Source organism: Magallana gigas, chromosome 9 (assembly GCF_963853765.1).
Source record: "Magallana gigas chromosome 9, xbMagGiga1.1, whole genome shotgun sequence".
NCBI lineage: Eukaryota > Metazoa > Mollusca > Bivalvia > Ostreida > Ostreidae > Magallana > Magallana gigas.
The window spans coordinates 28549238-28693416 of record NC_088861.1 but is presented as its reverse complement, the minus strand read 5'-3'; the positions used below and the strand labels follow the sequence as shown (position 1 = coordinate 28693416).

Sequence of the window (144179 nt, the reverse complement as noted above, 5' to 3'; positions counted from 1 at the left end):
GTTCTTGTCATTTTAAAAGACTGTTTTATTTTAAATCAACGTCATGATAGTACTGAAAAGCGCTAACCTACCCTGGTTCTGAAGGAACATTTACATATAAGCCTTTATATACGCACTATATTTTCTTATCACTGCTTGACAGTCCATACAATGATACATGTACAATGTACGTAAGCCCTGCACATTAGATTCACAGTTATAGCACGTACATTTGATTCATAAAAGTCCGTGCAACTATGTTTGTAAACCCCTGAAACTGGATTTCTAGCCAGTTTAAATGTCAGCTCATAGGGGCGGTTATTCGATGCACCGGAAGAAGAAGTCTAACGACAATAAAGTCCTAAGCTGTGCTTAGCGCTTTAATGCATATGTTGGGTATACAGGGAATTTAAGCAGAAAAACTCATGATAATATGAATTTAACATATAAAAATAATATGCAAATTCACCTTCAAAAGACCTTCGTGTAAATACCTTTTGCATTTTATATCACGTATATCAAGAGAAATGAATGTGTATATCTGTATCCATGGAAACATCTATGAAGAAAATGAATGGAAACTGCAAATTATTGAAACATCTGCTAAAAAAATGAACGAAAACTACAAATAACTAGAATTTTTCTCAGTCCAAGGCACTAACTTTGTCAAAAATTGGTCAATGGTACTATCGCCTACGAACCCGTCACGACACAAACTCACGTAAAATAATATTTCATGTAGAGTCTATAATTATAAAAGTCTGAAAACTAAAACGCGTGTTGGCTTTTTGCAATTTTGGAGGTTTTTTGAGGCTGGGTCCAACAACAAGAGAATAAACTCACGGTTAGTCCAGTATTAGTCCTGTACGGGAGAGAGCGCCCCGTAATATTTAGTTGGAGAAACTTATACTACATTTAAGGGTAACGACACCAGGGACTGCTACATATATTTGGCAGGAGTCAGATCCTGGACCTCTACAACAGTTTGGCGAGTTTCCCCAAGATTCAGAGTTTACAGATGAAAAAGACGATTTAAAAAAGACATGGAATATTCTTTCCGCCTGCAATGGAGACACATGAAGTTCAGCTTCCCTTCATGTCAGCGTCCAGTGTGCGGAAGGTGCGGAAACGTGCATCCCAACGTTTTATGTTTCGTGTTCAACTAAAGTGTTACGGATGGCACAGAATTGGACATTATTCCAGAATGTGTTTTATACAGATGAAAAAACCAACAAAACGTGTTGAAAAGGAAGCAGTTTTTGGTCATAAAAAGACGCCAGACACACAACGACAGTGCAAATACCTTGACAACAAACGTACTTTGGGAGGATTGCCATTTAATTCTCTTTGCAGCAATTTATTCATTCTTTGTTTGATACCTCAAGTATTCTACGAACTGAGTTACACGGCATTAAGATTTAGCTACGCAAGTCCAACCAGCTTACGAAGAGTATGGCTGAAAAACTACGAAGTGTTGAGTCTGAGAACGCAAGACTTCATAGTGAAAATACGGATTTGAAAACGAAGCTCCAAGAAAACTCTAAACGTTCTGACATTGGTACATGTATGTATGTAAACAAAATTCATAAATTAGAAGAAGACGCACACGGTAACAGAGTAATTGTGGATCTCAGAGGAAACTAAAAGATATCGACAGTGAACATTATCAATATGTAATGAACATTCAGACAGAGGCTGACGATACATCAAAACAGCTGAGGGAACAAAACAACTCCTCCAGTTGTCATGTACAAATTTCAATTCTCAATAATCTAAATTTTTGTAAAGGACTGTGCCTATAATCGAACTTGACCTAGATACTATTATGATAAACCTTCTTTTTAATATGTTCATCCTCCGCGAAGAAAATGAACGGAAACTGTTGGTCGACCGACAGACCGATAAACAGACAGCAGCAAAGCAATGTGCCCTGCCTTCTTCGAGTGGGGGAGGGGGATAATATTTTAAAGGCTACCACAAACTAGTTTGATCAGCTAATTTTGCACTCTACCAAATGTTTCAAAACATTCAACAATTAGCCGTGTTAACACACAGGAGCAAAAGAAATAAAATATCCAAATATATATTATAAATATTTTATAAACTGTTTCATGTATGTTGCAAGTTCATAGCTTTGTTCTTTATTTTCTCACAATTTTCAGTTTATAAGCTAAGATACAATCTGACCAATTACATATTGCACACACAATGTCTTTCATGCATTTACAAAATGTCAACATACATTGCTACAGTACAGAGTGGAACACGTTATACATGTACAATGATAGTCTTAGACTTATACTTTTCTCTCACTTCATATTTATATATTACAGTAGTTAATCAATCAGCCACCTTATGCCAAAAAAAATATTCCTGTTTCCTGTCACTCGACTACGGAAGCGTATTAGGGTCGCAGCAGTATTTTTTATTAATTTGTTATAACAGATTAGTAATTTGCCATAAAAAATTATTAATTTGTTATAACAGATTATCAATTTGTAATAACAAATTATTAATTCGTTTTAACAGATTAATAACAGCGTACAGATATCATAGCATTGCATAGAAATCTCATAGCATTGCATTTTTTTAATACTATTTTTTGGCAAATTGATATGAAATGCTTTCTGGTATTATATGATATTACATGATATGGTATGCTGTGCTAGGTTTTGTTATGGTATGATGAATGAGAATCAAATCATATGCTATAAGATCCAATCCTATGCAATGTTATTCCAATGATATGTTATCTAAATTCCATAGCATAGCATTGGAATTACATTATATACCATTAGAATCTTATAGCATATAATTTGATTCTCATTCATCATAGCATAGCATTATTTAGCGTTTTATATCAATAACATTGAATAGCATCGAAATATCATAGCATATTATATGCTTTTGTTTTAAATGAAATGCTTTCTGGTAATATATGATATTACATGATATGGTATGCTGTGCTAGGTTTTGTTATGGTATGATGAATGAGAATCAAATCATATGCTATAAGATCCAATCCTATACAATGTTATTCCAATGATATGTTATCTAAATTCCATAGCATAGCATTGGAATTACATTATATACCATTAGAATCTTATAGCATATAATTTGATTCTCATTCATCATAGCATAGCATCATTTAGCGTTTTATATCAATAACATTGAATAGCATCGAAATATCATAGCATATTATATGCTTTTGTTTTAAATGAAATGGTTTATGAATATATATGATATTACATGATATGGTATGCTGTGCTAGGTTATGATATGCTATGATGTATGAGAATCAAGTGATATGCTATAAGATTCCAATATTATGTAATATGATTTTAATGTTATGTTATTTAAATTTCATAGCATAGCATCGATATACATTATAAAACATTTGAATCCTATAGTATACCATATGATTCTCATTGATCATAGTATTGCTTACCATATCATTAAGCATTTCATTTCAATTTTATAATGCATAGCATATAAATCTTACAGAATTCCATAGACATCTCATACCATTGCATATAAATCTCGAAACATTACTTGCAATCTCATAGCACAGAATAGCATGAGGTTGTAATAGATATTTATAAAATGACGGTCAAATATCATAGCATGACAATGGAATATCATAACAAAACATTGAAAATATCATAGCATACCATAAAAAAGGATAAAAATGCAATGCTATGAGATTTCTATGATAAGCTATGATATCTCTATGCTATTATTAATTTGTTAAAACAAATTATTAATTTGTTATAACAAATTGATAACATCTATAACAAATTATTAATTTGTTATAACAGACTAGTAATTTGTTATAACATATTAGTAATTTGTTATAACAAATTAATAATCTGTTATTACAAATTACTTATCTGTTATTACAAATTACTTATCTGTTATAACAAATTGATAATTTGTTATGACAAATTGATAAATTGTTATAACAGATTGATAATTTGTTACAACAAATTACTAATCTGTTATAACAATTTAATAATCTGTTATATCAAATTACTTATTTGTTGTAACAAATTAAGAAAAAATATTGCTGCGGCCCTAATACGCCTCCGTAGCCGACCGACCCTATCTTATAGTCTCCGACCTTAATTTTTTTGGGTGATCATGTTGGTGAAAGGTAACTTCGCCAGAATCTCCTCAAAAAGAGAGGTTAAGTTTCTCAGGCTTCTGGGTTAACAATCGTGTAAATTAACCTCATTTGCAAAAGAATGATAGTTAACTAATCTACAGACTTTACTGCATAAAATAACCTTGTCATAAGGTTAAAAGCTGGCACAATCTTATCTTCAGGGGTTATAAATACGGGTGATGCAACAGCATACTATTTAAATTATAACTTTTATTGAATTCTGATTATAGTGAGTTAGCAACCTGCTCTTGGTTAATCACTCCGCAATAAATGTTAATATTATCATAAATCTGTTTTTTACATTATCTTGTGAACTAAACAGTATACGGTAGTAAGTGGGTCAAAGGATCGGAATAAAAGGCATAAATACATTCATACACATGTAGATTAAATTTTGCAGATAAAATAGGTTATTTTTCATTGAAAAAAAATGTTCACTGCCTGTTGTTGACTAACGATATACATCACATCTATCAGTAACACAAATACCTTTGGGAATTTTAAATCTTCATTCACGTATCATAAATTGTGAATATACTTATTTCTCTCATTATTACACACATGCTCTAGTTTATAAAAAAAATTAAAATAAAATAATTTTTAAAAATAAAATTGTTTTCCTACCTACCCTAATTTTTTTGTTCAGGGACAGGGAACAAGAATTTTTTGTGTCACGTGCAGACACCGATGTTTGTGCTTTTTGAATCAGAGTTATGTCAGTTTGTTTTTGTTGTTCAGATCCACGATGTAGCCATAAGATTCTTGTTGCAGATCATATACCCACGATTTAGCTCAACTGAGTTGCAAGATTTGTACATTAGCAAGAATTATTCATTTATAGTAGAGCTGCGTTGGAAATGACAAAATAGGTAATTATATCCGTTTCGGGATGGCACAATTTCTATCAAAATTATAATTTATTTTACAAAAGAGTATTGTAAACACATTTGTGTAATCATGCAATCTTTGTTATATATACATACCTATAATTGCATATTTAATGGCATCGCAATTCTACCAACCCTATATTATTAGCCTGTTTAACTTGAATTAGAAAAAGTACATCTGTGGCAAACAAACTTCTTTCACATCATTTTTGTCAATCATTCATTCGTTTGCATATGTGTGTTTCTGCCTTGCAAATAAAAAACTCGGAATAACAAACTAACTTTAAAGGAAGTAAACATGAACAAATTAATTGTTGCTTAATAAATTTTAAAAGCCTTTTGAAACTTAAAAAGGAGGTCTGTAACCTTTTTGTTTATTTCTATCATGAGATTTTATCAATTAAACACTCTCAGTGAAAGGTTTATGGAGGTAATCCATTTTTCCCCAGCATGCATCTGTTCTCTGACGTAGATTAGCCACATTGCTGCTGGTGACTGGGTTAATGTTAGAACTGGGCCAGTGTTGAGTTGATAAAAGTTACAAAAGAAAAATTATTCCGGATATGAAACCAAATTTTTTACTGTCATGAGCATAAGAGGACAAGAATTTGGTACATTTCTATAAATGAACCTTAGGTACATGTAACTTTATATGATTTGTGCAAAAAATGAATAGATAATTTGTGAAATATGAGACCATCGCATTCCAGATGTTGGTACAGAGATGTGGCAGTCAGTGTTTACATAAATAAAATGCTGTTTGTAGATTTCAAATAAATATAAAACTGTAATTTCATTTTCTTTGTGGGGTTTCTTACCGTTACTTTTTATTTAAATGCTCTAGAAATCTTTGCTTTGTTTTTATAAAAATATAAATATTAGATTAATTAGATCTTGATGATACGTATGCCGAATCGGTTTATGCTGTCAGAAGAATAACAGAACTAAGACACTTTTTGAAAATAAGGATGCTGAGCAATGCACCGTGTGTGCTCATTTATGTAGCACACATAATGTTCAAACTCATAACAACACATCAAGGAATTCCCGAGTGAAAGAAAAAATAGGTCACAATAACACTGATCCAGGCCAGGCACATTCCATTCTATAGTGACATGTCACATTAACTGCTGGTGGGAATACATCATTCTGAGATCCAAAAGCTTCCTCCATAAACTCTGTTTCAAAATGACAACTCTTTACATCCATTTCAAGTTTCAATTCACATTTTGATGATTGCATTTTATCTCTGTTACTAAACGTGTGTAAAAATGCAATGTGTCTCACTGAGGTCAGCATTGGTGCTGCCCTCTCTTAGATGCTTAGGGATAACCCAGGAGGGAGGTAATGATTTTCACAACACTATTAATTTTTACTATATATTCTTACCAAAATTACGCAACTTTAGATACGGGTAGCAAGTTTAAAACAAACTTCTGGGTAAATTCCTCTTTACAACTTTTAAAACAATTTTTCTAACCAATTTAGTAGCAGAAAACACACAGCCATCCACAAAGGCACGAGAGTTTGTTTACATCAAAGTTACACATGTGCTTGAAAATCATGTCCGAGCCCTTTCACACCCCTGCCTAAACAACTGGCATCAAAAATTCAAGTGACCTCGTATTTTTACAAAGGTGGGAAAATCAGGCATTTTACATGTTGTTTTTTATCTCATAAAAAAGTACAGTCCCTGTCGCTGGCGGAAAACTCCTAAAAACGAAGGGGAATTCGGGAATTATTTTCACTCAGCCATGATTTGACGTGAACCTTCGAAAAAATAGTGTTGTGATACCTGCAAACAATATGGCAGCGCTCATGGATTGCAAGAATTAAATATTCTAAGTTGTATATCTTCTTGCTGAGGAAAGCTGTGTCTAAATGGTTTTCAGGTATCATTATACACATCAAACAGACACATTTAAGCCCTACATAATTTTCCATGTTCACTTCCTTTAAGCGAGTAAAAAAACAAAGCGACATACCTACCTTCTCCACTCGTAACATATTGTAGATTAATAATTAAGCGCGAGGAATTGATTTGCGTGTGAAATCGCGAGAAGCAACCCTTGAGGATTTTACAATCTCGCATTTATTCTTTAGTCAATTTCAAACTATAGGATATGATAACAAACAAATTTGAGATCGCAATTTTATATTCTCGCCATTTGCTACAAAACAACGGAATCAAAGAATTACGTATCACGCTAAATGAGGAATTTGCAGTATTCAAAACCACCATGCAAAACAGTATTTATATTTTCTAAAGTATAAATAACTGAAAACATTCTGAGGGAATAATTCGCTAGCTGGATATGGACATTTTTAAATATCGCCAGGTTTTTTTGTTGTTTCATAAAATAGCATTGTTTTGTACATGTTTATCCTAGTTTTTGGGGATTGTTTTGCTACCAACCATTTCCACGCTGTATCTTGTTGGCGTTACACACTCAGTAGATGTTAAAATAATTGTGTTAATTAAACCAAAAGGTTTTACTGTTCTGCAAATGTACCGTGTTATGACATTCCAACAGTATTATTAAGCTCCTATGTCGTATAATTTGTATAACTCAAAATTTGAGTTAAGATCCGCTTTTACGCTAGAAGCTAGAAATACATTAGAAATGCGAGCCGTTGAAAAAACAAAACAACGTCCTTTAATATCAAAGAAAGCTCATTTCACATGAATTAATTATAGAATAATTCTTTTCCATTGCTAAGTAGTCTTATCGAATTTCCTACTTAATTAGTTTTTTTTTTTTATGTAAAAACATCAAGCAAAATGTATTTTATTAAAAGCACCAACATGTATAAAAGAAGGAACTCTGGAGAAATTATACACATTTACAAGGACAAAAGACACAAAAGGTAGGAATTTCTTTCAAACATATTTCTAAAATCTATTTCGCATTCAGATCGATATAAATGGTATATTATCTTTCTATCTAGTATTTTTTTTTTAATTTAAACTGAGAAAACCTTAAACAATATATTTTTTTAAATGAATGTATTGACCCGAATAGAAACAATGTTTAAAATATAAACCGCACATCATATTTTGCTTATTGTTTTCAATAAATATCTCAGGGTTTAATCGATGATTACAAATAAAAAAAATATAAAAGCAAATATATCCCATCTTAAACGCCCCTACCTCTCTATAAATGGTTTCAGATTACAATACACTACAGACAAATGCAAAATTTACAGAGATCAGACATTGCAAAGCCCTGAAAGAAAAGTCTATATTCGTGTGGGGTTTCGAGAACTAACGAAAAAATGGAGGACAACTTTCAACATTTTCTATGATGAATGTTTATATGTAGCAGATATTTCTTTCTTATTTATTATAATGAATTGTCAATAATAAAACCAAGGGTTTCTCGTTGTGACTATTATCATATAATTATTATTCATTGACATACTGTAGAAGTACTTTTGTCCGCATGGTATTAATTTAGTACGCTATGAACGCGGGCACAAATTTTCCGCGGAATATTTTCCCAGTTTACTTAAAGTGCATTTTGGAATTAAATTTTGAAATTGCATTACATGAATAAGGATATTCGGAAGTTACTACATTATATAATACTTGCAAATACGTGTACCCACTGTATATTGTTTTTATCTATGCAAACTGTCAAACAAATTTGTATTGAGAATTCACATAATAAATAATTTAATCTCCTAAAGATTTGAATTTTCTGTAAATTTACTTGCATGAAACTTAAATTTCTCCCAGCTTCAGATAACGGCACGTGTCAGACGACAAATAGCCCCAAGCGGGTCTGTCTTTCAATGGCCCAATTAACTACACGCTAAGACCCGTGTTATTACTGCAATTTTTAGATCCCTTTGTGCTCTGACTTTTGATTGATAAAACTGATCAACTTATAATTTAAATGACATGTGAACCTATAAATTTACAGTTAATAAAGATTAAAATATTTATTTGGCTTTAAAAATACGACATGCATATAAACAGATTAAAAAGAAGCAGTTTATTGAAATCAGTTTAAAGAATCTGTAAAATTACATGGACACATAACAACATATTCAGAATACGTTCACTTATTCAATTGCGGGAGAATTCCTGATTTTTCCCACCCTTGCAGAATGGTTTCGCTTCTAACTGTCTAACTGTAAAAATAGCTCAGAACTAATTTTAATAATTATTATTCAAATGATTTTTTTTTTCATTCAAAGAATCCGCGTAAATTTTTACCCGCGGATTAAATTGATATTGTGATTCCGCGGAATTATGACCTCGTGGAAAAAAATGCGTCAACAGTATATAGAAGTAAGTATTTTTGTCGAAATTCGTAACTGTTTTTCTGCGTGTAAGTACCATTTGCATTCTTCTTAGCACGCTTGCAAGTTAAAGTGCTTCAAGAATAACAATTTCCATTTCTCTTCAATTCTTTTCTTTCTCATCCTGTATTAATCTTATTTCCTGTTTGCTTCACACCGTTTTTTGAAAAAGAACGTATTAGCTTGCCTGTGTTCTTGCTTTTAAAGGGGGGACTTAAATTTTGATGAATTGTTGAAATTCGATTCTCTTTCCTTATGGGACTTTTTTTCATAGTAATACATGTATATTTATCTTGTTTATGGAAGATTAGCACTGTGCGTTCATGAACCGTTTAATTTATACATGTTTGTTGATGGTTGTTCCTTTTTGACAGAGGCAGCTTGTAGTCAACGTGTAACTTATGAGAAAGATGAGATTTATTTTCGTCATTACAGCATGTTATATTACGGGTTTTTTGCTGATGCACATGCACGACACTCAACACAGTTTCCCTGATAGATCTGAGTAAATGAGCTGGAGTTGCGATACACTCAAAAAACTCGTAAGTTGTCCATATGATTTGAATTGCTCAAATGACGAAAGGAGATCTCACTTGCGCTACATGTAATATAACTGCAAGTCACATGTGCTCACCATCTACATACAAATTGAACGCACAGTAAACGTCAAACTTACGTCATTCGACACCAATTTCTCGTGGTGCTTGCAAATTGCCCATTTACAAGATTTTTATTAAAAGTTATTATAAGAAAACACCTCAGAAGGATAAGAGAATCAACAATTCTATTATTCATCAAAATCAAATAAAAGATGTTACAGCTGTAGTATTACAGCCCTTTTGAAAAACAAATGCGTTCTCTTTGATAGAAAAATTGATGACAAAAAAGAAGAACAGGACAAGAAGGAAATAGATAAAGTAGTAGAAGAGAAAATGCATAAAATATCCCAATTACTTCGATCTCGAGCGTGCTAAAATAGAAACATATACATTTTCGAAGTAAGCAGAAGAATAATGATCTTTGCAGGCAGACCGGTAGAATTAGGAAACTAATTAGAAGCCAACTACACGAAAAAAAACACCCAACACTCCATACTGGAGAAAGTTGTTGTTTTCGTGATTTAGTAACTTTTGTTTTTAAACAGAGTGCTTTCACAATGAAGATATTGATTATCATCTCATATGACCATTAAAGTTTTACAAAAAATTTTCATAATTGGATCAAAATGCGAATATTAGAAAGAAATTTGTAGACTTTGATTTTTAAAATGTGTGATTGGTAAATGTTGAGACTTTTTTAATAGCATTCGTAAACGCAAAGTAATTTGATGTCTTTTTTAAACTTTTGATTGAACGTTTTGTCTCAGTGTGTTTTTTTCGAAGATATTGTAAAGTTCAACGAATATTTAACAAAATTGTAAAATAATTTAAAGATTAACATTGATCAGAAAAATTGTTAGTTAATTATTAATTCGCTGAAATTAGATTTTGCGCAAAGACTTATTCTAAATTTCAGAGACTTATTCTAAATTTCAGAGACTTTTATTTTATATTAGATATTAAATGTTATTCGAAATGAAAGATAAATTATGTTTCAAAATATTCCCTATTTGTGTCGACCGGTTTAGCTACATGTACATGTAGTCTAATCAACAAAGCAGCAATTGGAGTAAAAATTGTCTTCTTTTCCGGCGATTTTTTTTTTGACGTTTCAATATTTACTCGCCTACAGTTATTTCATAACTATTTCAATAGGTGTCTAGAGAATAATGTTCTGTATTAAACGCGAAAACTAATAATTATCCGTGCAGCTGTCGTGGGATACCGAAAAAGGTAATAAATTAGGAAAATAGTGAAAAACTGAGAGTTCGAACGACGTTTTGACATTTGAGATTGACAGTTGTTACAAAGTTTTAAACACGATCACAATGATGATATATCTATCATAGGCTTTGAAAAAAAAGTTTCATTATATTATCATAAGTACATGTAATTGAACTATGAGGTGCCCTTTTTTAGTATTTATTGCCTCTAAGATATTACCAAATTTAATAAGTGATATCACCTTTTCAAAAAGTAAAATCATCTATTTGAATAGGTAATTTTTATATATTCAAACTCAAAGAGTGATACATGTCTCATTTTTTCAAATAAATGTATGTGATATCCCTTTTTCAAAGATAAATATGTGATTAATAGGTGATAATTAACATTCTAATAAATGCTATCACTTTTTGAATACGTGATATCTCTAATTCAAATCCGTTATATAACAAGTACAATGAATGCCAAATCAGTCCGTCATATTGAAAAAACATTTTCATTTTCATTTGATTATGATGTAATAAAGCATTACGGACGGCAATTGTACAGTATATGTTCGGACTATTTGGTTTTATTGAATAATTAAGATGCGATTTATGAGAAACAATATGAAAAAATAGAAATAGGGAAGAGAGCACGACGAGATTGACGGATGGTTGTGGCATATCATAAGAACATGTATGTCCTCACAACTTAAACCTCTTCTTTTGGTGTGAACAAAAAAGCCATGTTCAAATTAAAAACAGTTCTGCAATAAAACGCAATAACTATTGCGTTTAAACCTAATACCTTTTGCGATTAAACGCAACGATCATTGCGTTTAATCGCAAAAACGATTGCGTTTCATCGCAAAAAGTTTGCAAAAATTATTGTGTTTTAACGCAATATTAGCTTTGCCTTTAAACGCAATTATTTGTTGCGTTTAATCGCAATCTTTTGCGTTTAAACGCAAAACCTATAGCTATTTAACTGAAAAGATTGCGATTAAACGCAATAGCTATTGCGTTTAAACGCAAAAGAAATTATTTTTTCTTCTAAGCTGGCCTCAATGAGCTTCCGTAATTTATAATACACATACAAAGTAATCATCATGAAGACACGTTGCTAATAATAGACACAACTATATATCATGGTGCAGACAACGTACATGGTGTTAGCTATACACATAGTGTAAAAGATATAAACAGTAGAACTTTTCTCCGAAAACAAGCATTTGGGTTTTTCTTGCTTTGGTCAATTATCGAATTTCATATGTTACCTGCGGTAATAGTAGTTATCAATATTATAAAATATTTGTACGTTTTGGAGAGAGAGAGAGAGTGCGAGAGAGAGAGAGAGAGAGAGAGAGAGAGAGAGAGAGAGAGAGAGAGAGAGAGAGAGAGAGGAGTTACGGTAGTAGTAGTAGTAGTAGTAGTAGTAGTAGTGGTAGTAGTAGTAGTAGTAGTTTTTGACCAAATATTATATTAAATTGTATGTGCATTTGAGAAATTTGATAGATGTAAAGAGAAGAGAAGGAGTCTGAATGTTTACTGTATATAATCCACCATCAAAAAAAAAATTAGAAGAATAAACAGGCAATTTTTGTGCTAGACTTTGAACTATCTAATGTGAAAAGTATTTGGTCAGGTGTTGATCGCGCATGTGGAAGTCCGTTGAGAAAAAAACATGAATGATCAAAGGATGACTGCACCTAGCGCCGGGTTTTGGGTCCCTTCCAGTCGCTTATGTTGCGTTTATTTTTTAACCTAATATCACTTTTGTTAATTTTTTTAAAGAGTCTTGTCAATTTCCAACATCAATGAAGATTTCTAGACTGTGATACAAGAAGCTTTTTTAATGTTTTTCTCATTACAACTTTCTAAAAAATGAGAATTTTTGCTTATCTTCCCTTGATCAAACATATGATTGATATTGATTCAAAGAGACAGTACAGCGCATCTTATCAAAAAACTGACTTGAAAAAATTTTCCGATCGGGTTCGGTATTTTTGTACTACTCATGAATGTATAAACTTTCAGAAAATTACAAAGTTCTTCATGCAATAAATCTAATTATTTCATTAAAATTGATAATTACGTATAACCTATCACATAAATACATCGCAACGTGTTCGGGGTTCAGCCTTCTATACTATTACGCATGCGTATTTACTGTAAACAAAACACATGCAGGGCTCGCGAAGAATCTCCTGGACAGGTTTGTTGATGACAATGTCTTTTCTACTTCTCATAGGTAATAACTGTTCAAAGTTTTTAAAATAACCACAATTATTATTTTGTAAGCATGTATTTTTCGTGTTTATCATAGGAGTTGCTACAACCTAAATCTTTTTTTATAAATGAGGCCTCTTGATGGGTTATTTGACATATTTATGTCTATTCATTTTAAAATGAACCTAAATTAGTAAACCATTTGTAAATTATCGAGTAAGTAAGGATATGTCTCATTTAGAGAATCGCTTTAACCTCGTTTTCCATGATGACCGTATTCGAACGAAGATCTTGTAGTTTTCAGCACGTGTCAATTACGATCATTCAAAGTCCACGTGGTACAAATAAGCGATGTAAGATTATTCAGGTTTGTACGACCCTTGAATTTCCGGAAGCTCATAATTACGTTAATTAAGTATGTGAAAGGGATTTTCGTGTATTTCAACTACATGTATTAAAATAAACGTTATTTTTATTTCCTTACTATACAATAGGTAAATATGAAGTTATTCACACATGTGTTTTCAGCTGTACTGTCTCTTTAATATGCCTGAGAGGTGGAGCTGACATTATCAGAATGGTACTAATATTAGACTAGCATGAATCACAATGCCATGTATAAAATTTATGTGATCACTATTTCACCATAAACTATCTATACTATATGGTACAAGTATACTATTTACTATTATCAATTAGACAATACCCATGCTAGTGCAAAAAAGACTTTCAATCAATGCTTGACAACTTAACATGTTCGAAAACAGTGTCCTAGTTAGCACATAACATGCTACCTTACACGTCACGTGATAGAAGTTTGTATTCACAAGATTATCTGAGGTGTGAAATCACGTGGTGAATTATAATATTTATCATGCATCAGCCCTTGGTTACAACAGGGAAAGCGAAAGTAAAAAGATCAAGTTTTTTCTCATTGCGCATGCTTCTCTATTAATCTCCCGTTGACATAACTTTGATAATGCAAATATACTACTACTGTGAAAAGGAGAACAATAGACAAACATGCGCTTACAATGTATAATGAAAATAAATTCGTACTTGGTAACAACATACTTTTAATTAACGCAAATACGCAAAGTTGCAGTTTAGATGTTGACCATTTCTGCAATTGAAAGAAAAATCTTCTATTTAAAGTTTAGTTTGTCTCAAATATCGCATGTCCTTAAGTGCAGTCATCCTTTGCTGCTGAATACCAAATATATAACAAAATGAATTCATCTGGCTTTACTTAATCTTTTACAGTATTTATAATTTCAATAATTTTGATAGTGGTATAAACAATCAAAACTTTAAAAAATAAGTCCTTGCATCTATTGTGTGAATAAACAGTCAATCAACTTGGCATTTTAGCAGGAAGACCTGATCTCAAGAGACCTGTATGGATTCTTAGATATTTCTCTGTACACCATGAGATACAAAAATATACTTCAATCTGTATTCATATGCATTGAATGCGTATAGCTACAAATATGTAAAATGTTCGCAACATAATAAATAGTTGTGTCAACAATTAGCAACTGATTTTCATAATATTGACTTTGACACATTAAGTGTGTATATCGTCAATCAACAAATATGTATACTACTTGATACATGATTGTAGCATTACCCTCCTTTAGGTGGAATAACACACATGGAAAAAGTCACTCGAAGTAACTGTTAATTATTTGATTATGAAAGATATAATGATAAATAAACTATACATATGTCAAATACGCGTAAGCGAAAATTTTGCAAATTGGGGATTAAAAATGAATATCTAAAAAATCAATTTAGTAAGTAACAACAAAAGCCCCTGCTGAATTCGAACTCAGTATGTACGGATCACAAGCCCGACACTTTATCCACTCGGCTGTGAGGTAAGTTATATGTTGCCGTCGATAAAATCCTTTCAATAAAACAAAATGTCGTTTCGATCAGCGGTCAGCCATTTTGTGACGATATGTTATTCCACCCTAAGGATATTGTTTCATCAGGGTTTGAGTTCTCAAATTCGGATTCATATAAAGTTTTGTGACATGAGTAAAACTTGTTCTCAACACAAAGTTTTAAAATGAATTATTATTTACATAACAATGACCCCCACCCCCACCCCCACCAATTATTCTTCAGCAGGGGTGGGTGACCCCTGCTGCAGAAGAATTGGATTTTTAAGAAAAAAGACCCAGGGGTTATTTTTCGTCATGTTAAACATGATGGAAAATGACCCCCGTAGGAAAATGACCCCCCTCCTCCCCCGTACACAAGAATAGAAATTGGTTACCCCGTATCCAAGATACGACTTTGAACATACTTGAATTTTCATTCTGTTCAACTTATTTTGAAGCTATAAAACCGAAATTGTAAATAAATCACTGTATATAGGTTTTTATACCCGTAGCAACAGTTACGTCACTTCTCTCGTCGACATATTGCGGGAAATGACGCAAATAAGGAAAAACAAACTCATACACAATGAGGATATTTTGTAATAATTAACTAACAATAATCATGAAAGAATTATTGCCGAAATATTATAAGCAATATTCATTGGTGAATGAATTGTCAATCAAAGAATGATACATGTATATATTTTATTGGAAAAGGACTAAGGAGGCAGGTAACCTAGAAATATGAATACTTCTTATTTACATTTCTGTGGGAAAGTGGTCATTTTAATACGTTAGTTTGGTTTTCTTCTACGTAATACATGAACATTGAAATTCTAAACATTTATTGTAATGTTGTATTTGTGATCATGAATACACTTTATTCTTTTAGAGCAAAAATGTGAAGAGTACCTGTCAATATTAAATCTTAAATAGATAATAAACACTGATCGATTATAATAAGAAGATATTGTTTCTAATAGCCTTGATAAGGGGTTTGGGCTCATATTAGGGGTTTATATCCCCCTTGATTTTGATCACACGATCATTACTGCATCCAAAGTTGTGAATGCTCATACAAACTATTGATGCATTAATCATCTTGATATTAATTAAACTATGCCGATGATAAAGTAAAATATATTTTCTGTTCGAGTACTCTCAGTACTTTGACGATTTTCCTTGTTGGCCGTTAACTTCTACTGGCGTAATGACTGCTGTTAGTGCCTGCTAATTTTAGCTTGGTTATTATGCCTAATAATGGAGTAAACTTTTCACAATTTTGGTTTCATCATTAATTTTGGGTGATGCACTTGCATACCTAGCAGTTTGTAGTAGGGGAAAATCGTCAATGCAAGTGTAATTCATGAACAATATCGAGTCTACTCTGTTATTGCCAAAAAACAGAATTTTTTGTTTATAGTGTCTTGTATCTCCAAATAATTTTAATGTGTTGTCACTCGTAATTATGAGATACATGTCAATATAATCGTTAAGATGACAACCATACCCCGATGCAATACGTCAGTATCTTGTTATAGCGAAAATATTTTTATTTTCTAAGATATACCGCTTCTTTCACTTTAATTTTATTTGAATATGAATTCTAATTTGTGTTACTTTCTGTAAACTGCAGTAATTACAAGGGGATCATAACAAAAAAATAATAAAATTAACTGAAAAACTTTAATCTACAAGGGGGTCATTTTTCTACAGGGGTCACTTTTCTTCATGTAGAGTGTGCTCATTTTTATGAAAATGACACTTATTCTTCAGGCAAAAGGGTCATTTTTCTACGTAGAGTAGTGACCGGGGGGTCATTTTCCTGCATAGAATAATGACCGAGGGGTCATAATTCTACGTCGAAAAATGACCCCTGGTCATTATTCTACGGGAGTCATTATTCTACGTTACACCGGCAATCCTCTTCAAGTAACATTTATTAAAGTTATAAACAATGAAAAATAATCACATTGGTTTTATAATAAGTATAAGTTCATTAATATAACACAATCCAGTGAAGATTACCCCGTGACGCTATGCCTTACAAATATGCATTTTAGTCCGCAGTCAGTTTAAATTAATAAATAAAACATTAATTTTGACATTTATCACAGAAAAAAGTGACACTGTATACTTGTTACCTGTCCAACCAATCAAATAAATGTTGTGTTTAAGAAATGAATGCTGTATGTAGTTGTAATAAAATTATAAATAGCAATATCATTAAAATGATTCACAATAAAACTGGGTTAAAGTAAAGTCTGAAGGCCTGGTGGTTTTACTTAGAATATTCATACGCTGACACATTACTTTAAACTGCCTAGCTTCAGCATTGGTCTAGCAAGTTGAAGAATAATTGTAAGAAATGGGTAACATAGTACTCGGTGGATAAAAATATTAATACTAGTCTTTAAAGTGTTATAATCATAAAAAGGTTTTTTCTTGAACTAAACGCAAAATAGAAACTGATCTGTGGGTTTATTATTTGTTACTTAGTAAATGTACTTTTAGAAAAAAATATATACTTACATAACAGTATGCCTGAAATTTAAGATTGTTTTTTTTTTAATTTCATTTATTTTAAGGCTGGCAAGGTCGTTGCTATGAAAATGTTCCAAATCCTGCTGATGGGATGTATATTACATCTAACTCAAGCAACCAACGATTCAAGACAAGATTTTGACCCTCAAGACTGGAAGTCTGCATTTCCAAATATCAATAATAAATGGAATGAAGCATTGTTTCCCACGATGGATATCACACAGAAGCAGATAATAGACACATTTTGCTCTGGAACCGCAGTTAATGTGAACGAAATTCCTTTTTTGTCGAATGAAAGTAACGCAATTCTTGAAAGTATGTTGAATGCCACTAAAAATACATCATTAACTACCCTCGCACTAACAGGGTTTGGTCAATTTTCTGTGTTAGAGCCTATTATTATTATAACTGGAATAGTCAGTAACTTTTTAACAATATTGTACATTCCTTTGAAAGAGAACTTACGGAAACCTTTTTATTATTGTATTATGAATCTTGCTTTAGGGGATACAATTGCTCTTTTAGTTAACCCGTACTGTCACAACATGATACTAAGCCTTCTATTACTTGAGCGAGGACTATGCACAATCTCAGTTTATCGGTTTATTTTAGAAACAATAAATCGATTTTCCAAACTATTCTCCGAAATAGGGGTGCTGATTCTAGGATTTGTAAGGTTCCTTCTGTTCGTTCATCCCATCAAAAGTCGCATTTACCTCACAAAATATCGAGTCTTATTAAGTTTCTTTTTCGGTTTTGTTATCAGCGCTGCTTACGGATATTTAACAAATTATTTTATTTCTGATACCATGGGAGTCCAATATATAATTGCAATTTCTATTGTCGATGGATTATCATTCATTCTCCTGTTGGTAATTTTTCTGGTTTTATTTTATTACCGTTATAAGGCGGCACGTACGTCTGTATCTGCACAAAAAACGAAACTACCAATGACTGTTGTCACAATTATCATTTTGGCTCTTAATGTTTCAAAGGTTGCCGCGTCTTTGGTAAACAACTTTCGTTACCTTCTCATGTCAAATCATTACCCTATGTTCAATATCTTAGATTCATATTTTGCAATAGCTAGTGCTATTATTCACAGTGTCAATCCTTTGATTTATTTCATAAAATTTAATGCAGCTCGGCAGATGTGTATCACATGTCTTCTTGTGGGGAAGAAGTAGTTCAACTTTAAAGGTTGTGATGTACAACGCCCTTCAAAAGTTTGAGAAACAACCCTTAACAAAAAATAACAGGCTTATAGATTTTTATAATCAAAAACCAAGTGTATTTAATTTTAATCTGATTATAGAAATTACAGGTTGATTAACCATAAAATCGTAGCGACGTATTAAAATTCAGTGTATAGAAGAGCAAATAAGAATCCACACTGAAAAAAATAAAATCTTATGCAAAATGAAACATTGGGTATAAAAAATACCTTTAGAAGGACTGAAGAACTAAAAAGAACTAAAAGCTAAAACTAAAATATTTAAATTAGTAATGTACGTTTTAATGATTTAAGTACTAGACAAATATACAGATACACTCGAAGTTATGTCAGCATACAGCAATCTTTAAATAGTGTCATTATAATTACTTACAATGCCTATTATTATGTCATGCGCTGTATTTTAAGAGTAATTTTAATGGGGAAAACTATTTTAAATTGATGTAATAGCATAATTGTCAGTTTGTAACGAAACGTTTCCACGATTTAGGAAAGTTCTACTGGTTCTCACATTCGCGGAGAGAGCATTCCCGACATGAACGAAAATCGATTTGGTTTAATTTAAAACATTTTTATAAAAGGTTAAAAACAAAGAAAATCAGTAGTTAAGCATCTCGTTATTAAGAGCTAGACAAATACATGACTGTATCTTGTCGCTACGAGAAAATAACTTATAACGTGTTACATGTAGTGGGCTGTCTAGCAAGTTATTTTTAATTGAGAGTTAGTTATACCTAATGTATATATATATATCGAGTACTAGTAAGTATCTTTTTCTATCAAACGAGTTGGCTATATTGTTTTAAGTTATCTCGTTATCAATACTGAGTTAAAATATAACACAATAACAGTACACAGGTTTATATACCTGACAAATGGGCGGTGTACCCCCTTCCCCCAGCCCATCCCACCATCATCCCCCCCCCCCTCAAAAAAAAAAAATAGTAGAATAACTGGTGATGTGTTGATGTTTTTTGTTTTTGTTTTGTTTTTTGTTTGTTTTTTGTTTCTTTTTGCATTAAAAAAAAATAAAAAATCAAATGGGATTTATTATGCGTTACGCATTGAGAATGTAATCAAGATGGTATTTGGAATCAGTAACTAGAAGCAATGTTTGTACTTATACGTAATTATTAACAAAAGAGCTATGTTTTTTAGGTATTGATGATTGATCAAATTCTTTTTGACTTCTTGTCAACGTTTTAACTTTAGGAACTTATTAATATTGTAACACATATAATGATGTCATGTATCTATTTGCGTTTCACATTGAGAATGTAATCAAGATGGAATTTGGAAGCAGTAACTAGAAGCAATGTTTGTAATTATACGTAATTATTAACAAAAGAGCTATGTTTTTTAGGTATTGATGATTGATCAAATTCTTTTTGACTTCTTGTCAACGTTTTAACTTTAGAAACTTATTAATATTGTAACACGTATAATGATGCCATGTATCATTTTTCTTCTGGTTGTTGTTTAGAAAATAAATTAATCACGGCCGTTCTTTTTTACGCTTTCGTCATTTTTTTTTTTTGTTATTGTTTATAGTTTAATATAAATTGTAATGTAAACGTTCTTAAAATTCAGGTGAAAGTTCAATCGTTACACTCGCTCAAGTTAACGCTGAATAAAAACTCCAAAACGAAAGAAAAGGTTCAACAAGGTGTATTTAAGGAGGCCGATTTGGGTTTTTTTGCGGAAAAACTACAATAGCAAAACTCTTTATTTTTTAACCATATGTAATTTAAACCAACTCTAGTTTATATGCAAAGGTTCATGAAAATCGACCGTCTGGTTCTTTTAAGGGACCATCTCAAAATAGAGGTACATTTACTATAGGAATGTATAGGAATCTGTCATTTTCCGCACATCAAAGCAGTTTTAAAAAATACTACAATAGCTTTTTTCTCAAATTGTTATATATGATAAGTAATATCATTCTTACCTTATATGTAAAAAACACAAAATTCTACCGTCTGGTTTTTAGTGGGGGCCATCTCAAAATATTAAAATGCACCAAATTTTGCTATATATTTGGATCATCACGAATGATGATTGGTATAATGGATTCATTCGAAAAATGAGGAAAATATCCTCGAGGATAGCATCATTCTGTATATAAAATTTCAACAGCGTATAATTTTTACTTTTTCTTTTATGTTATTTCTTATAACGTACTCCTACAAAGCTTCATTTTATCATAACGTCATAAAAGCGCAATGGCAATGCTCCCCTACCGCACAACGTAAAAATCGTGTTAAAAATAAAAATTTCCTTTAACAATCTAAATATTTTTATCTGTATTTTGTTTATTGTGTTCTATTTTATAAATGATATCGAAAAAAATTCATAAGAAGTATAAAACAACTGTATAATATTAGAATGCGCAAAAACATGCGCAATGCAAACTAAAGTCGGCCTCCTTAAGTTGGTGAAATAACGGTACATGTTATTCCAATGAAAACCGATTCTCGGAGATCCCAGATATCAACTTAATAACGACGTGCGGTGATTCCAGCACGAACAGCCCGATATAATTCTGTACGTAATTGAAAATTCTTAATCTTAGATTGTAATAGATAAGTTTAAAAATCTTCGATTTTAAACTTTAAATGTAACAGGTTATCGATTTAAAATTTACAAGCTGCTACGAGAACTTTTTTTTCTCTCAGATTGATTACACAATATAGTTTGTAACAAAACGAAAAACAATTAACAAACAAACAAACAAACGGAGATGCTTTCATGTGACAAAAATGATAAATAAATCCTCTTGACACAAGTCTTTGATATTTTCTTTCCTTAATCTCAAATTAGATAATTGCTGGACCATAGAAGTGCGAAAAATATCTTAACAGCTATATGTGTGAATTTTTATTTTTCTGGCATGTCATTACCATCTCTTTGTTGTTGAAAAAGAGCAATGCCTTTCAAAAATAGGGGAAGAGAATTGTTGAAGATCGGGAAAAGAACGGTTGGGCTAACTGAGCTGGAACCCCGCACGTTAGCAGAGAGTGTTATGTTGTGCTAACTGTCCTAAAATCCCGTATGTAAGTGGGGTTATTCAGCGTAAACTTGAGCGAGTGTAACGAATTGAGCTTTCACCTAACGTGAATTCACCAAAAAGTAACAAAACAATTCAGTTGAAGTGAAGAGTTAAAAATGTGAAGCAACATTTATCCTCTGAACAAGTTCTTGTCATTATTAAAGACTTTAGTTTAAAAATTAATATGTTGGGTATACAGGGAATTTAAGCGGAAAAACGCATGATTATATATGCATTTAACATATAAACATAATATGCAAATTTATCTTCAAAAGACCATCGTGTAATTACCTTTTGCATTTTGTAAAACACTTTTGCCCCTCCCATGGAAACATGTGTGAAAAAATGAATGGAAACTGCAAATAATTTAAACATATGCGAAGAAAATGAACGAAAACTGAAAATCATTGGAATTTTTTTCAGTCCAAGGCGCTAACTGTGTCAAAAATTGGTCTATCGTACCTTAAATTGAACTTGACCTAGAAACTATCAAAAAAAACCTATATACCTAATTTCATTTCAATATGTTCATCCTCTGCGAAGAAAATGAAACTGTTGGTCGACTGACCGACAGATAAACAGACAGCAGCAAAGCAATATGCCCTGCCTTCTTCGAGAAGGAGGGGGATAATAATTCAGAGGCTGTCACAAACTAGTTTGATTAGCAAATTTTGCACTCTACCGAATGTTTCAAAACATTGAACAATTAGCCGTGTTAACACACAAGAACAAAAGAAATAAAATATCCAAATAAATATTATAAATATTTCATCAACTATTACATGTATGTTGCAAGTTCATGTCTTTGCTCTGTATTTTCTCACAATGTTCAGTTTATTTAAGCAATGAATCATTATATTTTGAAAGATGTGGTCTCATAACTGCAACAATGTGTGCATACAAATTGAATAACGCGCGCTAGCGTGTTATGATAATTTGTTTGCACACACCGTTGCAGTTATGAAACCACACCTTTCCAAAAAAAATGATTCAATGCTTATATTTACGTTTTTAAACATTTATTTCCTTCCCGCAAATATGATGTTTTTAAAAAGCTCTGACTTATTCAACGAGTAATGCGAAATTCACGGAAGAGCCATTCGAATAGCCGACTTATGCTGACAAAAATAGTGCACAGTGTTTTAAATTCTAATAAGTGAACACAATTTTATTTTTCTTTCTGTGATTTAATGAATAGATTTACATTTGGTACACTAAGATGTTAATCAATTGAATTCATTTAACCGTCAAAATATATTTATATCAATGAAATATTAATCAGCGTAAGTATAATATCAGGTCGTGATTCGGTTTGAAGTCGCGATAAGAGTCCGTTCATGTTCTTCGAGAAATACTGAAGGAATACTGAATGTATTCCTACGCAACAGATTTGGTGATTGGGTCTTCTGTGTTATGCGTAAATATCACTCAAATCAACCAATGCAATTTAATAGAGGGAAATAAAGTAAATGTAAATATATAAACTAGCATACAATCTCACCAATTATATACAGTGTGTATTGCACACACAATGTCTTTCATGCATTTACAAAATGTCAACATACATTGCTACAGTCCAGAGTAGAACACATTATACAAAGATAGTCTATGACTTACACTTTGTTCTCAGTCCATATTTATTTATATTACAGTAGTTAATCCTACAGCCGCCTAAGGCAAAAAAAATAAAAATTCCTGTTTCCTGTCGCCCGACCGACCCTATCTTATACCCTCCGACCCTAATTTTATTTTTGTGATCATAATTGTGAACTATAACTTTGCCAGAATTTCCTCAGAAAGAGAAGTGAGGTTTCTCAGACTTCTGAGTTCACAATCGTGAAAATTAACCTCATTTGCAAAAGAATGATAGTAAACTAATCTACAGATACAGACATCTTTACTGCATAAATTAACCTTTTCATAGGGTTAAAAACTGGGACAATCTTATCTTCAGGGGTTATAAATACGGGTGATGCAACAGCATACTATTTAAATTATAACTTTTATTAAATCCTGATATTAGTGACTTTATAACCTGCTCTTGGTTAATCACTCCGCAATAAATGTTAAAATTACCATAAATCTGTTTTTTACATTATCTTGTAAACTAAACAGCATACGGTAGTAAGTGGGTCAAAGGGTTGGACTAATACCCCAAATACACAGAAGTACAGAGACTGATTTAATAAATATTGTCGGTAAGCTAACACAATAAAGAAATATTTATTCATAAAAGGATTCATAGACATGTAGATTAAATTTTGCAAATAAATTAGGTTATTTTTCATTGAAAAAAAATTTCACTGCCTGTTGTTGATCAGCGATATACATTACATCTACCAATAACACAAAGACCTTTGGAATTTTTAAATCTTCATTAACGTATCATAAACTGTGAAAATACTTATTTCTCTCATTATTACACACATGCTCCAAGTTTATGAAAATAAAACAAATTTAAAAATAATTAAAATATTTTTTTTCCCTACCTACTCTAATTTTTTTTGTCGGGGGACAGGAAACATTTATTTTTTTTTTGCCTTATCAATCAATACAGTCATATTCTTTCTACACAGTATCAAACAACTCTGTTTAATATGGCTTGTGTAGCTTCTGTGCTTAAAATCATATCAACAAATTGTCAATATATATGCAAGTCATCTCTATAAACCATATACAAAGCAAAATCATGATTAAGCCAAGAAATAATTTCATTGTTTACTTTAATAATCATTATTGCTAATCAGCATGTAAAAAAAATCCATCATAGGCCGCGACCATATACTGACCTCAAAATATTTTTGCACTGGTCTTTCACTTGAGGTGGTCTTTATCCAAAGCCAGAATTGTCAACAGAAATGTACAGTGACAAACTTGCAGACTCACCACAATATGTCTCCTTTTCAAGGATTTAATTAAAACCATTATATTACAACCAGTCAGTATATTAAAAACTCTCATTTTTTTATTTACTTGGAACTCCTAATTTATACGTCAAAAACATTAAAACAAGTTATATGTTTAAAAAAGAAATAATCAATAATATGACACATACTTTATACAAAAGATATTAAATGATATGACTTTTTCACTCCATATTATATGAAAGTTTCAAACATCCAACAAAAATTTTGCACAAAATTAAATGAACCAGATATTGCATCAAAGGTCAGACTTATTTTCTCAATACAAATGGCACTCCTGTAAACTTAATCCGAGTTTTGTCCTACATCCTACACCCTATGTTGATCCTACACCCTATGTTGATCCTACATTAGAGTGGTAGTACATTCCAAAAGCAGAGGTGGTAAACCAGGAGGCACACACCCACCACGTCACAAAGGACAGCAAGCCGCGATACCACTGGGCCGAGAACACCTGCCTCAAGTTCACAAAAGTCAAGGAAAACTGGGCAGCCGTCTCGCCGATCGACTCGAGAGTGGTCGAGTTCAAGCTATTAGAAATGCCAGCACCTTCGGAAGCCTGAGTTGAGTTTTGGCTGAAAGAGGCAAAATAATCCTCCATGTCCTTTCCCAGAACGGATGACCAGGAGTACTCGCCAAGAGTCTTCTGGAGGAACATAAGAAACAGCAGAAGAATGAGAGGGGTCAGATATTGCAAGGTCACCACACACAGATAGTAAAATATCCTGGCCACCAGTTTCTGGAATTCCACTCCACTAATTCTGCCACTCTCCTTCTTCAAGTTCTCCACTTTTTCATAGGCAGTGTTGAGGTGGGCTTGAAGGTGGGTCGGCATTAAGCAGAGTCTTAACAAGAACATAGCGGCAATCAACAGTAATCGGAGAATGTCAAATTGAGATTCTTGTAAGTGTTTGTATGTAGCTCGCCAGTGTTTTCCACATAACATGGTGCGTCCAATGGGTTTGATCCACAATAAAATAATCACTAGTGGCAAGATGAAGTTCAGCTGCAAGAGAAGTTGTTTGAATCGACTTTCCCTTGCATATTTTAAAGCATCTATGTGTAGTTTCCCATACCGAAGTCCTGGAAATGTTAACAAGGCTCCTAAAATAGCACAAACAAATGAAAGAATAATCTTGAAAGTCAGGAAACTCACAGGCCCCTGGTAGTCTACATCCTGCTGTTTTAGGAAACTTTTAGCACCTGTGGAAAAGTTCTCATAACCCTCCTCCAAACCGAACTCGAGTATGGACTCATCCACGACTAGAACTCCCATGGCTGCCACCAGGAAAAAGAAACCAAAAGTCACGCACAGAATCTTCTCTCCTCCGTTCTCGAGCCTGAAGTACATGGCTGTCTGAGCCATCAACACTCTCAGGGCGAATCCAATGGCCAGCATGCACCACAGCATGCTGATGTTGAACTCTGACCTGGGACCTATAGTGTAGTAGACTTCTGTGAGGAAGTAGACGACACCCGCAGACAGAGAGAAGTCCACAAGCCATTGATAGTCTGGGTAGAATCTGAGCTGGAGTAGGTCAACTGCCTCCACTGGGGCAGTGTCCAGAGCGATGTCAATTGTACGGGGGACCGTAAAATTATTGTCCGTAGAGTCTTTGTGGTTCTTCTTGTCTCCTTTTCTCCCTGAAATTAATTAAGAATGAATATATACATACATTGTACACCAAAAAAGTCAAAATTAAGAAATATTTACGGCCAAAATTAGATTATTGTTTGTTTGGAATTGCCTCCCCCCTCATCGAAATAACCCCCACTGAAAATTTTTTATTACTGTAGCGAAAAAGAACTCTTTTTTTGATGGAGATTTTTATTGTTTTGCCAATTTTTAGGCCAGCATTTTTTTATTTTTAGGTTTACGAACCACAAAATGATAAAGTTCCGTAGGAGGAGGAAATAAAAAAAAAATAAAAATCTCTTTTGACCTACAATTTTTTTACTTTTAGGTTTATGAATCACAAAATTGTAAAGTTCTATAGGAGAAAAAAAAACTTTTATGACATCATCTTTATTCTAATATAAATATAATGAATGACAACTTCATGATAGTGGTGTGTAACTGCATCAAGTGTAGCATGTGAAAAGTATGTCATCTGTGTAACATATCTCTGAAATAGTACAATAGAATATTAGACATACAGCTTTGATACTACATGTACATATAGCAATGTCAGGGGTGTGCAATTACAAAATTTGGCCACAAAGTTACTAGCCCAAGATTCAAAGTTACCAGTCAAACTATTGTCGGACATGTCAACATTTCATTTAATAAAAAACAACCTAAATTTTATGTACATAAAGTAATAATGTTTTCTCCTGTATTATACTAGTATTTAATTATTAATATACAAAATATTTATTACTTTCATGTTTTCTGCAGTTAAAAAATATTCAACTTCATTAATCTCTCACATTTTTTTTACAAAATTGGTTTGGGTGTTTATATGTGAGAAAACTCAAACATAACATTGTGAATGTGAACAGACTCTATAAAATCACTGCAACTATATGTGTGCATGTATTTTATCCTGTTGAATTTCCATGTACAAAGTACAACTATGCAATTAATTATGTAATGGTAAATTTTAATTGAAAATAACGGAAAATGCACAAACAATAATATGATTTTTTTAGGCAGGTCACTTTAAAATGTGTTCATGAGAATAGTTACTGCAGAATATCTCTAATACATCTCTCTCTCTCTCTCTCTCTCTCTCTTTCTCTCTCTCTCTCTCTGTAAAATAAATTTTTAAAAAAGCCAATGAATACATATGCCAATTCAACACAAAAAGAAAGGGAATCATTTTAAGGTGATGTACTTGAAAACAGCTGCACAGGTAACTATCGAAGCCATGTTCAGTGAGGTGTGACTATCTCGTCTAGCCACTGGTCAACACTGTCGGTAAAACTTCAAAGTATGAAACTTACAGCAGAGTGTTTGTATAAGCTTCTCTGAAGAATGTAGCACGAGAAAAAGATGTGTAAGAAATTTTTAGGCTATCATGACACAAAAAGAGCAGATTTTATGCCTCTGTGATAACAATGACGATACACTTTTCCTACTAGAAAAAATTTGCTGTCGGGGAGAAAAAAAAGATCTTTTTTGTAATTTTATTTTTTTTCTAAAAACTCAGAAAACCGAGCGGCGGGTTTGTAAACCTAAAAATAAAAAAATGCTGGCCTTAAATACACATGTAGTTAAAACTTCAAGTTTGAAAAAAAAATAAAATTTCCCTCTCTATCAGGAGTCCCTCCTAGGTCTGGAAACCCCCCGGCGATTCCAAACAAACATTTTTTTAAGGATGGCCTAATAAATATTTAGATATTTTAACATGTATAATCATTAAGCAAAACATCACTTGTACAATCTCATATCAGTCATTAATTTTTGTATAAAAGGGAGGTAAACAATTTTTTGACAAATTGTGCTTTTTTAAAACACTTAAATATGCCCCTCTCCCAATATACGTTTACGTCAGTCTTTCATTGATAAGAAATATGTAATATCTACAGGTACTTCTGCCCTTCTTTCCAGGAAAGAAATTTGAAATTTCTGTTAGTCCTATATAGGTAATAAATACATGATACGTACCCTTGCCTCTCCCCTGGTAGTTACTGGGTGTCCCCGCTGCGCGCCTCAGCTCATCCTCACTGGGGTGTAGGTATCTGACCAATCTGCCAACCAACAGCCATCGCCCCAGGGACAGGTAGGGGGACAACTTCTGCAGGAAGCTGAAGATGATAAGGCTAAATACCAGCTGGGCCCCTAAAACAGCCATGCTGATTGTCACTGTTTACCTGAAGAGGAAAACAATATTTTAAACTCCATGTATTATATTTAAAGGGTAAAAATTTGAAATTCTATGCACTAGTTGAACGCTATATAAAATTCTGTATTTCACCTTTAAAAAACTGACAATGTTAATTCCAATGTGTATATACATGTACCTGGAACCTCTCTATAAAATTAATTTAACTTTTCTAACATTTTTTGTAAGAAATAAAATTATTAATCAAGTTTTCTTTGAACGATTAAATTTTTTTCTTAGAAATATATCATGTCAACTGCCACTGTTTCCTTAATGTCTTTTGATAAATCAATCTAGTAAATATGTATCACTATGCCTTAAAGGCACACACTTACACATTCAGTCATTGTAATTATAAATTTGATTTGACATTTATCATGTTTATATATTAAATTATATTCACATGTACTACATATATCTAATACATGTACATATACATGTAGCATGCATTTTAAAAAAAATGCAGAGACTAATATTAAAACACTTTTTAAAAACTTCTATTCAACAACCCAAGTTGCAGTTAAGATTTTCAGTACAGATAAAAAGAAGACTAGTAGTAATAGTTGATGTACACATGCAATTTTCCCACAACAATTCAAAATTAATGATGATCAGTTGCATTAAATACATGTATCATGAACAATATTTTATCAATGTCTTAATGTCACATTGACCATAATTATGCTATGCTCTGATGCACGATATTCTTGCACTATATTTTGCTTTATTATCCAATAATTCAAAACACTTCAAGGTTCAAACAATATTTGATAACTATCCAAATATTTCTCCTTTGAAGAGTCCCTTCTAGTTCGTCAGGCTGTAGATTGCAGTTAAAAGTTGAATGTCTACACCAGGGAATTTTGCACTCCTAAAGACATGAATTCAGAGTGCCCGAATGCTAATGTCGAAAAATAATGAAAGGTGTTCCAAATGGAAAAAGATGTCAGACTTCCCAATTATAGCAGATGTAGTCTTTCAGAACATGAAAAGGGAGGAACTGGGATTGAAGCATACTATTTTAAATAGCCAGTGCCCAGAAAAAAAACTAACTTAATCTACACATTCTTCATGGAATTTTTTGACTGCACATTAGAACTCCTCCCCTCCCATAGTCCATATGTCAAAAATGACTGACCTTTCACTCAGAAATAATGCAGCTAAATGGCGTTTATCTACTTGATTAGAGGATCACACAAGCTTTGGTCATATAACAAGGAGAGCTTTTTCATCATGTTTATGGCTCATTCCTTTTTTGTATTTTGTGATGAAATGTAAAAAAAGAAAAAGTTATATATTGATTATAACTGTACTTCTTTACACATGTATGTATAATTTCGTCAAAAAGAAACAGAAATGGTAACCAAAAAACAAATCAAAAAATGATAAAATGCAGTTGTAAAATTAATTTCCCCAAATCTTCCATGCAATTAATACCCGACACTATTTTGTTATAGGCATCATGGTATCCAAATTGGACTGAACATATTACAGGGACATATATACGTCTCTGCTAAGTAATAAGTATTACAAATGCACTAATCCGAGACTCCTCTGACTCTAACCCCCTGCTTTTATATTGTGACGTGCATATAAAAGAGGGGGTTAGTGTCCGAGCCCGGAGAGGAATATCGGATTAAAAATGCACATCATGACATGATCATTACATGCAAGCAAAGTGTAAATATCTCTTATTTTTGATCATTACTTTTAAAAGACAACATTATCAATTTTAAAACATGGGGCAATGTTTGTTCTAAAACTGTCTACTAGAAATAGTAATAACAGATTTAAGCAACATAACACGTTAGGATATTACAGTACACGTTGATGTCAAATCAATGGAGATAAAACATATGAGAAAATTCGAGTTATTCATGTTGTTGTTTTGATGAATATCAGGAATATCTTTATAATTCAGATTTAATCAATTGGTCTTAAGAAATATTTTGTAATTCTTAACATGCTATTGACGAAGCTTTCTGAAGAAAATGCTCACCCTTCTACCCACGCCGTTTTGCACGCTTCGGCTTCCCCAAGTTCACACTCCAAAGGTCGCGTTGTTTTCTAGATAATTCATTCATTGTTTATAAACATTCTATGGGCATTTATCTCGTAAATAACAACATGAATAATGGGTCATTCAATGTGTTAAGTGTACCTTATTTTTAATGAATTGTTCAGAAGTTATCTGCGTAAATTTATCGAACCGATCCCTAGGGGTACATGTTTACCTGTTTACGTTAGACCTATTTTGCGTTTCAAACAGGAAAGAGCTAATTTTTCCAGATCTAAAAATAGACTAGTGAAAAAATATTCCGCTTGTTATTTATAGGTCAACTCCGTTTTCAGCCAATGAAAATTCGTCTTTTTTAATACTTTAGGGAGAGTTAAATTGGGAATTCGGTTTTCCTGCTGATCTATTTTTACATGATACTAAATATATAAACCCGAAACAAGTTTTGTCATTTTATCAATTGTCTGAACAGAGTCAACAAGTAAAATCCGATTCCGTAAGTTTGTCGTGCTACGATTTGGAGAATTTTCTCTCCTGTATTCTTTGTTGGATGACTCTCCAAGTAAGTTAAAAACAAAACCTAGAAAATGCACCAAATGAAGTTTGAGGACAAGAGGAAGGCGTTAGAGGAATTGGGGGTGTCGTTTGCCAAACCCAAGCACCCAGAGTTTTCCCTCGTGGCGAAGCGGTACGGGAGTTTCTCCGAATGGAGATACCACCAGTCCCCAGATAGCTTGGCTAGAGCCGGATTCTACTATACAGGTAAACAAATTAAAAGGACTAATTCATATAAGATTAAAAGAACATCTTGCGTCATGAAAGAACTTAAGGAAATCTATGAGCAAGATATGATTGTTATATTCAATTTGGAAAGCAAGACACATCAAAAAATGTTTCATTTGAAATTATGGAGATGCTAATGATTTATTAAAATACATGTATATATAACAATTATTATTGTAATCATGCAATGTCATAAAATTGTTTATTGAAATTAAGTTGATTGATAGTTGCATGGCGCACACACATGATGTATATACTCGTTTGCACAACATTTGGCAATGAAAATAAAACAATTGGCAGAGAAAATATATTAAACATTTTCATTAGACAAGTTATATATATATTTTTCCGATTCCAGTTGAAAATGTTATTTCATTATATAATTTAATGAAATGTGTTTTTAGGAATTATTTAATAATAAAATGAAAATTCCAGAATATACTCGATCAGTATATAGAATCCTAAAAATAACAACTTTCTATAATAATCAATATATACACGACTGATGAAAAGAATGCATTAAATTATAGAAAATGATAAAAAAAAAAAAAGAGTTCTTCATGTCATAAATGAATGATTATTTCGAATATTGCTACGATAAGATGTCAAGTGGAATCTATAACAGAATTATTTAATGTATGTTTAGGTCCAGATGACAGAGTGAAGTGCTTCTTCTGCGGAAATATTCTAGGACAGTGGGAGAAAGACGACGACCCTTGGAAGGAGCATGCGCAATGGTTCCCCGATTGCCCATTCCTCGTCCAATGTATGGGCAAAGGTTTCGTGTCTGAAATTCAACAAATCGTAGCACAGCAAAAGTCGGCACAGGTACTAGTCATATCAATTATATACAATAACAGTTGACGTCATATATATTTATATCTATGTGTGAACACAAAATTAATGCATGGTTTTCAAAAAAAAAATGCTGTCTGATTTTGACAAATCTTTTATGAAAACCCCTCAAACAAGCGTATTAAGTTTTAGAGGATATTTGAAAAACCAGTCCGAATTCAAAAAATAAAACTTCAGACTTTACTTACAGTCCGAACTCCTTAAAAAACATGTTATTGGTCCGAATTTTTGAAGTTTCATTCTCAACATATGATAAAATAGATTTGTTGGGGTTTTTGTTTGTTTGTTTTTTTTCATTTTATGTAAATTGTTTATTTATGAAACTTCAGGATCCAAGGCACAAGATAGACACACCCAATTTCCAACAATACAAGGAACAAAGGGGCGTGGTCACGTCTCCGAGTTCACCGGAATGTTCTCTGCAAAGTACGGTCGCCATTAAATGTATACAGATGGGGTACCCGGAACTAACAGTCAGAAAAGCCATCAACATATGGCAAACTCGGCATGGTTCTAGATCGTTCTCTTTAACGGACCTTGTAAATGTGATTCTAGATTTACGGACGAGTGACTCGGGGTATAATTCTTTAGAGGACTTGAGTAACGAAGAAAATTTAAATGTTGGGGATAGTAGCGAAAGTGGATCTGAAAGTGTAACAAGCAGCGAGAATTCCCTTGTAAAGGACGAGAAAGTGAAAAACATTGACAGGACTAGCGTTGAGTCGGAAAAACTTCAGGAAAATAGGCATATATCGGCTGAAAATGTTGAATGCAGCAACGACGCGACTAAAAATCATATAGAAAACGAAAAGGACTCCGGTTATGATTCCGATAGTGATGATGAAAGTGAGAGTATTTCGGACACTGAAATACTGCAGGCTGAAAATGCAGAACTTAAAGAAAGACTTTTCTGTAGAGTTTGTAAGGACAATACCGTAAGTGTTATTTTTCTGCCGTGTGCACACATGTGCACGTGTGCACAGTGCTACCCAGCCATGAAAGAATGTCCGATATGCACGTCACGAGTAAAAGCTGTTGTGAAAGCGTTTTTAGTTTAATGTAGTGACTTTTTCACGTGTAAAATAATACAATGTAATGTGAATGTTTAACGCGAACGTTGGTTTATCAAGTTTTTATTATTTTATTTATACAGTGGGTCTGAAAGTAGATTTCTGTTTTATCTACAAAATGTTGTTGAGTCCAAATGAAATTTTACAAGACGAGGACATATCAGGGACAACCACCCCCTTTACATTCTTCATAAAGCATTAGTGAAGTATCTTCACCGTTCCCTCATTCTCCCCAAATACATAACCTGCTTTACGCTCTTATCTTTATTCGAATTACAACATCGATATACATACATGCATATCTTTTTATCAACGAATATTCTAAACTCTTGATTTGTTCTACATGTATTTATCATGAATTTACAAAAATAAGATTTTAAGGCATTTCCTTAAATTTACACCAATCAACCTTTCACTGACGTAACCTATATTTCCTGAAACTAAATTTCGATCGTTCTTTTCTGGGAAAAACTGTGATGGTTTTTTTCATATGCGGCAGGAATTTATATTCGTAGTTGACATTTGAAATATTTGGCTCGTGCATAACATACATTTCTAAATGATTTTTTTTTATTTATTTGAAATCCATATTATAGTTTGATTAAAATAAATATTACATGAAAACAATTTCTAACCGATTACTATCAAATACATTAAAGAAATTTAAGTTAGCTGTTATAGCTTATTAATTAATTAATTAATTTATTAAAAGCTTATTATTAATTAACCATTAGTTTTAATTTTGATTGATTTTCCTGTAATGCTTTAATTTTCCTAAAAATTAATTTCTTTTATACATAAAATGAATCAAATAGAAATCTATTATAGATATAAAAAAACGATGTTCAATTTTTTTTCTACATTTTAAGGGGCATTCCAGTTGATCAATATTTAATTGTATGATCTTGAAACTTTCAAATATTGATTTGAAAAAGAAATTCAATGATTTAGATATATTGTGTTCAATAAAAATTATTATTTCATTGAGCAAAGGAAAAATCAAATGCAGTTTGTTGATATATTATATTGTTTTACTCACACGTTTCATTTTTCAATTTAAATCAAAACTTCAGAGAGAGAGAGAGAGAGAGAGAGAGAGAGAGAGAGAGAGAGAGGAGTGGAGGAGGAAGAGGTATAAAAATTATTAACAAACATGAGAGAGAAAAATAGGAAAGGAAAGATACAAATATTAGATAATGAAACGAAAATGGATTAAAAAAACAATGTGTTTTTCTTTGATGGCCATAAAATGGGACAAGTAAGTTCATAATTTTAGTTTTAAATATAAACGTACAAGGATCTTCATTAAATAGAAAAACCTGAACACTTTCCTCGTAAGAACATTTCCTGTTTTCAACAAGTCATTCAATTTTTGAAAGTGGTCGTTAGAAAATATTTCCGGCCAAAGTAAGTCATTGGGTGAAATTATGGTTAACAAAGAACGGACAAATGCACTACATATACATGTAGTTTCGAAACGGAAGCCTATAATAATAGCCGGGAATCAATAGATAAACCTCTATGACGTTGGACATATATTTTTAATGCCTTGCGTATTTTTTGCGAAACTAGATGTCTAAACTAAAAAATAAAGTTGAAACAACAGTATTCAAGCGCGTATAGCATTACCCTCCCCCCCCGTCAATATTTATATAGAGTATCAAAAATATACTATTAAGGCATGATTGACTGAATACGTACAGATGTATAGGCCTCGCATAACAGAACTTGAGACTATTTACAAGTAACAAATACTAGTCGCAAGATCCGCCTCTGAGTTAGTTGTAGATTAGTACATGTATACAGCAGGCGCGGATCTAAACCCGGGGAGGGGGGGGGGGGGTCAGGGTTTGGATCCTGACCCCCCTCCCTTCTGGAAAAATCAAATGTATTAAACTCGCGCCAGTAAAATTCTGAAAAACTTAGTATTTTTAATACAGTTTCATTAAATCAGTATATATAATTGATTTTTGACTGATGCGGTAAATTGCGCAGTGACCAATGTACAAATGTGTCACTCAATAAACTACAGAATCTGATTTGTTATTTATTGATATTTATTCATGTGATCTCTTTTTAATCAGATTGGGCCTACGCGTGGAAATATCATCAATTTTCTGTAAATAATCATATATATACGCATGCATCTAAATAAAGATATGCAATTACAACAGAATATCGCGGCATGACTGTGAAGAGTATGAATCAATCGTATAATCTCATTTTTATTGAAAACAGGTACTTTAGCCAAAAGGTATTTGAACGATGATATGCCCTAAAGGTACTAGTAAAATAAGAAAAAAAAAAACTAAGCGGTTTAAATTATAAATGCGTTTCGAACTGATATTCTCTTGTATAATTTGTCATCGTCGGAAACCGAGGGTCAGTCGACTCGCATACGCGTACATGTGAGACTGGCCGTGGGTTTTCGACGGTGGTGATATGTATACCTTGTAAAATTCAATCGTGAACATTTTTTTTTTATTGCTACTGGAATTCCTTTCCCTTTATCTCAGATAAGACACAAACATATGATTTTCAAATAATCTAAATTAAAGATAGCATGTGTATATCTATCTTTACGATTAGATTAAAAGACATATTTCTACTCTTTATCTCAATCATCAAGTCAAATTTAGATTACAGTATTTGTTCTGTAATATTAACAACAAAATGCATAAATATCTAATTTCGAACAGAGCGCATAATTTAATTTTCTATATAATAAATAGAATAAATATCGAGGTTTCAAAACAAGTTTTGCATTTTTTACCGTAAAAAGTGTATGTCATATCTCGTTTATATACATTTCTATTTTTTACGGCTTTCTTTTTATTAAACAACTCTTTTAGAAAACGCGTTAGAAATGTAAACACACTCCAAAACTTGGTTAAATAATTCGATATTTACTTCGAAAATTCCAGAATTTAAAAACACTTTGATATTTCCGTGCGGCAAATCCAATGGTATTTGTGACATCATGCATAAAATTCAAGATAAATTTATTTCCGCTTAGTGACATAAAAATAGCAGACTCTCGGTCTATAGGGTTTTCCCTAGGTTGTCGTTTCGCTATATTTAAATTCTGTTGTTTAATATTGCGTGTAGCTTGTTTTTAACCTCCTGAGAATAATGATGATGAATATAATGATGGAAAATGAAAATTAAACTACACCCGAGCCAACCAAATTAGACTGATATATATATTGTAAATATTTATATCTAAAAAATGGATTAAACTTTGCATTTCATTAATTTTTTTTAAAAGTACATGCCGAGCAATATCTATGTCAGTCATATAATTGTTATGATAATGCTTACTGAAAATCATTTGATTTGATTCGACTTCTTATCCGAGCAATATTGGAACGCATGATTAGCACCATGCGCAGTTTCTACTTATACATGTATATCACAATGTGAAATTCAAACTTTCGAAGTTTTGTAAACTAATAATGCGTAAAAATTTAGAACTTCGTAATAATTTTTATTTTTTTTTCTCTCGCAAAAGTGAGACTTTTTACGTGCAGTTTCATTTCCACCTTAGACATAGTTTTTGGGTTTAAACTAAGGATTGGCCTGAAATTGAAAAAGAAAAGTTCCCCGTCGTTTTTTAAAAATATATTTATTTACGAGATATTAATGAATTAAATATATTTTAAAACACACGTAGGTCTGCATGTGTCACTAGTTGGACTATAGTCAAGTTGTTTAAATGTTTTTAGCAAATCCTGATGGAAAAAGATACCAAGGGCTAGGTCTCAAGTGCCGTCGTGTTTAAGTGCTTACTGAATAGGTCTGTGGAAAATTTCCACATGTGTAGGCAGTGGTAACTGCACTGATGAAAAACATGTGCAGACATAATTTAAAACCCTTGCAAGTAAGGATTCGTATTTTTTTTTCTTGATTCCGACATGCAGAATATGTAAAGGGTGTTAAGAAAGTTCGTTCCGTGATTTATTACTTTAGCCTAGATTAATTAATTAACAACTCGTGTGCAAGTTTTTTATTTTTTTTTATTTTTAATAACCAGATAGACCATCCAAATCACTCTGTGACACCACCAGAGAGTGCACATAGGGGATAATAACTGCTACATGTATGTTGAGAGAATATCCTTTAGTTTAACCAGTGTGAATTTGAAACAGAAATATTGCTTTTATCAATTTAATTTTGTCAATTTACAAACAGAACGAACTTTTTTAACACCCTTTATAAAGTAGCCGTAGAACCATTTCAACAAGAGCTTGGACTTTCAGTAGGACATAGCTACCTAATTCTTGCGTCTATAACAATTAAGTTAAAAATGACGGGGTTTCGAGCGAAATAAGCATCGATTGCGTAGTCATAGCTCAAAAGCCAGATATTTAGAGAGCCATGGCTGAGTGACCAACAATGATAATAGACAGGCATACCAGGTACCTCACATTGTTGTTTGACACAACTACCCAAAGTCCAAGTTCTTGTTCAAATGGTTCTTAAACAAAGGCATACCTTTACTGTTGTGGAATATCGGGTAGCTGTTTTCTTATATACATGTACATAATAAACGTATGCTAAGTACTATGTCCCAAACCTACCCCTTTCCCTCGTGTGTGCATACAAACGAAGAAGGAAAAAAAACTATACTTGTACCCACACTAAATCTCACTCCGAAAACAATAATGTGGTGGTTGTGATTTAAGTAATGAAATACATCTAGAATGAATTAAACATTAGATATCTGAAAAAGCCGTGTATAGATGCAACTCTCTCTCTCTCTCTCTCTCTCTCTCTCTCTCTCTCTCTCTCTCTAAAATGTTGCTATGTAAGCAAGATTTGAAATATCGGTAAATTAAATGTTTATTAGGCGATTTCAATATTCGTGTTATAACGCACGCAATTCAATAATAGTAATATTCACATTGGTACTAAATCTTTTAGGATAGGTTTCAATTTTCTTTTAGAATTGATCCGCTTAAATTGTTTTAGGTCCAAAGTTAATAAAACAGGTTCAAAATCCTCTGTATCTTTATCTGACAACCATAAGTTATCGATAGACCGAATTGTCTCTAATATAAATGTTTCACTTTTGATATATACATTTATTTATTTGATAAAATTTCAGCAATGTACTAAAAAATAAGTATGTCAAGCATAACAATAATTTAATGTAAACTTTTCACGCCAATAAAGTAAATAATATCTCATGCATCAAGTATTAGTTGATTAGAATAACTGAACATTTTGTTTGGACAATAATCATAGCAATACATCCTGCCAACTATTTCACAATACTAAAATAATTAATTCATTGAAAGAACAAGATTTAACATACGTGTAAATCAGTCACTTTGTGTATAAATCTAAAATGCATATACATGTATGCCACCACCAATAATAATCCAATCGGATCTTTTAGATTTATAACCGAATTAAAATATAATGAAAGAACTACATATGATATGAGTTGAATTTGGCCCCAATTATTCGCCATTTTTTAAAGTGATTCTGGTACAAGAACATATTATGTTATATTGTAGAAGAGTTGATATAAAATATATTTTTCACCTATTTATTTGATTTCTCACTTGCAGTACATGACGTGGGAAGTGACGCTATTTCTATAATTCAATCAAAATCAGTCAAAAATTGAATTTTTTTTTATCTTTTTACAAATGGGAAATATAGAGCGCATGCTTGAACAAGGAAACAAATTTGTCAGTTATAAGTCTAGGCTAGTTACATCTCTGACTAAAATATCTTGTTTGTTCAAGCATGCGCTCTATGTTTTCTGAAAGAAACACTGCTAAAAAACAAGCTGATTTATACTAAAAATGCAAAAATGGCGGGAAAAGGTTGTCTTTAATACGGTATCATATGTTTCTAAATTGTGGGCAGTTGAATCAAAATGAACATAATGTAAAAACATCACATCTGTACAAAGAAAACAAAGAATTACAGTAAAATGATGATGTTCATTTTAGGGGGCCATTTTCGGCCCATATCATATATAGTCCTTTCTGTAAGGAATAGGATATCATTTTTTAAGCATTATGAAGTTATCAAAATTAATATGGTTGGGGCAGAGTGATCAAATCCAATAAACCCGAAGGGCTTTATAAAAGATTGGTATTGATCACCTCATGTTATTTAAGGTAGGATTCCACATTACTTATATTTGTATGTAACTAATGTTCATTCAAATTTCAAATTATAGCAATTTTAACATAATTTTAATTTTGCATAATCAAAAATTATGCAATGCCCGCTAGCGCTCTGCAATACGATATATATGCATCATTGATGAAGAGTATTTAACAATACTGTATAGGTTACAAAAGTCTTAGTAATATCACAAACAAAGGCACTGGAAACTGTAAATATTAATAGATAATGAAGGAAATATCATATCTCTAACTGCAATCCTTTCTTGTGTAATTGGCTATCTCTCTAAGTCCCTAAATTTCTGTTGAGCATTCTTGCATTTCAGACTGTCCCCGAGGTTTACTCCAAGGATGTTCATTAGGTCCTCTTTGTCCAGCATTAGAAATGTCTCCAAATTATCTATTCCATTTTCGTGACATTTTTCTCCAATAAACATTATCTTAAAATCTTCGAGAAATTTCTCAAAGTTTTTCGAATAATAATCTGAAATTCAAATACAAAAGGATCAACTTCATGGTATTTCAATAGCATGCCATCCTCCCCAAGCCAATATGCATTATATATATAAAATTCATATGCTATTATGTTTGGTATAATTCATAAATGTTTAATATTTTTAAGATATAAATTCAAATACTTAGTAGTGGTATACGCTTTATTAGCACTGACCTTTGGTTTTATGCGAGAGTGCAACTTGTGCATGAGAAGATTCTGGTCTAGACTTTGGCTTAGTGACAGTTGTCTTTGCGCTTTTTGGTAACGGTCGCTGACTCTTTTCTGCTGGGTAGTTCATGGATTTACGTGACTGATCAAGTTCGTTAACTCCCCGTGGAGGTTTTCGAGATGTGGTTTTAGGCAATGTCCAGGGATCAAACGTGAGCGTGTGTAGAGACGTCTTTTTTCCGGAATCCATGCTGTACGTGATCGTGGAATAAGGAGCCCCGTGCATGCCTCCTCTTTTGCGTAAAGGCGGGAATATATGATTGTCGTCTGCTATTGGAAAAAATGTAATAAGCAATGAATTTTTCGGAGTTTCTGGGCCTACAAAAGAGTTCCCCTTAACATCAACTCTTAAGCGCTGTCGTTCTGAAATAAATATGTCTTTCGAGTCTGCATCTTTCAATTTCTGAAGTGTTGGATGATCTTCCAGACGTTTGTCTTCAATGTCCTTCCAATTTTCTTTTTTAACTAACTCGCACCAAACTTGTACATAATCCTCCGTCAATTTCTTTACGAAGGTGACAAGTTTACAATGGTATTTGAAGCCAAGAGAGATAAGTGCCTCCATGCTGCTCATGCTATCGATACTTCCTCGTCTGACCCCTGCTCCAACGTAGCTGTAAGTAGTCAAATATGCATAATATTTTCAGTCATTAATTTATTACAAATTATTATTTTCTAGCTTTAATGTAAGTCAAAATGATGTCTATATTTGAAAATAACTAAACTCTCTCTCTCTCTCTCATTCTCTCTCTCTCTCTCTCTCTCTCTCTCTCAACGTTTATCTCTTTATCTCTTTATTTTATCAAACAAAATATTTTCAGTCATTAATTTAGTACAAATTATTAATTTAAAGCTTTAATGTAAGTCAAAATGATGTCCATATTTTGAAAAGAACTAAACTCTCTCTCTCTCATTCTCTCTCTCGCTCTCTAAACGTTTATCTCTTTATTTTATCAAACAAAATATTTTCAGTCATTAATTAAGTACAAATTATAAATTTCAAGCTTTAATGTAAGTCAAAATGATGTCCATATTTTGAAAATTACTAAACTCTCTCTTTCTCTCTCTCTCTCAACGTTTATCTCTTTATTTCCTTATTATATCAAACAACATACATGCTAAACTTGTCCACGTTTGTGACGATTGTGTCATTTCGCTTTTCTACTTGTTGATTTCTCAGCCGTGTAACTATATCACCGTCAATGTGAAAAAACACATATTCAATATCCATCTCATCATCTTTTCCAACAGCATTTTCTATAGTTTCCAATGGTAGATGGACCTGTACTGCTTTACTGAAAGCGTTTCCTTTAACTTGTATCCCCTTGGATACAGAAAGAAACTTGTACTGATCGGGGAATTTGGTTTTTCTTTTCTTCATCTCATCTACTTTTACAGGAAATATCTAGAAAAAAAATGTTTACAATGATAACAGTTTCAACACAGGGTAAGGATCTGCCTTTCAGTCAACTGAACGTTAACTAAAGGTCTGGAAATTTAAGGTTACTTTAATTATCTTTCAGTCCACTTTTCTGAAAGATACGATTACTCTCAGCAATATTTAATCAAATCGAATAATCATAACAACTATTTTTAACATCATTTGAAGCATATACTAGTAATTGCAAAACGAACGTGACATTAGTAAAGTCATACCGTGACTCTAAACGTTTCGGATTCTTTAACAGACCCTTCAGGAAAATCTAGACAAACACGTTCGTCAGTTTTGTGAACATAGTGACTCCCCGATGGATCCACCACGAATTCTCTTTCTGTTGGTGTTCCTAGGATAAAGAAAGCCTCCACCTTTTCTGATCTGAAAACGACATAGTCTCCCTAAACAGAAAAGAAATTAATTAGTAACGATTTTTAAAAAGATAAATATCATTAAATACGACTCACTTTGCGAGATGATTATCTTAACTTACGTGACAATGGGTCTCATATAGTTTCCATTTTCCTTCATTGAGTACATTCGCCTGTAAAACGATTTCATCTGTTTGCTGTACAGCTTTTGATGCAACATAGAAATTCAGTGGCTCTCCCGTTTCTTGTTTTGCAACACATCGTTGTTTGGAAATTTCAAACCAATAGACATTGGACTCCATCGTTTGGAATGGGTCTAATGTAGGCATTTTGTCCACACGTTCTTGGTACTCCCACGGGGAGGCGGACAGGTCGGGTATATTTGATTCCTTTATCTTACCATCTCTCTCTATACGAATGAGGTTTCTGTTAAAAAAATGATCTATCAACAGATAAAGCTAAAATGTGAACTTAAGACCAAAATATTCGTTTCTTGACATACATATACTGTAAACACAAAATGAGTTATAGTTGCTTTTCTAGCATGGCAATCGAAAATGTATAAAAACTGGTTATGTTTGCATTGAGATTTGTAAAACAAACACTGTTTATTCCTAGTATACTCCATATGGTATCTTTTTTGCTTATGATAACTTAGAAGCTGATTGCATGTTGGATATTTTACTATTCATATCTTGTTAGACGGTAATCGTACATGTAACGATGTGTTTTTTGAGTTTTCCTCTGAGAAAATAGTATTATCTACCGGGCAATATTTCAATGTGTTGAGATTGTGGGTTATTTTGCTTATCTATGGGGGTGTAATTTCGTGGATGCATCGGTTTTTAGTTTCAGTAAGAACGATAAAACTTTCTAAATTGTATTTGTATTAATAGGATTTAAATTCTTGGGGGAAAAGCTTCTTATGAATACCACAAAAATTGGGCCATCATAAATTCTCATAATTCCACGGTATCTGTCTTATCATCCTCTTTACTCTAGCAATGCAATTTTTAAACGTTTTCGTTGAAGGCAACGTTAATGCATGTTGATCTTTCATATGACACGTCGTGCTATCTAGACTGCTAAATTTACGATTCTCGTTTATATTAATAGACGACCACATACATGCATCAACCAAATCAATACTATCAATAAATATGTAAAGTACATGTAAGATAAAGTTTAAAGTGACAAAATGCCTGAAGAAAAAAGTTGGGTATGCAATCATCAGGGCGAATTTACAGTAAATGTGTTTTTCATTATTTACAACGCTTTTTATTTTCTTTAAGGCATTACGGTTGTAAAGAAGTTGGTCCAATTATTTGATTATGGGCAGTACGCCATCTTTAAAACCAATTCTACATACAGTTTAATACATAAATGCATTTTTTAATTCCAGCACTTGAACCATTTATCAATCCAGTGTATTTTAATATCTAGTATTTAACATACTTTTGTGAGCGTTCCTCAGCAAACCTTATAAATATCGTGATTTTTTCTTGCACTGGAGCTATAGTTCTTCGAAGTGTTTCCAAGTTTTCTGATTTTAAATTGTTTATCTTTTCCATTATCTTGTTTACACCGGTCATCACCTTCTTGTTTTCCTTTATAAACGCCAATGAGTGCTGGAAATCAAAATTTTAATTCTTTGCTAAAATAGACGCTGATAGATAGATAGATAGATAGATAGATAGATAGATAGATAGATAGATAGATAGATAGAGATATAGATAGATATATAAATAAATAGATAGATAGATAGATAGATAGATAGATAAATAGATAGATAGATAGATAGATAGATAGATAGATAGATAGATAGATAGATAGACAGACAGATAGATGAATAATAGCATATAAATAGAGAGGTAAATAAATAGATATACTAGTATAGAGGGAAAAATTAACACTATGATTTGACGTGAAAACCTCGGTAAAGCTACAAATATTTGCTTAACACACTCATTAATTTGAATAAACTTCGCAAATTTATACGTAGTGTTAGGTTGTGATAAATTTTAACATCAACCTTACCATCCAGTTTGACAGATTGCCTTTTTTGATGCTCTTCTCTGCACATTCTGTCCATAGTGATATTGTCTGTAAACCCTTTGTAACTTGGTCTTCAAGCACTCTCAGACTTGAAAAAAGAACACAACCTACTGATAGGATTTGGATTAACAACCATGACTCCTTTCACATTTTGAATACAGATAAAAAGGGCAAGTATAATATCAAAGTACTGAAGTACTGAAGGCCGGGCTCTTTTGGTGTGTCTGTGCATATTGTGTAGCAAAGACTGAAAATCTCTCCATCTCTCTCTCTCTCTCTCTCTCTCTCTCTCTCTCATGCCAGCACTTTTGACAACACATGGCTCTTTGTGTAACTATTTGGTATAGCGGACGCTATTACTTTGACGCTGTTTGGTTTTTTGTTTACATTTTAAGTTGTGCTATTTATAGTAACATTGGCGATTTGCATGCCTACAGCCAGGACTCTGCTTTTAGCAGACCTCGGCTAAAAACAACAACGAAACCAATGAAGTAAAATATGTCTTTACAACTAATCAAACGTATCTATAAGATAAACCTTATAAAAATTGTCATAGATTAGAAAAAAACATTTTGATACACGCCCATTAGTTTACAAATATATATAAACCTATCCAGATCTAAACTTTTCAGAACCTATTATCCTAAATAAGACTTACAACATTGCTATTACTAGTCTATATAAAAGAGGCTGATTTAAACTGCAATTAGTGTGACCATTGTTATTGTTGGTATATTATTTGAGGTAATGGCAATCGGCATTTCTTGAGTTAGAATGTTATACACTTCCAGACACATTCTAGTGACAAGTGTGGTGTAATGCGGCACCATTTAGCAATTTCATCAACTATGTACGGGAGTTAGATAACAAAATTCGGGATAAAAGTGGATGCTGATTTTGCACATGCCTAAACATGCTAAATAGGAGAGATGAATTTCTAAAAAATATTATACTCACACTTCTTGCCTTTCTCTAATCATTTCATCACCTTCTTGTGCAAGCGTACCCAAGGCATTGTTTATAACAGAGAGTGAATCCTGGATTGGTGCATAAAATTCCAAAAGAACTGCAGGATCGGACACGTTTACCAACTGATATTCGAGGGCTGGAAAATCCTTGATGAAAAAAAATATTTTTTTGGAATGAAACGCACGAAGAATGAGAAAGATGCAAAGTTAAATGAGTACAAGATAAAGCAGGTAACGAGGCATACACACCTGTTCCCCAGACATCATGTTTTCCTTCTCCGATAGTTTTGAGCTACATTCGGGGTGTATCTCTAAAACATATCTTATTGTTTGTATGAATGACAATGACGTTTACGATGCATGAAACAAGGAAGTAGTTACATTGTAGACATAAGAATGCTGTAAACATCCAGTCGATCGACTTTTAAAAACATTGACGAGAGAGATCTATACTCATTGATTGAGTTTAAATACCTTAAGGTTTGGCCTTTATCTTTAAACAGTCATCTCTCTCTCTCTCTCTCTCTCTCTCTCTCTCTCTCTCTCTCGTCCATGGGTTTTAAATGTAACCAGACATAAAACACTATATTGATGTACATTTAAATTGACCAAGCAACAGTTGAGTTCGATAGGCAAATATTGTTCAAATTCCATAACTACCATATACAATAAAGTCTCTAATACGTCCTATTGATTGTAAATGCATTTCAATCTAAATGAATTTATCTGTTAAATACGTGTTACTTTATTTAAAAAAAAGTAGCTTACATGTATCAAATAATGTTTTTGCTAGAAATTGAAAAATAGAAATGAGTTCATAATGATATATTTGTGTATCGATTTCAAGTCGCCCTTTTTTAATTAAAATTGTGCTTGGTAATCCTCTTTGTATCAGCTATATATATTAATATGCTGCATCATATTTTGATGAATTTAACCCCTTTAATAAACGCATGACATATCAGTAAAGCTCTTTCAAGAAATCAAGCTGAAAATTTAAAAGATGATTCTTGTTCTGATGCATCTATGCATTATTTTAACGAGGATAATAGTTTGTTTTTCGGGTAAAAATGATTCCATCGTAAGTCTTAACCATCCTGATCTATGCGAGAACTCCACCTTCAGTATGTTTCCTCCCTGTTATTGCGATAGCCAGTGTGTTCATTACGGAGACTGCTGCTTTGGTGTTCAATACCCCGTTGGAGAATCAACCATCTTGAATACAACCAAAATGTGTGAGACAAATAACTATCTTGGCCAAATTTCTTACTGGACAGTCACCTCTTGTGCACAAGAAAGGATGGGAGAGACTCATAATGAGGTTCAAATTCCAGTAGTCGATGAAGATGGCACAGTCTACACAAACGACCAAATAGCTAAATGCAATAATGCCAGAGCATATCCAATGGACATTTTTGTCCGCCTAACAGCGAAAACTTGTGCCGTTAACTCTATTATGACATTACTTGAAAACCCTTTATTAGATTTATTTGAAGCCATTTTTACTTCGAATTGTTATTTCGCGTTTGTTCCTAACAGTTTTAACAACATATTGAATACATATCCGAGGTATTGCATTGACTGGCCAGAAAGATATATAAGTGAATATTTAAGCGTTCGTTGCCAGGTATATCAAAGACCATTCAAAGAGGCGTCTGTGATATATAAAAATGAATATTGTTTTGAAGATTTAATCGGCCATTCTTTGACAGACAGAAATGGTTCATTCACAGATGAACTACACCCAGTTCCTTTTGAAAATGATATGCATCTCTACATTCAGTTTCAGCAAACTTCCGAGTTTTCAACTTTAAATAATGTAGGTTATATTTTGTTAGATTCGGAAAGGCAAAACTAGTCATTATAGACAATATTAATTCAAGAGAAAAATGATTGTGATTTTAAAACAAGCTGTTTTCTAGTTTAGTTTTCCCAAACTGTTTAAACTTTATTTTCATTTTTGATTTATTTTTCTTTAGAAAATATGTTCTAACTCCAACGACAGAAATTGCCACACAAGGTCAATCACAAATTGGAAGCAGAGGTTAGAAGTTACCCTGGGATCGACGCAACCAATCCATGAATATCACGTGAAGTACAGTAGTATTTTCTTTCTGAATAATTTTCTAAAGAATAACCCAAAGCTCACTTTTGACGATAAGGTTTATGTTTATACGCCATATGATAACCAAACGACGCCAGGGTGTCATCCAGTTTTCATTACAACTACTGTTAAGAGTGTGAGAGATCTCGGCGTAAAAGAGATGAGGGATGCAGTGAACTTTCTTGAAACATTCAAAGTATCAACGTTTTCAAGTACAATTAATTTTCTCAACGGAACCTATTCAGATATCAACTCTTTCGATTGCAAGTTGGATGAAGAAAGTAAAAGGAAACTTCATCTAAGACCACGCATAGCTTTCAAGGTCGGTTATCTCAAAAGTATTATGAAATTTTTGGGAGATTTAAGCAAGTTCAATACTGAAAGTTTTTGTCCAAACTTGATGATTGAGAGTAAAGAAAGAGAAAACAGACAATATGTAGACATATTTTTAAACAGATGGAACTGCAAATGGCAGAGTAAGGACATTCTTGTGATTTTGAACGCTCCGACTTTTCAATTTTATATCATTATCGTTGGTTGTATATCAGCTATTACAATTATCATTAGTTTTGTTACTATTGTTATAATTAAGCGTTTTCCAAAAAATTGACAATTGCCATTTCCAGAAATGTGCTTGTTACTCTTTGATACTGTCCAATTGACCAACAAACCGCTGCCGTTGAGACAATAAGGGAAACCAACGGTACTATAGACAAGCTTTTTATACTCTAAAATGGTATTGTCCATAATTTGTTTGAAATGGGCATAAAAATAAAGTTAAGAGAAAAGTTATTTTAGAAACTTATCACAGCAATGTTCAAAATGCTGATGAGGGTACATTTTCATGTATGATTTTTTGTGATTTGTCAAAAGCAATGACTAGGTAAAATTACTATGCTTTCTTTGATGATTCATTCGGGTTATGAAGGTAACGGCGATCATTGCAGAAAAAATGTACATAATCCGCTATCGCGGTTGCTTTATCACAGTTGTACTCAGCATCTAATCCAACTATGATTAATACATGTATGTGTTAAGTTCTAAAACTTCATGTCCATTGTCATATTTTATGCTCGTCAAGTTGATTTAAGTGTTACATGTAATATACATGTACAACACATGGCAATGCATTGGTGAATTTAGTACTACATTTACCACTACAAATCTCTTGCCCGTTTGTATCACTCATTTATAGCCCATTTCACAGAAAATATTGCATTGTGATTTTACTTTGCACTAATTTAAAATATATGCATTTCACAGAAAATATTGCATTGTAATTTTACTTTGCACTTATCTAAAATGTGTACATTTGCATAATGATTACTTGAAAATATATCTAATTTTTGTAACAACGTGATGCTTAACAATGATCATGTTATTAGCCACCTTTTGTATATGATGTTTTTAGAGTGAGCTCTAGTATGTGCAACAATTTTATTAGGTAGGCAGCCTTTGTAAACAGCACGACAATAGCTGGGAATTGCTCTTCGCGCAATACATTTTTTAATTATAATAAGCCCGACCAGAAACCATTATAGTTTAATCTAGAGAGAGACATATTATTAAGGTTAATTATGAAATATGTAACATTTCTTTAATATGAAAATTATATTTCTAAAAAAAAAAAAAAACGCTGTATCTACTAGCAATACATTTAGATTTAATATTCATTGCTCTATTTTGCAGTTCTTATAAAAATCGCTCGAACAAAAAACAAACGGAATAATAAAAAACACATTAAGAAACAAACAAGAACGGATTTTAAAAAACAAGTAGTTTAAGCTGTATTTGATTAATTACGCACATTACATTTGATATATTGGGATTTTCCAACAAAAATTCCGAGCTATTCACGGAAAACTCATTATGAATCATGATGTGTAACACTTAAAGATAGAGTTAACAATCTCTACTATGCAATATGTATCAGTGATCGAAATATTTATGGAAAATTGTATACCAGCAATATTGAACTCTGGCATAAAAATACATACGACAAGAAAAGATATCTGAATTGTTCGTACCGGTTTAAATCTCACTTTTTTCCAGGCACTTATGAATAAGTTTCTTTGAAAAACAATGCTTCTGAAAACATTACATTGACTTAATCGATTATTTTCAAGTACTAAATCTAGACAGTAGTGATGATTTATGTTAAGGTTTAAACACTGTTTCACTTCCGGTTTGCTAGAGTAACTGTATCTATTAGCCTAAGGAGTTTTGATTAAGATCAATTCCCAAAGTAACAAAAATTAGCCTCGAAATTACTCTTGATTTCCGTCTTTTCCCATCCATCTCTCTCTGTCAGCAATTTATGTAGGGCAGTATTAATAATAATGAACGACTCTTAGATCGGTTCATAACAGTTTGTGAGGGAAATATCGTCAGATTTGTCTTGCAGCTGATATTCAAAGGCAGATAATTTAAAATGCTTTTAAACAAATTTAAAACCAGTCTTAACAAATTTAAAAGCAAAGCAAAATACCGATTACAATGGGTTGGTATGTAATAGCAATTGTACTTTCTTACAAGATCAAGAGACATGTTCATCCTCTACACTGGTTGTAAGATGTTAAAAATCAACTTTATTTTCCCCTTAAGCAAAAGTGGCAGACGTGAGTTCTTTTTCAATGCATGCAACTAAGAACTTTAGGTATATTGTAAACATTTGTCCAATAAATACAATTGCGGTTAATTAACAGTAATCGATACCAGTCTATCACTGTGCTTTCCAAAATGAGCACTACCGTTCGGAAATATTCTAATAATTGTCATCAGATGAGGAGTAGGAATAGAACTACACAAAGGAATCGAACAAAACGACCCTGATGTTGATTCGATAAGAAGAGGCATGCACTTATATCACTTTTTAAGTTAAGTAAGCAATGAAAAACTTTACTCGATATATTTTCTTTACCATTTCGAGACGCCATAAAGTGTAGAAATGGGTCCTGGCTCCGCCGTCACCAACATTTTCAAATCCCTCAACTCATTCCTAAACTCAAATCCTGTAAAGAAAAGTGCATAAAATTGAGGTCAAACCTCAGATTTGAGGCTGAGTATTGACTTGTGGAAAGTTGGTGAGGGCGGGGCCTGAATACATAATAACTAATGTACTGCGGCCTGTCTGGTAAGACAGTATTATGCAGCTGTTCGTTAGGTTTGTATAGACTGGTAAGCAACCAGTAGCGTTAATTGCTTCTGATAATAGTGTTTTTTTAAACACAACAAAGAGAGAAAAATGTTCTACAAATCTAAATAACCAAATCCACTGATTCAGAAAAGTCTTTTTGTATAAATTTGTATCACAAAAAAAATACATTAACACAAATGTAAACAAGAGGACCACAGTCCTCGACGGTCACCGAAGTATCATATCCGTCCGAGTCTTATGCTTGCATTTTAAGCTTCATTTTGAAGGCTAAACTCCTTTGACTGTTACCTAGTTCTATTACTTGATGTTTGAAAAACATTTTTTCATGAAAATGTTGTGGGCGGGGGGCGGGGGGGGGGGGGGGGGGGGTGAAAAAAGTAATGCACACAAAATGAAAAATATGTAGAGAAACATGTTCAATATTATGGTCATATTTATCACCCCCCCCCCCCCCCCGATAAAAAGCCTCAACTTCTGTCCCATGGCATGGGGAGTGAATTTTAGAATTTGAACTCAGGTCATTATGAACATAATAATAATGCATGGCTTTATATCCAATTACTGTGAAAGTACAGAGAAAAATATTAAATCAATACAGTTTGGCCCCGGTCTAAGGTCTGATCCCCTGACCCAGGGACTATGAATTTTACAATTTAGGAAGAAGGTTTAATGGACACCATAACCATAAATTTATTTTTTCTCAAGTACATGTATATATGGGAGGAAAGAAGACGACTTTTTAAGGATTTAAAGAGTACTTCATCACGTACCAACCAATTTCATATCCCGGTGAATTTTTTTAACATTGCTGTTTATTACTTGTGTTTACATTTGAAAAATGCAAACAGTTCAGAGTGTCTAATAATAAGCGCTTAGGATAATCATTGCGATGCCATTAAAAAGTTCACACAAAATTGAACGTTTTCGCTACTTTGTATGTTCATGTGAGGTAATATATTAATAATATAAGCATTTAAAGATACGAGTGTACATTAAAATGACAGATGCTATGTTTTGTTTCAATAATAATGACGCACTTCTATTTGAAGATAATGACAAAGTTAGGTTTTAAAATGTTCGGGTATTTATTTATATCGACACATAAAAAACCTCTATACAAGTAACATTTATCGCAGTTCTATATACATGAATATTTTAAAGTTAATACTGGATTTTTTTAACTTTGCCTTTGTATAATTCGGCAACAAAAAGATTGTCACTTATGTCCACACATAAACCAAACGGATGGTTTAAATCACACTTGTTAATATAGCGAAGGAATTGTCCATCCTGATCTATAATATGGATACATTCGTTGTTCCAGTCTGCTGTTAGGATCCGACTATGGCTGTCTGTAGTGACGCCGACTGGTTCAAACGGTAACGTGGTAGAGGAGAGATGACCAGTGTAAGTAAACCGAAGTTTCCCGGCCTGATTGACTACCACAACTGCATTGACGTAATAGTCTGCTACGCAAATATCTAGGTTTTTGTTCTCACATATGTATTTAGGGTAAGGGTCAGATGAATACAGTTGTTGCCCTTTGTCATCATATTGAATTGTTTGTTTCTCTGTGGAACCAGAGTAACGCACGACTTTTGTTTCTGTTTCATCATCACTGACCATGACGACCAGAAGATCACCAGAAGAGGTGCTACAGATGAAGCCAGGAATCCACTCTCGTACTCTGATTACTGTATGTATCTGTGTATCCTTTACTATGTTAACAGTTTTTTCGTATGAATCAGTATAAACTAGGTCACCACCCTGTGTCACAGTTATGCCCTCTGCCTCGTTTCCTGACTTAGTTCGGACTGACTGCTCTAGTTTTCCTTGAAGACTGTAAAGTCTCAGTATGTTGTCTTTTCCACAAGTCCAAACTTGTTCATCACTCAGACAGGATACACTGCATAATACATTAGATTCTCCATACTCTGTTTTTATTTCCGTAATTATCTTGGATTCATCAATGAGCGGTTTGACCTGGGGAGAGGACACAACATCAGGAGAACCCATTTGATAGTAACTTTCTTTTCCTGGAATGGATACAGTTGATAGGGAACCGAGCAGTTGACTTATCTGGTCTTTGTTAATCTTCTGAGGGATGAATCTTGGAAAGGAAACTGTTAGTTTAGGAGGCAATCTTCTAAATTCATCATTTCTTGATATGAAGGCATAGACAAAGCTAAAATCATTGGAATTTAAAGCTTTTTCAAGATTATTAATGCTTCTTGAGATTTCAGATACACTGCATTTGATTTCGTCTTCCTTCTTACATAAAAAATCATATTTTTTAAATGCTATTTCATCCACATCACTTAATAATTTCTTGATAGCAATATCTATTTCCTTGTGTAATTCTTTTCCATGTTTGCCGATTGCTTCTGCCAGTTTACTGGTGTTCTTTTTTAGATCTTCTTTCAGATCAAGAACTTTTGATGTAAGGTCTTGGTATTTAGGATAAATTATTTTTACTAATTCTTTCAAATCTTTACGTAATATTGATTTTTTGCTTTCAAGTGATTTCCCAATATCAACTATTTTATGTTTTTTGTGTTTTTTAGAAGAAACACATTGTACGCAGATTGCCTTTTTACAATTTTCACAATGAAGCTCACATTGTTTGGTTGAATGTATTGGGCATTTGGGGTAATTGGTTGTTGATCCTCGTCTTTTGAATGGCACTACTTTGTGTTCCTTCGATTCATCTAAGAGGTGTTCTCCTACGCAAACCACACACAGATGCATGTGACAAGTGTCACAGTGCATAGGGGGAACAGGAGTCTCGCATACATGGCATCGCAGAACATCCTGAGCCATACAGTGAAGATCCATCGTTTGATTCTGTGAATTACTCTAAGAGAGATAAAAAAATAATGTTTTTGTTGTTAAGCTTATTTAAAATAATTTCTTGTACATGAATTACATACAACAATATATTTGATGATTGTCAAAATAAGCTGCGTAACTTTTATGTATTTCAAACAAACACAAAAAAATCGTTCTTATTTTCTTGTGGTTTTTTGTTAATTGTAAACATATTCTTTTTCAAGCACCTCTTTAACCTTAGTAATCATGACGTTTTAGATATCTGATTTATCATTAAAAAAATATATAGTAGCTCGGTTGCATAGATTTGGATATTTTGAAATCAAGATAATTTTGAAATTTTACTAAAAGAAAACAAACCTCTTTTGTCCAATGTGATATTAACCCCTGCCAACTCCTATATAAGATTCAAAAGCATCATTTTGCTTCGGATAGAAAAGACAGGAAGAAAACCTTTACAACAGGAAGCATGTATGTAATAAACGTGATAAACAACACTTAAACCAGCGAATTGATAAAAAAGAGGAAGACACTCTTGAAATAATGTCTTGTTCATAAGAGTATGTTGAGTAACACAAAATACAAGCCGCATTTTCTTTAAACTATAGCTTACTTCCGGAAAGTCCATCATCAGAAAACACTGAAAAATGTATAAGAATTTTTTTCAACTAATAATTTGTATATAGGGTAGAGTATTCACAGCGCTTAACCATTAGCTAGAAACAGAAAAATAAACTGGTGTCATTAACTCAGCATAATGTTAACAACATTTGCGAGTAAACAAGACTCAGATATGCGTAATTAACAACCAAAACAACATTTTTACGTAGTTTCGACTATTGACGAACTTTAATTAAAATGCTTGTCTAGCCATCAACGAAGATCTGTTCATTGTTATTTTACACATTCATTCAAAAGAAGAAAGAAATGGGAAATCAATATTTTCTTTTTATGATGATAATACAACGTATGTTCTTCTCTTAAACTTTATCAGAATAAAGCGTTTTTTCTCTGAAAAAGTTTATGTAAATGGAGGAAGGAAGACACGCCTATAAATAGAAAGCAAGTCTTATATTAATCTAAACACACGACCAGTAATTTACATGTAGATATTTAGTTGTATGCAAGCGATTCACAAAAAGCAAACTAAATTTAATTGACTTTGGTTTACTGCAATATTTTATGTACTCATGTAAGAGCAAAAGATCTATATATATCTTTATGACATACAACTTAGCATAGCATAGTATTTACATCTCATATCATAGCATAGAAATCGCATAAACTGCACGAAAATATATATGAGCCACATAGAAATAAAGAAACTAGCAATATTCGCGAGCCAGTAATCCTTGGTACGTGCGCCTTGACCGTCGCTTCAAACCTACCGAATAATTGTACAAGGCCAACTAAGAAAACAAATCACATTTTTAACAATAACGAATTATGGTATAGTAAATGAAGAGAGCTACGTTAATATAAGGATTACTTATGTCAACAATCTTCCCAAGTCAAGGGTTTATGATCCGCACTTGGCTTGGCTAGCGAAGATGATGTTAACTGACGTCAATTTAGAGTGTTCAGATTATTTAAAAGTGTTTTTATTTTGTAGAATGTCACTCAACGTAATTGAGATGGGAAAATATGCCATGTCAAAGTGGAATATATCACGCGTTGATAATTACACCTTTCTTTCCGATGAACACGTTCCTGCAAAGCATATTGTTGTATATGTTACCCGTCTTATCCTGGAAATTGGATGCGTCACATTTCAAGTTTCTTGGAGACTCAAATTTGTTGATGAAAATGGAGACACAGTCCTCCCCATACATTTGCTATGTATACACAAATGATTTTAAACGCGTTTATTTTAATTTACTTCGCGTTACTCACAATAGGGAATAAGCATTAACAAGTTTAAACAAGAGACCTAGAGGCCACATCGCTCTCCTGAGCAACAATATCCCTAACTGTGATCAAATTAGCATTACTGTATCAAAATTAAAATATCTTGACAACTAAGTACAGTAGATCTTGCTCAAATTTTTAAAAATAGTGTATCAATTTTTATCCACATTTTTATGGCAAACACCAAGCCCCTTTTGTTGTTGTACCTGTAAGAAGATTTTTTTCTATTTCTATATACCCTCTCCCCCATTGTTACCTACCCCTGGGGATCATGATTTAAACAGACTTGAATCTACGTAAACACTATTTGAGGATGCCTCCACAAAAGTATGAGCTTTTCTGGCCAAATAGTTTTGAGTAAAATATTTAAAGATTTTCTCTATTCATTCCAGTGTAAAAAATTGACCCAAATTGTGGCCCCACCCTACCCTCGGGGACCATGATCTAAAGAAACTTGAATCTACTCTATCAAAGGATGCTTCTACTCCAATTTGAGCTTTTCTGGCCAAATAGTTTTTGAGAAGATTAAAAAAAAAATCTTTATACATTCTTATGTTAAAATCATCGCCCCATTGTGGCCCCACCCTAGCCCCATTGACCATGATTTGTACATGCTTGAATTTGCACTATCTGAGGATGCTTCAGTACAAGTTACAGCTTTTCTGACTTTTGAAAAATACCAACAAATTTTCAATATATCTTATTTACCTCCCCTTGAAAGAAGGCGTGGCCCTTCATTTGAGCAAACTTGAATCCTCTTCACCTAGTGATGCTTTGTGCTAAGTTTGGTTGAAATCTGTTAAGTGGTTCTTGAGAGGAAAATGACAACTTAAAAAGTTAACAACAACGCCAACGTTAATGACAACGACAACGCCAACTCCGACAGACACAAACAAATTTTGATCAGAAAAGCTCACATGAGCTTTCAGCTCGGGTAAGCTAAAAAAATCCCTTGTCGAATCAGGCATGTTTTCTGATACATACAAGCAGTGTTTGCAATGCCAAAACAAGGTAATGACTATAGCAGGAGCGACAACTTCGGTGAGGTCTTCGTATGCTCTCCAGACCCTAGTGGCCGTTTTAATCTACAAAAAGCCAATTGTGATCACAAATTACCATTGTATACATGTATAACGCCAGGTGCGTTATATAAGAATGAGAGTACCAAACCCCCAGATATTTACTTTGAGAAAGAAAAGAACATTGCAAAAAGGAATAAATGGACAGAAGTAAAACGATTTGCTCAAAACTGGTAAGTAATAATTTTCGTTTTGCAGTATAAAATGTCTTTTTTTATGAAAAAAAAAAATAATTGAATGACTGAATAGAGAATAAGTAGTTTTAACGAGGCCGAGTACATAACGAGTACGCACGCTTTCGCGCAGCGTTTCATTTGTATTGTGACGTCATCTTTTTGCTTTGTTGACGCCATGGCGTGATAGTTTCAACTGCAGATATTCAGCGAAATTTGTTGAAAATAGCTCGTTTGATGCGTAATTTGATTTTATATTGTGGAATAAACATAAATATCTCGAAGTATAAGATATATTTGGGCTTGGGTCGAAAACGTGAAGAGAGTTCAGCAAGCCTAGCCCTCTCACGTTTTCTTAACCCGCCTAAATATAGCTTAATTCATATATTTCAAGACAGAAACCATGTTTTTTTTTTATTAATGACCCTTAATATGTGATGTTGTATATTTATTTATTACTTAAATATGTCTGAATGTTTTAATAATACTATAAAGATCACCATTTCCGCTTTTGTCAAATAAAAAATAGCCATTATCTGACAAACTGGGAAATTGGGTATACAAAGAACAACTTTGATAAGATCCCTGGAACAAACCAGGAGGTAAAAGGTTTTTTTTTATTTGCCCATTTGATGCCTTTTAGCAATAACTTTAATATGTAGAACAGAAAAAGAAATCCCTAGGGCAGAAGTTTTAAAAAAATGTAAAAAATGTGCAAACTTGATACATTTCAAGCAAAATCCCATAGGGTCCTATGTTAAAAATTAACAAACTTTGAGATGACCCCCTAAACAAACGGTGTGGAAATGTTTTATTTTTTTTATCTTAAAATAATAATTATATCAGTGGAAATTCATGTAAAAAATTTCATTCAAAAATCTCGAGTAGAAAATATTAGACCCGGCCTCGTTAAGGAAAAGATACTCCTAAGAAAAGTGAAGGGTCGGGGTTGATTTTTCTTTTTTTAGTACTTTTGTTGTAAGTTGTTAACAATTGCAAATGACCTTTGGTCCTCACGGTACCCTTTATGTTTTATCATTTTTTAAAACGGCTAATGATGAAATTTCAAATGATACCAACGATTTGGCTGAACTTATCAAAATCAAAGTCAAGTATTAAGAATGTTTGTAAACAGTTTTTTTTGTGGGAACATAATTATCTTTTTCCTCTACATTATATTATTTGGTACGCACATAGATGCATGTGAGGTAACCGCTCTTAGTGGAATAATTTGCTACCTTAGCCGCACAAAAAATGAGGACCGAAAAAGAAAAAGGGAAAAAGAGCGTTAGCACATGGGCAAGATATATTCACAAGGGCCCATGTCCCGATTTCATATACATGTAGATGACTTTATAACATTCGTACATGCCTTTATAAGTCAACACTTATATAACCAAAAATAAATTCCCTTAATATGTTATAACCGTTTTTCAATTCATACTGCAATTAAATTACATATACTTTTTGGTGTTTTTTTTACGTTCAAGAATTAAATAAGACACAAAGATATATCATTAACATCAATCGTCTAGGTGGAGTCTTATGTATTATAATACTGCCCTATTTTATAAGAAGAATTCTATTCTGTAGATCACAAACGGACGATCTTTTCTTATCTCTTATTCTGATAAAGCCGACAAGTCACGACGCCTTAAGCCAGATATCTTGAGACAAAATGGTGGCCCTATTGTTGTTAACAGTTTTGTCAGCTGTATGTAAGTATGACAACAATACTTATTGTTAGACATTTATCCATGAAAATATAAATATACTTTTAATAACTAACAGTCCAATAGACAAATTTGAATTGAATAATTTAAAAAAAAAAGGGTTGACCAATCTGCTAGTTAAACATAAAACCAGTTGATTCATAGTTGATCTTCATTTTTTAGTTTTTGTCGAAACGAAAATAGCCGAATACTGTATAGGTGTTGGCGCATTTAATAGCTTTGACCGGTGTGGACACGGTAGCCCCGGGTTCGAGCCTGGGCTATCGCCATCGCGGTAACATTGTTACCTTGGGCAAGTTACTTTACTCTACTAGTGCACTCTCTCCAACCAGATGTTAAAATAGGTGCCTGACACATGAGACGAGCTGGCTATGTAAATGTAAAGCAATAGCGCTGTAATTTGGCAGCTCCGCTTGTATGCTCCCCAGGGAGTTGGGATGTTAGCAAATTTTAAGGGTCTTGCAAGGGGGTAATATGTAGAAGTCGTGTGAGGCAACGTACTTTGCGAACAAGACTATAAACCCCTATCTTTAACTTTATATATGATAATCTAAGAGATTATATACAATGTATCACAAAATGCCAAAAAGCTGTTTCGTTGACCTGTATTTGAAGTAAATGTGTATTAAAGTTTTACTCCTTATGTTGAACTGGTACATGTCAGTGTTTTAAAAATGACCAAACAATCTAATACATACCTTTAAATAATACTCAACAAAATCATACTGAACTCAAAAAACAAATTGATTCAATTCTAGTATCTCAAAAAAATTCTTGTGTTAATTTTCATTTTTTTTCTCCTAATATAAATATTTGTTTGAAGAATTTTGAACTTTATGATTATCATTCTTCAATAATTGTAGCATCGTTTAAATTATCTTTAAAAAATAATAAAATGTGGTTAAATAAATGCGTTTGCATGTACTGAGTTAACGAACTAGTTTCTCTTTACCAGATGCTGCTGATGACGTGAAGAAGTGTCATGACGTCAATCAACATGCGTGTCAGAGGATGTTTGCCAAGCAGCATGATATGTGTGATGACCCATGCATAGCCAACATCTGCAAAGATACGTGCCGCTACTGTCGTATGTTATGATCAATGTTTTCCTTTAAAACGTTTTAAAAACTAAATATCACTTACTTTTATTTACCCTAACAAAATACTCTAATGATTTTGTCCCATTATTTAAAAAAAAACAATATTTAAAATAAGGTCATCAAGAGTACTAACTTATAGTTTGAAATATGTCTAAAGTTGAATAACTAAATAAAGACTAATACAGCTTTCATGGACACAATAAAATCAAACTAAACCTACATTTATATTGTATTCAAATTGATATGTTTGCAATCACTTCAACGGAAAACTGTTGCGTTTTCTTGTGCCTCCTCTTTCTTGTTTAGTAGGGAACACAAGGACAAAGTATGACATTGCAAACGAAATAAGAATATATACTATTATATTTTTTGTTGCATTGCAGAAAATGTATTATTTTATATAATTCTGAGTCGATCACAATCGCTAGATTCTTCTTAGGTCAAGGTCCGTTAGAACTATACATGTACATGTAATGTAATTCATTTTTAATTTTTTTCTATTCATAAAGCTTTAGGTTAAAAAAAGAAACACATTTAAATGCTAATGAATACATACTGTATACAGGGTTATTTTCGAACCGTGTATTTTTCGCCCTTCTACTCTTGCAAACAGTTTCGCCCGGTCTTGAATTCGCCTAGACATAGATTGTGTTAAGAGAGATAGTTTGAGACAGCGTAATTCGCCCAATCTTAAATTCGTCCGTTGGCAACGAGGGCGAAAAGGGCGAAAATAAAATGGGGGCAAATATTTCCCTGTATACAGTATTCAGTTTTATTTCCCTTATATCGTTTTCACTCTTCTTGACATTGTCTAGAATATTAGCCAACAAATAATTCCATCACTAATTATGACCCATATACTAGTGATCAATATAGTTAAGTATATCATTAAGTTCATCTTATCATATCGGTGGACAATTATGACTGCAGGCATTAATTTTCTTTTTTCGTTTTTATTAATGATATTTCTGTAAGGACATGCAAATGTAGATGTTTAAAGATTCACATAACATGTACTAGCTGTATTAATAGGGTATTGCTGTAAATTATCTTTCAGCCGTGACTTGTTATCATTGTGATGAGGAGGCTACGCCGGAAGCCTGTAATAAAGAAATTCAGTGCTTGACAACAAATCAGGTGGGTTTAAAGGCATTCAAAAAATCCCCTTTGTATATGGTAGTTACATGTAAAGGTGCACCTCATAAAAATAGATGTCCATTAGTCCGTGAGAAAATAAACATATATTGGATTTAATGCATGATTAATTGATTTCTTTTACCTTCGCTTTATCAGGAATTAGCTATCATGTGTTAAGCAATATTCAGTACAAAATACATTATAAAAATTACTTTTAAAAGCTATAGAACAAATTATTCTTTTTCATCGCTTTGATGTAACTTTGTTAAATTATTGGTTCCATATAACTATTTGATCATTTCTATATTTTTCCAGTTATGCATTGCCGCTCAACGATTCACAACCGATTTTCATTCTCTATTTACTTCCGGTTGTGCAGAAAAAGAGGTTTGTTGATTTATACAAATTTTAAATAAAACCTCTCATATCTAGCCTGTATTTGTACAATATATGGGTTCCAATGAATGTAGGACGTCATAGTAATGTATCTGTCTGCCTACATTTAGCTTTGTCACAGTCTCTTTGGGTTCGATTCCACTAAACGTGAAGTAGAGACGACCATTAATGAGAGAGCCTACCATTTACACGGTGGCTGCTGTGATTCCAATCTGTGCAACATCCACGACCCATCCAATGTGTCAGCCACTGTGGATCCCTCGAGTCGACCACCTAAGCCAACGGGTAACTCAATAGCACAATACAATTTCATAGATAATGTTTTGATAATATGGTAGACTTCTTGTAAAATGGAGCGAAAAATATTTAAATTTAATGATTGAAAATAGTCGTAGAAAACAAGAAATTGTATTTTAGACATTTAGAAGACAAAATATCAGATTATTTCAAATCGGATTCATAGACAATTTTTCATATATTTTGTTAAATGCCGTTTAAAGATATCTCGATATTAATAAACAAATAGTAGCAAAAACAGTATAAATAAAAAAAATTGTGAACAAAACATCTGATTAAGCCCATCAAAGCTCACGATGCATGTGCGTGTATTGAAATGCGATATTTCAAAATTAGTCTTTTTAAAAAAATGTTTAAATAACGTTAGTTTGAAAAAAATATTGTGAAAGGTTATAGATTTCTTAAAATTCTTCATCGGATTGCTAGATGATATAAACTAATTTCAATAGGGACTAACCCGCTTCTTAGTAACACCACTCACCAGGTGAACAAGGTTTGTAAGGATAATGACCTTGACACCGAGGCCTGTCGTCTGCTTAACTCCACGGATCCAACCATCTGTCAGAACAACTGTATCGCCACTACCCTGTGTCCTTCATTCTGTGGAACATGCCGTAAGTACCGACTATCGTGCATTGTTTAATGTTTTATTGAGTTTAATAAACATATGCATGGTAGAATATTAATTATGTGTATTTGAGAGGTAACTTAATTTGTATTTTTTTCAGTCAACTGCAAGGATTGCAAATCTGTTTCTGATACAAACGATTGTTCAAACAGAACGTTGTGCAAAACTGAGCAGGTGAGATTTATTTTTGTTAGGTCTTATCTGCTTTATGTACAGAACATTTATGTACAAGCTTATTATGTACGTTTTAATATCTAAAAGGTAAACCAATTTCAATGCCATTTTTGCACATGACATTTTTACTTATATCATCAGATTGAGGAAAACATTTGTTCAGTGTTGGCTTAATCCGGGTCTTTTTTTATCTGACCAATGTAAAGAAATAATACATAACCCAATCAAAGGCCTGTTCACTTGCTACATAATAATGCACCATTCATACATTATATTATATACAGAATTCCGTACGATTTAATTCTGTTACTAACAGTTTTGTTCTTATTTTACAGCAATGTGTTACAATTGAACGACTCGATACAAACCTTCAACTGTCTATTGTGCTTGGGTGCATGGACACAAAAGTTTGTATTTTTTTTTCTATCTCTCTGCATGAACATGACGCTTAAACATCCAACTCCTAGAAAAAAATGCAAAGAAAAAAAACAATTGAAAAACTTACAACAAAAAAACTTACAACAACAAAAAATTTGACATCGATTAATTCGTTTACAGAATTTAAGCCCCATGGCGCATGGACATTCAATGATTCGTTATATTATAACAGTTGAATTGTATATTTGTACGTTTATTACAGATTTGTAACGCCTACTTCAGCTCCAGACAAGGTGGGGCAGGGGCGTTAGGTAAACGACAGTTTGGTGGGACAACTCTCAGAGGGAAGTGTTGTGACACTGATATGTGCAACGTGAATGGTATCCCTACATAACTCGGGGATCTGTTGTAATCTGGAATTTATGTCGTTGGTTGTTTGCAAATAAAGGTTAATTTACTGGACATTTCTTATTTAAAAAAATACTTTTTTTTTACCCGCCATGATTGTGTATATAGTAAACAATTGTGGATTTGAAATGTCATGTATTCTGTAAAACATGTACCATTACGCTTGTATGTTTTAGAGTGACACTTACACGAACTATTATTACATTATGGGAAACACAAACTTTATTCTTCAAGGGAAGTATTTTCTGTCTGATTGTTCAAAGCCACATTGATTTCGATTTGTTTTGCTTTACTTGCTAGCATATACGATCAATTGATGTTATACGGAAGAAGTTATACATTTCCCTTTTGACAATTGTGAAGGTGATGACACTACACTCATTTTTGTGAGTGTAGTTTAGAAGCAAGATTAATTTCCTAGCAGGACAAAGAATCATTTTAATCAAACTTTATGTTTAATACGATCTAGTACATCATTGTATATCATTGTACAGTGTAATTTACATCATACAGGTAGTTTTTATAAGGAAAGATACAGTACCAATCAGACCAAACCTAACAGAAAGTAAACCCCAACTAAACCCTGGATTTACTTTCTGGGTTTACTCTGAGTTTACTAGAGTAGACCCAAAGTAAACCCCAAGTAAACCCAGAGTGGACACAGAGAGTAAACCCTGATCAGAAGAATACCCCGGAAGCAGACACTACATGTGTATTCGGAATATACCAGGGGCAGGAATTACAGGCAGTAGGATGATATAATAAAATATAGGTCTGCTTCACACTTCAGTCCGTATAGTTCACTCCAAAAGCAATTCTCGAGTAAACCCAAAGTAAACCCCGAGTAAACCCAAAGTAAACCCCGAGTGGACCCAAATTTTCAAAAAGTAAACCCAAAGTATACCCAGAAAGTAAACCCGGGGTTTAGTTGGGGTTTACTCTGGTGTTAGGTTGGGTCTGATCGGTACTGTAACTTGTATTTCCACCGTCATTTATAATCAACCCAAGTGCATAGCTTTAAAAAATATTTTACAGTATTGATAATTTTAAGCTATAGCAAACAATATTTGAACAATCTCAGAAGCGTTGATAGACTGGAACGTCTGAAATGATGACTGACGCATTATTTTTTTTTTTCACACGATAACAGAAAGATCCCTTTTGGATATTCGGAATAAATTGAAACGAATGAAATGGTTTGGACGTAGTTCTAAAAACAATAAGCAAAATTAATCATGATTGGATTAGACATGACTCGTTTGCGTACAAACACTTTTTGATATTATCATCAAATTGTTTGATCTGAGAGAGATAAGTTCTCTCGGTAATCTCTTACACTGCACCAATCATAATAGCTAAAGAACTGCGAATGCTAACGCCCGTTTCCCGCCTATATTTTACGTCCAAATATTTCGAAATTTCTGTCGGATATTCAAAATTTAAGTCTTCTACTAAAAAGTATAAACAAATCCTAATCAATTTATATAAAAAAAATTAAAAAAATGTAATCATATTAATTATCTTTAAACAAAAGTTTTACTAACGCGGGATCTTAAAAAAAATCATTGAAATCGGTCTCTATGAGTGAGGAAAATATGTTTTAGCGGCCAATATGTGCATAAACACTTAATAAAAACATATTTACGATATATATTAAAGTAAAATTTCATTTTAATTCTTATCTGTTAATAATTTTGCGATAATTTACAAAGCAAAATTCTTTTTTTGGAATGTATTTCGGTCTGCAGACATATGTTTCCCCCGTGAAACAACAAACCCTTTGGTAAAAATATGCTAAATAACAATAATTAAATCCCCTCAAAAGGAATATAAAAAAATTAAAAAAAATCCCCTCAAAAGGAATTTTTGATTCACGGGGGGGGGGGGGGATGTTTTAAAAAAAAATTCCTATTTCTGTTATTTTCTATTATGACATGAGCTATTTTAACCCCAAATATAAAGTTATCTCTCTTTGTTTGACCAAATCATTTATATTTATTGAAAATATACATAAATGTTTACATTATAATAAAAAATAACTTTGATTAGACAACTTTCAAAAAATGACTTTTAGTTAGGCGGCTAGACAATGCTATCGTTCGCAGTCCTTTGTCACATGGGGGTCGAGTATACGACGACGACCATGTATGCAGCATCGGCGCCCTTGCATCTATGGTCGATTGTAAACAAAGCCTCCCAGTAGGTATTAGCCTAAGAATATCCAGTGTGTTGTGTCATTGTATTTTTTCCGGAATTATATTTTCTCTCCATGCTGATTTTGTTTTTTTCTATTATATACTTACGGTGTTTTAAGCACGAGTTTCGGACACAAGTCCCTTCAACGATTTTCATCTCGAGTTATTTTAATAGGCAACCATGTAAGTTTAAAATGGTATAAGTAGTATATGCTGGTGTTAATTTTCTTAATGTGTCAGTAATAAGACAGAATTTTGGTTTATATCTGTAACTAACGATATCGCTATTTTAAGTATCATGCTATTTTCAGTGCATACTTTTCTAGGCCTTTTATATGGAACTATAAACAGTAAAGCTTAATTCCTTTATGTATAATTTTGATATGTATGATATCATATGATAATTTGATAAGAATGTATAATTTTGATATTTGAACAGTTCATTTATTGTTGGTACAATTTTCCAGATTTCACAGAATGTCCCTCAAAAGGACTGGTGTCTGTTTCCAGACGTGTTTTGTTGAATAAATTGAAGATACATAATCTTTTTGGATATTTTGTATTACTGACTAAACACAGTGCCCTTATAAATTAGAAAAAAATAGAGAGCCAAGTGGATATGTTTCAAGAAATGTATGTAACTTTCTTAAGATGAAAAGTATACAATTTAAACAAAAAAGATATGGTCACAGTGGTTTAGCATTAAACGTTGTATTTTGTAAACAAAAAAATCATCGGTAGTTGTATATTCTGTATTCTAAGACTGCCAGGCAAAGACAACTAGACTTTTCTGCCGTTTTCTTTACTTTGCAAAAATAATGCTATAAATTTTATCATAAGCAACTGCATGACAAGATAATCATTGATAATAAATCAAGGATTCTTTAAATCTATCGATTATCTACTATATATCACATGCATTAAAAATTCAAAAAAGATCTATCTATCTATCTATCTTATCTATCTATCTATCTATCTATCTATCTATCTATCTATCTATCCACAATGTTTATGTGAATTATTTTATACCTAATGAAATATTACTTATTTAACAAGCATAAACATGATACATATAGTATTCCTAAATACATGTAGACTGTAAATCCCAAAATCAGAAATGACGTGCCATCAACAGGTCAATAGGCAAGAGTGTCCACTTAAACGTTTATGTGTTTTGAAAAAAAAAAATTTCTCTAGCTTTCTTATATTGAGAGAAATACATTGGTTATCGCATTGCACAGAAATTTCGCTCACATAATTATTTACAATAACGTCACATGATAATAAATTCATTGTATAATTTTTAAAATCTAGATTGCTTCAGATCATGTTTTGAATGATTCAGAGGTTATAGATTTTGTTTGATTATTACAACTATTCAAATGTTTGCCTCTCTTTCTGTTTTATCTGGCTGAGTTTGACTAAAGTTAATTAGTTTTTTTATTATGAAGTCGCAAGTATTTAAACGTATTTTATACAAGGTTCATCATGACATAATGTCAGTGTAGAAATACTTATAAAATATATAAACTAGTTTTGAGTAAGTTCGAGATACTATATTGTCAGTATGACTTTATAAGTTGTCCAGTTTAGATTTTTGTAACGACTAATTATGTTGTAATTACGACTCGTGTCTTAAAACCCTTTGAACCACTCATTATTTCGTAATACCGTTTTATTTTGGCATTCGTTAAACTTTGAAACTCGTCGTATGTTCAAACAATTATCTTGTTATTACAATTTTATAACGCATAAACCTTAATATACTATCCTTTTAAATTAATTTAAAATGCGATATTTGTTTTAATGAAAGTCGATCGATATAAATTTGAAAGCATTGTTTATGTTTGTCTTTATATAGAATTAAATTGTGTTGTGTCTATTTCAATTTAGAAAAGAAACTATCTCTACTCAAATTCGAAATGCAATACTAGACTACATCATGCTATGCTGTAAAATAATAAATGCTATTTTTCTACGGGTAATAGGTACTTTTTGTAAAAACCCTGATATGTATTTTGTTGTCAATGTTTTTTATCTCAACCAAATTAGTTATGAAATAAGATTCTGCCATTTAGAAAGGGACTTCGTGGCTATGGTATTTAAATTACACTAATTCAATACATTTTTACAGTGCTGAATATTTGTTATTTGCAAAGTATTATCTAAATGAGAAGATAGAAAATGAGAGTAAATAAAAATGCCATTACCCTAATTGAGCACAAAGTGCTCATTCATGGCATGGGTACTGTGACATTGACAATTTCCATGCCATTAAGACAAAAAAAAGCGTGTCTGTTTAGAGGGTACAGTTCTCTAGCATATCATGTAAGTTACCCTTGAATATCTGCAAGTTACATTGCTTTTACTTTTCTTTAACGAATAAATTGTGAAATTTGTACATCCATCAAGTACGTCCCAGTTGGTAAAATGTCTACATTTTAAGAAAAAGTGTCCTGTTATTTAAAAAAACAAAGACTAGGATTTAAATAAAAATAATAAACACAAAGATCAAGTTTATAATTATTATAACAGATATCAACACGCTCATGATATATAAAAACAAAATAATTTATAAACCTGGTATTCAAACAAAACACTCTATTCATATTAGAAACGTACGGAAGCCCATAAGTGCCACTTAGAAAAATATTTTACCTTTCGGCAGCCACATAATTATTTCCCGGCCGCCAGAAAAAACTTGGCTTCCTGATGCGCACGCATGGGAGATTTTTAGGGAGTTGTGGATACACTCTGATTTATAAGTTTTATTAATAATTTCTGAAACTTGACATTAAATATCAATTGCAGAGCTTAAGTTTTTGAGAAACTTGTGGAGTTGAATGTATAGTAGACTTTCTAAAATCTAAAATGATTTAGATATTACTTTGTGCCTAGTATTATACATTATATGGTAAAACATTGTATTTTAGAGTTGATTTATAACTTTTAAAACTAGATAACCGTTCAGTAAATCTTTACATTAATAGGATTTAACCATTCAGGGTTAAATCCATTTATCGAAGGGCCAATATGCTTATTCCAATATTCAATGGGTCTTGCCTTGAATGTACTATTATCAGTGTTCTCAGGCTCTTTTGGCCTTTCGGATATTAGTAACCTCAACCAAATCTGTGACGTCATACGCAAGTTCGTCAGTCTTCTCGAAAAAATTCACAAGGTAAGATGTCTTTAAATTTCGCTTCACAAATCTGTATTTCGGCCCGTAATTTGTCAAGATACTAACGTTCAAGTAATTTGTGGTGACAAATATGATTGTTGAAGCGGTAATTAGGTAAACAAAATGATCCGATGACCGATTATTCTTGTCGATTTGTGGGGATGGTATACAAGCTTCATCCGCGTGCAGACAGCAGCATGTCCATCGGTCTACACGTAATTTCTGGCGTATTGATGCATTTTTCTATTTCTTAACCTGATATATTTTTGTTTTGTATTTACATTCCGAGCAATTCGGCATGCCAAAAAGAAAAAATCGAGAGCCGGCCCAGCCAACGACGAGGTCCAAGAGGCAACCCAGGCACCACCATGGGGCAGTTGCTGCTAACCCCCAAGCTCAGTCAGCACCCATATCTATTGACCCTGTGGCACCAGCACAGACGACAACATCGTTGTTCTCCAGCGAGCAGTTGCAACAAGTGTCCCAAGCGGTGGCGGATATTCTAGGCCAAAATCGGACACAGCCAATGCCCATCGAGCCGCTACAGCCAGGCATGGGGACGCAACCAATGCCCATCGAGTCGCTACAGCCAAGCATGGCGGGCCCTGATCAATGTACAGGTACAGTGCCTGAAATTATTTCTGACAATTGTTTTGCCCAAACACAGAGTTACGAAAGTGATTTGGGCCATGTGGTGCCTAATAGATTAAAAATTAAAATCGCAAATGGGGAGTATGTCAATTTGGGCCTTTTAATTGCTAACTTAGATGGGGGTGACCCCAATGATGACATAAAATTATTTTCCATGAAAGAGGGTAACCTCACCTTGGCACCCAAGTCAAAGGCTAAGACCATTACTGATATACAGGTGTGGACAGACGCATTTCTTATTTTCGCCTCCATATATACATCAGCACATCCCGAAGCAGCTGTACAATTGTTCAAATACATGCATACAATTAGGTTGGGGGCAAGTAGAGTTAAGACATTAGGATGGCGGGATTATGATATACAATTTAGGCTGAAAAAGGAGGCTAACCCCTCCATGTCATTTGCCATTGTTGATCAAGAGCTATGGCTCTTGTACATGTACAGCACACATATAACTGGTACCCAGATACAATCACAGCAGACCCCTCTATTGAAGTGCTATGATTTCAATTATAAGGGGCAATGTAGCAAATACCAGTGCCAATACAAACATGAATGTATTTTGTGTTCACTCAATCACCCTTACATTAGGCATAAGACACCTTCAGGATCTAGTTTGAATTTTAGGTCTGGTGGTGGGCAGACAGCATGGCGGCCTCAGCTCCCAAGGAGGCCCTCAGCCCCAAGTGCAGCCAGTCGTGCCCCTTACTCCCAGTCATTTAGACCTCAGTAACATTGCTGCTAGCCCAGTCAAAGTTTCAAAATTACGGGAATTTTTAGTTGATTATCCACTCAGTTTAGTGGCCTTAGAATTAATACAGGGATTTTCGTTTGGCTTTAAGCTTTGTTATGAGGGTCCACGAGTAGCCACTGATTGCAAAAACCTCAAATCCATGTCAGGGTTAGAATATGAAGCAGTTCAATTAGTATCACAGGAAATTACATTGGGCAGAGTAGCAGGCCCATTTGATGACCCCCCTTTGAAAGACCTAAGGTTGTCACCAGTAGGCATGGTACCAAAAAAGGGAGGCTCATATAGATTAATACACCATCTATCCCACCCCCCTGGAGCCAGTGTAAATGATTTTATAGACAAAAAGTATTGTTCAGTTAGGTATTCTTCTTTTGATGAGGCGTTAAACATGCTCTCTAAGCTAGGTCATGAAGCGCTGGTAGCACGTTTAGACATAAAAAATGCTTTTAGATTATTGCCAGTTCACAAATCTGATTTCCAGTTACTGGGGTATAGAATTCAGGGTAAAATATTTGTGGATAAGTGTTTACCTTTTGGGTGTTCTATAAGCTGCTCAAAATTTGAGAAATTTTCAACATTTTTAGAGTGGGCCCTCAAGCAGCAAGCCAAGAGCAATGATGTTGTTCACTATTTGGATGATTTTTTGGTAGCAGGTAGAAAGGGCACTCAGGATTGCGCTAACCTTATGTCAATCTTTAGTTTTATCTGTTTAGAGTTGGGGGTGCCATTGGCACATGAAAAAACCCTTGGGCCCACAACCAATTTAGTTTACTTAGGTTTAGAAATTGACACAATCAATATGTCAATCAGAATACCTGTGGAGAAATTGCAGCAACTCAAAGCACAGCTTTTGTCCTTATTAGATAAGCGTAAGGGAACATTGAAAGAGCTTCAATCTCTCACAGGTTTGCTCAACTTTTGCATTAGGGCTATCCCAGCTGGTAGGGTTTTTTTTAGAAGGCTTTACGATTCTACCTGCGGACTATCGAAACCACACCACAAGCGCAGGGTTAGCTTGGAAATGAAGGCAGACATACAGATGTGGCTAGTGTTCTTAGATTGTTTCAATGGAATCACATCATACAAAATTATAGATTGGTCCAATGATTACGAATTTGAGTTGTTTACAGATAGTGCAGGGAATATAGAGTTAGGTTGTGGGGCAATCCTGCAAAAGCAATGGGCATTTATGCGCTGGCCAGCACAGTGGGAAGGGACAGAAGTCATTAGGGACATTACATTTCTTGAACTAGTACCAATCGCCATGGCATTTAGTATTTGGGGTACAAAACTAGCTGGCAAGAGAGTTATTCTTCATACAGACAACCAAGCCCTGGTATCAATTCTCAATACTCAAACATCCAAGTCTAGTAGAGTCATGCACTTGTTAAGGAAGTTAGTTTTGCAAGGGTTAGTGTACAATATCCAGTTCAAGGCAACACATATAATGGGTCTCGATAATACTAAAGCTGATGCTCTTTCTCGACAGCAATGGTCGCGTTTCCAGGCCAGCTTCTCAGACTCAGAGGAAGAGCCATCAGTAATTCCCCAGTCCTTTCTTCAAGTCATCTCCAACTTAGATCTCAAGAGCTCTTGAGATACTCCATGTCTGACAATACAAAGAAATTGTATGTCACTGCAATCAATGCTTTCAACTCCTTTCGTAGGGCTTATTATCAAGTAGAAGAGTGGCCTCCCCATCCCAATCAGTTGGTTGATTTTGTCGCATACTTGTCTTATAAGCAGTTTTCACCTAATACAGTTAAATCATACATATCAGGGATATCATACTTCTGCAAGATCCGCAGCCTGCCTGACCCAACACAGGCGTTTGTACTTAAAAAAGTCTTGGTTGGGCTTAGTCGTAGGAATGGGCGGGTTGACGACCGAAAACCACTTTCATTCGAAATCCTATCCAGCATCATCCATTTAATGCCTACAATATGTAAATCAACCTATGAAGCAACTCTGTTCTCAGCCATATTCTCCACAGCATTTTTCGGGTATTTTAGAATGGGGGAGCTGGTACACAACTCGTTGCAAGACCCAGGTCATGCCATTCAATATGGGGATGTAACCTATCTCGCACACAACAATACTGTTCACATTTTTCTTAGACATTCAAAAACTGACCAGGAAGGAAAAGGTTCAAGTATATCGCTAACCCCCACACTACTGCCAATATGTCCTGTACGCATAGTTCAATCATTCATGCAGGCAAGACCCACCAACCCGGGGGCATTTTTTTGCCACCTTTCAGGAAGACCAGTCACTAGGTACCAAGTTGCATCAGTATTTAATTTAGCACTCAAAAAATTGGGGTTAGACAACCAATCATACAAACCTCATTCGTTCCGCATTGGGGCAGCGTCCGCTGCTTGGGTCTCGGGTACCAGCGCACATGATATTGCTAGCAAGGGGAGATGGAAGTCCCGTTGTATGTACAGGTACATAAGAAATTAGGGCTAATGTCACCCAACACAATTAGTATTTTAAATTTTGTTTAATAACCATTTTTTAGGTCCTAGAACGATATGGATCCTTGGTTCTTCCATTGTCAAGCATGCATTTTGCTACGCTAGAAAATCCCAGTATGGTGCCAACCTAGAGCTAGATCGCCATAATGCTACCATATTTTGGCAAGGCAAAGGGGGAATGAGGGTGGAAGAGATTTGTTCAAAAGTTAGAACACTGCTTAAGGTACAAAATGCACCCCATATGTTAGTCATCCATTGTGGTGGTAACAACATCCCCGCTTCCAAAGGGGCCAAAATAGGTGATAGGCACGCTAAATCAGCCGACCTGCGTGACAAACTAAAAACCGTGATAGAAAAACTAATTCAATTACTACCTTCCACCATAATTATATGGTCCCAAATTCTCCCACGCCTGCATTGGAGGGGGGGGTATTAATCAGCCGGCCATGGAGAGAACTAGAATGCGGGTTAATAGTTATGTGGCTACTCTTTTAATCGGGTTGGGGGGAAAGTGCATCAGGTACCCTGAATTACATAAAGCCAACACAGGCATGTTTTGCAAAGATAAGGTCCACCTTTCTGGAATGGGAAATGACATGTTTTTGTACAGATTGCAACAGGCATTGCAAGCATTTTTGAATGATTCAAGTGTCAAAGTGTCACCTAGAGTTGGGCAAAATGGGCCATGGCTGCGCTATGACTAATTGTTGGGTCATAGATTATTTGTTCATAGACTATTGAAGGTCTATGGTATTGTAATTTCACACCTAGTATCATTTTGTGGTATTGTCTTGGTCATGTGATAAGATCAAGTATTTGAATTTGCCTTTATTACAATTTTTTGTGGCAAGCTATTTCATTTTCTTGTGGCATGAGTGCCATTTTGATTTTTGACAGCCCATTATTTTGTTTATAACATACAAAATTTACTCAAATTGACTTTATACTTTATTGGGTCCAAGCTTAACGGTCGGGGGATTGCCCTACTGGTGGCGCAGCCTATGCCTTGGCATAGTCTCATGGCGTCTATTTGGCTCACCAGTAGTGCTCAACTATCTCCTATTTGACATTGTATTTGCATTTTTATCTATACTAGGTGATCAAGCAGGTGAGCATCTGTTCCCAGGGCTCACCATTCTTGCTTGTATTGTCTGGGGATGCCCAACAAGGCAATAATTGATGCCTGGCTCCCTTATTGTAAGCAGCCGTGGCCTAAATCGCCAATAAAATCATTATGAGGTTATGTTTGTATTGTTATTTTTATTACTCCTATGCATTAGGCATCTTTGATAATAGGATTTAACCATTCAGGGTTAAATCCATTTATCGAAGGGCCAATATGCTTATTTCAATATTCAATGGGTCTTGCCTTGAATGTACTATTATCAGTGTTCTCAGGCTCTTTTGGCCTTTCGGATATTAGTAACCTCAACCAAATCTGTGACGTCATACGCAAGTTCGTCAGTCTTCTCGAAAAAATTCACCCCTCCCTCCCAAACCCGTCAATTTTATTTTTTTTTCCCCAATGTAATGTTTAAACGTTTGCTATACTTAGTTCCGCTGCTCTCTCGTGTTTTTCTTGTTATAATTTCAGAGAAACACTCATTGGTCCATCTGATCTTCCACCAACCCAATCGTCACGGCTGTAAACAAGTTTACCAGGAGTGGGAGCTCTCCAGGCGTCTATTTGGCTCACCAGTAGTGCTCAACTATCTCCTATTTGACATTGTATTTGCATTTTTATCTATACTAGGTGATCAAGCAGGTGAGCATCTGTTCCCAGGGCTCACCATTCTTGCTTGTATTGTCTGGGGATGCCCAACAAGGCAATAATTGATGCCTGGCTCCCTTATTGTAAGCAGCCGTGGCCTAAATCGCCAATAAAATCATTATGAGGTTATGTTTGTATTGTTATTTTTATTACTCCTATGCATTAGGCATCTTTGATAAATAACCTGAACTTCAGAGGACTGTTAAGTAAACATGTATAAGTAAAGGAACGCACTGCCTTCTATATGTTTTAATTGTATAATTATTATGTATAAGTATTTACCAACGCAGATTAAAGTCAGTTTTATTGACCACGACAGCTAGTAGAGGCAATATATCACGAGAGCGGATCCTGCTATATTTTATAAGGATAAACTAGGATAAGTGTGCACTAGCATTCGTGGCCATAAAAAGGAAACTATTTAACTGACTGTGTTTTACACTCTTATTCCAAATCACATGGAAGGCAGTACAATAAAAAGATCATAATCTGCCACAGTGTCTCTGGATAAAAAAAACGTACATGTTCAGTTAAGAGACTTTATATGAATGACATGACTGATGGTCAGCATACCAAATTCAAGCGTGAGAACATATTGGCTAAAAAAAGCAATCAACAGAAACGCTGGAATAACTTATTTTCATACTTTCCTTAGAGTTTTAAAATATGACTACAAGTTATATATAACATAACAAAATAAGGGGCATAACAAGGACAGCTTGCTTTTTTTATCAATTCTTATAATGAAAATAATCATGCATGTAATCTAGCTTTCGACATGTTTATCTCGTGGTGTTTACACATTTCCTTTTAGGTAAACACCATGTAAAATACAAAGCAGCGGCTGTGTCAACATCCATCTTCTCAACCAAATATAAATACACTAACACTCACGTTTTGCAAAATCATTTAAGTGGCGGTCGCCAGATAAACTATGTATTAAATAGAAGTGGGAAGACATATACAAAATATGGTATAATGTCAGTGAAATTCCAGATTGTGGAATAAGTTACATGACACATCTTGTATAATGTCAGTAAAAGTCCAGATTGTGGAAAAATTACATGACGTGTCTGGTCTGGTATAAGTAAATGCAGGAGAACAAAAACCCATTTTTAACCATTATTTTATCTTTAAAAAAACTGTCTCTGTTTACAGTTTACAAAGTGCTTTCCCATGGACATAGTGTAATGATCTAATACAAACCAATGATTTGCTTATGAAATTCTACTTCTATAATTCACAATTTTTAACATTAATTTAAGCTAAATATTGACTTTGTTAAAGAAAACGGAATGTTTTCCGAATCCGCAACACTTGTCATTTACCACAAAATGAGGAAAATTGTGAATAGCATTTTCTGTTTATACAGTCATGTACTTTAACATGCCCTTGCAATTTTGCATTGCCTACGAAACCAATATATAACGTTTAAATGCGAGTTATGACTTCTAAGCTACGTAACTACTCCTAATGTAGGTCGTTACAAATTAGCAGTTTCAAAATAAAGTATTTTAATGAAATACAACAAAATTCTTAAGAATGTCCATTAAACTGAACAGATTATTTGATTATTTTTTAAACATTTATGTTGTTTAACGCATTGACTAAATGTTCCACCATAAGTTCAAATTTTATCAATTATACCATGTATGTAAAACATTTTATGTGACTGAATGCAGAGGTAAAATAATGGCAAAAGTATCGATCATTAAATATTTGCGTAGCAAAAAAAAATGATTGCTTCAATTTTTGATCTGCTGTTTTTATTTGATGTACATGAGTTACACGTACTGGTATTTGAAGAGATAATGTTAGAGAGGGTAGAATAGTTTACCAGTGCTCTGTCTTATTTGATTTTCCAATCACAGGAAGAACCTGTGTCATTCAGTCAAAAAAGGTCTGAAAAGGTGACTAAATGGCAGGGCTATGTGATTCAGTTTCCTATTATAGTTCCCTCTCAGTCGTATTTCAGTTGACTGAATGACAAATAAATTCTTCCTGTGAGTGAAACTATAATACACTGTTTTATTGTTAATTTGCAAATAATTCGGTTTGTGGTTACGGCAAAGGACATGCATAAAGGAAAATTCTTTGTATCTTCCTCTTTCAATTTGCTTAAAAACACACATTGTAGGTCATTGATCAATGTAAATAAGATACAATGTCTTAAACCAAGGTCATGATATCTATTGTGAAGATAAAGATGATAATCTCTTGAAATGCAATAAGACTAATATTAGTTGCTTGAAGATGTTCAAATGACGTAACTACATGTGCAACATTTTGCTTATCGATTTTCATAGAAAAATAAATAAATGTATGGTTAAGTGGTGTGTTAAGAAGTTCAATCAAACGACATCATTACAATGTGTAGACAGGTGACAGACAAAAAGCCCTGTAAAAAAGGCCAGTTGGTTTTATTGTCATCTAGTAAATGCAATCATTAAATAATTGTTGTGTGGTGTATTTTGTAGTATAAGTACTCATTGTTTTTCCTCAATCTCATTTAATAACCAATATCGGGGTATGACTCTTCATTATTCAGCTTATGGTTCAACGGAAGCTTTTTCAAGGATTCTAACATAGTTCGTCTTCCGGAAAAATAGTAAGTTTAAAAGCAGTCTTCCTGTAGGAAGTAATCTTTATAATTTAGGCCAGTAGGAAAGCGCATCGTAATTTTTGCAATGATGTATATGTACATGTATATGTATATTTATAATACAAAATCGGTGCTTTTAAGATGACGAAATAATAATCTAAAATAAGTACATTTTTATTATCTTAGCTAGGTTTAAAAAAAACTTAAGTATAATGAGAAAATACTTTTGTGAATATTTTTGGTTTGGCAGCTTCAAAAATCATCATTAATGGAATGAAATAATCATACAGATATCAATGTAATACATTTTCTAAGATGTTTCTTAAGTTTGAAAGTTCACTAAAAAGAACTCACTTTACAAATACAATGCCAGACATGCATACGTATGCATGTATGCATACGATATAACATACATGTTTTTGTATGTATGCTTATATACTGTCTAAAATTGATATGACATACTCGTATTTTGAAATGGGTGTAACATGACAAATTTTATTATTTATTACAAAGAACCACTCAAATCTTCGTATCAACCTGCATACATTTATCTTAAGTACACATTAATTATCGCAAACTAAAAGTGCAGAAATGCGATGTTACGGTAATATTTTGTCTACATACCAATGATATATTTCTAGCTACAATAATATGATAAAGAAAAAAGAAACAAAATGATAGACAGGATAACTTTAATATAAAATGAGCATTTTGGCTAATAAGTTTTGAACACTTAATAGGGATACGTTTTACCCACATGAACACAACTGTTTGACATGTTCTATTAACAACAGCAAACATAAAGTAGTGATAGGGTTCGAACAGGTATTTCTGTAGAATACATCTCTCTTTTAAAAAAAAATACACCTATCATTTGTTTCCAGTATGTGATAGATAACAAATCTGGTTAAAACATAGTTGTCAAATGATTCAAATTTAAAACCAACCAAAGAATGACATTAAACTACAAACAGCAAAAGTAAAACTTTTTTTCAATTTTTTAAAGTACATATTTTTATGTTTGCGATTATAACATTTATCGGAGCTATATAATATTGTTCCATTTATGGTGAAGCAGATTGCAGCTAATAAGATGCGTTTTTTTTAAAGGCCACTTCATGAATTATTTTTTTGTTTCATATGAAGGCGCTGTTAACGTTTTAAGTCGCTCTCTGTCATTTGTCTGCATTATTCCCTTACAACAGCATACTGACAATCACTGTCAGGATCAAAGTTGGGTGTCTTTTGGTGTCCTCTTTGGGCGGCATTAGAATCTAATTTGTCTTTTTCCTCGCCCTTTAACTCAACATTGAGTTTCCTCTCTTTACATTTAGACGGATACGAGTACTGGTCTTGTTTCAATTCCTGTTCTGTTTTTGTTAGGTCTTTACAATTAGGTGCTGCTGAGGAAACACTCATATTGACTTTTGTATTGACCTTATTGCCGGTAGGGTCAGTAGCATTATCGGCAGTTTGGTAAAGTTCGTTTTCAATTAGCTCTCCCTTAAAGCTATTGTCGTATACTTTATTGTTTACTGCTGGCAGGGTTTCTGGAGATTTTACTCTGTACAAAATAAAATGCCACATCAGTGTTAGTTAAAAGATGTTTTTTTGGCAAACTTCAAAAAATGTTTGAACAACTATAAAGTATCATGCCTTTTTTGAACGCAAAATACGGTGATGATTATGATGGAAATCAAAAGAACTCCTCCAGCTGTTGCGGCGATGTAAATAACTAGAAAAGAACAAAAACACGTTGTTTAATAAAGTCTTGTCATTTGAATTTATTTGAAAATTTAATGCATTGCATGATTTTGACTAAAAAATGCTTATAATAACTGCTTTTAGTTGTTGAATGGTTACATACGTACTTGATTCTACTTCAAGATTATCTTTGGAAAAATATTCAGTTGATTTTGTATTATTGAAATGATCAGCATTTTCTGTAAACCAAATTTTAGTTGTAACAGTTGTGGTTTTCAGTGAACTTGAAGTTAAAGTCGTTGCTTCTGTAGCCAGTTCTGGAGTTGTTTCGGATGTAAGTATGTTTCTAAAATCTAACCAAAATAGAGTAAAATGAATAAACGTGTCTAAACTTATTTGATTTTTCTACATATTTATCTACTTAATTTTCAAAGGACTTGTCATGATAAAAGAGAGAGAGAGAGAGAAAGAGAGAGAGAGAGTTTTTACCACAATATTGTTCAATTTCGCCGGGATCAAGCGATGTCACGTTGTGAACTTCCGTTCCATTTGAGCAGGCTTCAAGCCTATCACTGACATACAAAAATACAGAAATATTATTCCTTGGGTTTGAACCTGCGCAGATAACACTGTCAAACATCGTTTGGAAGATTGGAAGGTTTGGAAAAGTGTCGATGTTCAGGCGGAGGCATACGTTAAGAATTTTCAAGGTTGTGTAATTTGAATATACTGCTTTAAAGGTTGTGTTTGCCTTGAAAGAAAACATAATTACATTTATTATATATTAAGGTAATATTCCCGACAAGTCTCATTTCAGTGATATTTAAAGTGCAATAATTTTTCAAAATTGATAACCTACAACATTTTAAGCAAAAAGTACAAAATGTATGATTATATGTTACATGTAGTCACCTAACTGTTAGTTTTTTTTGGGTTTAAAAAAATGTTTTTCTTCTAATATTTACATTTACCGAGTACGATTCCTTCTATTTCGTAAGGAAATAACACTTTCATAATAGCTCTATAGAAACTGACAAAATTCATATCTACAAACCCCGTTTATCGATTGGTCAAAACTTACAGCGACCTAAGAAAAATCACAGACTGCACGAAATAATCATGATGATGTCAGACTCAAATTCCCATAGAAGACAATATAATATGACAAGTGTGTAGTGGTACGAGTTCCATTTTAATTTGTTATGATACAGAGTTATCATTCTTGCGTGAAAGCAAATTTTTGCAGTAAATGTGAATGAACGCAGTGTATGTCTTCAGAGTTATCAGACATCTTGATTTAGGTGTCTTATGGTTTATTAAACTAATAATTTAAGCTAAGCTGAGCTGTCTTTTAAGGATCTAAATTCTCAATCATTTTGAATTTCTTCAGTCATGCTTTGATACAGTTGCATGTTTTGTATAAAGTTTAGTTTAACTCTGTCCTTGTTTTGTTTAAAAAGATATCTATATATACCGTTAACGATGAAAACGAATATTCAAACTGGACGGTAGCAATGATATTTATTTCGTGACATCGGTTGGCAAATTCCTTTTCTAATTTTTTTTTAGATTATCTAGGCGTAATGAGATATTGTTGCAATCTAACGGTCGAATTTCCGAAAATCTCCAAACTGCTGAATATGTAACGGAAACTACTGGAACACCTGTAAAAAGAAAAAAAAGTGTTTGATATAAACACCCACGCATATATGTATAACCCAAGTGAATAAAATGTATAATCACGTCATATAAAACCATGCAAAGTTTGATAGATTTCACTAAATATTTTTTTTTAAAAAGGCCATCAACCAACATTAACTTAACGTATCTTGATTTCATTGCACATATGATCATTATATTTTAAATGAATATGATATTTTCTATTTAATCACCACAGAAAGGTCATTATTTCATAATAACACAATATTTATAAAGAAAATCCATTTAAACTCAAGAAACAAACAAGTTTTTGGAAGAATTATTTTTTCGTGCGGAAGGTTTTGTAGACGAAAATGACAGAAAAAAGCAATTTTCAATGAATTTTCAATATACTTTTCTTTTTATTATACGTTATTCATTATTCACATTTTTAACATTTGATAGGTTTTTGACATGTTCCATAGGTCCAATGTGACTTGCTCAAAATTAAATTTTGAGAGAGTGATAGACGTTTAGCATAAAATTATGCAAGCATATAGAAAAAGTCTGAATTTTTTAAAGCCAAGTTTTGCGAGAATTTTACCATTGAAGCCATATATCTAAAATTTGACATAACTGACTCCTATATTTTATTATGTAAAAAAAAATACTGAATACATACCTAGGCAAACAGAATTTATCTTATAAAATGTTTAATATTCAAAATGTTTTTATTTCAAATAAAATTGTAAATATTAAAGAACTTGTCTTTTTGAAGTGCTAAAACTTCACAAAAATATTTATGCAGCTTTTCACAATTTTTTCTCGTTATTCTTCTATTCAGTGTGACAATTATGCTTAATTAAAATCAAAACCAACATTTGAAGAAAAAAGTTTGCTTAATCAATAATACTGACAACAAATCCTTATCAGGCTGAAATTGCATTTTAGGTGCAAAAAGGTCAAATTTAATTGGCCATAACTCAGAGGTTAACACTGACCTCCCATTATCTTTGTATTTTTAAGTATGTTTTGTCTACCAATTTCATTGATACACCCCCATGACATTCTTGATACAAGAACATTGAGGAGTGGGATATCTTAATAATGAAAATATTACACAGCCATGTACACATTTGTGTAGGCCTAACACTAGTTTCTCAAATCAACTGTAAGACAAATATCTAGATCTGGTTAAATACAAAATCTCAATATCCAGGTAGCTGTGTCAAAAATTGTCGAATTAAAAGATTGTTAGAAATCTTAGAATATTCATTTTTTTTTTCTGAAGGTTGTACATAACACATGGCAATATGAATTGCTCATCTGCATGTATTGTATGAATTGGAGTTGGTGTTTTGTAATTTCTTGAAAAAAGGTTTGAATATTAAAGCAGTAAGTTTTCATCAGTCAGCCGTTCGAAGAACAACTTTCATACATAGCAATTGCTGCAGCTGTTAAAGACAATGCATCTTAACTGAACAGTTGAGTGTATAATTTTAATAAAGTGGTTCATGAAGAAAATAAATTTTTTGACACTTTATTTTCAATGATTGTGTATCATATAACACCGTGCCGGATAATTATGCCAGTGCCAAGGTGGCATTTTTGCACCCGTATAAGATGTAGTTTCGGAAAAATCAATGTATACCAAATGATAAACATTGTCTAGAGAGTATATAACCACTTTTGTTTTTAGTGAGTTTCACCTGACAGGTGATATATTTACCTTTAAAAATTGATATCCCATCGGAAAATGATAATTCCCATAGGAGAATTGACTCTCCTACAGGAAATATTGACAATCCTAAAGGATCTTTTATAAGTCCTGTAGGAATTATATTTCCTATATGAGAATAGTAATTCCTGTACTAGGAATTTGTTTCAGACATGTAGTTTTCCTATAGGATATTTAGTTTTCCTCTCGGATTTTATAAAATCTTATCGGAATTGAAATTCCTATAGGAAGTCCTTGTATTCCGATAGGACATTTCAAATTACCTATTGGAATATTGATTTTCCTATGGGAAAAATTATTTTCCTATAGGAATTTATTTTTGAAAGGTAAATATCTTACCTTACAGGTGAGATACACTGATAACAAATAACAATTAACTCTTTAAGCAATGGTCTATCATATGGCATATTTGAATTTTTCGATATATGCAGCTTAAGGGGGTGCAAAAATGCCACCTTGGCACTGGCATAATTATCCGGCACAGTGTCATATTCTATTAGAAAACTTAATGTCCTTAATTTTAAAGCTCTTGAGAGCTTTGCATCAATGCTAGCAACCATGAAAACTGCACATTGTTTACGATTATCTTAGACAATTATAAACACAGCTCCACCGTGTCTAATACCAACAAGGAACTTATATGATCGTGATCGGTTTGTTTAATATAGATTTTGAAAATATCTAAATAATATTTATCAAAGAGCTTATCGTGAATGTTGTGCCAACAGGTTACAGATGAAGAAAACTACACATTTATTTCAAAAATGCTTAGATTAAAGAAGAAATATACATGCTTTGCTTTTCGTGAGATTATTTTGAATTCTTCGTTACGCTAATAAAGAAGACCAGTTAATTCAAGGGTACACTATGTAACATCAATGATTACATAGTGACATTTTTAAAATGTTGTTCTACATATGTAATATAGAAAGCTACAGCGGAAGTAAAATATTGAAATTAGAAAGGACACACTATTGTAAAACAAAAATTTACGTACGTTTGCATGATGATAACAATGGCGTCCATTTTCTATCCTTGCAACTAAAAGATTGCACTTCTCGACCTGTACGGAATATGTAACCACGGTAACACGTAGCTTTACACCACAAATTGTCTTGACAAGATACAATGGCGTTCTCTACAACATTGTTGAGATTCTCAACAGAGCAACAACCGACAAAACCTGTGAAAATGTACAAGTATTTATTAAAACCACAACTACAATGATAACATAATAAGTAACAACACAGTACGAATATTTATGAGTGAAATAGTTTCTAGATGAAATACTTACCAGTCGATTGGACCAAAAACATCAAATAAAAAAGTGCTTTCATTTTAATCAGGAAAATTGTGATTTAAACGTTGATAAACTGCATAAGTAACCCGCATACAGAGATGTGTAACAATATACAGTTAAGCAATTTTCCACAATAGACACCGTTTCCCTTCCGAAGCCGGACGGATCACTTCACGCATAGCGTTATTCATCATACATTTTATATCACCTTGCAAATAAAAACACAAACTAAGCATAGGAAAAATGCGCTTTTTTTTTATTAATTTCATTTGAATATTAACTTGGTTGGTAACACAGTGCAAATGCATGCATGAAAATGCTAATCATTATTGTTTATTTGTATTTGTATATAATATTTGCAAGTGTTTCAAAACTAAATATGTTTAAAGTGTAACCAGGTTTTAACACGTTTTTGATACGGGTATTAACATACATCCTGTTTACACGTTAATCATGATCCCCCCCCCCACCACTTTAAACAGACGATGACCACTTATCTTGAAAACTATTAACATCCACTTTCGTAAAATATATATATTATTGTTCATTGTGTCTAGAGATATCAAGTTGTATGTACGTCAATTGGTATGTAGGTCAAGTGCCATTTCTTTTTAGTGGGGGGGGGGGGGGTGGGGTTGTAATAATACTCCTGAAACAGGAAGCTGCCAACTATCTTAAAAATGGTAAAGATCCCACCCCTAAACTATATATACTCTTGTCTCTTGTGTCTTAGGGAATCAAATGATATATGCATGTATGTCATGACCTATAGGATTGTCCCGAGGTTTTGAAACAGGAAGAGCCCAAATATCTTGAAAATTGTTGATATACTTTCCTTAACCATATATTTGTTTGTGTGTCATGCGGAATCACATTCTATACCTAATATGACCCCTGGGAAAAATCATGAAATCATCAAGTATTAAATCTTTAAAAGTGTATAGTTTGACCCATGTGGGTCATTCCTACCCCTATTGTGATATCGCTTCTTTTGGGAGACTTTTTAGCCTTCTCGATTATAATTACGTCTTGTTCTGTATAACTAAACACATATACTTACATCCACCGAGTATAATTCCCTCTATGTCTTACTAAAATTGATTGCAACTCATAACCCATTGCATTGAAACTACCATTATTGATATCTTCACGCGTACGCCCTGTTTATGGAGTGGTTGAAACCTTCAGCAACCAAAGAAAAATCACAGACTGCACAAAACAATCATGATGATGTCTGACAGTCTGACTAAAGTTCCCATAGAAGGGCATTTGGCTGTTTCTTTTATCTTACGTACTGATATACATTAACAATGATTTAGTTAATTTTACTTGCATTTTACGACCAATTTATTAATTTGTTGAAAGAAAGATGATGGAAATATGATATAAAATATAAACAATGAAATGCTTTTTTGATGATTTCTGTGGGTAAAAATTACAAATTTTTACATTATTTGCCGATGCAGGTCATGCGGGGTTTTTTTTACAATGTCGCCACTGCACAATTCACCAAAGAAAGCATTTAATTGTTAAAATAGATCACGGGGACTGCTTAATCACTTATCTTTTCCTGTTTCCGCTAAATGTGCTGCATTACTTCTTTAAATTAGATTGTGCAAAAACGAACGTTGTTATTTTTGTCATGAGACTTAAAATTGTCATTTCTAAGTTTAATTAAAAGTTAAATTATTATTCAAAATTGTTATTAAACTTTGGACTATATATAAAGGCCTAAAATGGCCCCCTAAAATGAACATCATCATTTTACTATCATTCTTTGTTTTCTTTGTACAGATATGTAAGTGATGTGTTCACATAATATTCATTTTGGTTCAAGTGCCCACAATTTAGAAATATGAGTTTGTAAAGACATCTTTTCCCGCCATTTTTGCATTTTTAGCGTAAAGCAGCTTGTTTTCAAGCAGTTTTTCCTTCCGAAAACATAGAGCGCATTCTTAAACAAATAAAATATGTCAATCAGAGATGTATCTAGCCAAGTCTAATAAGTGACAAAAAAAATTTCCTTGTTCAAGCATGCGCTCTATATTTCCCATTCGTAAATAGATAAGAAAAATGTCATTTTTTGGCTGATTTTGGTTGAATTATAGAAATCGCGTCACTTCTGACGTCATATACTGCCAGTGAGTGCAAATAAATCAAATAAACAGATGAAAAATATATATTTTACATCAACTCTTCTAAAAAATTAGTTAACATTTTATTGTACCCGAAACACTTAAAAAATGGCGAATTATTGGGGCCAAATTTAATTTTTATCATACATAGTTCTTTGTTATATTTATATATGTATTTAATTGTTATTGTTATATCCATACCAACGTCGACTCTAATTATTCCAGTGAACTTGAAATAAAAGATACCACTAAGTCTTCATCATCCGTTTCATATTTGGATATTCTACTGGAAATGGACATTGATGGTAACCTAACAACAAAACTTTATGATAAACGCGATGACGTCAACTTTTCTATAGTCAACTTACCTTACTTATGTAGCAATACACCTTCATCCCCTGCATATGGTGTATTTGTCTCTCAGTTAATTCGATACACAAGGGCATGCTCTTTGAATGAATAGTTTCTAAGGTGAGGCAAGCTCCTGAAAAACAAGTTGATCAAACAGGACTATCAACAGTCTTGTTTGAAGTCATCTTTTCGTAAGTTCTATGGTCGATACAACGACTTTGTCAGCAAATACAATCTTCCACTGGGTCGCACGCTAACTGAAGTTTTTCATACTAATTGTTAGACCATAATTAATCACCTAATTATCTACTGACTTTTCCGGGGTTTTTTCCCCTGATTACAACAAAGAGCACACGGCGGGTGTGACCGGTCAGCAGAAGATGCTCAATCCTCCATGGCACCTGATCCTACCTCTATATTTTTAGAGGTCCGTGTTGCTCTGCTTTGAATTTGTATTTCGTTCTATGGATTTTTTTGAGATGGTTGATAGTTTGTTATTGTCATTTTTTTCTAAGAGATTAAATAATGTGCGTTCAATACAATTTGACGGAAGGCATATTTGAAATGTCAAAGCTGATATTCTTCAAAGCTGAAACATTTTAAGTTAGATTCGTCAATTATTTTTCCTTAGTTTAAAGATGACTGTTCGTGACAGTGTTAATTTACTTCAATACATTATATATATATATATATATATATATATATATATATATATATATATATATATATATATATATATATATATATATATATATATATGTTGTTAGGTAACTGCAGGTATTCATAGATAACCACCCTAGGTCGAACGGTACAATTTAAAGTTTATGGCTGTCGCTGAGTTCAATTTTCTCAAAATATTTTAATTTGGAATATTGATTGAGGTACTTTCTTTCAGAAAGTCTGCTATATGCATGGTTGCGTCAATGAACAATTTACCTTATATACAGTACATCTTGAAAGAAAGTTATCATCAAACAGCAGACAAATAGAGATTTAGTACCAACGTACTCAACACTAATGACTGGATCAATGATTAGTTAAAAATGTGCAAGAGCAGCCTCCATACCATAGGAAATGTACAGTGGTACATGCACTTTAAGATTTCCAGGGCTCTCAAGTTTACTTAGTAAATAGGAATATGTTTATAACCGTATTCCATGTTCCAAAAAAGTCCCCTAAGTTCTGTCAAAATTAAAAAATACGTACCTGTACGAGGGTTGATCCAAAAGTAATGTCACAGATGCAATAAAATCGTGAAAAATCCGCATAAAGTTACAAAAAACTTGTGCTTTGAGATATCTACCTAATTCAGTTCAGATCTAAAAATTTTAATGCATTATGATAAATATTTCTGAAGATAACGTATTTTCAGAGCGTGAAGCAAGGATAGTCGCTGCACGCCAGCGACGTCATTTCTAGATCTTTGGCGTTCTTGTAGAATTTCTTAATTCGGTACTCTATAAAAATTGGCCACGGTGCTCTATTTAAAACTTTTATCTATTTTTATTCGTAAAGTAACTAATTACTCTTTTTGTAATCGATGGGGTAGTATGATGGATATTATTTAATGTGCGATCAGTTTGTAGAGGTCTCTTCAAGAAGTCACGAACGCAGCTTTATGATACTGCTCAAGACGTACACATGTAAGAACCTAGTTTTAACTTTTCTTCAGAGCGAATACCTTCTGTCTATTTAATTTATTTATTAATGTGACACATGCTTTTATTAAATATTGGAACCACTTTAAGGGAACCATTTTCATTCACTCTCAATTTTAGATTGATATGTCAGTTCCAGGACATGATTTCTATCCATCGAAGCAAAAAATGCCTCGTATCACTATTCGCATGTCCAGTATTTTTTATTCCTCAATCTAAGACAAAGGGCATTGCGTAAATGTACGAAATGGACGGTAACGGTCCCTAAATTTTTTAAAAAGTTAGAAAAAGTATATGTCATATCTGTTTCAACAAATTGTGTTGTTTTGGTCTTTTTCAAATTTTGCAAGCATGTAGTTTATGCATAAATACAAACCTTTAAAAAGACGTAAATTTATGACGCGGCGATGTCACGTATATATCATCCTACAAACATCAATATATTGTTAAGTGTTCAACTAAATTTTATCAAACTTTTACTTTAAATCAGAATTTTGATAAAGAAAGTATAAGGAAAGTATTGATGTATCATTTTATACAATACAGCGCCAGCGTGAAACGTGGTGCATAGTGTGACATTACTTTTTAATCAACCCTTGTGTTTAAAGATTCAAATTTATATATTGCTAACTTTATCTTAGAATTACTGTAGATATGCATCGTAAATAAGCTTAACCACTAGTTACGTATACAGCCATTAACCTTTTCTTGGCCCTCATAAATTGATTATTTCTGAGACAAAATATTGTTATTTTATAACGAATTTTAAGCACAATTATGTAACCTGAAAAAAAAATGCACTTGCAAAATTTTTCACTACGTATTTTTAGAATGTGTTTTTAAACATGTACCACAATGAGAAAATACAAACACTTTATAAACAATTCAAAGCAAAATGAATTCACTGTAATATTTTATTGATACTGATTGATTTTGATTCCTGATTAAAAACGCTTTTGAAAAGGTTTATTAAGATCAACATTGGTATTGTCTTCCCGTCTAATTCACTTAGTTCTAAAGTCTATGGATATGCGTCAATAGAGACTGTAAATGGCAAAACTTACCCGCATTAGCAGGCTATACATAATGCATCTTTATAGCCCGAATGAATCACCAAGAAAGCATTTGACTGGGCATATTGATATCTTTGAATCATTTAATAAATAATCGAAAACAAATGGGTAAAGTAAGCGTACGTTGATTATAGTTATTGTTAATGCACAGAAGGTACAGCTAATATTACATATATATGTGAATGTAATATTGGTAACTACTGATACATGAAAGTCTGTAGTCAATTCATTTAAGCAGAGCTTAATCCACGCAAAATCAACAGTAAAATTACTAAAAAGCTAACACATGCATCTAAACTACAATCGATTGTCGTACGATATACCACAAAAACACTAACACACATTCAACATGTACATGATATAAATGATATGACATATATTAAGCTTCTTGAAGGATATGTGTAATACTATCATCAAGTATTATTAACTAATTTGTAAGCTCACATCTATCTCATATTATCTGAATACCAATTATTTCCTTAAACATAATCATTAAAAATAGCTACAGATATTTTTGTATATATGTCTTGAGTTTGTCATTTTTATTTAGAAGTTGTTCTTACTAAAATTTATAGACTAATTTTTATTTACTAAAAAAAATTATGATTTTGTATGGCTCAAACAAAGCTTATTCCTTACAAAAATGAACCAGAATGATACTTTTCGTATTCATAAGTTTGCAATGTTTAATTGCTCGATGTTAGTTTGTCCTTGTTTTCTGTTCAGCACCGCTGTGTCTTAAGTGTGACTTTCCTGTCTCCTCTCACTAGTATATCCGATTACGTCATAATGATGTGCATTGTCTGTCATGTTGACATATTGTGTCTGTCCGTCTGTTATAATCGTGTCATATGGTTTCTCTCTTTCTTGAGCTTGTGCACTATGCAAAACCAAAATATGCGTGAAAGTATGTCGTATACAATAAAAAGATTTAAAAACTCTTTTGCTATAAATAGATATCCAGGTATAAAATGTATCTTAAGTTACCGCTTTTTACAACGAGCCACCAAAATGACGATGCCCGATATAAGAAAAACACCAGCAGCTGGGACCAAAATGTAAATACCTACAAAATATTTTTGACAGAATTTACAGTTATAACGAATCAATAAGTACAATTTATGGTTATTAGACGCATCAACATTGTGATGTCCTCTACAACATGTATTTTTTTGGCCACTTTCATACTTGCAATAAAGATACCATCATAATAATATAAATTACTTTCTTTTATCGCATTAACTTTCAGATTTTTTTCAGTTTTCTGAAATTCAAATAAAATATTGAATATAATTAAATGAATAAATTATTCCATATGATATTGGCCGATTTACATGTACATGGTGATGTCATAATACATTCTGCTTATGATATTTAACTTGTTATGTCCTATTCAGCGTTTAAAATGTAAACAAAAAACAAAAAAAAAACACCCAAAAAACAAAAATTGTCTCAGATTTGTGTACAAACATAGAATTGTGAGCAAAGCTCTGTATCTTATGGTGTCCGGATAGGGCCATTTGCGTTAGCGCGACATCGCGTTCAGATAAACGAGACATCGCGCTAACACACAACACGCCGTCGCGCTAACGCAACTTTGCACAACACGCCGTCGCGCTAACACAACACGCCATCGCGCTAACGAAACTTTGCATAACACACCGTCGCGCTAACACACAACACGCCGTCGCGCTAACGCAACTTTGCACAACACGCCGTCGCGCTAACACATAACATGCCGTCGCGCTAACACAACTTTGCACAACACGCCGTTGCGCTATCACACAACACGCCGTCGCGCTAACACAACTATGCACAACACGCCGTCGTGCTAACGCAACTTTGCAAGTTTCACAGTCTAGAAGGAAGTCGTGTCCGGAAATATCAGACAGCGCATGCTGAAATATGTAGGCCTGCACGCAAGCATGGATTAAAAATAAATAAAATATATATATCATTTTCATTTATTATCAATGCATATGATTAAAAATATAGTTACTAGTATGTCACTGTATAAGGATATGCTAGCATGCATGTAAATTATCATAAAATCTACCAATTTATAAATTTACCTTAAATATTTGATATAATTCATTAAATCAACAATAATATATTCATGACATGCTATATACCTGTAATTTTACATTTTAAAATTTCTTTGCTTTGGTAATATACAGAGCACCTAATATTAATTTGTGACATGTACATGTTATAAATATAATATTGCTGAATTAATTAATTAATTATACTTAATATTTAAGGTTAATTTATCAATTGGTAGATTTATTAATAATTTTTGTTTATTTTTGTTTAAGTTGTGTTAGTGTGACGGCGTGTTGTGCAAAGCTGTGTTGGCGCGACGGCGTTTTGTGTTAGCGCGATGTCTCGTCTATCTGAACGCGATGTCGCGCTAACGCAAATGGCCCTATCCGGACACCATAGTATCTTGTTTAATGCTTAACACTCGAATACGGTTAGTTAATTGAAAAACAATTAAAACAAAAGAGACATGCGCTAGAACTAATAAAGAGCACCTTTTTTTCAAAATGAATCATACATGTAAATATACCTACATATTTCCGTCAGCGATGTTAAACTCTGCTTAAACTGAATAAACTCGAGAAAATGCTGAGCATCTTAACAAAACACATTACATTCATTAACCATCACGCAAAAAATCGTACCGAATTACTAATAGAACGAATTCTATTTTAGCACGTTGTTAATACACCAGGTTATGCTTATTTTACGTAGATAAACCTGACAAGTGTCTGATTTACCAAAGTCTAAGATTGATTTGATATGAAAAAAATACAAAATACAGGCGATAGTTCCCCAGGTTACAAAGCATAAATAATATGAAAATGAACGAAAGTCGGTAAAGGACATGTATTGCTTGTGGCAGTTGTGCTATACTCTCATTTGTTATAATAGGTACATGTAATACTACATATTGATATAAAATGAAAGTTTCCAATTACACTGTACATAGCTTCTATCACGCATTTTGACCCGTGCGATAGTTTAAAACAATTTTCAAAGCATATAATGTAATTCAACCGATCATTTTTGAAATTTAATTTTCTGGATCCCCGCCTGATACGTCCGCCTTCTTGTATATTAGAATTACATGTACGTTGACCATATGTACACATTAACTTAATCGGCTATGTTATGGGACGATAACATTTTTTATTAATGTTTTTGCAGGATATGTAACAAATAACAGCCTATTTGTGGGTTTTTGCACTGATTATTTGAGATAATTTGCCGCCATCTTTTATGCATTCCACACACCACTCACAGTTTCTTTATTTGGTGTTCTGTGTGTATGGCGACAAATTGGTAAATTTGCACCACTCACCCCTTGTAGCTTCATCCTGATTACATTTTATCTGGCTAAGTGTAATGTAGTAATATATTAAATACACACATCTTTGTTTGCAGTGCTTATTTACATCTTTAGAGATTAACTTACAAAAAAAGTAAACATTTGTATGACTTATATGTAATTGATTTGTTCATAACCATAGTACTAGTGTATCACTGTGCATACATAAAAACGATAAGTAATGCTTATATTTATTAGTGAAACAGGACGGATTATTTATATTTAGATTATTTAGATTCATGTACTAATCTTCATGCGGGGATCTAAAAAGGAGGGGGTCAGGGGATCTGGACCCCCTCCTCGGGAAAATTGGAGCTTATTAAATTTACATAGTAAAAATTTTTAAAATTGGCCTAGGACCCCCTACAGAAAAAATTAACTACGCTTATGAAGTTCTCTACCATAACGGCATTTTTACACAAAAGGGGTGAATAAACCCGGGTTTTAAACTATTACTGGTGGTGAAATACCTTAGGGTTCAAACGCATCAGGTGGAAATGCACCAGGGCAAACAAAATCACTTAGATCCGCGAAACACACTGCATTATTACAAGTCTACTTAGATATTCAATACAAAAAATTATTTAGTTAGGTAGGGAGAAGTGAACATAGCATTTATTTGTATATAAGAGCATGTACGTATGATTTTTATTTAGAACAGTTTGATGTCGCTAGGATACATATTTTCAGATCCTTGATTTGATTGGTTAATTTAGATATTGAATCTCGAATTTCGAATCTCGAATCTCGTATTTCGAATCTCGTATTTCGAATCTCGAATCTCGAATGATCCTTCTCGGCTTTCGTAGAAACAAGCTAACGTAACATCATCGTCAAATGTGAAAACTGTTTACGCATTGAAATAACTAACCTCAATTTACTTCTCAAAATTGGCATCAAGCTATCTTGCATGTTTCAAAGATTTTCATTGCACGCGAAATGTTGCAAAACAAGCAAATTCATTTTGTCAGATCGACCCGTTATCATACGTCAAACATGGGTGCTTTAAACTCAGAAAAATCGTTTTTAAAATATGGAATACCGAACCTGAAGTTATAAACTGATTGAGCTACGCCTTTCTTTTATTATGATTTTCGTATTTACTCAGACTTGAAACAAAACTAGCCTTTAGTTTTTGCAATTGATATTTTCCTCTCCATAAGGATGACTTATGCTAAATTACGTTGAATTTGACTCAATAGCTCTTGAGAAGATTTTTAAAAATTCACCTCCCCTCATTTTATTTTACAGTTCGTAGGTTTTCTCCGCTTTGAATGCAAACTGGCCTTTTATTTCTGTCATTTACATTTATATTGCCTTTCTATAAGGATGCTTTGTGCCAAATTTGGTTGAAATTGTCCGAGCAGTTTTAGAGAAAAACTTAAAAATGTTAAAAGTTTACACCCATACAGACGGTCAGACGGACGGACGCCAAAAATGTGATCAAAAACTCTCACTTGAGCTTTCAGCTCAGATGAACCAACACGTCTTACTAGTTTTCCCTTTAGAAGTGTCTAAGGTTGTTTGTGTAACAGTCTGATGCATGTTTGAGAAATCAGAAGTCAACGTCTTTGTTGAAGAAGTTGTATTTCCTTGGATCATTGTTTTTATGGTTGTCATATTGTATTTAAAATCTGTAATAAATGTTGATGGATTAAGGTTATAACATTCGTTAAATGTGTATTCAAATGGCGTTATTTAAAATGAGCACAGAGAAGCACGTTAAAGAAGTTCAAAAATACATTTTTGTTATGTTAATGATAATTAAAACGTTAATACATGGCATATAAAATACATGCAATGACCTTCCTTTTTTTTTACTTAAAATATGATAAACTTATAAGAATAATTTATAAAACAAACTTCGAAACGTATTTTTTAATGCCTCTAAGGAGAGAGAGAGAGAGAGAGAGAGAGAGAGAGAGAGAGAGAGAGAGAGAGAGAGAGAGAGAGAGAGAGAGAGAAGGGTTACCACAATATTGTTCAATTTTGCTGGAAGCAGACGTTGTTACACTGTGGACCACCGTACCATTTAAGCAATATTCAAGCCTTCCTCCAACATACATATATATATTAAAAGTGTCTTTCAAGTTTAAACCTGTGCAAGTAACATCTTTAAACATCGTTCTGAAGATCCGGAGATTTGGAATCATTAAGTGGACAAAGCCAATACAAATCTGTAGAATACTCCTGGTTGTGTAATTCCGATACACTGCTGTAAAATTTGCAATTACCTTGAAACAAAAAAAGAGATTTTTTACATATAAAATTCATTATTAACGATAAGTCCTCAAGCAAGAATGCATTCAACATACACTTATTTTCTCATAGTATATATCATATAACATTAGACAATAAAATCGGGGGAAAAAATCATGTGTTATGTGTGCACGGATTGATTTGTATCAATTCTATTGTGGGTTTTGTTTTTGTTTTTTTTTTTGTTACATGTAAATTTCATATAGTTGTACCTTTTATAAGTTTTACTATATAAATTATTTAATAAGCTGAACACAATAAAAAAACTCACATCACAATATTCAGATTTTTTTAGGAGAAAGTTTTATTTTTAAACGATTATTTCATGGTTCGGTTGGTGAGCGTTGCCATTGTACATTTATGAAGTTGTGATAAAATGAAGCTTTGTAGAAGTACAATACAAGAGATAGCTTAAAAGAAAAAGTAAAAATTGGAAGCCTTTGAAATTTTGTATACAGACCAATGCTGCCCTCAGATTTATCTTTCTTATTTTTTTAATTTAAATCAGTGTACTTATCTACAATTGTAATACTATAAATATGTAGACAAATTTGGTACATTTACATATTTTGGGATGGCCCGCATTAGACACCAGACGGTAGAATTGAACAGTTTTAAATATAAGGTAAACAATGATATAACTAATAATTTTTAACATTTTGAGAAAAATTGCTAAATAAATGTAATGATTTTTCACCTTCTTTGAAGTGCGGAAAATGACAGTTTCCAATTTATTTCTATGGTAAATGTACCTGGAGTTTGATAAGGCTCATAAGAAGAACCAGATAGTAGAATTTTATAAACTTCGCAAATAAACTAAAGTTAGTGTAAACGGCTTTAACGTCTTTCCATTTCATCCCAGACGTGCACGATCGACAACAAATCGGACGAAACAGCTGCCCAAGGCAGTTCTGTTGAACAAACAAGTCCCTGACTACACGTGCAACGTTTGGCCTTGCGTTGTCTTGCTGCAGAGTTATGCGTTTTTGGTGTCTCTGTATGAAGGGTATCACATGACGCTGAATAATTTCATCTCGATAGCGTACGCTGGTGAGATCTCCATTGACAATTTGTAGAGGGGTCCTTCCACGTGCTGATATTCCACCCCACACCATAACGTTACCTCCATCAAATTGTTGCACAACACAAGCGTCCTGGTAACGCTACCCAACGCGACGATACACCCTACATTGTCCGTCACTGCTATCCAAATGAAATCTTGATTTATCAGTTAACAGAATATTGGCCCAGTCCTGTATTCTGAATCGCAGATGTCGTGTACACCACGCTAGTCTGGCGATACGATGACGTTGGAGCAGTACTGGGCGCACCGCTGGACGTCTTGGTCTGATGTTTTGCTCGTGCAGACGATTACGCACAGTTCTTGGACTAATTTGGTCGCAGCCCTGGAATGCTACGGGCAGTCAAACTTGCTGTCGTGAAACAGTTTCTCATATGATGCACAAGTCCAATGTGGTTGTCCTGTTGACATGACGTCATGTGTGCAAGAGGTCCCCCAGAGCGCGGTCAATCCTAAGTGTTGCCAGATTGTTGAAAACGTTTCCATAATGACTGGATGGTGTTCCGATGAACTCCAAAGTGTCTTGCTATAGTATTGTGTGCCATTCCAGCTTGCAGCATCCTAACAGAACGATTACGTTGGTTTTCGTTGAGTCGTGGCATGACATAGGGGTAAATTTTGTTGAAACTAAAGTGATATCCTTTACAGTTTTTATTTCAAACAGTATTGGCCTGTAAAACTCATGCGTATAAATTCTTCAATAAACAACAGGTGCTCACTTACCATGAACAAGTCTGTGCACCCAGACGGTTACCATCCGATATTGTCAAAAAACATTACCATTATCGATTGTTTAAATTTTATAAATACAAAAAATAGATATAGAAAAATTATACAAAATTTTATAATGCACAGTTTCTTTTTTTCCGCTAGTATATAACCAATTTAAAAATCCTCAAATAAGGTTTCAAATTCATGAAAAATACATGTAGTTTACCATGGTTTAAATGTTGGTAATGTGTTACAACTCATAATATAACCAATGTACTTTTTATCTGCGTGCACTGGTATTTAGGTCACCTTGATATCATTTTCCAAACTGCTACACTGTATATATTTTTTGGACAATTTAATCATTTTGATAATGTATGATAAACAAGTCTTTAGGAATAAATGTGCGACATTGATTGATACTATACATATAATCAAATAAGAAGACTAATATATATAAGTGCAAAGGAAGGTGCATGTGTATTTACCGTATTTGCAATAAAAGTATAGTTAAACTGGACTGAGGCTGAAATCCCGATTATTTCTTGGCATCCGTTGGCAACTATATCCACTATTTCCTTTTCTAGGTCATCTAGTCGTGCAGAGATATTGCTACAATTTGACGGTAAAAATCCCGGAAAATTCCACTGTGCTGAATATGTAATAGAAACTACAGGAAGACCTGATAAGAAATGTAAGAAAATGTTACATGTAGTATTAACGGAAAAGCATTCTTGTGCTCAAATCCAATGTATATTTCATATAGAAGTAAATATGTCAAAGCCAAAGCTTTACGAATGTCTGGGTCACTGACACAGTGCAGCCCTATGAGTAGGCGATAACATTTATCGTCGTCTTCGCAAGGGATCAACGTTATATTTTCAGTGGTCAGCCGTCCATCAGTTGATTTATCAAACGGCCTACAGACCAATGTCAACCCTCAACCGATTTTCGGTCGAACATCAGCATCTGTCGGCAGGCATTTTTAGAAAATCTCAATTAATCCATGTACTTAAATGTCGTCCGATCAACGACAGCCTTAACAAACTGAACACCGATGGTAGGACGATTTTTAAACGACTGCTCCAACTAAAGCAAATAGACCGACACAAGATTTGTCAATTCCACTAAGTTGTTTAGTATTTACCAAAAATCATTGAAATGCCCCTATTAATATTTTTAAAGATGTTTCAGATACTGCGCTGTTCCTACTACCGACATGGAAGTTACACTTTTGTTGAACAATTCAAATTGAGAAAATATGTAAATAAATATTAAACAATTTTTTGGGGGTAAATATTATACCAATGGGCTAAAGATAAATAAACCCACACATAAAAGTGTTCAGGATTCAACAGTTTGTTACATGACAATCAAACACCTTTTTTCAATTCTAAGGGTTATTTTCAATTCATTTGTACCATACACATACATGTAAAACAATTTTGTAAAACTGCAGCAAAATAGTACAGATCTGGAAATAAGATTTTTGAAAGAGATGGGACTGATAAATGAGAGTATAAATTATCTTACGCTTGCATGATGATAACGAAGGCGTCCATACTCCATCCGTACAATAATAGGACACTTCATTGAGACCTGTAGGTAATATAAAACCACGGTAACACTGAGCTGTACACAAATTGTCTGAACAAGAAACATTGGCGTTCTCTACAACATTGTTGATATTTTCAATGGAGCAACAATCGGCAAAACCTGTAAAATAGTATCAGAATTAATCAAAAACGCAACTATGTTGATAACATATAATCAATACGCGTTTTTGTAAATGTGAAAGTTTCTAGATGAAATACTTACCAGTTGATTTGATCAAAAACAAAAAAGAATAGAGTGCCTTCATTTTAACCAGAAAAGGTGTGGTGTAAACCTTTATAAACTGCACGAATAGCTCGAACACAGGGATGTGTAACAATATACAGCTGAGCGATTTTGCACTAGATAGACACCATTTCCTTTTTTAAGCCGGACGGATCACTTCGCACATAGCGTTATTCTTCATTAATTTTATATCGCCATATAAACGAAACTATAACAAATTGTTCAAAGGATAAATGTCGCATGTTTTTAAGACTTTTCTGGAATATTAACTAAACTTGTAACAAAATACAAACGACGATGTATGGTCCTCCTTGTACATACATCTATGTATAAAATTTAAGTGTTGATTTATATTTGTATTTTATTTGCAGATGCACATCTTATATTTGCATGTGTTGAAAATCTAAACAAGCATGCTTAATGTGTAATCAGATTTTAAAACTTCGTGCTACGGGCATTTGAAGTAAGAGTGTGTGTGATTTCAGGTTTTAAATCAATAATTAAAATTATATATATATATATATATATATATATATATATATATATATATATATATATATATATATATATATATATATATATCACTGGAACTGTTAAATGAGTTTTGTGATCGACTTCACTTTATGCGCACACATTACCCTTCGCACTGCTTTGTTAACTGCAGTGACAGCTTCATGTAAACCTTTAATAAATAGTGTCATAACCTAGGAACATTATTTTGATGTATTTCATATTTCACTTTGGATTTAAACATTTATATAGTTAAATATTGCTTTCTTTACCTGAGTAAGAATTTCGTTCCGAAGAACACTTCGCCATCTAAACATATTAAAGTTAGTTTGTTCCTTGCTATTTTGGTACTAAGCAACAAAACAGCCCCATTTATCGTAATTCTGCTGTTTTGGCATAACAGAAAAACACATCATGCTGACATCTGATAATGCATACCGATCTTTCCTTAAAAAGAAATACTTGATTTTTGTTTCCGCCAACTGCGCTGCATCACTTATTGTGTCTCAACACTCTCTGTTAAGATTGTGCAAGAACGAATGTTGATCTTTTTATCATGAGACTAAGAGATAAAATAATGTGCGATTAACAAAATTTAGAGAAGGCGTATACAAATTTCCCCAAAGCTGATTTTACATTTATTTATTTTTTCTAAGTTGTAGGTGGCTGTTCGTGGAAACTTATACAGATGTCGTAAACTCTCGTGTGCATGTTCATGAAGCTATCTTAAGACTAGGATAAACGTATGTCTCTGACTACGCTTAGGACATATTTTTGTCTTAAAGAGGTTCGATCCTCTGATTTTGGGTAGCCATTTTGTGTCACCTCTAGTCTGGAAATTCTGTGTCATATATGAATTCTACTTGTATATTCCTTTTTTTTACAATGCCAAATAAACTCTATTGAATAAAATAGTTAAGAAAAAATTCCATATTAAGAGAGTGTAGTAAGGGACTATATTTTGTGGCGGAAGGTTTTTAAGAAGAAAATGAACATTTTTCATAACTCAGTTGTTTTAGAGTACCGTAATTTTAGCTTTCTTATTTTCCGTGCAGACCAAATTTTCAGATAGTTTATGCATTGGGATATCTTTGTATTGTTTCAAAAAACTTATTTCAACAATATTTCAATATTTCTATCGACATATATTGGCATGTTTAAGTGATATTTCATAAAAGTAAAGAAAAAATCAACTCCAATTTCCCCCTAAAATTAGCTTATTTCATGCCATTTCTCAAAATTTACATTATAGACCCATACTTTTGGTTTTATTTTCTGAATATTTAAATTTCTTTTGACAAGTCTGTCATAATTTGAGAAAAAGTTTGAGACTTTAAAATTCTTTAATTGCACGTTGAATCTTTTATGAATAAAAATAGTATTTTTTTCAGTGCAAAAAGGTCAAAATATCAATAAGGTGAAGAAATTGCAAACTCTTTCATTATGATAATTTTAATTTTATTAATTCTAAATAATGTAAATTTGTATTTGATACCATGGTTCATTTCGATAAAAAAAATATAGAGGGAAAAGCGATTTATGTGCAATTTGCACTTTCATTGCAGAAAGGTCATATTAAATACACCGTAGCACCGAAAGGAGCATATAGACCCCAAAATTTTGTTTTGAATTTTGGTTTAGATATGTGTGTAGATATTAAAAAAATACTTTAGAAAAAAAACTTAGACTTTTGATCGCAGGATCCAACGTCCTTAAGTCAGTTTATCGAAGCTGCTTAATATAAAAAAAAAAATCTTCTTAAAAATTGTCTTAATTTTAAGACATCCTCAGAGCTGCCCTAACCTAACAAGAGTCAAAATGGTTATATGATTTATTAGAATAGATCAAATATAGATTCTCTAATTGTTCTTCAGATTTTCAAATGTTAAACATAGAGTCTCATCATTATAATGTAACAGTATGAATTTATAGTCATATACTGTTGAATCATCATAATTTGCGGGGGGGGGCAATGTTCGTGGCGCTCGTGGGTAACCCTTGCCAACAAATTTACATCCCCACGGACATATACCCAACTATTTGTTTAATATTGATTTTATTAATATTTCTCTGAATAAACTTCCAACGAAAATTTGTCCCCATGAACCAGGAAAATGTTGGCTACCAACAAACATTGACCCCCATGAATAAAAATGATTAATATACTGAATATTGCAGTTCTAAAAAGATCTTAAAAACTGTTTATATAATGTGTATATAAACTTACATCAAACTTTAAACCCGTTGTGGGGCCAAAGAATTGTCCAGGGGCCACAGTCTGAACTACTGGAAATCAGCAATATGTAAAAATGCTTGCATAAAAATAATACCATATATTTTAACATTTGAGTTTTTGAAAATCATTCTAAATTTTTTTCTATGTAAATTTGGACATCCACATGTGGCTTTATCCTATCCTTGGAAATCATGATTTTAAAAACTTGAAATTCCACTATAGGTTTGCTTTTACGTACGTATAGTTTTTTATTTAGACAAATAGTATTTCTAAAAAATTTGCTATTATATCTTTATGTAAAAATTAGAATCCCTCACCCCCCCCCCCCCCCCGGCGAATTGTATTCCCATTTTATACCCCCCCCCCCCCGATCATAATTTGAACTTACTTTAATTTTCTCTACATGAAGATGCCTCCATGTAAGTTTTAACATTGCCAGGCAGTTTGGTTAGGAGAATATTTTTAAAGATTCTTTTTTATTCTATATATTCCTTTGTACATTTGGTCATCCCTCCAATGTTGCTCTGTTCTATCCTTGAAGATCATGATTCTGAAAACTAGAACGTCCACTATTTCAGGTTGCTTTTACGTAAGGTACAACTTTTTTTAGTTAAAAATATTTTTCAGAAGAGGATTTTATAAAATTTGCTCTATACATCTTAATTAAAAATTAGACCCCTACATTGTTGCCCCATTATACCCCCCCCCCCATCCCCCGCCACCACCCCTTGAATCATAGTTTGAACTTACTTGAATTTATTCTTCATGAGTATGGCTCCACGTAGGTTTTAGCATATCTGGGCAGTCGGTTTTTGAAAAAAATTTACAGATTTTTTTCTTTCTATATATTCCTATATACATGTACAGTCAATGTGGTAGCAACGTTTTTGTTGACAAATAACACGCACGATTCTGATACACGAACGATCACGCACAATCAGAACGATTATTCACGATACATGAACGATCACTAACTTTCTCAATTTTCACGATACACGAACAAAAACGATAAAACACGGAACCGAACGATTCTACGCCATTAAACACGCAAAATCAAAATTAATTTTTTGGATAATAACAAAGGTAACGTATTGCTTTAATTTGTATTGCTTTATTTTGTGTTTCATTTAAAAAGTGGCATGCACTGTTTTATATTTTACGAGTTAACTATTCTGCACATCCATACACAAACCTATATGATTCATACACAAATTAATTTTTGTTTGTCTCCATAACGAATACTAACTTTTATCATAAGTTAAAGAAAATGAAGTGTAAAAGAAACTATACGAAACTATTTACTTACGAGTTCACTGTTTATGTAATCCAATTCTCTTACGCACGATTTAGATGTGAGGGTTTCAGGTGAGTTTATTACCTTGTTTCCTAGAATTTCGATTTTAAACATCCAATATTTTCATAATTTAAGTATATAATGTATAAACTTCTGTTAGGAAAATAAAGAAGTCAATCAATATTTATGAATTGTATTAAACGTAAATCCATTTGGATATGAGAGAGAGAGAGAGAGAGAGATAACTTTTTTATACCACAGTATTGTTCAATTTCGTCGGTTTCAGAAATTGTCACTTGTGGACTTCCGTACCATTTAAGCAGGATTCAAGTGTCTCTCTGATATAAACTTTTAAAACCGTGTTATTTGAGTTAAAACCTGTGCAAATAACATTGTCAAACATCGTTCTAAAGATTGGAAGACTTGAAATTGCAATGGTGGTAAAGCTAATACAAATGTCAAGAAATTTCCTCTTTGTGTAACTTCGATACACAGCTGTGAAGTTTGTGTTTACCTGGAAAATAAAAAACAATAAAAGTAATTTTTACGACAAGTCTTTAATCAAATAAATTCGGTATATACTTTATATCATACGAAATTTAGGAGGACATATATTAAGTAAGGAAATTGCATATACACGGATTGATTTCAATTGATTTTATTGTTTATTTTTCTTGTTCTTAAAAAGAATAACTCATTTTTTAATTTTCATAAATGTTTAGTAACTTTCGTTCATTTTCTCATAAATTTAGTTCAACATTGGTTTTTAAGCTTTTAACTGCTAAAGATTTAATTTTGTGACCGTTTGTTCATGGGTACGAAATTTTTGTTTATATTTTTTTTATGATTTTCAAACGAATTTCCCTATCTCGAAAGAAAAGAAAACCCGTTGACACGTTAATATCAAACCATTACAATGTCTGTATGTGACCAATTATTTAAAGCAATGTAATTCATACAAATATTTTTCAAATACATGTACGAACATTTATGGATTTATGTTTACGTCACTTAATATTTTTTTCTATATCTTACGGAAATTGATTGTAATTCACACGTGCACGAAAAACCAGGAATCTACACAATCTAACGCATAACCTAGCTGTCGGCGTAAGAATTAACGCATTCTTTTTATTAAAAAAAAAAACCTGTTTCAGATGCTTTTTTTATGTTTTTGATTCAAGTAACATTTATAAGTAATTTTACATCGCTTTTGATGTCGTATTTTTTTACTTTTGTTGTTTACTTTTTATCGATTAAAACGAAAACTACAATATGTACACTTGAAGCACGAAATCCACGAATTTGTACGGACTGACTTAGACTTCCACATGCAATGTATATTACATTACATTCTTGACATATACGGTAAATTGTCTGTGCCTTTTCTGTAACGTTTTCATCGACAGTAAATAATAATTTGCATGCTTTACCCATGGCTATGGACAATTAATTAAAAATCCAAGGGTATATTTAAACATAAATTTTAATAATGATGAATCCTTTTAAAATCCCTTAAACGATTTATCATTTAATGACAAAATTTGTCGTGTGTTATATTTTGTTGATATATTTCAATTCGTAAAAATACCGATGTACCATTTCATTGAGTGCATGGGTATTAAAGTCACCTTAAGTTCATTTTCCTAGAGGCTACACTATGTTCTGGGCAATAAAATTATTGTTTTATAATTTTTATACATTTGCTTAAAAACATGTATTAAAGAAATGATGTGCAAAATTAATTGATAGTATAAATATAATCCAACAAGAGAAATGTATGTGTAAAGGAAGATACATGTACATTGTATATATCGTATATGCTAAAACGAATAGTTAAAGTGGACTGTAGCATAAATCCCTTTTAGGTATTGGCACTTGTTGGCAAATTTCCCCACCATCTCTTCTTTTAGATCATCTAGTCGTGTAGAGATATTATCACATTTTGAAGGTAGAATTTTGGCAAAACTCCACTGTGCTGAATATGTAACAGAAACTACAGGCAGACCTAGTATGAAATTAAAGAAAATGTTAATAAAAAAGGTCAAGCATACTCATACGGTTTTTACATTATTTTCACTCAAAATCAAAACAATAGACTATACAAATAGAACACCGGGACTGACTTATATGAGGATTAAATATTAAACGCAGTGGTCTCCTCATTATATTTGGCTTTATATTGACTTCGTTGAATACGGAATGTTTTCAGAATCCACAGCACTTGTCATTCACCACAAAATGAAGAAATTGTGAGTAAAGTTTATACAGTCATGTACTTTACCATGCCCTTGCAATATTGCATTGCTTACGAAACTAATATATTATGTTTAAATGTAAGTTGTGACTTCTGAGCTACGTAACTTCTCCTAATATAGATCGTTATAAATTAGCAATTTCAAAATAAAGTACATTTTAATCAATTACAAAAACATTCTTAGGAATGTCCGTTAAACTGAACTAATTATTTTTTAAACATTTATGTTGTTTAACGCATTGACTAAATGTTCCACCGTAAGTTAAAATTTTAAAATTTTTGTCATGCATGTAAATCAGTTAATGTGACGAATGCAGAGGTAAAAACAATGACTTAGTCACGCAAAAGTATCGATCCTTTAATAATTGCAAGCAAAAAAAATAATTGATTACTTCAATTTTTGATCTGCTGTTTTTTTTTTATGTACACGGGTTACACGTAATGGTATTTGAAGAGATAATGTTATAGAGGGTAGAATATTTTAACAGTGCTCTGTCTTATTTGGTTTTCCAATCACAGGAAGAAGCTGTACCATTCACTCAAAAAAGCCTGGAAAGTGACTAAATGGCAGGGCTATGTGATTCAGTTTCCTATTATAGTTACCTTTCAGTCGCATTTCAGTTGGCTGAATGACAAATAAATTCTTTCTGTGAATGAAACTATAATACACTATTTTATTGTTACATGTAATTTGCACATAATGTATAATTCGGTTTGTGGTTACGGCGCAGGATATGCATAAAGGAAAATCCTATGTATATTCCTCTTTCAATTTGCCTAAAAACACACATTGTAGGTCATTGATAAATGTAAGTAAGATACAATGTCTTAAACCAAGATCATGATATCTATTGTGAAGATAAAGATGATAATCTCTTAAAATGCAACGAGCCTAAAATTAGTTGTTTGAAGATGTTCAAATGACGTAACTACATGTGTAACATTTTGCTTATCGATTTCCACAGAAAAATAAATAAATTTATGTGTTAAGCGGTGTGTTAAGAAGTTCAATCAAAGGACATCATTGCAATGTGTAGACAGGTGACAGAAAAAAAGGCTGGTAAAAAAAATGGCCAGTTTGTTTTACTGTCATCTAGTAAATGTATTCATTAAATAAATGGTGGTGTGGTGTATTTTGTAGTATAAGTACTCATTGTTTTTCCTTAATCTCATTTAATAATCAATATCGGGGGATGGATCTTCATTATTCAGCTAAATATGGGTCAACGGAAGCCTTTTTAAGGATTCTAACATAGTTCGTTTTCCGGAAAAATAGTAAGTTTAAAAGCAGTCTTCCTGTAGGAAGTAATTTTATAATCTAGGCTTGTAGGAAAGCGCATCATAATTTTTGCAATGATGTATATGTATGTACATGTATAATACCAAATCGGTGCTTTTAAAATGAAGAAAAAATTATCTAAATAAGTTCATTTTTATATCTTATAATTAGCTAGGTTTAAAAAAACTTAAGTACAATGTGAAAATATTATTGTGAATGTTTTAAGTTTGGCAGCGTCACAAATCCTCATTAATGGAATGATACAATCATACAGATATCAAATTAATACATTTTCTGAGATGCTTCTTTAAAAGTTCACTAAAAGAGCTCACAAATAAAATGTCAGACTTACATACGTATACATGTATACATAAGATATTACATACATGTTTTTGTATTTACATTTTTGCTTATATACTGTCTAAAATTGTATTGAGAGTCCTCTTGAAATTGATGTAACATAAACGTATTTTGAAATGACATGACTAATTTTATTATGTATTACAACGAGCCTCTCAAATCATTGTTTCAACCTGCATACATTTACATTGGATAGTTTGTACAATAAATATCTTAACTACACATTAATTTTCGCAAACTGAAAGTGCAGAAATGCAATGTTACCGTAATATTTTGTCTACATACCAATGATTTATTTCTAGCTACAATAATATGATACAGAAAAAAGAAACAAAATGATAAACAGGATAACTTCAATATATAATGAGCATTTTGTCTAATAAGTTTGAAACACTTAATAGGGATATGTTTTGCCCACATTAACACAACTGTTTGACATGTTCTATGAACAACAGCATACATAAAGTAGCGATAGGGTTCGAACAGGTATTTCGGTAGAATACATCTCTCATTTAAAAAAAAATTACACTTAACATTTGTTTCCAGCATGTGATAGATAACAAATCTGGTGAAAACAATGTTGTCAAATGATTCAAATTTAAAACCAACCAAAGAGTGACATTTAATTACAAACAGCAAGAGTAAAACTTTTTTCAATTTTTTAAGCTACATATCTTTATGTAATTTGCGATTATAACATTCATCGGACCTGTATATTGTTTCATGTATGGTGAAGCAGATTGCAGCTAATAAGATGCGTTATTTTCAATGGCCACTTCAGGAATTTTTTTTTTCCATATCAAGGCGCTGCTAACGTTTTAAGTCGCTCTCTGTCATATGTCTGTATTATTCCCTTACAACAGCATACTGACAATCACTGTCAGGATCAAAGTTGAGTGTCTTTTGGTGTCCTCTTTGGGCGGCGTTAGAATACAATTTGTCTATTTCCTCATCCTTAAACCCATCAACACTAAGATTAGTCTCTTTACATTTAGACGGATACGAGTACTGGTCTTGTTCCAATTCCTGTTCTGTTTGTGTTAGGTCTTTACAATTAGGTGCTGCTGAAGAAACACTCATATTGACTTTTAAGTTGACCTCTTTGGCGGTAGAGTCAATAGCATTATCGGCACTTTGGTAAAGTTCGTTTTCAATCAGCTCTCCTTTAAAGCTAGGTGCTGCTGAAGGAACACTCATATTGATTTTTGTGTTGTCAGTATAGCCGGTAGAATCAATAGCATTATCGGCACTTTGGTAAAGTTCGTTTTCAATCAACTCTCCTTTAAAGCTATTGTCGTATACTTTATTGTCGGCTGCTGGCAGGTTTTTCGGAGATTTTACTCTGTACAAAATAATGTGACATGAGTGTAAGTAAACAGATATTTTTGCGAATTATATAAAAGGTTTGAAAAACTATAAAATAGCAGACCTTTTTTGAACGCAAACTACCATTATGATTATGACGGAAATCAAAAGAACTCCGCTAGCTGTTGCGGTGATGAAAATAACTAGAAAAGAACAAAAACACGTTGCTAAAATAAAGCCTCATTATTCGATTTCATTTTGATAAAAATTTGATCAAATGATTTTAACAAAAAAAATCGTTTAGCATCTGCTTTTAATTATTGAGATTTTACATACGTACCTGATTCTATTTTAATATTATCTTTGGAAATAAACAAAGCTTCAATTATAAAAGTTGAGGTTTCCCGAGAACTTAAAGTTGTTTCTTCAGTAGCGATATCTGGACTTGTATTGGATGTCAATATGTCTCTATAATCTAACCGAAACATCGAAACATGATTACTTACAATGTACATAAGCTCCTCTTAGGAAAATAAATAAATCAATCAAATTATAAATTGTGTTAAATGTTATTCCATCTTGATATAATTGAGAGAGAGAGAGAGAGAGAGAGAGGGAGGAAACTTTTTTTTTTACCACAGTATTGTTCAATTTCGCCGGTTTCAGAACTTGTCACAGCGTGGACTTCCGTACCATTTAAGCAGGATTCAAGTTTATCACGTGTATAAACTTTCAGAACCGTTTTGCTTGAGTTTGAACCTGTGCAATTAACATTGTCAAACATCGTTCTGAAGAATGGATGATTTGAAATTCCAATGGTGGTAAAGCTAATACAAACGTTAAGAATTTTCCTGGTTATGTAATTTCGATACACAGCTGTAAAGTTTGTGTTTACCTGAAAAATAACAATAAAATAAAAGTAACTTATACGACAAGTTTTTAATCAGATAATTGTTAACAACTTTAGCTTTTGTACAGAGCAATATTATAATTTAGAAATATATTGCTGAAATCAGCACTTCAGATTTTGAAGTTTTGATTCCAAATTTGAACAAAATGAGGTACTTAAAAAAATGTCAATGGATTTTTTTAACAAAATGTCATATATCAACCTTAACATGTGCTTTATAAATCATGCCAATCCCTTATTCTTGACTTATGACCTTTTGTGACAAATGTATTTTTTTTTTCAATTTTAACGTTCTTTGACAAAGACTACTTTAGAGTCGTTTAGTGCAGAAAAAAGGTCTATCAAATCCTGAATGACGTCATTATTTTCCAAGAGGCTATAAGCTGTATTATGGGCAATAAAATTATTGTGTTATAATTCTTTTATATGGCACGCAAAATTCGCAAAAATGAGCTAAACATAGTTTCACAGTCGATAAACTAGGTTTATCGACTGCTAACTATAGTTTACGGATCGTAAACAATAATTACCGACGTTAATCTATATTTCACATCTGTAAACTATAGTTAACACTGAAAACAATCATTTGCGGTTGTTAAACATAGTTTATCTGATAAATAGGGTTTTATGATCAGTAAACTACGGTTTACAAATCTAAAGCACGCCAAATTCATATAAATTAGCAAAATATAGTTTCAGAGTCGATAAACTAGATTTATCGGCTGTTAATTATAGTTTACGGATCCTAAACTATAGTTACCGACGTTAATCTATATTTCACATCTGTAAACTATAGTTTACGAATGCAAATATATGTTTTTCTGTCTGGAAATACACGTTAACAATATATTTTACTGATAAATATAAATTCACATTCGATTGTGAAACTATATTTATCAGATACAATTTCAATTCGTGAACTATAGTTTAGAGTTGTTAATCATAGTTTCACATTGTTGAAACTTCATTTATCAGGTAAACTATGTTTAACAATCGCAAATGATTGTTTTCAGTGTTACCTATAGTTAACAGATGTGAAACATAGATTATCGCGTTAACTATAGTTTACAGACGTGAAATATAGATTAACTTCATTATCTATAGTTTTCGATCCGTAAACTATAGTTAATAGTCGATAAACCTAGTTTATCGACTGTGAATCTATGTTTAGCTTATTTTTGTGAATTTGTCTGATAAATAACAACTCTTAACTATAGTTTACGATTGTAAATTATAATTAACAAATGTGAATCTATATTTATTTTCAGATCGATAAACTATGATTATCATTCGTAAACTATAGTTTACATTCGTGAAATATAGTTTCACAGATGAAAACTATAGTTAACGAATCGTTAACTATAGTTTAGGATCTGTAAACTATAGTTTACAGCTGATAAACCTAGTTTATAGACTGTGAAACTATGTTTAGCTCTTTTTTTGTGAATTTGGCGTGCCATACTTATATAACAAACATGTCTTTAGGAATTAATGTGCGATAATAATTGATATTATGAACATCATCAAACAAGAGAAATGTATGTCTAAAGTAAGATACATCTACATTGTATATGTACATGTACCGTAAATGCCAAAAACGAATAGTTAAAGTGGACTGTAGCATAAATCCCTTTTATTTCTTGGCACTTGTTGGCAAATATTCCCACCATCTCTTCTTCTAGATCATCAACTCGTATAGAAATATTATCACATTTTGAAGGTAGAAATTCGGTAAAATTCCACTGTGCTGAATATGTAATAGAAACTACTGGCAGACCTGGTATAAAATTAAAGAAAATAAATCGTAAAGCAAAATTCAAAAAATAAAAAGACCATATAAATGGGACGCCAGGACTGTCTTATCTGAAGATTAAACATTAAACGTATTGGTCTCCTCATTATATTTGGTATTATATTCATTATATAACCTTTTTTACAGTCTGTTTTACATTATAAAAATAGTGCCTGTTTGGGAGAAATTGACACTTCGTGAAAACCATTGTCAACCGACGCGAAGTGGAGGTTGACAATGGTTTTCTAGGGGTGTCAATTTCAACTGTTACCCTCCAAAACGGGCACTTTTTTTTCATCATACTGAATGTCTTAATTTCAGAGAGTTTATTTTTAGGGTTTTACTGATTTTTTTCAGAAATGGCGTGAGTTCTACGACGAACCGTACGCGCATAATTTACGCACATGTAACAATTCGTTGCAATACCCGTTGCCAAGTATGTTGCTAACGCTGAGGGTAATATTACGGGTTATTAACTGCGTCTAAACCAATTACATTTCAGTATTTAACATAAAAGTATAATACTCAACATTATATATGAAGTGCTCTTAACATTACATGAGGTGCTTCTAACATTATATGCGATCGTTCTAACACTATATATGCGGTAAACACAACGTGACCATTCTACACTGAAAGTGTAAAATACAGATGAATTCCATTAAAATTCGTATAGCACTATATGATATTCCCCCCAAGCGCGGGAATTTCAAATAACACTTTACACATTTATATGATACAATGCTTGATATGTTGAACTATTTTTTTTAATCATTTTTGTATATTCTTTGTCCGATTTTATTTTCTTATTTGCTTTCTTAACCTATTCTTTAACATTTAAATAAAAATTAACTGCATGGCTGAATATTTAGAGGAGCGGGCGGGGATAAAAAATCTTAACTGAGATGGATAATCTATACATGCTCACGGTCTTCATTTTGTTTGTTGTAGCTGACTGGGAAAAAAAACCAAAACTTATTCTAAATTTTATTACAAACCTAGTTCGTCTATATCTCAATTTAGTTCCTTTAAGGGGCATGGTCCCGATTTTGGTCAAAAATTATTTTTTTCGATTTTAATGTTTACAATGCTTCAGTTATGCAATTTTAATAAGCAACCAAAATTTAAATGTCTTTGATGAGTCATAAGCGAGTTACAGAGCTTACAATTCTTCGCTATGTAAACAAAGCGTTTGTTTACATTTTGAATGTTGAAGTGAAAATTCAAGTTTTAGGCCTAAAATGAAAGTGTTTATCGTTAAAAGCTGTTTATTTATTCTTAAAATGAATAATAAGATATACAAACTAGCTTTAAAAAGATATTTTACTGGTATATTGAACCTATGTAAACAAAAACAGGGCACGAGCCTTGCTTACATGACAAAGAATTGTAAGCCCTGTATCTTGCTTAAAACTCAACGACTGGCACCCAAATTTCATTTGATCATTAAAAATGCATTCCTAAAGCATTGCAAATAATAAAAACAGAAAATTTAAATTTGACCAAAATCGTCACCATGCCCCTTTAAGTCAAATTTCACTACATGTATACTTTTTATTAAAAGACTGTTTTGAAAAAAAAAAAACAATTAGGGGAGGGGGTCACCCCCTTTTTATGCACACGTCATTTATTCATATAGACGTAGATGACTATCTGTTCATTGTTTACAAATTTGTGTCTAAGGTTACTACCAATCTGTCGTGGTATAAAAATGTATGAAATTAAAATAAACGCTAGTGCATGCATTTTTAACAAAAGTTGACAAGGTATCTGCCCGATAGTTAACTCGCCTTACACTTTCCACCATGATGTAATTAGTCACCCATGTAACCACACAGGTGAGGTAATTTCTGGACACCCGGTTGTGGAACTTTTTTTTTCCATAAAAACTCAAATCGCATCAAATTGTTCCATTTTGTTTATGAACATTTTTGTATTAACCAAACATGCCCCATTCAAGGTATCTGCCCGCAATACATGATTAACTTGTTCTGCACTTTTCGCCTGACGTTAATTGCCCGGGTCACATTGCAGCCAATTGTTGAGCGATACCAATTTTTTTTGTATCGTCGGCTTTGAAAGCGATAAATGATGTATGTTTTAAGTAATCCATATTTAGTTAGCCGTCCGTCAGTTTATTTTACTATTAAAAACGGCCTTTAGACCAGTGTTGAACCTCAATCAATTTTCGGTCGAAGACTGGCGTCTGTCGGACGACATTTTAAGATCCAGAATTAAACCTTAAATTTCGATCGACCAACGACAGCTATAACAAATGATGATACATGAACGATGATACACGGTTGCTCGACGGATAATATACAACGACTGGTTGGAATAAAGAAATCGGCTGTCGATGAAGAAAAATATAAACAGATTGGCCCGACGACACAAAAATGGTAAACATTACCGTATCATTACTAAAAATCATTAAAAGGTCCTCATTTATTACTGAATTCAAAGTTCGATACTTCACCGTTCCTAATACCGACACGGAAGTTACACTGGTTTTGAACAATTCACATTGAGGAAATATGTAAATAAATATTGAACATTTTTTTTTTGTAAATATTATACCAATGGGCTAAAGATAAATAAACCCACACATAAAATCCATATTATGGTGTTAAGGATTTACAGTTTCGTTACATGACAAAGAAACACCTTTTTCAATGCTAAGGGTTATTTTTAATTCATCTGTGACAGACATTTACATGTAAAACTGATACTGTAGCAAAATAGCACAGACCCGGAAATAAGATTTTGAAAAAAATAGGACTAATAGATGAAAATATAAATCAACTTACGCTTGCATGATGATAACGAAGGTGTCCATACCCCATCCGTACAATTATATGACACTTCATTGAGACCAGTAGGGAATATGAAATCACGGTAACACCGAGCTGTACACAAATTTTCTAAACAAGAAACATTGGCGTTCTCTACAACATTGCTGATATTCTCAATAGAGCAACAACCGGCAAAACCTGTAAAAGAGTACCAGAAATAATTAAAAATACAACTATGATGATTACATATAATCAATACGCATTTTTGTAAATGTAAAAATTCGAGACGAAATACTTACCAGTTGATTTGATCAAAAACAAAAAATAATAAAGTGCCTTCATTTTAACCAGAAAAGATGTGTTTATAACCTTTATAAACTGCACGAATAGCCTGAACACAGGGATGTGTAACAATATACAGTTGCGAGATTTTGCACTTGATAGACACCATTTCCTTTTTATAAGCCGGACGGAACACTTCGCACATAGCATTATTCATCATTAATTTTATATCGCCATATGAACGAAACTATAACAAATTGGCATAGGATAAAGGTCACAGGTTTTTAAGACTTTTCTGGAATATTAACTAAACTAGTAACAAAATACAAACGACGATGTATGGTCCTCCTTGTGCATACATCCATGTATAAAATGGTAAGTGTTGTTTACATTTGTATTTTTTTTTGCAGATGCACATCTTATTTTTGCATGTGTTTTAAATCTAAATAACCATGCTTACTGTTCAGTCAGATTTTAAAACGATTGTATTACGGGCATTTGAAGTAAGAGTGTTTGTGTAAATGTGTGATTTCAGGTTTTAGATCAATAACAAAATTACATATTATATATAACTGTTAAATCAGTTTTGTGATCGACATCACTATACATAATGATTTATCAGAATTCCTATATCATAACAACTCCAGTACTATTTTATTAAAGTCCACTAGGGGTTATATGGAGTGTCATAATATTTAATCTATTCAGATTCTCGAGATCTTTGTTCCAACATGCCCACACCTGGCGGGTGCCCTAGCCAAGGTGTTTCCGGAATGTCTCCTCCTCAACCTGGGGAGCAGCCCGTGTCCCAGACTGTATTAAAAGAGGAGGCAGAAAGACAGCTTCCAGATTACTACTCTTTTATTTAGATATAACAATTTAATATGACATTTTAACAATAAATATCAATAATAATTATATTAAAATCAACATTAATATTTATTACAAACATATCTGTAAATAAAATATTAGTTGAACCCTCTCAATCTATAAAATTTACTTTTGAGAATGCGCGCAAGCGTTATAATTTATCTTACCTATATGAAAAGAGGAGGCAGAAAGACAGCTTCCAGATGACTACTGGAGAGCTGTGTTTCCCGCACCTCCATTTTATATGCAAGGACACTGCACTACAACATATTCTCCTCCTAATAAGTAAATGCGATCAAGTGCATACTAATAATCTGACACACCGTGGTCAGTAATAGCATTTTATTTATATTTCTGACCCGGCGTCGACAGCTCATCACTGGTCTCAATAACACATTTCTCCATGAACATAGGTTAGCATACGCTATCTATATAAAGCATATAGTTTAACCAATTTTTATAGAATTTCCGTTATGATAGTTGTTTCAAATCTCAACTTATGTTTTTTATTACTAAAAGTAGATGCAAACTAATATTGGGCTAGTGTTTGACCTGAAAAATGGTATAACAAAGGTCCCGCTCTTTTGAACTTTACTTCCAAATAATAATGCTTTACTGAGTATAAAACGGATCTGTTTTAGTTGCTTGAATAGCCGTTGTAATGCCTTATCCAACAAATCAGTGTTTTATATTCTAATATATAGTACACTTTTGACATAAACATTATTTTTTTTTTTACATTTTTTCTTTTTGAAGTTTTTTTTTATACCAAAGCAAAGGGGTGAAAGGGGAAAACTTGGTACAATTTTAAAATGTCATCGACGCATTATGATTATTTAGACAATTACATGTATGCATGCATTCAATAGAGAGAAAAAAATTAACTGAATATATATCTATATTTCAATCTTTTTATGGAAACAAAACCCTAATAAGACAGACATGATTATTCCTAACAACAATGAGGTAATATGTCACTGATTAATGGAGACGGTATATTTAACATTATACTTTATAAATTTATAGCGTAAGCAACAGTGCTTAATTGATAGAGTTCTGTTATTCAGGTGAAAAGTCAGTAAAATGATGCATAATTATCACTGTAATGTCAAAAAATGTCCAAAAAACATGAAAACATTATTTAAGTATTTGTATCCCTTTTGTTTTCATGACGATTTGTCAACTAAAGCATATTGACAAGAAGGATCAAAATTGTTAATCAAATGTCTATACATGTAGCTTCATTTCACTGTGGTATCGAGGTTCCACTTGTCGCTCGTTCACTCTAAAACGCAACCTTTCAATAACCTTAAACTTGTTTGTTATATTTCTAAAATTTAGACGCATACGAGTATAGATCCTCTTCCGGTTCCAGCTTTGAGTAGGTCATCTTCAAATTGTAATATGGTGCCGCTGAATAACTTTCCAATGAAGATTGTGTGACATCACCGTTCTGACATTCAGTTACATCATCAGCGCTTTTATAAAATTCGTTAGTATTCATCTCTCCTTTAAATCCACAGTTGTAGCCTTGGTGGTTTACACTGTATTTCATATTTATTTCTCCTGGCAGTCTTTTTAGGGAGTTATTTCTATTCAAAGATAATGGATTTAAGTTTATGTTTAGTAAACATGTGAATTGAATTTCGTAACAAATATCATTTGAAACATTATACAGTTGTAATATGATTGTAAAGTACCGCTTTTTATGGCAAACGAGGCAAATGGTTATAATAGAGACCAGAATTATTCCACCAGCAGCAGCAGCAGCGATGTAAATTACTTGAATGAGAAAAAATCCATTTCTATATATTAACTTTTTTTAAGATAATGGAATTTTTGTAATTCTCTATACAGAAAATATGAGTATCACATATTCATAATCATATTTTACATGTAGATGTAAAAAAGCATGATATTTCTAATACAACTTTGCTAATATATTTTATTTTGTGCATGACTTTATGTAAGCTTTATGCAATAATAGTCAAAATCTCTTTGTATCGTTTAGCACCATAATGTAATATAAGATTCAAACGTACTTGATTTTAATACAAGACCAACTTTCGGGGTTTTTATTGTGTTGAGTTTTGTAGTGCCGGTGGTAGAAGATGTGTTTGTTAGCATGCTCATAATACTTGCAGTAGTTAATTCTTTATTCATTTCTGTAGTTGTCTCAGCCACATTAAAATCTGTAAAATCAAAACAATATGTGAACTGTTTTACACAGATTCATTCATGTTAAGCATTTTTTTTTTATTTCTACTTTAAAAGTAATACTTTATACAGTGTAACTGTTTTAAATTCAAAGAACGTGATTTGCTTAGTTTGAGACAAATTGGTGTTGTACATGATTGTTTAAAAAGTTTAACTACATATTGATGTATTTACATCTTTTACGTTTAAACTACTTTTTCCAAGTAAAAAAGTTGTCTTATCTATAGTAACGAAGTTTGTCTGATTTTGAACACGATCAAAATGATGAATTACTATTACTAGAAAAGTGGCATGTTGCCAAATAATATACATGTATATATGTATTTTTGATTTTCTAATGTTCACTCTTTATACATGAAATACAGTCAATGTAATAACTAAAGCGTTGATCGACTAAAATATTAGCGAAATAATCTTCAAAATTTGTGCCAATATAACTGCAGATTTGTAGCTTTGTGGAATTTATTGATGACAAATTGTAGAGCTATTAATAGTTCACACATAGTATTTTGCTTTTTCTACTACGCTTTTAATAAATTTTGAAAAAAAGATTATATACAAATGTATTTATTTTGTAAAAAAAAAAAAAAAACAAAAAAAAAAAACAAAAAAAAAAACCTGTATCATTTCACCTCTAACGTTAGTACTTTCTCTCCTGGACGTTGAAATTATTCTCAACATCTACACAGACACCTAAGAGTGAACTTGTTAATGTTTACTAATAACAATTGCCAGTCTTGATCTGCACGTAAATTTAATCACTTCACGTTCAAATATCGCCAAGGGTATCTACAAAAAAGTCCCTCATACTTATGTCAAAATATAGTAATAAATCAATGTGTCTTTTGATAGCTGACTCTTAGGGACGTCATAATTTTTTAAGGTAACACATAATTCTAGAATTCCGATGAGAAAAGAGTATCGCTTTTCGCGGCGAGAATTCCAATTTACCTAATTTGTAAACAAATATTTGTTCTTGATCTGTCAAATTATTGCGATTGAATTATTTTTTGTGAGGGGCTATTATTTTGTGCAAAAAGCTTTTCAACTTTTCTTTTCACAAAATATGACTTTAAAAACAAACGGATTAAAAAACAATGTACTTATTTGTGTAGTTTTTGCGTCCTTGTAATCTTAAAACATCTAACCTTTCCAATGCAATGATCAAACACCGCAGCTGTTTAAGATTTAACCAGATGAGATTATTTATTTTTACTTTGACTTAAACATTCATTAGCATATGTCCCATTAAAAAATTCAAAACACACTGGATTACTTTATTTGTTAAGAGGGTTGAATTGTTGTGGCCAATTCTAGAGCATATGAATGTTATTCTCCTTACGAAGAATAGCGCTGTATTGAGATGTAGGAAACTGTCCAAATTTTAAAATCTAAAATATTTGGATTAGTATATCGCCAATAATATCATATGTCAAAATTTAAGGCAGATCTGACGGTTAATTTGTTGACCACTCAACCTCTTTGAATGAATATAAAAAGTAAACTGGAGCCCGTGAAGTGTCTTAAAATGAATTATATCATCGATGTTAAATACGTTTATTTAATAGTTAAATTGGTATTCTTTTATGTCAAATTTATTAGTTTTGTAAAGGAAAAAAAAGAAGCTAAATAACAAACTCAAATATATTATTTTTATAAAGGTATACTTGTGCAGTGTAATATAGAGTCAAGTGCAATGATATGACATTTCTATGCTATTGAAAGAAAATCTAAACCACCAAACTAAAAAACACAAATTCTATTACCGTAATAATAATTGAGGTACATGGTTATTGCAGTTATTGATGCACATGTGAGCTTTTGGATTTTCCATTCAAGAGAGAGAGAGAGAAAGAGAGAGACAGACAGACAGACAGACAGACAGACAGACAGACAGACAGACAGACAGAGATGATGATGATGATAATGATGATGATATTACCACAATAGACCTCAAAGGTTCCATCCGATGATGTTACGCTGTGAATTTCCCTTCCATTTGAACATTGTTCATGACTATCTTCAATAAACAATTCTTTCAAAATCGTGTGATTTAGGTTTGACTCTCCGCAAGATACATTTTCAAAGATTGTCTTAACGATTGAAAGATTTGCAAACGACGTAATAGTCAACGTTTTACACTTTTCAAGCACATTCCAGTTTGTGAAATTGTTGTATGTTGCAGTAAATTTTGCAGTAATCTAAAAAAAAAAACAAAAAAAAAAAACAAAAAAACAAATAACAACCCTTATACATAGTTTATAAACGTAGGATCCATGTTCATAAATCCTCATGGGTCTAATTCATGCTAATTTGTTTTCAGATTATGAGATACGTTGGCATGTTTGGCGTTATGAATGAAGTATGGAAAAAAATACCCTCCTATATTTTCGTTTCTTTTAATAATATTTTGATAATTTCTTAATTCTAATTCATATTGTTCTTTCAATCTCATTATTATTTCTATTTAAACTGGTTTAAAGTCAAATGTCTGAAATTATGTTTAGTTTTGTAGTTTTAAAACATACATGATTGTACAACTAGCATATGATTAGAGTCAGGCGTGATTGATTGATACTTACATATAACATGTATATTCTACTTTTTAATCATCAATTTTGTATAAGTCTGATGTATAACATCTTAATATTTTGCTTAGGTCGTTTTGTCAGTAAGACTATACCATAGTTTTTTTTACCTAATTTCGCCAATAAATGCTTTCAAAATCTCAATAGATATTTCCATATTATTTATGGATTTCGCCAAAATAAAAATGAAAACTTTCTGAGGCTTTAGATGCATTTATCAGTCTTGTTTTGCAAAATGATTAGCATTCATCAACAGATAAAAACGCTTTTTGTCGAAAGATCTAAGTTAACTGTATGTTTAGCTATTTATTCTACTATTATATCATATTTCATTAAGCTTATAAATAGAAAATAGATGGTTATCAATCTGTTGCAAACAGTTGAATAATAAGTATAATCATTTATAGGATGAAATAAAAATTAAGAACATTTAAAAAATATAATTAAAAATACATACCGTAAAAGACAACGTAGAATACGTAAAGAAAATTGTCCTATTAATTGATTTGCACAAGGATGCAAACGCCTCCTCTAGTAATTCTTTTGAATTATTAAATTTGGCTGTGATATTCTGACATATGTACGGCAAAACGTCCGAAAAAACCCAAGTGACTGCATACTTTACAGAAACCTCAGGGATTGCTGAAAGAGAAAGAATGAGTTTCAATATATTAAGCTTACTTTAACCGAGATAGATGTTAACCATATAATTGTAGTCTTTGAGTGTACTGTAACATTTCACAAAAAGTAAGCTACACCATATATAAATGTTATATATATACGTATAAACTGTTTTGCAGTGACATTTGACCCCACTATAACACAAGAACAGACAAAAAATCTAACTTTTTATCAAGATATAATGAAATGAATTGCACTTGTTATGTCTGAAATTGTCTTTTATCAACACGATATAAAATATTTCATACAGAATGAAAAGAAAATGAATTCAGCGTATTATTTCATAAGACACCATTCATATTTGAATTTAGGATGCAGGAAAGAAATAAACAAAAATATTCCATAATATATTAAAAGTTATTGAAATGTATGATTTATGCGGCATTCGAAATTCTAAGAAACACAGATATTATAATATATCACCGGTATTTCGAATAAATTAAATATGAAGCTTAATAGATTGTGCAAACATCGGCATATATGTAATTAAACCCGTTAATAGAAAAAATCCTTTTTTATATTAAAAATTATAATACAAACTGTAATAAACTGTAAAGATGTTAAATATGTAGAAATGTAACTACATTTGGGAAAAGATAACCCGTTAATTTGATGTCGAACTGAGTTGTTTAGTGATAAGCAAAGTTGTTTGTTTGTAAGAGAGCTGATAATTCAAGTGATTCAAGTTGTTTTTGTTTTTTTAATAATAGGATAACCTTACGCAGGTTAATTCTATAATATAGAGTAATGTTATTAAGTTCAGTGGAATCTAAACTTTGGTGGTCACATGGTCTTTGTGAACAAAAAAGGTTTTCCAAATGATTTTATCATGTACTTGCCAAGTTTCTATACCTGTGAAGTTATAAACATTACTATTTGCATTGAAATTGTAAACGGTATAAACAAGCATTTAAAAAATGTCATTGAGCTGAATCAATTATTTATGAAATTCAAGCTATCAATATCATTCAACGGACCTCTAAGTAGATCTTTAAAACAGAACCTACATCCAATCAACATTTGCTAAATATTCCTTTAAAGATTACCTAAACCGTTAAAGTGGTATTGGACACTTCCATATTGTGATGTACTTCCGATCGAAATATTTCCCAAAAAGGGTATCTTACTGCATATCGCAATGCGTTAATGTGATAACAACGAATGTGTAAATCATGAGTTTGGATAGCTGGGGCTTTTAAATTGTTTACCTTTCCAAAATATTTCAAAACGTAATTATTGTTCAAATGTTGAAAAATTTGAATTTTCTTAATATGTAAAAGTATTTTGATGATGATGTTCTTTTATCCACATCAAAGCGATATGTCTTCCATAACATATTAAACATTTCTGTTACAGTAAGATCATTTTTGTACAAAACTTTGAAAACCAAAACAACAAAAACATGTGATTTTCGCAGAAGTTTTTATCAGCCATTAAACAGTTGGCCTTGATTTCGGAAAATTATATTACACAAAGTAAAATTTAAGTGATTGTGAAGGGGATCAGACTAAATATTCGATAAAAATAAAAAGAAACAAATAATTACGTTTGCATGTCGATATCACCGGCGTCCACAACCCATCCTGACAAATATAGGATTCATTAGTCCGCCCATTCGGATATATGTAACCACGATAACACTCAGCTTCACACGACACATTGGTCATACAAGTTATAACAGCGTTGTCTGCAGCAATGTCGAATTCATTCACTGAGCAACTACTGGCTAAGACTGTAAAAATGCACCAGTGAATTAATATACACATAATAAAGACGACACTGCTACGCGTCATGATTCGTTTTAAAAATTGAAAAAAATAACCTGTAGATTGGATCAAACAGAAAATCACCGTATAGGGTACGCTCATTTTGACAAGGAAAATTTATCTCTCAACATAAAAAACCACCCTTAGAGATGTGTCGCCATGTAAGTTATACGATTTTGTGCACGTATAATGCATACATTAAAGAGTAATGCAATATTTCCTTCTTAAGCCGACTTTACAAGTAGTTCTTTTGTTATCTGCTTTATTTTTCTTCTTTCAACGATATAGTTTCATATCTTTAAACTTTACTCTAGGAATAAGTTTACTCGTTTATTTCCTTAAACTTTTCATATCATTTTGCATTTGTTTTTTTTTTTCATTTTAGAGATAATTTGCTTTTAAAGAGTAGTTTATTTTGATTCCTTAAGTTCTCTTTTATTGTCCTTTATATTTTAACATGAATATGAAAACCTTTCTCATGTTGGTATAATTGTGATGAATAAAAAGCAAAATATAAAAGTTTAATGTACATGTATTTGTCGCATGGTTCCACACTAATAATTGCAATTTACCAGGTACATGTAATTGCCTGTGGTATATTGCTGAAGCTTGCATCTTTTTGATCTTTTTGAAAGAAAATTTTATTGATTAATCATTTGAAAAATCACTCGGGTCAGCTATAACATTTGACCAGAGTGAATATATCTCGGAACATTGACTGTTTATCCAATCTTACCAATCAAACCCTGATAAGTTTAATCATTCAATCATGGAACAGACACCATGCGACAAAATGATTGTTACATGCTTGCCTTGGGCGCGCAAATTTCGTCAAGCTGTATTAATAACAACCCTAACATGCTTACGATGTTTATCCGATGTTTGCTAAATATTTGCCGACTCCATTCTAAATTGGAGGATATTATTATATACTAAACATTGCTTTTTTTAAAGAACAATTACAGTGTAAGTAGAAAACTTGTAAATTTCACTTGTTTACTCTGTTGTGTCAGTAATAGGTGTTGAAAGGAAACCTTTTCATCTGAATAAAGACTGTCATAACTAATATTTTTACGTCTTGATCATCTCTGTTGTGCTGGCTCATAAATTTTAAAACAGTTCGACCACTAACTATCAAAATGGCAATGTTAAATGCTAAATAGCAGTTTGCCACTAGCAGCTGAAAGAGCACCATATATATATATATATATATATATATATATATATATATCCAAGAAAAACCACCTCAGTGGTCGGTGAAATATATATAAAACTTAAATAAATGAAAACACAAAGATCGAGTAAAACATAAGCGCTTTCATTTTCTTCAGATGTTTTACAATACTAACATGGTAACGTTACTATGTTAGTATTGTAAAACATCTGAAGAAAATGAAAGCGCTTATGTTTTACTCGATCTTTGTGTTTTCATTTATTTAAGTTTGATATATATATATATATATATATATATATATATATATATATATATATATATATATATATATATATATATATATATATATATATATATATATATATACACTAGGCAAAATTGCTAACGCACCACTTACTATTTCTTTGATTGTTTTAGGTCTGAACGCAACAAAGACTGATTAGTATATTATTTTAACAGTTTATTATAATACAGAAAATGAAACATCATTTGTTGCAAACTTATTGACCAGTTGCTTTGAGTACTGTTTATGAAACATTGGTACCCCCCCCCATCATTTGATTCAGCTATCGATATTGGGTGTGGCCTCCATTTGCTCGGATAAATGCGATGTGTATGTCTTGTCGCCTAGTATTTACTCGGCACTTTGGAATTCTTGTCCCTCACACTTCCGGTTTGTACAAATTTCCGGTACAACCTTGCTATTGACGTGCGGTGCCTTTTAAACACTGTGGCTACATAAACAGACAATGTTTTTATTTGATAAGCATGCTGCATCATGTTTTAGCCAATATCACCGGTAATCGTTAAATTATTAACATTTTATTCTAACATTTTTAAAGAAGCACCCTGCAGAGACCATGCCAACTGCCCTGCCACGCTCCTCTGTTGTCAAACGCACCATACCTCGTGTCGGGTTTTTTGTGAAGTTTTAGTAATGCATGCATCAATTATAAATACACAAAAAAGAAAATAAAGATTCATGTTTCCAAAGGAAGTGTGAACACGATTTGAGCATTTCTAAAGAACAGTTACGCTTCGGTTAACATTGAATCCAATTATCAGTTTGGGCATTCAAATGTCTTACTTATAATTAAGTCACCTATTTAAACATTTAATACATCTTAAGAAATTTTTAGGATGTAAATAATATTTTATTTTAAATGGTGCGTTAGCAATTTTGTCTAGTGTGTATATGTATATATATTATATATATATATATATATATATATATATATATATATATATATATATATATATATATATATATATATATATATATATATATATATATATATAATATACAAATTATTGTGATAACGAATATTATCAGCACGTAGCTAAAGTCAAAAGCCAATTATATAAAAAAAAAAGTTTAGTATTTATATTTGTGATAAAATACTGTGAAACGAGACACCGATCATGAAATCATTAATTATAAACACCTAAGATTATTGTATTACGTGTTCTAAAATAGGTAGTTCGCCAACAATGTTTCTTATATTTCACATTTTCCTGTTTCGAAACGTGAGCAGGCTTTTCCCAGCTTCAAATTTGTATAGCGATTTAATGAAAATAGCTGTAATATTCAAATTGCATACATGAAAGGGAAACATTTATTGAATTGCGGAAAATTAAAAATCACTCTTGTTGTTTAAAACTTGTAATAACTTAGCAATAAAAATGATTCAAATATATAATGAACAAATTATATCGCTGTTAAAATTTTATTTTAAACACTATTTTAGAGTATGTTGGACTAAGAGCATCCGCGGTGATATTCTGTCTAATAACAAAACCGAACTATTTGTTTGATGCGACTGAAATAACTATTTTAAACACCTTTTCAAAGGAAGGCTTGCAATAAATCACACGAGATTTATTTTTTTTCTTTTAAGAATATTAACAATCCAGCTGAATATTTTTTTACCATTCGTTTGCAAACAATTGTTTTTCTATCTTGCATGTCAGATAGATAGATAAAAGACCAATCCACATTTTACAAAAGGTATGTACATTGGTCGACATCTTTGTGTGAAAACATAAAGAACAAGGGGCATTAAGACCTAAAATTTGTCCAATGCATTGAAAACATTTTATGGGTATTTTTTTAGTAAATTATGACCTGTTAACCCTATTTCAGCCATATTTTTAATGAAAAAATTACATTTTTGTCATTTTGAGGGCAAAAATAGGAAAAAAAGCCATAAAAATCACTAATTTCTGGATATTTTAAATATCTTGTCTTTTGAAAATTATATCAGATAATATCTGGTGATTTCTACTACAATAAAACAAAACAAGTCCTAGGAAAACATATCTTTACCAAATGACTAAAACTTCAATTTTGAGATAAAAAAATTTTTTGGATATAAAAAAGAGATTTTAGGAAATGTTATATACCAGTACCGTTTGAATAGAATATTTATGTACTGTATGCATATGTATGCTTCTTTTATATGGTATTAAAATGAATGTAGAATACAACACAATGAAGTCAAAGCAAAAACTGCAGATAGAAATTAAATGACCAAAATCTGAATTTACACTAAAAAATTAAATTCACATATTAATTTATGCACAAAAACTCATGAATTTCAGTGATTATTTGTTTTTAACACTTATTGCTCTGTAATGAAAAGAAATCCTGTGATATTTTAAAAAAATCAACCATATAATTTACGTGAAAATAAAAAAAAAACTTAATTAACAAAATTAACAAGCAGTCTTGGGGGTTGGATGGGGTGGGGGGGGGGGGGTGGATGGGTTGTTAGTTAAATCCTTGTCCAAGCCATGAAGGCTAAAGAGCCGGTGCTTATCCCCAGTATCTGTGCATGGTGCTACATTGTAAATGGATGGGAGTCATAAACTTCCCCTGAATGGAACACCAGTCCACCCAAGCATATGCCAGTACCTAAGTTCAGCTTGGTGGAGTGATACAATGTAGATTAAGAATTTGGGGGGTTTAATGGGACAATATCTGTTTAATAATTAATCATGACATAGTTCATCATTCATTACCACATATTAATCACAACGTTAACCTCTTTTCTTAACATGACTAAAACACAATTTCATAATAAAATGTTTTTTTTTATTAATTAAAACAATTGATACTTCATTTCAATGAAGGTGAATTCTAACATTCACACATTACATAATTAACAAACATAACCACCACTGACTAATGTTCATCACAAAAAATCTTAAATTTTTGCATATTTTTCTCCTTGTTATAATTCTATAGTGCATGCATTTGTAAATTACACATCAGATAATTGATTAAATATTTCATAATCTAAAACAACTTTTTATCTATAAAGTTTATACAGTCGGGTGAAATAGTATAATTGTTCTAATGAAAATATCACAGATTTCTAAATCATAAAACAAGAGGCCCAGAGGCCACATCCCTCACCTGAGCGACAATAGCTTATCAAATAAGCACTTAGTGTACAATATCAAATTCAAAATATGTTGACAAATAAGTACAGTAGATCTTGCACAAAAAGTTGTGGCCCCACCATACCCCGGGGGACCATGATTTGAACAAACTTGAATCTACACTACCTGAGGATGCTTTCACACAAGTACCACCTTTTCTGGCCAAATGGTTTTTGAGAAGAGGATTTTTTAAAGAAACATGTACCAACAAATTTTAAAAATTCTTAATTACCTCCCTTTGAGGAAAGGTGTGGTCCTTCATTTTAATAAACTTAAATCCCTTCACCTAAATAAAGATGATTTGTGCAAAGTTAGGTTGATATTGGCCCAGTGGTTCGGGAAAAGAAGTCGAAAATGTAAAAGGAGACAGACAGACGGACTCCAAACAAAAAGTGATCAGAATAGCTGAGCTCACTTAAGCTTTCAGCTCAGGTGAGCTAAAAAAAAAAGGAACAATAAATTTCATTGACTTAAAATCGCTGTCACTTTTATGTTTCACTTTTTTGAACTACCCATAATTGCTGAAAACACAGTCCTGAGTAGCTCTTCCATAGAGAGTGTGTGTCTTTAGTAATCAAGGTTTCAAAGAACTTACCCCATCAACTTTCACACCAGTGTGTCATTGGCTGTACCACACATGCATTAATTAAGTAATGGCTCCAGAAAAAATGTTCAATCCATATAAGATATTGTGTTCCTGAAATGTAGTGACTATCCATATCGGCAGATCATCAAGATTGTCATAATTTACCATGTCAGATGATATCAATCACTTTCATAATTCGTGTGCTTGGCACTGTTTATTCCTTTGCAAGCTTTAGTAAGAAAAACATCAACAATCAGATCACTGAGATTTCATTCTACAGCATTACTTCATGGGATCTATGTCACTCTTGTATGCATGTTTTCAGAATTCCCATAGCTCTCTTGAAGCTCACCATTTGTCAACGATGCTAAATACTGAATTGAAAAAAAAAATCAATTTTCAAAAATATCATGTTCATTTTATTTTCTTATACATGTTCAATTATAAATGTGTTACTTAATGATGTGAAATGACAATCACTATATACGATACGATATGGTAAACATATATACATGTACGTTTATTAAGGTCTTCCGTTGGAAACGGAAGACCTTATTGTTTTTGCTTTGTTTCTTTTCCTCTATTATTAAGGTCTTCCGTTTCCAACGGAAGACCTTATTGTTATTGCTTTGTTTCTTTTCCTCTATTATTATTATTTTTTTTTTTTCTCCCACGTTTTCTCAAAAACGCTTCAGCCGATTTTGATAAAACTTTCAGATCTTGTTCATGACAAAAGCTTGTTCACGAGTTTTCTCCAAAAGTATTTAAGATAGAATTTTTAAATTTTCAGTGATGATAGAAAGTGTCCAGCCGCAGTGTACTACGCATATCCGAACGTCTGCCGTCACTTCCGGTCGTCACCGGAAGGAAATGAAAAACCTTAATTTTTCAAATTTTTGGATTTGCATTTTTTTAATTATTTCATTCGATAGAGACGCCCTCAAAACTTCTAAATATGAAATTTGTTTAAAAATCGATCCACGCATTCTTGAGATTTTGGGCTCCAAAATTCTGAAGCGAAGGTCCGCGTAGCTCAGTCGTTAGAGTGTTGGACTTGTGCCCAGACGACCCGGGTTCAGTCCCTGAGTGCCGAATGTTTTTTCTCTCTTATTTGTGTTTTGATTAATGATTTCGTCTTTAAAATGATGGATTTTAATGTTTTTCGTTTTATTTTTGTCATAATTAAAAATAATATCGGCTTTTTTCAGTACAAATATGGAGCTCTTTTCTGTCAGCAGCTCTCTAAATTTAGACGCTCGTCGCATTGCCGGTATCAAAAACATGCCGAATGTTGGTTTTTTCTTAATTTTGTTTTGTTTAACGATTTTATCTTTAAAATGAATGATTTTAATGTTTTCCGTTTTATATTTATTATATATAGAAATAATAGCGGCTTTTTTTAATTACAAATATATAGCTTGTTTCTGTCATCAAAGACGTGCCGCCAAAGTACCCCTGCAGTACGCTGGGTCGCTTTGCCGGCATCAAAGAAATGCCGCCATCTCAATGAAACACACAATATTTAGTAATGCACCCACGTTTAAATAAGTATTCAACATTACCTTAAAAGGAGGACTGATTAGTATTTATTCACATAATTATATAGATACACGCATGCATGTATATAAAGGTATTTATTGACATACGTTGCTAATATACTGATTCCCTAAACACTATAAAAATCTCTCTCTCTCTCTCTCTCTCTCTCTCTCTCTCTCTCTCTCTCAAAGTACAAATGTTTTAGCATTTAAATAAGAACTAGTACTGGTATCATGCATTAAACTGGATAGAGGCTAAATGTACATTGGCGTCCAAAAATTATACATGTATTTATTTCAAGTTACGGGATAATGTCTATGGATTCAAATAATTTGAAATTCATTGTTTAATGTTTGTCTTCATACTGATTGGAAGTCAACGCTAAAAAGTCATTTTTATTAATGATGGTGGACTTTTTCCTTTTTTTGTGCATGTCTATATACTGATACAAATCTGTTGCCTGTCTGGGATTAAGAAAAACCTCCAAAGTGTATACACGTAACTATACAAACGAACGGGTGACTGCGACAAGGTTTGAACACTGACCAGCCGTTTATGAGTGTTTGAGCCTAAGATAAACAGATGTTAAAAAATCAATAGTTACATCTTTCAAACAACGCTTATACATTGTTCTAACATATGCATTTTGTTTAGAAATTGTGTTATTTGTGATATTAAGAATTTAATATTCTACGTTTAATATAGAAGTCACCGACCGACACCCCCCCCCATTCTTAAAATCATTAAGTTTTTCTGGCCTGATTTTCCTTGATCTTTGATCTTGGGCCTTTAATTTCAACTAAGTACCATTCAAGATTACTGTACTAATTACCAGACAAATTCGTTCATTATTAACAGAGTTATGAAGTTTTTGGCATTTGAGTTTCAATTGTCGTGATTGACATGTACTGCAAAAAAAATCATAACTCCCAAGCCTTTCATTTAATCCAAATGAAAATTCGTGAAAATGATACTCGGACACCATTCTCATTTTCTGCCAAATATGCAGCGAATTGAACAATCAAGACGAAATTCCTGAGATTAAACGGCGCTTATTGCCTATACTGGGAAATTAAATTTACACAGTACACGCACTGACCCCCCCCCCCTCCTCCTATTCACAAAATAATTTAGTTTTTCTGGCCTGATTTTACTGGATCTTTCATCTTGAACCTTTATTTTCAACCTAGTTCAATTCTATATTACTGTACTACATGTAATGACCGAATCCGAGATTCACACCTCAAAATTCTATTTTCGATTTATTTACGACGAAAAACCAGCTCAGGTCTTTTCACCCCCCTCCATACACAAACACGCATCAATATTTCAAATGACCTCGCACTGTTACCAAACCTGAATAGTCAGACATCTCACACGTTGTTTTTCATCTCATACAAAAACTCAGCTCTTCTCCCGGGCGGAAACGCCCAAAATTCAAAGACAAATTCGGGAATTATTTTGCGTCAGCCATGTTTTGAGACATCTGCAAAGGCTGTGTGTTCTAATCTCGCCGGAGCCAAGATTTGTTCTTTCTCTCTATTTCTTTCTCTCCTTTTTATTTAATTTTCTAACTAAAATATTAAACATAAAAGGGTTGTTGGACTAAAGTTCAAGTTGAAAAACACTCTTCAATTAAGATTTAGACAAAAACAGTCTTTTATAATTAGGGTCTTCCGTCTTTAGCGGAAGACCCTTCTATTCTTATTGTTATTAGGGTCTTCCGTTTACAAAGGGAGACCCTCTTTTTTTTCTTCGGTTTCTTTTTATTACAGGTTATTAGATGTGTTATTAGGTCAAAAGACCTCTTATCTAAAATGAAATAAAATGGGGCTAGTCCTTCAAATTAGAGATCCAGCGGGGTGTATAATTCTTCATCCATCGCTCTTTAATATCACATCTGCATTTCCTGATATGTTTCGTTGATGAAGATAAAAGGAAAGGTCATTTCCTCTTCTAAAAATCAGACGGAAGACCTCCTCGTTGCTCGCAACGAGATCGTGTCTAGTTATTATTCTTTTTTTTTTTCTCCCACGTTTTCTCGAAAACGCTTCAGTCGATTTTGGTAAAACTTTCAGATCTTGTTTATGACAACATTTGTAAGAAAAGTACGTGGGATTTTTTTGGTCGTCACTTCCGGTCCCGAGATATTAAAGAATTTATGTTTTTGCTTGTTCACGAGTTTTCGCCAAAAGTATTTAAGATAGAACTTTCAAATTTTCAGAGATCTTAAAGAGGGAACGGCCGCAGTGTACTACGCATATCCGAACGTCTGCCGTCACTTCAGGTCGTCAGCGGAAGGAAATGAAAAACCTTAATTTTTTAATTTTTTGAACTTGAATTTTTTTTATGTTACTATTCGATAGAGACACTCTGAAAACCTCTGAATATGAAATCTGTTTTAAAATCGATCCATGCATTCTCGAGATTTTGGGCTCCAAAGTTCTGAAGCGAGAGTCCGCGTAGCTCAGTCGTTAGAGTAGTGGACTTGTGTCCAGGCGACCCGGGTTCAGTACCCGAGTGCCGATTATTTGTTCTTGAATAACTGTGTTTTGTTTAACGATTTTATCTTTATAATGATGGATTTGAATGTTTTCCGTTTTCTTTTTGTCATAAATAAAAATAATAGCGGCTTTTTTCAGTACAAATATAGAGCTCTTTTCTGTCAACTGCTCGCTAAATTCGGACGATTGTCGCATTGCCGGCATCAAAGACATGCCGCCGAAGCACCCCTGCAGTTCGACCGCATTAGAGTTCACTGGATCGCTTTGCCGGCATCAAAGAAATGCCGCCATTTCAATGATTGTATACACACAACATTTAGCAATGCACCAATGTTTTTAGTATTTCACATGGCTTAAAAAGAAAGGTTTTTATGTATTTATTCAAACATTTAGATATGTACATGTATGCATGTATACATGCGTTTATTGACAAATGTTGCGTTTATATTGAATTCCTGAACACTAAAATCTCTCTCTCTCTCTCTCTCTCTCTCTCTCTCTCTCTCTCTCTCTCTCTCTCTCTCTCTCTCGCTCTCTCTCTCTCTCTAAAAGATCTACTACAGGTAACATGGAGTAATGAGGCTAGAGGCTAATGTACATTTGACGTCAAAAAGAGTAAATACGTATTTTTTTCTAGTTACGGGATATTGTCTACGGATGTTATTTTTTGAAATTCACTGTTCAATGATTTAATAACAAATCTATTGACTGTCTGGGATTAAAAAAAAACCGATTTTTATTATCAACTGAATGCTTAACATTGGTCATTTAGACATAACACTTGGGTATCGTTTGGATTCGGGAAAATGGGGAATAAATAATCATACTATATTTCTAATGATGTAGGTTATTTTTTTGCTGACTTACCAGAATTTTTTATTATGCAGTTATTGTCGGCAAAGAAAAACTTGAGACAAAAAGAAATATAATACATATGAAAAAGCAGATAAAACAATTATAAATTTCTTTATCAAATCAGAGACGTAAATGTTATTTATGTCTCTGATCAAATCGATTTCTGATTAATCTCTCTCTCTCTCTCTCTCTCTCTCTCTCTCTCTCTCTCTCTCTCTCATCATACATATGTAGTGTTTAGCATGTAAATGTTATGGCATTTTATATATTTTATTTCTGAAAACTTAAAAAGTAAAAAGTAAATCCATAAATTGCGTTTGATGTAAGATTTTAAAAGATTATTGCAAATGTTTCTCGACTTGTTGCAATACTGCTGTTGTCATAGGCAAAATCCCATCGTGAGCTCTGGACCGGTAAATGTCCGAGTAAAAATAAACTGGCGACTTCGAGAGAATAATGCGTATATCTCCCCTATTGTAAGACCCATCAACTTAAAATTCGGCAGGAGTGTATCTCAGACATTACTTGTATGAAAAATACATGCACGTTGCGAGTGTTTTAAAGATTAATTGATTTTTTAGGATTTTGAAGCGAGCTGGTAGTTTTCTATCTGGGTCAGAGTTCGACCTCTTTCTTTATGTATGGTTTCATTGAAATTAATGTTGAAATGGGCTTGGCCCCTGTGCAGCCACGTAATATTTCTGTTGCATGTATATTTCTTTTTTTCCGTTTAGTCTGAATCTACGATAGCGTGTGAACTACTTATGAATGTTAGAACTGTGGAAATTACTGCATCAAATTTTTACCGAATAAATTTACGTGTTACTGATTTCGTTATTTCTACATTTATAAAGATTCTATCAATCCTGCTGAAATAAAACAGTCAAACATAATAGTAAACGACACGAACAAAAATTCTCAACACTGAAATACATGGGTAAACTGCATCAGTCATTGTTTTAGGACTTCCCCTAATAGTTGTTACACGAATCCGAGATCCACACCTCAAAATTCTATTTTCGATTTATTTACGACGAAAATCAAGCTCGGGTCTTTTCACCCCCCTCCAGACAAAAACACGCGTCAATATTTCAAATGACCTCGCACTGTTACCAAACCTAAATAGTCAGACATCTTACACTTTGTTTTTCATCTCATACAAAACCTCAGCTCTTCTCCCGGGCGAAAACGCTCCAAATTCAAACACAAATTCGGGAATTATTTCGCGTCAGCCATGTTTTGGACTGTAGTACAAGTTGAAAAACACTCTTCAATTAAGATTTAGACAAATACAGTCTTTTATTATTAGGGTCTTCCGTCTTCAGCGGAAGACCCTTCTATTCTTATTGTTATTAGGGTCTTCCGTTTACAAAGGAAGGCCCTCTTTTTTTCTTCGGTTTCTTTTTATTACAGGTTATTAGACCTGTTATTAAGTCAATAGACCTCTTATTTAATATGAAATAAAATGGGACTGGTCCTTAAAATTAAGGATCCTACAGGTGTATAATCCTTCATCCATCGCTCTTTTAGATCACATCTGCATTTCCTGATATGTTTCGTTGATAAAAATAAAAGGCAAGGTCATTTCCTGTTCTAAAAATCGGACGGAAGACCTCCTCGTTGCTCGCAACGAGATCGTGTCTAGTTTATTTTAATCATTTGTGTGTGTGTTTCGGATTCCTCTAGAGGCCGAAAAGCTAGGGCAATAGTAGAGAAGGTAAATAGGTAATTGGATATTGATTTCGTTACACTTACATGTATGTAAAGAAAATGTTTACCAATTACATTAAGAATGAAAGAAAGAATTTCAATAAACATGTTACAGGATATTACTTGTATAAAAATAATATTACGGTGACCATGGGTTTTAAAAACATACATCACATGTATTTTATATACATAACCATTACATACATGTACATTACCCAATTTGTATTGAAGCGATTATCTAAAAAAATTTAAATACAATAAAGTATAAAATGTAGATTTATTTTAAAACATAAAAATAACAGATTTCTTATAAAATACAGAAATAGCTGTTGTGTGCTAGGGTATCATTTACTCAAAACACAAATTAACATAGCCCTGATATTAGAGAGCAATTTGATAAATAGACTGAAAACATGATATTTTGATTGTTAAATGAATATTCCATGTGTTGTGAAATGTCAACCTGTTTTCGTAATGCTATACTCAATCAGTTATAGCTGACATTTAATCAACAGTTGATCAAAAGCAATTTAAAATGTAGCCGTGTTCTTACTAATCTTAGTTATCATTGTAAACGGAAGCGGTTTCATGAACAATTTCAATATCTCTTTCCTTTAAAATTTTATTACATTTTTAAACTACATACTAGAAATAAGACTATAACCTAATGTATTCCACATGGTGTAGTGAGCGATTACTGTCAATCATGCATGTTATCGATCGCTCGGTCAGCTGTCGATCTCGTAAACATGGTTAAGAATGCAGATCAATTACAATACCCCATTTAAATGCATAATGCATAGCTGTATCTTTAAGTCTTATACTATTTTCACACATTCTTACCAGTTAATGAAATGATTTTGCCTTCATATCTATTGCTGTCGTCCGACTTTCACTTTTGTTTACGTCTGCTGTGTATAAAAACCGAAACCGGAACCGAAAAATTCGCCCATTGTAAAACAACATAATTTATTTTTTTAACAGTGGCTGCATGCAAACAACAACAAAATATTTTGAGAATAAAATTCTTTCGTTATTTTGATTAATCTGTTGAAATTTCACCGTGTTGTTTGCATGCAGCCATATCTAATTTTTGTTTGGAATGTGACCATTTCATAGGAAATACACGATATCCGGAAAATTACTCAGATCACAAGAGGGATAACTCTACTAAAAAAACATCGGTGACAATTTTGCGACTATATATTGAAAAATAAACATCCCATCAACAAAAATATCAAATAATGTCAATGATTGAGCTTGTTTGAAAATTTTAAAAAATATTGGGCAAATAATATATGCTTACTGCCCCTTGTTCTTTCTTACAGTTGCGATTGTAGATCAAGGGCTTGTAAAATTTGACATTAAAACTACGTTTTTGTTTTGTAATTTGGATGGGGCTAGAGACATTTATTCAAATTATACGAAACATTTAGTAGTATAAAGAAGAAGACTTCTTTTTCATGTTGACTCTAGAGTTGATCCCGAAAATAAAAACAACTTACAATGTAATCCCCGGTTTGCAAAGTGTGAATTAGTCTGTGATATCAGGTGTTATTTCGTTATCAAGTCCAACCATTTCCCTATGTAACAATGACACAAATTAATAACGTATCTATATTCTATGACTTAACAACGCCAGGACTTTCAAAAACACATAGTCCACAGAATCTTGTGAAATTATTGAATTAGTACTTAAAAACTATGTTTTTAAGTTTTTGGAAAAAAGATTGAACGCTTTGAAATCCATTTGATCAAATCTATTTTCAATGCACGGCGTACAGAAAAAATTACAATGTTAGAAGGTAACCACGCGTGTAAAATGATAGTAGGGCATACAGGTACTTATCTTTAAGAACCATTATTTCCTCTATTCCTTCTAGATTTATATAATCTTAGATTGTAACATCTATTCCTAAGAGTTTGATTTCATTCATTCATCCTAACAGATTTAACAATTTTGAGGACGTCTTTGATATTTACTTACATTTAATGAGTGATTTTGCCAAAAATGAAATAAATAGAAATAAAAAAGGTTCCCTTACAATGGAGATGAGTTCACAAGAAATTTGACTACATTTTCCGTAGTGTCAGTCTTTTAATCTTATGGCAAACATTTAGTTTTATGAAACTATTTATGTATTTTAAACATCCCTCTGGCTTTTGATTACTTCTCTGCTTCTGCTGTGCAGAGAGTTTAACCACATACTTTTATTGATACTATACATTTACAGCATAATGATGAGAAAGATAAAAAGAATTACTCCCTCCAGAAAAATAATATTTCCCGAGGGCAACTCAATGGAGTAAATCGCCCAATATCCCGATACTCATGCTATAAACTATTTAACCTAACGACATATTAAACCTAACGACATTCCTTATTACTAAAAAGTAAAGTTCCAATAGTTTTTCTACGCTAAAAAAGCAAAAACATCGAGAAAGATTGAATTTACATGATGTTAATATTTACGGTTTCTTTCATTAAATGAGATCTTTTAAAGCTGAATTTGAATTTGTAAACGTCGTGTGTTGATCTCGGCATTTCATATCAATGCAATGAAAAAAATCCGACACTTCAGAACAGTTGGGATATGACATTTATTCCCCGGGAGACACGACGTTTTGTTCGTTTCTTTCGCTCTGTCACATGACTGTTTAGACAAATTAAATAACGCTATATGTTGAATTATCATATTGAGGTACAATTATTGATTTATTGTCTAAGATTGAGAAAAAAACACAAAACTTGACCTTCTCATTATTATTTAGACATATTAACATTGTATATAAAAAAGCAACAAAATACATATTAAAATAGTTTGTGATAAAATAGTTTTAGGATAAACATTCAGAAAAAAAAAAATATACTTTCTAAATTATACAAAATATTTTTTTTTTATACAAGCACGTTTCCACCGAAAATTGTGACAAACATTCATTTAATAAATATTGTATATTGCAATAACGTTGTTCCATATTCATTCAAAGAGAGTATAATTTTCTAACTAACCAAAAAACTATGCATCAATGCATAACAGGAAAAAGTTGAATTAACAGTTTGAACATTTTGTTTATGTTTATGCAGTAAAATATAATCAAACTAACCAACAGTTGCACAATTTATACAAGATAAATACAGGTTTTTTATAATGTATTGCAAAATATAGACCATAATTGACTGGTCTGATGGACTTTCTTGTGTGGGTGCAAAAAAAAACTATTAGGATATAAATACATTTGAAAAAAATATTCTAAAATTATAGATAACGAAGATTATTCTGGAATTAAAAAAAACTTGTTGATAAAGTGACAATTCCTTGAAAATATCTAACTATAAAAAAAACATATATACAAACACGTTAATGAATATAACAATCACGTCAGGCATATTAATTCTGAATCTAAGGTTTGTTATTCGGAGAGAAACGGGCACAATCGGTATGACACGTTGTAAGTCAATCCTTGTGCAAAAACGATTTTGAATTTTTTTTTACATCATAGTAAGTTATAGCAAAAATCTGGTAAAATAAGGAAATTGAAATATTAACTCATAGACCAATATCAGTAAACATGCAATTAAAATCATGGCTATGTCGATTAATGACATATTTGTGAATCAACATATGCAATGTGATAAGCTAGTACTTCTTAACTGGATGTGCATTATTAAGAGAACGACCTTTATTCAGAGATTCTAAACATTACTCTATGAAAGTTTTAACTTAGAAATATGCCAATTTTTGGGAGTTGATTTTAATCAACTTTCCTATACATTTACTGCTGACAAGACTTCGTTCTTGAAAATAAATGACAAATTCGATGTAATGTATGTTAAAGCATTGTTTTTTCAAGAAAACTTATTCATAAATACCTTGAAAATAGTCAGATTTTAAATGGTACGAGCAATTTGAATATTTTTTGTAGTCGAATGTATTCCTACACCAGAGTTCAATATAGTCTCGTTCAACTCGACGCTCGGCTGTCTCCGTAAATCCTTGGCGGAGAATTACGGTGTCAGTCGAGCGTTTGGTTGAACGAGACTGGAGTTCAATATTGCTTTGATCCATGCAATTTTCGAGAAATATTTCTATTACTGATACATAGTTTGATTGCATTAATTTTATCTTTAAATATTATTTAACATGATTCATTTGGGGGTTTCTCGACATTCTTGTCGAAAAAGTCCAAAAATTCATATTATAAAAATGTGCGTAATTCAACTTCATGAATTGGAAACTACATGTACTTACATCATGCAAAATAACATTTCATTGATTTTAAAATAAATAAACATCGACAAAATCAACCCCCGTCAGTTCTTCAGTACTTTGATTATTTTAGGCATCATATAAAGTACCCTATTTTCACCAAAGTGTATTTATATAAAACAATAACATGATATTGTATGAACCGTAGTGGTTTGCATTTTTACAGGTAAAATGGGGATATCCACCTGGAATAACAGAGATGAGGGTTAGCATAATAAAATGTTATAGTTATCCAAAATAGAAGTACTGTATATACCGTTAATATGTATAGATAGTTTCATAGGGAAGAATCGCTATAAGGCCAATCTTCCAGACGGAAGTATGTATACAAAACACCAACGCATCATTTTTTATGCATTATGTGAATGATTAGCATTCGTATCCGTCATTGCCTAATCGTATCCTAATCCAGGAGAATAGATTTTAATTTTTATTACAAACTCTAAACTTTTTTAGCCACAGCGATATCTAAATATTACTACAGATAATATTCGCATCTGTAGAACCGAATCATGAGGACACTAATATTAAGTTTTGCTGATATAATTCTACAAATATAATGTTTAAAGATTAGCCAAAAACATGATAGGTCAAACCATTTTCAAAACATTTTAACTAAAAATAAGAAAATTACGAAGATATCAAAACGAGTTTCAATATCAAAAGGCATAAGTTACGTTTCATTGTCTTCTGTCAATTTTTAGCTTTATGATTTGTAATCTGCAGCAATTTAAAAAGAACAAAAACATATTGCTGTATTCTCTCTATAAATCCACCTTTTGTTGTGTCTTTTTGTTTTTTAAATTTTTGTAATAAATCAAGGTAATACGAACCATTTTATTCTCAAATTTTTATATTTTGGTAAGACTTCTTTGCTGTGGTGTAACTACAAAATTTAATTAAATTTCATAAGTACATCTATCAGTATCGTTCGTTTACTAAATCATATTATCAGCGCTTTGGTAAAGCTCGTTTTCAATAAGTTCTCCTCTAAAGTCATCTTTGAATCCTTGGAGAGTTACGTTGCACTTGCAAGAAATTTGTTTTTCTCCAGATGGTCTTTTAGGCGTTTTAAATCTGTAAGTCCAAAATAACAAAAATATATCTAAACATTTAGCATACTTTAAAGAGCATATTGACGGTAAGTAAGTTTTTACGTAGAGCAAGCCCCATACCGCTTAATACAGCAAGCTAATAGTATGCCGATGACAGGAAGAAGAAAACCTCCAATAGACGATGTAGCGATGTAAATTACTGAAACAAACAAAATGTATATACGTAATAATAATAATTTGATATATAAAGAATATGATTATAGGTTTCCATTCTTGTATGACTGTGTAATAAATAATACGTCTTGATTGATTGGCCGTCGTTAACATAGAGATGGTCAAACTGAAAACACATCTTTCATTTGATCCACTATCAACTGTAATATATTATCTAACAATATCCCTGAGCATCTTGATATGATATTATTTACCGATTATTGATAACTAAAATCTTCTAACAATCTTTCTCGGTAGTTTGTAAGAAAAAAAGGCATTGTCAGCTAATCTTAGTTACAAATTAATGAACAAGTACATGTGATAAAAACATACTTTTAATCATTGTGATATTTTTCAGGTCTACTATATATTTCAGAAAATATCATGAGTAATGATTGATTAATTAACTTAACTTTAATGCTTGAATATATCATCAGTTTTTATCTAAATCTATTTTTCAAATTGTATATCAAATACTTGAGATTGTATTAAAGCTAATTAAATATCGGTTAACCTAACAATGATTTCAAAAGAAAGTTGTACCGTTTGTAGTCCAAAATGCAGTTTCGGTTGTAACCTTTTGAGTTGATGAGTCAAACTCATTAGAATCTAAAACATAAAACAATAAATTGTCCATATATATTAATTATTCGCTATTTACTATATCACTACTTAAAAAAATATACGTAAAATGCCAAATATGTATATATGTTAAAAGAACTTGTATGTACAGACAGACACAAATGCATTCAGTATTTACCTCGCACAACGTAACAGAAAAAAACCTATTAATATAAGGTTCCCTTTCTGTGTCAATATGGGGTTCGCCTCTGGTTCGCCAGGACGGTCCCCAAAAGAATCAAGAGTAAAAACTCGAGAGAAATCCAGAGCAGACGAAAAGTCGAACCCTGGCGGTTCCAGAAAGTAATCGCTCGATTCGGTTTAAACTTGAAAAAAACCTTTATAAAACTTTACGAGAACTTCAAATTAGGATCACCAACAAAACCATTGTAAAAGCATTGCCAATCAGTGCGGACACTAATCCACGTGCTAGCTGGCAAATTGTTGTATTAAAAACATTGCTTTATATCAAAGTGCTGTTTGCATGAGCATGTACGTAAAATATTTTGTTTCATTTTGTTATTCGTATCATGGTAATATTCAGACATTAATTAAGGTCTTGTTTTTTTCATTTTTATCCGATTTACCAAATGCATATTCATATGGCCGCAGGTTTTTTTTCTACATCTAGCTGAATTTGATTATAGGCCCTTTTTAAGGTATACCACTTATTTCTTGCACTGAAAAAAAACCTGAAAATTTATTCTAATTTGAAAATCTGTCTTAACTATATGGAGAGTTGTACATGTATAAATTTACTTTCGTCGTTTTCATTTACTTGCAAGATATTAAACACAGGACACAGGCACCTGACGTTATAAATTTTTGTTAAAATAAAAACATCGGTAAAATTATTTTTAATTCCTCTCCGTCTCCCGATCGGTAATTTAACAACAAGATTACAACCGATTCAACCAAAACGGTTCGTCACACTTGTCATTAATCCTCCTTCAGTCTGCATCTACTGCCTTATATATGCGACAAAAGGTTAAAGATTGGACGAAAGTTGACATATTACGTCATACTCAGGGTAATACCTTCCAAATATAGCACTGATACAAATATTCAAAGGCGTTCATTTTGAAATCTATCACAATACAAGTTAAAATTAAGAAAAACGGGATTCGGATTCTGTAAACTGTCAATTTAAACTTTTATTACACAAAGTTTATAAAAACATGTTTATAAACCCATATATTTGGAAATATTGAAACAAACACACGGTGCAAGAAAATTTCATTTACGTATTGTGACAACTTCCATCACCCTTTAGACAATTATCGTATAACAAAGGCAGTAAATGCAGAATAATGGATGGATTTTATTAAACACAGGTGTTACCCACCGTTAGAGTTGAATCAGATGTAAACTAAGGTGTTGAACCACCGATCGAGAGACGAAGAGGATGGCAAAATAATTTTCCCGATGAGTTTTAAGCAAATATTGCACCTGATGTGACTGTCTGAAAAACATCCAAGATGGCAGCGATGGGTACCTTGTTTATTTTTAAGCAGGCCAAAGGGTATTTATTTTTATTATGACAACAACTCATAACGTCAGGTGCCCGTGACACATGTACAAGACTATTACTATAAAAATTATAAACATCCGTTTAATACAAATATTGCTACATGTTTTGATTTTAAAATTGATTATAAAAATATTTGAATCACATATTTTTTACATGACTGAACATTTATTTCTATTAGTTTTTTTAATCATTTTTTTTATTTTAAAAAATGTCCACATATACATGTAATAGACGAAAAAAAAAACCAATTTATTAAAAAGTACATGTATTAACTTATACATGTAATATATATATTCAGTTTTTAGACCCTCTGAACCCCGAACCCCCCCCCCCTCCCCCCAAAAAAAAAATGAACATGTCAACATATAAACCGCTCTCTAATTATTAATCAACTACAGAATGTTTGTTTTAACAATATGCTTAAATTTGAAAATAAGGCAATATTTAGATTTAACCACATGTGTATCATTATGACCTTTCAAACGCCGCGTTTATTTTGAGAATTTCATGGAATTTTGACAAACAAAAGGTTTGTTCAAGTTCTTCATATCAGAAAAAAGTAGACGAGATTTTTATATGAATTTTTTCTGAATTAAATCGCCGCGCCTTTTCAGTGCGTAAAGCGAACATCTAAAACGGACACTCCAAATTAACAGAGCAGATCGAAGGGGAACAGGAAGTAAACTTGAAGCAAACGCAAATTGTTTACACATCCAAAGCCATCCCAAGAAACGCAAAAAAAAACTTGGAGTTTGCTTGTTGGGTCCCTTCACTGTTGAAGCGTCAAATCATTATTGTTTCGTTTGTTTAAACATGGAAAATGAAAAAGAAAATACGGTTTACCGCAATAAAGTTCCACCTTTCCATCGGTAGACCTTGTCACGTTATGGACTTCCGAAGTATTATTGCAATGTAAATGGATACTTATGTTGTAGAGATTCCTTCTGATACTGTATCTCAGTTCCATGTTTTCTTTCCCACATGTTACATTATCAAACAAAGACTTGTAGATTTGCTTATTTTCAAATGTTAGTTTTGTGAAATCAATGCATGTTTCAATATGAAACCAACTGGAAAATTTGTAATACTCTACTTTAAATCTTCCAATTATCTGAAAAGAAAAAATGATGCATGTTAAATTCAATAAACAATATCACCTACATGAATAAATCATTGTCATAATACATCAATTTTCCTGTAAACGGATTATTAGAACATTTATTAAAAATAAATTTTCCAAACTATTTTTTATGTCATTACCCGCTGAGGTAATTTTGTTTTGTAAGCAAATTGTAATTTTATTTAGATTATAAAGACACAATTAAGAAAAACGGACAAAATAAATGTGTCTTAAATTTAAATTCAAACACACCTCTGAGCCAACCATTGAATAGGTAAACATTGCCGAAGCATTTAGAGGGAACTCCTGGCAAATATTGCAAAATTCTTTCTCTATAACATCAACTGAATTGTTGAGTTGCATTGCAATATTGTAACATGATGACGGTTGAACATCTTCGAATGTCCACAAAGCATCATAGTCGACAGATATTACAGGTAATCCTGGTTAAAATGAATAGAAAGTATATTATTTTATAGTTCACTTCCTTATTAATTCATTTAAGAATTCATTTTTTCGTTTGAATGTCACAAATATATTCATTTAAATCCAAATTATTAAGATCACGATATAAAATTTTTATTAAAGAGTCTAAAAAATTTAAACAATGATATTCACTATAAAAAAATTCCCGGAAATGAATAGTTATGAAAGAAATGCCATATTGATTTTAAAAAAAACCTTTTACGTTTGCATGCTGATGCGATAGGCTTCCATACTCCATTCTGATATCTGTAAGATTCCTCCGTGTATCCACTAGGGAATATGTAACCACCGTAACACTTAGCACTGCACGATGCATTATTGTCGCACAAAATAAAAGCATTCTCTACAGCAATGTTGGTGTCACCCATACAGCAACAACTGAAGAGGACTTCAAAACCTATTGTAACAATGATGTGTATCAAAGACAATAATTAATTTGTAGCATATCGTTCTTTACTTGAAAGTCTCCATAGATGCTTACCTATTAATTGGATCAAACACAATATTATCGAACATAACACTTCCATTTTAACAAGGAAGATATGAAAAAATAGAAACACCACACGAATAACGAAGTAAGAGTGACCTATCCATGGATATATTTTCACCGTGTATTTTTATACTATTTGTCGAGCTGGTGAATCAGCTCTGGGGCGCATGAACGGCCTTGCTTGTAGCTCAGCAAGACGCTAAAATGACCTCGAATTTCGACAGGTTTTTTTTCTAGAAAGGGATCAAATAGCTGGAGGAAAAACTCAAATGGGGACGATATATCTTTTAAGAGATCAAAATTAAAAATATACTTGTGCCATTAATGCATCATTTTATCATAAGACTATTTTAACATCTCGATCCGCCGAGTATTTCCATATTGCATGCTTTTCCATAAATACTTACAGTTTGTCTCTAAATAGTTTCGTATTGATATATTTATGTGTGCATGGTGGTAAGAGTACATAACTGAGGGTGAAACCAAATAGTTACCAGTATACACATGATTCTGCAGAAACGAATAACATACCTTAAGAGACTGATCATTCAAACAGTGCAATTTCATAAATCAGTTTCCCCTTGTTTCGTGTGTATTAAATGTCATTGTTAGTTTTATCAGTCTTTTGAGGAAGTATACTTAACAGATTTTTCTCATGCAAATAAAAACCCATCTTTTTATATAGAAAAACTAATCAGGTGGACACATTTTTGCAAATGCATACGGGAAATAAAAAATAAAATAATTAAAAGTAGTTTGTTTTAATCTTTTAACACACACTGGAAATCACATATACACCACTCTCAGGTTATTGTATTTTAAACTTTGTGTCTGAATAACCATAGGATACATTTAAGCTCGCATCTCTTTTAGAGGTGAAACTTTCCATGGTTGGTTGTAATTAATGTTGATGCAGCTCTAGTCATGTATGGAGTTGACCAAGTCATGTCAATATCTTTGCATGAAGTCAATGAACATATCTTAGAGCTCAACAAACACTAAAAGGGGTGAGGTTAAAAAATGAGCGAAACCTAATTTCAGAAACTTTTCTATAATTTCTTATAAAACTTTGTATATTTAGATAAATGTATTCGAGAGCAAAATATTACTACATTAAGTTTCAAATTGTCCTGTAATATCCGTTGTCAAATTGTAACTGACTGTGCCTAATAAAAAAAAAAAATCAAGAGTGCTTTATGTACATGTACCGTACATGTACATGTGTAATTTAGAGCTGAATAATTGCAAGTTACTTACATATATGTTAATAAACACATAGACTACAGTTTGGTTTAAGAGACAGTACAGCGCATCTTGTGAAAAAACCGACTTGAAAAAAAATTTCCGATCGGTTTCGGTATTTCTGTACTACTCATGAATGAATAAACTTTCTAAAAATTACAAAGTTCTCCATGAAATAAATCTAATTATTTCATTAAAATTAATAATTACGTATAAACTAAACATTATAACATCGCAACGTGTTACGGGGTTCAGCCTTCTATACTAATAAGCATGCGTAATTACTGTAAACAAAACAGATGCAGGGCTCGCAAAGATTTTCCTGGACATGTTTGTTGATAACGATAATTATGTCATTTCTACTTTTCTGAGGTAATAATTGTTCAAAGTTTTTAAAATAAGCACAGTTATTATTTTGTAAGCATGTATTTTGCGTGTTTATCATAGGTATTGCTACAACCTAAATTCACTTTTGTAAATGAGGTCCTTTGAGGGGTTATTTGACACATTTATGTCTGTTAATTTTAAAATGAACCGAAATTCGTAAAGCATCAACAAATTATCATCGAAAAAGTGATGATGTGTCTGTCATGAATCATATATCCTGAACTGATATAATGATCAGACGAGTTCTTTAGAATTGCCCGATGTCTGTATCAGAAATAACCAAAACACCAAAATAAACAAACAAATATTTAATAAGAAAAATATATATATAAGAAAAAAAATAAATGAAAGCAATATTTAACCAGATTCTAAAAGAGAGAGCCGACTCTAATTTCGATAACAAATCTTTAAATTGACTTCAAAACAAAATATTAAAATTAAAATTAAATTAAAATTAAAAAAACTACAAATTTAAACACTTAAATTGATTCAAATATATTTAGATTTTCAAATAATTTCCTTAAAGTCGTTTATCA

At 32.5% G+C, this 144179-nt stretch overlaps 9 protein-coding genes and 3 long non-coding RNA genes across 16 annotated transcripts; 3 read left to right on the top strand and 9 right to left on the bottom strand.

The window, feature by feature from the left end:
- Positions 1-25038: 25038 nt before the first annotated feature.
- LOC105345824 (transmembrane protein 161B) lies at positions 25039-31001 on the bottom strand. Its single transcript, XM_011454141.4, has 3 exons — positions 30842-31001; positions 28626-28831; positions 25039-26659 (listed from the first exon to the last, which is right to left on the bottom strand). Exons 2-3 carry the CDS (start codon positions 28810-28812, stop codon positions 25350-25352), a joined length of 1497 nt encoding a protein of 498 aa, XP_011452443.3. The 5' UTR covers positions 28813-28831; positions 30842-31001; the 3' UTR covers positions 25039-25349.
- Positions 31002-31307: 306 nt separating this feature from the next.
- LOC105345826 (baculoviral IAP repeat-containing protein 8) lies at positions 31308-35606 on the top strand. The gene is made up of 3 exons (XM_011454143.4): positions 31308-31621; positions 32289-32470; positions 32827-35606. The coding sequence occupies exons 1-3, from the start codon at positions 31447-31449 to the stop codon at positions 33553-33555; spliced, it is 1086 nt and encodes a 361-aa protein (XP_011452445.3). The 5' UTR covers positions 31308-31446; the 3' UTR covers positions 33556-35606.
- A 3091-nt stretch (positions 35607-38697) lies between these two features.
- Positions 38698-45673, bottom strand: LOC105345827 (uncharacterized). 2 transcript variants are annotated; one of them, XM_034477014.2, is made up of 9 exons: positions 45516-45673; positions 45256-45413; positions 44281-44386; positions 43699-43871; positions 42366-42669; positions 42094-42273; positions 41553-41842; positions 40384-41051; positions 38698-40197 (listed from the first exon to the last, which is right to left on the bottom strand). In XM_034477014.2, exons 1-9 carry the CDS (start codon positions 45531-45533, stop codon positions 39992-39994), a joined length of 2103 nt encoding a protein of 700 aa, XP_034332905.2. In that variant the 5' UTR covers positions 45534-45673; the 3' UTR covers positions 38698-39991. The 2 variants fall into 2 exon arrangements, with proteins under 2 accessions (XP_034332905.2, XP_065927642.1); XM_066071570.1 differs by having other exon boundaries at positions 45265-45413.
- Positions 45674-51593: 5920 nt separating this feature from the next.
- LOC105345828 (tripartite motif-containing protein 3) lies at positions 51594-53858 on the bottom strand. The gene is made up of 2 exons (XM_011454146.4): positions 53717-53858; positions 51594-53383 (listed from the first exon to the last, which is right to left on the bottom strand). The coding sequence occupies exon 2, from the start codon at positions 53360-53362 to the stop codon at positions 51689-51691; it is 1674 nt and encodes a 557-aa protein (XP_011452448.3). The 5' UTR covers positions 53363-53383; positions 53717-53858; the 3' UTR covers positions 51594-51688.
- A 4255-nt stretch (positions 53859-58113) lies between these two features.
- On the top strand, positions 58114-62817 carry LOC105345829 (uncharacterized). Its single transcript, XM_034477013.2, has 9 exons — positions 58114-58234; positions 59205-59336; positions 60407-60486; positions 60802-60873; positions 60993-61167; positions 61629-61793; positions 61908-61981; positions 62317-62388; positions 62622-62817. Exons 1-9 carry the CDS (start codon positions 58195-58197, stop codon positions 62751-62753), a joined length of 942 nt encoding a protein of 313 aa, XP_034332904.2. The 5' UTR covers positions 58114-58194; the 3' UTR covers positions 62754-62817.
- Positions 62818-67980: 5163 nt separating this feature from the next.
- Positions 67981-73925, top strand: LOC136271419 (uncharacterized). 2 transcript variants are annotated; one of them, XM_066071433.1, is made up of 2 exons: positions 67981-68763; positions 72070-73925. In XM_066071433.1, the coding sequence occupies exons 1-2, from the start codon at positions 68442-68444 to the stop codon at positions 72459-72461; spliced, it is 714 nt and encodes a 237-aa protein (XP_065927505.1). In that variant the 5' UTR covers positions 67981-68441; the 3' UTR covers positions 72462-73925. The 2 variants fall into 2 exon arrangements, with proteins under 2 accessions (XP_065927505.1, XP_065927506.1); XM_066071434.1 differs by having other exon boundaries at positions 67994-68763; positions 73620-73925.
- A 3614-nt stretch (positions 73926-77539) lies between these two features.
- On the bottom strand, positions 77540-83024 carry LOC136271789 (uncharacterized). The gene is made up of 6 exons (XR_010709789.1): positions 82773-83024; positions 82476-82661; positions 79577-79766; positions 78592-78853; positions 78270-78455; positions 77540-78133 (listed from the first exon to the last, which is right to left on the bottom strand). It is a non-coding gene; the product is annotated as an uncharacterized lncRNA (long non-coding RNA).
- A 4806-nt stretch (positions 83025-87830) lies between these two features.
- LOC117691968 (uncharacterized) lies at positions 87831-97475 on the bottom strand. The gene is made up of 7 exons (XM_066072252.1): positions 97256-97475; positions 96971-97153; positions 95926-96119; positions 93359-93620; positions 92880-93020; positions 88983-89061; positions 87831-88875 (listed from the first exon to the last, which is right to left on the bottom strand). Exons 1-7 carry the CDS (start codon positions 97296-97298, stop codon positions 88734-88736), a joined length of 1044 nt encoding a protein of 347 aa, XP_065928324.1. The 5' UTR covers positions 97299-97475; the 3' UTR covers positions 87831-88733.
- An 8538-nt stretch (positions 97476-106013) lies between these two features.
- LOC105333663 (uncharacterized) lies at positions 106014-112626 on the bottom strand. 2 transcript variants are annotated; one of them, XM_034477012.2, is made up of 7 exons: positions 112311-112626; positions 112027-112209; positions 109011-109204; positions 107154-107412; positions 106858-106992; positions 106642-106720; positions 106014-106554 (listed from the first exon to the last, which is right to left on the bottom strand). In XM_034477012.2, the coding sequence occupies exons 1-7, from the start codon at positions 112501-112503 to the stop codon at positions 106059-106061; spliced, it is 1539 nt and encodes a 512-aa protein (XP_034332903.2). In that variant the 5' UTR covers positions 112504-112626; the 3' UTR covers positions 106014-106058. The 2 variants fall into 2 exon arrangements, with proteins under 2 accessions (XP_034332903.2, XP_065928004.1); XM_066071932.1 differs by lacking the exon at positions 109011-109204 and having other exon boundaries at positions 112311-112495.
- Positions 112627-113559: 933 nt separating this feature from the next.
- Positions 113560-120581, bottom strand: LOC105342612 (uncharacterized). Of its 2 annotated transcripts, XM_066071934.1 has the most exons (7): positions 120472-120581; positions 120196-120381; positions 118426-118610; positions 117323-117581; positions 115206-115355; positions 114864-114945; positions 113560-114755 (listed from the first exon to the last, which is right to left on the bottom strand). In XM_066071934.1, exons 1-7 carry the CDS (start codon positions 120515-120517, stop codon positions 114494-114496), a joined length of 1170 nt encoding a protein of 389 aa, XP_065928006.1. In that variant the 5' UTR covers positions 120518-120581; the 3' UTR covers positions 113560-114493. The 2 variants fall into 2 exon arrangements, with proteins under 2 accessions (XP_065928006.1, XP_065928005.1); XM_066071933.1 differs by lacking the exon at positions 120472-120581 and having other exon boundaries at positions 120196-120462.
- Positions 120582-135025: 14444 nt separating this feature from the next.
- On the bottom strand, positions 135026-141025 carry LOC117691283 (uncharacterized). The gene is made up of 4 exons (XR_010709384.1): positions 140762-141025; positions 138310-138375; positions 137674-137752; positions 135026-137575 (listed from the first exon to the last, which is right to left on the bottom strand). It is a non-coding gene; the product is annotated as an uncharacterized lncRNA (long non-coding RNA).
- Positions 141026-141296: 271 nt separating this feature from the next.
- On the bottom strand, positions 141297-142106 carry LOC136271225 (uncharacterized). The gene is made up of 3 exons (XR_010709116.1): positions 142006-142106; positions 141727-141921; positions 141297-141481 (listed from the first exon to the last, which is right to left on the bottom strand). It is a non-coding gene; the product is annotated as an uncharacterized lncRNA (long non-coding RNA).
- Positions 142107-144179: the final 2073 nt, after the last annotated feature.

Coding starts and splice junctions, on each gene's coding strand:
- LOC105345824 (XM_011454141.4), bottom strand. CDS start 28,812: ATGGCTGTTTTAGGGGCCCAGCTGGTATTTAGCCTTATCATCTTCAGC. Junction 26,660..28,625: donor CTACCAGGGGAGAGGCAAGG/GTACGTATCATG, acceptor AATTAATTTCAG/GGAGAAAAGGAGACAAGAAG.
- LOC105345826 (XM_011454143.4), top strand. CDS start 31,447: ATGCACCAAATGAAGTTTGAGGACAAGAGGAAGGCGTTAGAGGAATTG. Junction 31,622..32,288: donor AGCCGGATTCTACTATACAG/GTAAACAAATTA, acceptor ATGTATGTTTAG/GTCCAGATGACAGAGTGAAG. Junction 32,471..32,826: donor CACAGCAAAAGTCGGCACAG/GTACTAGTCATA, acceptor ATGAAACTTCAG/GATCCAAGGCACAAGATAGA.
- LOC105345827 (XM_034477014.2), bottom strand. Junction 42,274..42,365: donor TATATGAGACCCATTGTCAC/GTAAGTTAAGAT, acceptor TTTTCTGTTTAG/GGAGACTATGTCGTTTTCAG. Junction 40,198..40,383: donor ACTCTCGCATAAAACCAAAG/GTCAGTGCTAAT, acceptor TTTGAATTTCAG/ATTATTATTCGAAAAACTTT.
- LOC105345828 (XM_011454146.4), bottom strand. CDS start 53,362: ATGGATCTTCACTGTATGGCTCAGGATGTTCTGCGATGCCATGTATGC.
- LOC105345829 (XM_034477013.2), top strand. CDS start 58,195: ATGGTGGCCCTATTGTTGTTAACAGTTTTGTCAGCTGTAT. Junction 58,235..59,204: donor AACAGTTTTGTCAGCTGTAT/GTAAGTATGACA, acceptor TCTCTTTACCAG/ATGCTGCTGATGACGTGAAG. Junction 62,389..62,621: donor TTGGGTGCATGGACACAAAA/GTTTGTATTTTT, acceptor CGTTTATTACAG/ATTTGTAACGCCTACTTCAG.
- LOC136271419 (XM_066071433.1), top strand. CDS start 68,442: ATGCCAAAAAGAAAAAATCGAGAGCCGGCCCAGCCAACGACGAGGTCC. Junction 68,764..72,069: donor GGGCCCTGATCAATGTACAG/GTACAGTGCCTG, acceptor ACCATTTTTTAG/GTCCTAGAACGATATGGATC.
- LOC117691968 (XM_066072252.1), bottom strand. CDS start 97,298: ATGAAGGCACTCTATTCTTTTTTGTTTTTGATCAAATCAACTG. Junction 96,120..96,970: donor TTCGTTATCATCATGCAAGC/GTAAGATAATTT, acceptor ATTTCTTATCAG/GTCTTCCTGTAGTTTCTATT. Junction 93,021..93,358: donor CAAAATTGAACAATATTGTG/GTAACCCTTCTC, acceptor CATTTATTACAG/ATTTTAAATACAATATGACA.
- LOC105333663 (XM_034477012.2), bottom strand. CDS start 112,503: ATGCTATGTGCGAAGTGTTCCGTCCGGCTTATAAAAAGGAAATGGTGT. Junction 107,413..109,010: donor ATTCGTTTTTGGCATTTACG/GTACATGTACAT, acceptor GTTATTTTTCAG/GTAAACACAAACTTTACAGC. Junction 106,721..106,857: donor TAATATTAAAATAGAATCAG/GTACGTATGTAA, acceptor GTTCTTTTCTAG/TTATTTTCATCACCGCAACA.
- LOC105342612 (XM_066071933.1), bottom strand. CDS start 120,442: ATGACGCGTAGCAGTGTCGTCTTTATTATGTGTATATTAATTCACTGG. Junction 118,611..120,195: donor GGTGATATCGACATGCAAAC/GTAATTATTTGT, acceptor TTTCTCTTTCAG/CAATCCCTGAGGTTTCTGTA. Junction 114,946..115,205: donor TGGTCTTGTATTAAAATCAA/GTACGTTTGAAT, acceptor TTCTCATTCAAG/TAATTTACATCGCTGCTGCT.